This window comes from Erinaceus europaeus, chromosome X (genome assembly GCF_950295315.1).
Source record: "Erinaceus europaeus chromosome X, mEriEur2.1, whole genome shotgun sequence".
Lineage (NCBI taxonomy): Eukaryota > Metazoa > Chordata > Mammalia > Eulipotyphla > Erinaceidae > Erinaceus > Erinaceus europaeus.
In genome coordinates, this window is record NC_080185.1 from 76887862 (window position 1) to 77032040 (window position 144179).

At 41.3% G+C, this 144179-nt stretch overlaps 2 protein-coding genes and 1 non-coding gene across 13 annotated transcripts in view; 1 reads left to right on the forward strand and 2 right to left on the reverse strand.

Moving 5' to 3' along the window:
- Nucleotides 1-28718: 28718 nt before the first annotated feature.
- On the reverse strand, nt 28719-114042 carry DLG3 (discs large MAGUK scaffold protein 3). Of its 7 annotated transcripts, none has more exons than XM_016191551.2 (20): nt 113342-114033; nt 110012-110062; nt 109478-109602; nt 109101-109270; nt 108551-108687; nt 108039-108183; nt 107331-107490; nt 105631-105787; nt 105150-105252; nt 57820-57934; nt 40738-40914; nt 40487-40562; nt 39571-39670; nt 35899-35940; nt 34650-34700; nt 33946-34047; nt 33184-33356; nt 32406-32515; nt 31997-32088; nt 28719-31026 (listed from the first exon to the last, which is right to left on the reverse strand). In XM_016191551.2, exons 1-20 carry the CDS (start codon nt 113696-113698, stop codon nt 30920-30922), a joined length of 2550 nt encoding a protein of 849 aa, XP_016047037.1. In that variant the 5' UTR covers nt 113699-114033; the 3' UTR covers nt 28719-30919. The 7 variants fall into 7 exon arrangements, with proteins under 7 accessions (XP_016047037.1, XP_016047036.1, XP_007530825.1 ...); XM_016191550.2 differs by lacking the exon at nt 39571-39670 and adding an exon at nt 37767-37812 and having other exon boundaries at nt 113342-113766; XM_007530763.3 differs by lacking the exons at nt 35899-35940; nt 39571-39670 and adding an exon at nt 37767-37812 and having other exon boundaries at nt 113342-114042.
- Nucleotides 87869-87975, forward strand: LOC132536007 (U6 spliceosomal RNA). The gene has a single exon (XR_009547708.1). It is a non-coding gene; the product is annotated as a U6 spliceosomal RNA (small nuclear RNA).
- Nucleotides 114043-121080: 7038 nt separating the features above from the next.
- GDPD2 (glycerophosphodiester phosphodiesterase domain containing 2) overlaps nt 121081-144179 on the reverse strand; it is a 33606-nt gene continuing 10507 nt past the window's right edge. For 4 of the 5 annotated variants that reach the window (XM_007530761.3, XM_060182839.1, XM_060182840.1 and 1 more), the window contains one exon: nt 143862-144179. This exon is cut by the window's right edge and continues 308 nt beyond it. Coding sequence is in view for 1 of the 5 variants with exons in the window: in XM_060182837.1 (XP_060038820.1) it covers nt 121970-121980 (11 nt within the window). In the remaining 4 variants the exon portion in view is untranslated. Of the gene's footprint in view, nt 121981-143861 lie in introns of those variants that run through there. The other variant, XM_060182837.1, reaches the window with a different exon arrangement.

Genomic DNA, 144179 nt, shown 5'->3' on the forward strand with positions numbered 1-144179 from the left:
TGTGAGGATTTGCTTCTTTGTAGCGTAGAACATTTAAAGGTGCAGTGGGAAAATGCTTACAAAAATAGATTAGAACCATATTTAAAATGACCTCTAATACCTGGTCAAAGAGGTTAAATTTATTGGGTAAGTCATTAAAGAACTTTAAATTGGGGAGTGGGAGGCTCAGAGATGGACTCCTGGAATGTTAACCTGAGCAATGGTGGGTAAATCAGGTTAGAGAAGAGAAAGCCTAATTTGGAGACATTATAATATCCTTATTTTACCCTTTTATAAATTCTATATTCTATTTTATTGTTTTTTTATTTAAGAAAGTATTAATTAACAAAACCATAGGGTAGGAGGTGTACAACTCCACACAATTCCCACCACCCAATCTCCATATCCCACTCCCTCCCCTGATAGCTTTCCAATTCCCCATCCCTCTGGGAGCATGGACCCAGGGTCATTGTGGGTTGCAGAAGGTAGAAGGTCTGGCTTCTGTAATTGCTTCCCCGCTAAACATGGGCGTTGACTGGTCGGTCCATACTCCCAGTCTGCCTCTCTCTTTCCCTAGTAGGGTGTGTCTCTGGGGAAGAGGAGCTCCAGGACACATTGGTGGGGTCTTCAATCCAGGGAAGCCTGGTCAGCATCCTGATGGCATCTGGAACCTGGTGACTGAAAAGAGAGTTAACATACGAAGCCAAACAAATTGTTGAGCACTATTTTACTGTTTTAATGAGAGAGAGAGAGAGAGAGAGAGAGAGAGAGAGAGAGAGAGAGAGAGAGAGAGAGAGAGAGAGAGGGAGGAGCACTGCTCAGCATTGCCTTGTGCTGGTGCTGAGGGTTGAATTCTTTACTTTGGTGCAATACACCATGTTCAGTCCATGTTTCACTTTGTACTCTCTTTTCCTGTCCCTATTTTATTAAGTCCTGCTAATAAATTAGCTCATTTGATATTCATCCTTCTCCTTTGGCATATATCACTCAACATGTTGTCCTCAAGTTTCATCCAAGAAGATGCAAAGGGGAAAACCTCATCATTTTAACAGCTGAGTAGTATCCCCATCCTGCTTCTATATTTCCCTAGTGGAATAGGTCTCTGGGGAAGTGGGGTTCCAGGACAAATTGGTGAGGTCATATATCCAGGAAAATCATGTTGGCCATCATGATAACATCTACAACTTGGTGGACGAAAAGCATTAAGATATAAAGTAGAATAAATGGTTTAATAACCAAGAACCAAAAGGTAAGGATATAGCAGATGAAATTTGGGGTCTTCATGTTGGAATAAGCTAAGAAGTCTATTTTAGGTATATTCCAAAGGGCTCATGACTTTACTAATTTTTGCCTGTGCCCATCAACTAAGGTGCAGGTGGGTTAAAAGAATTGCCTGGGATGGTAGTGTCAAGAAAGCTGGATCAAGGAAGAGAGAAGCTCCCAAATATGGGAAAATTATATAAGCACCGTTAACTATAAATCCCATCTATCTGACCTAGGGCCCATATCTATTCATATTTAGCACAGAACCCTATGTAACCTGTTTCCTTGTCAGTCTGAGCTCACAGTCAATTGTCACAGCTAGGAACACTCTAGGCTGCACTCATTTCAGGACCAGTCTTCCTCAAGTGGCAGAGTATGTTGACCAAGTCTCCCTTTGGAGAGCGGGGAACTCCCTACCAATGTTGTTCTACATTGAGGGCAAGGTCCTGTAGAGGCCCATAAGAGAGTTTATGATAGTTTTCCTGATGTAAATGACCAGTGATGGTGGAGAGAGGAATCTGTTAGGTGACTAGACCCATCATATTTCTGTGAGAATCCCAGGATGCCCTGACTAGGGCCCCAGATGGTAGTGACCAAAAGGGTTATCATTAGAGTGTGTCAGTCTCTTGCCCTTATCCAGCTTTTGTAGTTTGTAGAAAAGCAGCAAATGAACTGGAGAGGGAACATTTGCAAGAAAAAGAAAAATATCAAGAATGGTTAAAGAAAAAAATGCTGAGGAATGTGAGAAGGGAAAAAGAAAAACAACAGCAAGATGAATTACAAGAGAAAAAGTAAATAGCATAAAAAAAAGTTTAAGGAATGGTTGGAAAATGAAAAAACTAAATCTCATCCAACTGTAAAGAGCTATGGTTATGCCAATGGAAAACTTACTTCAGAACTTCCAGGAGGCATTGCTTATAGAGTAGCTGCAATCAGACCTTCACTCTCCCAGATACCACTATTAAACACAACAAGAGACCAAACTGGACATATAATCTACAACTGAAAAAAAATCCACAGCCTCAGGTGGGTGCCAGCATGAGCGGTTGGGGAAAAGGGAGTGAGTTGGAAGACATGAGAGCTCTGGGCTGACTGCACTGGACACCAACCTGCACCATCTTGGGCAGTAACGCAGTTAGCAGACTCCCCCGAAGAAAAGAAATTGGAGCTTAAAACCTCTCAATCTTAGACTCGGGGTTCTGTTCACTTTTGTTTTTTTCTCAGTCTGAGTTTAAGAGAAAGACAAAATTCAGCCTACAAGGTAGCCCAAAACACCCCTTCCCCCACCCACCACCCCAGATTCAAATAAGTGGAAAGCTAAGACCACAACAGCACCACCTGTTGGCCAACATAACCAACACCATGCATGCGAAAGCAAAGAGGCAGAAAGTTAAATAGCATGTCACATCACCCAGAGAAAAGTAAGTCAGACAAAATCCAAAAAATTCCAGATACAGAGTCTATAAGAGACAGACTATAGAAATCTTATGAGAACTTTACAAGAATATAAGAAAGAGGGAGTAGGAAGGTAGCACAGCAGGTTAAGCGCACATGGCACAAAGCACAAGAACAGGTGTAAGGATCCCAGTTCAAGCACCCGGCTCCTCACCTACAGGGGAGTCACTTCAAAGTGGTGAAGCAGGTCTGCAGGTATCTATCTTCCTCTCCCCCTCTCTGTCTTTCCCTCCTCTCTCCATTTCTCTCTGTCCTATCCAACAACGACGACATCAACAACAATAATAACTACAACAATAAAACAACAAAGACAACAAAAAGGTATAAATAAATAAATAAAAAGATTTCTAAAAGAAGAATATAAGCAAGAGTTGAAAGCGTATTTTTCTTTGGAATTTGATAAGAAGCTACAAAGTTTGAAAGAAGAACGCAAAGCAGAGTTCACTAAGCAGTTAAACATCATGGAAGAAAATTTTCAAATAGAAGTGCAAGGACTTAAAGACATCTTTAGTGCAGTTCAGTCTCAGGTAGAAAGCTTGGGTAATAGATTCACACATGCAGAAGGAAGAATTTCCAATCTGGAAGAAATAGCCCACTCTTTCAATTCAAAGATGAGGGAAAGGAAAGGTTTAGAAAGAATGAAGCCTATCTTTTATTAATTTATTTAATTTAAAATATATCGTGTCTGAGATGTGAATGGCTGTTCCTGCCCTTTTTTGTGGACCGTTAGCCTGTATGATAGTTTTCCATCCTTTCACTTTAAGTCTGTGTTTATCTTGTTGTGACAGATGGGATTCTTGCAAGCAGCATATGGTTGGATTATGTTTTCTGATCCATCCCCCAACTCTGTGCCTTTTGATGGGTGAGTTTAAGCCATTGACATTTATTGACATTATGGACTTAATGTATTGTAGTGCCATTGTTCAAAAAAATTTTTTTGTTTGCTCTGATATATTGCCAGTATTATAGTGATGTTCTTGTTTATAAGAGGTCTTTTAGAACCTCTTTCAGGGCCGGTTTGGTGATGGTTGCCTCCTTTAACTGTTGTTTGTCTAAGAAGGTTTTGATCCCTCCATCTAGTTTGAATGAAAGTCTAGCAGGATATATTATCCTTGGTTGAAACCCTTTTTCATTCAGGGCTCGATAGATATCTTGCCATTCTCTTCTGGCTTTTAGAGTTTGAGTGGAGAAGTCTGCAGATAATCTTACGGGTTTTCCCTTGTATGTCACTTTTTGTTTCTCTCTTGCAGCCTTTAATATATAGGCTGTGTAATTGATATGCAGACTCTCTCAAAAGCCTAGACCAAGTAGATCAGAAGCAACCAATAGCACAGCTATATACAAGATACTGGGTACTGTACAGCAAACCATAACAAAAGGACTTTTCAAAGTTAACCCAATTACCAAATAATGTGATGATAACATTAACTATCGATTGTCTTTTGGAACCCTAAGACAGCAGGAACCTCACATCTCCACTATAGAGCCTCTACTTCCCCCAGTCCTGGAACCATTGGATATGGCCCACTTTCCCGTATGCCTCTCCCAATACATATCAAATAATATTGCATCTGCCGATCACAACCTAACCAACACAACGATTGCCACCTCAACATGCTTCACTTCAGACTGTGTCCAGAGACTTCACGTGTGGAATGACAACCCTTCAGCTTCATTTCTCGGGTGAGACCTTTCCTTTCACAGTATACTCTAATTCCATCTCAGGTGGTTCACTTTCTAACAAAGTCCCATAACCTAGATATACACCAGTTTCTGTGAGAGAGAGCATATGTTCACACGTATCTGTAAACTACTGCAAAATATATACCTGAAAGCAGAAGTACACTAGAGTTTTCAGTGAGTACCTCCCTAACACTTCCTCTCCACTATTCCAAGCTTTGGGTCCATGATTGCTCAACAATTTGTTTGGCTTCGTATGTTAACTCTCTTTTCAGTCACCAGGTTCCAGATGTCATCAGGATGCCGGCCAGGCTTCCCTGGACTGAAGACCCCACCAATGTGTCCTGGAGCTCCTCTTCCCCAGAGACCCACACTACTAGGGAAAGAGAGAGGCAGACTGGGAGTATGGACCGACCAGTCAACGCCCATGTTCAGCGGGGAAGCAATTACAGAAGCCAGACCTTCTACCTTCTGCAACCCACAATGACCCTGGGTCCATGCTCCCAGAGGGATAATGGGAAAGCTTCAGGGGAGGGGGTGGTATATGGAGATTGGGTGGTGGGAATTGTGTGGAATTGTACCCCTCCTACCCTATGGTTTTGTTAATTAATCCTTTCTTAAATAAAAAAGAAAAAAAGAAAGAATGAAGCTACTCTCTGTCAAATTGCAGATTCCACAAAAAGGTCAAACATATGAGTTATAGGGATACCTGAGGAAGTAGACTGGGTCAAAGGCCCAGAGGTAATTTTCAGAGAAATTTTAGATGAAAATTTCCCTCACCTAGGCAATCCTCAGAATATACCTTTTTTGGAGGCAGATCGATCACCCACATTCACAAATCCAAAATGATCAACACCAAGACACATTATTGTATAATTATTAAAACTCAAAGACAAGAAGAAAATTTTGCGGACTGATAGGGAAAGGAAAGAAGTTACATATAAAGGGGAAAATATCAGACTTTCATCTGACTTTTCTTTATATGCCCTAGAGGCAAGGAAAGAGTGGGATGACATATTCAAGGCACAAAAGGAGAGGGAATTTCAGCCAAGAATTTTGTATCCTGCAAAACTATCCTTCAGGTATGAGTGAGAAATAAAGGTATTCCCAAATACTCAAAAACTAAAAGAATTTGCCACAATCAACCCCACCTTACAAGAAATAATTACAAAAATGGAGTCTTACAGGAAAGGAGGAAACAAAGGAACAAACATTCTCAGCAAGGTGAACAGCAGTAGAATAGAAACAAAAAACACAATAAAATGGGAAATAACAAGCAAATAGGGGAGGGAATTAAAAGACAAAGAAGCCTTATCAAATGTTTGTTAATCAAGAAGAACTTTAAAAAGATTTTTTAGATACACGATGCTATTTATTATACACAAGGTAATCATAAAACAAAACAGGGAACAGAGATTTGCAGAGAACACACAAAAAAAATAGTGAGGAATTCACTACAGAAACTCATCCACACAATAGGTTAAATAGAAACAAATGGGCAAAGACTCAACAATTTAAAATAAACTTAAAATAAAAATTAGAATGGATATAACTAAACCACATATATCAATAATCACCTTAAATGTGAATGGCCTGAATTTACCTGTCAAAAGATTCAGAGTAGCTAAATGGATTAAAGAAAAGGATCCATCCATTATATGTCCTCAGGAAACACACATCCAAAGAAAAGACAAACAGAGACTGAATATAAGAGGTTGGAGCAATCCTCTGTGGAGAACAGTCTGGAGAACTCTCAGAAGGCTAGAAATGGACCTACCCTATGATCCTTCAATTCCTCTCTTGGAGATATATCCTAAGGAACCCAACACACCCATCCAAAAAGATCAATGAATGTATATGTTCTTAGCAGCACAATTTGTAATACCCAAAACCTGGAAGCAACCCAGGTGTCCAACAACAGATGAATGGCTGAGCAAGTTATGTATATATATATACAATGGAATATTACTCAGCTATTAAAAATGGTGGCTTCATTGTTTTTAGCCGATCTTGGGTGGACCTTGAAAAATTCATGTTAAGTGAAATAAGTCAGAAACAGAATGATTAATATGGGATGATCTCACTCTCAGGCAGAAGTTGAAAAACAAGATCAGAAAAAAAAAAAAGTAGAACCTGAACTGTAATTAGTGTATTGCACCAAAGTAAAAGACTCTGGGGTGGGTGGGAAGAATATAGATCCAAGAAGGATGACAGAGGACCTAGTGGGGGTTGTATTGTTATATGGAAAACTGGGAAAAGTTATGCATATGTACAAACTATTGTATTTACTGTTGAATGTAAAACATTAATTCCCCAATAAAGAAACTTTAAAAAAAGAGGTTGGAGCAAGATGTTCCAGGCTACTAACTCACAAAAAAGGGCAGGATATCTATCTATCCTATTCTCTGATAAAATAGACTTTCAGGCAAAAAAGGTAATCAAAGACAGAAAAGGACATTACATAATGGTTAAAGGTTCAATCCAACAAGAAGATATAACCATCATTAATATATATGCCCCCAACTTAGGAGCACCCAAATATATAAAACAAACACTGAATTCAAGGTAGACATTGATAGCAACACAATAATAGTAGGATATTTCAACATAATACACACAGCAAGAGACAGAATATCTGGACAAAAAAACCAATAGAGAAACAGCAAGTTCAAATGAAACCATAAATGAAATGGACTTAATAGATATATACAGAACTTGCTATCCCAAAAGCAATGGATACACATTCTTCTCAAGTATACATGGAACATTTACAAGAGTTGACCATATTCTGGGCCACAAAGACTGTCTAAACAGATATGTAAATGTTAAAATTATAAAATGCATCCTCTCATACCATGAAGTCATGAAACTAGAAATCAGCATAAAAAGGAAAAGAAATTTCCCCAAAGCTTGGAGACTAAACAATATGCTGCTGAACAATAAATTGGTCATTGAAGAGATTAAAAAAGAAATTAAGAATTATCTTGATACCAATGTAAAGGAAGAAACCAGTTACCAGACCCTATGGGATGCAGCAAAAGCAGAGCTTAGAGGGAAGTTCATAGCAATACAGGCGCACATTAATAAGCAGGAGAAATCACTAGTAAACCATCTAACAACCCACCTCAATCAACTAGTAGTGTAACAACAAAAGGAACCAACAGTCAGCAGGAGACAGGAAATAATCAAAATCAGAGCAGAAATCAATGAAATAGAAAACAAGAAGACCATTAGGAAGATTAGTGAAACCAAGAGTTGATTCTTTGAAAGGATAAATAAAATAGATAAGGCACTAGCTACACTCACCAAGAGAAAAAAAGAGAATGTTATGGTAAAATCACTCAAAAATGAAAGAGGCTATATTATTACATATGAGGTAGAGACTCAAAAGATTATGCAAGAATATTATGGACACCTGTATGGAACCAAATTTGACAACTTAGAAGAAATGGACACATTCCTAGAGTCATACCCACTACCAACCTTGACACAAGAGGAAGTAGATAAACTTAACAAGCCAATCCCTAGTAAAGAAATTGAAATAGTAATCAAAAGCCTACCCAAGAACAAAAGCCTGGGTCCTGATGGCTATACTAATGAATTTTACAAAATATTCAAAGAAGAACTACCACCCATCCTCCTCAAACTCTTCCAAAAAATAGAAAAGGGAACAATTCCAAATACATCCTATGAGGCCAACATCACCCTGATCCCCAAAGCAGGAAAAGACCCCACCAAAAAAGAAAACTATAGGCCTATATCCCTGATTAATATCAATGCAAAGATCCTCAACAAAATCTTGACTAATTGAATACAACAATATATTAAGAGAATAATCCACTAAGATCAAGTGGGATTCAATCCTGGGAAACAGGGATGGTTTAATATCCATTAAGTCAATAAACATAATCCACTATATCAACTAAAGGAAAGATAAAAATCACATGATTCTATCAATCAATGCAGAAAAAGCATTCAACAAGGTACAACGCCCATTTATGATAATGGCCCTCGAGAAACTGGGAGTGGAAGGAAATTCCTTAACATAATAAAGGCTATATATGATAAACCCATGGCTAACGTCATAGTCAATGGGGAAAAATTGAAAGCTTTTCCCCTAAAATCAGGAACTAGACAAGGATGTCCACTCTCACCATTTTTATTCAGCATAGTCCTAGAAATCCTTGCCATAGCAATCAGACAAGAAAGAGATATCAAAAGAATACAAATTGGAAAGAATGAAGTTAAACTCTCATTATTTGCAGATGATATGTTGATATATCTAGAAGACCCCAGAAATTCTGCCAAGAAACTACTGGAAATCATCAGTAAATTCAGCAAAGTAGCAGGCTACAGAATCAATACCCATAAATCTGTGGCATTTCTTTATGCAAAAGATAGGTCAGAAGAAATGAAACTGAAGGAAGCAATACCATTCACAATTGAACCCAAGAAGATCAAATATATAGAAATAAATCTAACCAAGGATGTAAAGGATTTTTTAAGGAAAACTATAAGACATTGTTAAAAGAAATAGAGGATGACACAAAGAAATGGAAGAACATTGGGAGACTAAATATCATTAAAATGGCAATTTTGCCAAAATCAGTCTATAGATTCAGCAATCCCTATTAAAATCCCAATGATATATTTCAAGAAAATTTAGCAGATTATTCAAATAATTGTGTGGAACTCTAAAAACCCATGTATAGGAAAAACACTCCTAAGGAAAAAGAAGAAAAATGGAGGCATCACAATACCTGACTTTACGTTATACTACAAATCAGTAGTGATAAAAACAGTGTGGTACTGGAACAAAAATGGCCATATGGACCAATGGAATAGGATAGAGAGCCCAGAACTCAGTCCATACATGTACATATACCTTTTATATGACAAAGGGGCCAAATCTGCCCATTGGGGAAAAGAAGGTCTCTTTAACAAATGGTGTTGGCAGAACTGGACTGCCACATGTATAAAAATGAAACCGCCAATTAACACCATACACCAAAATTAACTCAAAGTGGATCAAAGATCTGGATATCAGAACTGAAAGTATAAAATACATAAAAGAATATGTCGGTGAAACATTTCATGACATTAACACTAAAGATATATTTGGAGACTTTACCTCACGGGCAAAGGAAACAAAAGCAAGATTGAACAAATGGAATTATATCAAATTAAAAAGCTTCCATACATCAAAAGAAAACTCCATAAAGATAAACAGGAAATGCAGCAAATGGGAGAAAATATTTGCACATCATACTTCAGACAGACACTTAATATCAAACATCTATATAGAACTCATTCAGCTCAACAAAAAGAAAAAGAACAACCCAATAAAAAAGTGAGCAGAGGACATGCATAAACAGTTCTCCAAAGAAGAGATATGCATGGCCCACAGACATGCAGAAATGCTATAATTCACTCATCACCAGAGAAATACAAATTAAAGCCACACTGAGATACCACTTCACACCTGTAAGAATGACCTTCAGCAACAAAACAGGAGAAGATAAATGTTGGAAAAGATGTGGTGAGAAAGGGACTCTAATACCCTGCTGGTGGGAATGCAAAATAGTATATCCATTATGGAGAACAGTATGAAGAATCCTTAAGCAAATATTGATGGAAATACCTTATGACCCAGCAATCCCACTCCTAGGCATTTATCCAAAAGAGATAATATTACTAATGTGAAGGAGTATATGCACCCCCATGTTCATAGCCACATTATCTACAATAGCAAAAATTTGGAAGCAACCAAAATGCCCCTCCACAGATGATTGGTTAAAAAAGTTATGGGAGATAGACCACATATTAGGCCACAAAGACAGCATCGATAAATTCAAGAGCATTGAAATCATCCCAAGTATCTTCTCAGACCACAGTGGAGTAAAATTAACATTTAACAACAAACGGAAAATTATTAAAAGACATAGAATTTGGAAACTAAACAACATGCTCCTTAAGAACCACTGGGTCAGAGACTCACTCAAACTCACTCAAACTCACTCAAACAGACTCACTCAAAAATGTTCCTGGAAACTAATGAAAATGAAGACACAACCTATCAAAATATTTGGGACACAGCTAAAGCAGTACTGAGAGGGAAACTTATAGCCATACAATCACATATTAAACACCAAGAAGAAGCTCAAATGAACAACCTTACTGCACACCTCAAGGACTTAGAGGAAGAGGAACAAAGGAACCCTAAAGCAACCAGAAGGACAGAAATCACTAAAGTTAGAGCAGAAATAAACAACATCAAAAATAAAAGAACCATACAAAAGATCAATGAAGCCAAATGTTGGTTCTTCGAAAGATTAAACAAAATTGACAAACCCCTAGCCAGACTCACCAAACAAAAAAGAGAGAAGACTCAAATTAATAGAATTGTAAACGATGCAGGAGATATCACAACTGACACCACAGAAATCCAGAGAATCCTGCGAAACTTCTATAAAACTATATGCCACCAAGCTAGAGAATCTGGAAGAAATGGAACAATTCCTAGAAGCATATGCCCTTCCAAAACTGAACCAAGAAGAACTACAAAATCTAAATGCACCAATCACAGACAAAGAAATTGAAACCGTTATTAAGAATCTCCCCAACAACAAAAGTCCCAGACCAGATGGCTTCACAAACGAATTCTACAAAACTTTCAGGAAACAGTTAATACCCATACTTCTTAAGCTATTACATAAGATTGAAGAAACAGGAATACTCCCTTCCACCTTTTATGAAGCCAACATCACCCTGATACCAAAAGCTGATAGGGACAGAACAAAAAAGGAAAACTACAGACCAATATCTCTGATGAACATAGATGCCAAAATATTAAACAAGATCTTGGCCAACCGGATACAGCAACACATCAAAAAGATTGTTCATCATGACCAAGTGGGATTCATCCCAGGAATGCAAGGCTGGTTCAACATCCATAAGTCAATTAATGTCATTCACCACATCAATAAAAGCAAAGCCAAAAACCACATGATTATCTCAATAGACGCAGAGAAAGCCTTTGACAAAATCCAACACCCATTCATGCTCAAAACTCTACAAAAAATGGGAATAGATGGGAAATTCCTCAAGATAGTGGAGTCTATATATAGCAAACCTACAGCCAACATCATACTCAATGGACAGAAGCTGAAAGCATTCCCCCTCAGATCGGGGACCAGACAGGGCTGTCCACTGTCACCGTTACTCTTCAACATAGTATTGGAAGTTCTTGCCATAGCAATCAGGCAAGAGAAAGAAATCAAAGGGATACAGATTGGAAGGGAAGAAGTCAAGCTCTCACTATTTGCAGATGATATGATAGTATACATAGAAAGACCTAAAGAATCCAGTAGAAAATTACTGGAAGTTATTAGGCAATATAGCAAGGTATCAGGCTACAAAATCAATGTACAAAAATCAGTGGCATTTCTTTATGCAAACACTAAATCTGAAGAAGAAGACATCCAGAAATAACTCCCATTTACTGTTTCAGCAAAATCAATCAAATACCTAGGAATAAAGTTGACCAAAGAAGTGAAAGACTTGTATACTGAAAACTATGAGTCGCTACTCAAGGAGATACCAAGAAATGGAAAGATATCCCATGCTCATGGATTGGAAGAATAAATATCATCAAAATGAATATTCTCCCCAGAGCCATATACAAATTTAATGCAATACCCATCAAAGTTCCACCAAGCTTCATTAAGAGAATAGAACAAACACTACAATCATTTATCTGGAACCTGAAAACACCTAGAATTGCAAAAACCATCTTAAGGAAAAGAAACAGAAATGGAGGCATCACACTCCCAGACCTTAAACAATATTATAAAGCCATCATCATCAAAACAGCATGGTACTGAAACAAAAATAGTCACACAGACCAGTGGAACAGAATTGAAAGCCCAGAAGTAAATCCCAACACCTATGGGCATCTAATCTTTGACAAGGGGGCCCAAAGGATTAAATGGAAAAAGGAGGCTCTCTTCAATAAATGGTGCTGGGAAAACTGGGTTGAAACATGCAGAAGAATGAAATTGAACCACTTTATCTCACCAGAAACAAAAATCAACTCCAAATGGATCAAAGACCTAGATGTCAGACCAGAAACAATCAAATACTTAGAGGAAAACATCGGTAAAACACTTTCCCACCTACACCTCAAGGACATCTTTGATGAATCAAACCCAATTGCAAGGAAGACTAAAGCAGAAACAAACCAATGGGACTACATCAAATTGAAAAGCTTCTGCACATCCAAAGAAACTATTACACAAACAGAGAGACCCCTCACAGAATGGGAGAAGATCTTCACATGCCAGACATCAGACAAGAAACTAATCACCAAAATATATAAAGAGCTCAGCAAACTTAGCCGCAGAAAAGCAAATGACCCCATCCAAAAATGGGCAGAGGAAATGAAAAAAACATTCACCACAGAGAAGATCCAAAAGGCTAACAAACATATGAAAAACTGCTCTAGGTCACTGATTGTCAGAGAAATGCAAATTAAGACAACACTAAGATACCACCTCACTCCTGCAAGAATGGCATACATCAAAAAGGACAGCAGCAACAAATGCTGGAGAGGTTGTGGGGACAGAGGAACCCTTTTACATTGCTGGTGGGAATGTAAATTGGTACAGCCTCTGTGGAGAGCAGTCTGGAAAGCTCTCAGAAGGCTAGACATGGACCTTCCATATGACCCAGTAATTCCTCTCCTGGGGTTATACCCCAAGGACTCCATAACACCCAACCAAAAAGAGGTGTGTACTCCTATGTTCATAGCAGCACAATTCATAATAGCTAAAACCTGGAAGCAACCCAGGTGCCCAACAACAGATGAGTGGCTGAGAAAGCTGTGGTATATATACACAATGGAATACTATGCAGCTATCAAGAATAATGAACCCACCTTCTCTGACCCATCTTGGACAGAGCTAGAAGGAATTATGTTAAGTGAGCTAAGTCAGAAAGATAAAGATGAGTATGGGATGATACCACTCATCAACAGAAGCTGACTAAGAATATCTGAAAGGGAAACTAAAAGCAGGACCTGATCAAATTGTAAGTAGGGCACCAAAGTAAAAACCCAGTGGTGAGTGGTAGACATGTAGCTTCCTGGGCCAGTGGGGGGTAGGAGTGGGCAGGAGGGATGGGTCACAGTCCTTTGGTGGTGGGAATGGTGTTTATGTACACTCCTAGCAAAATGTAGACATATAAATCAGTAGTTAATTAATATGAGAGGGGAAAATCAATTGTATGTCTCAAAGTTTCTCAAAAGACAAACTGAATCTTTTTAATATATAGGCTATGTATTTGATATGCGGACTCTCTCAAAAGCCTAGACCAAGTAGATTAGAAGCATCCAATAGCACAGCTATATACAAGATACTGGGTACTGTACAGCAAACCATAACAAAGGGTCTTTTCAAAGTTAACCCAAATAACAAACAATGTGATGATAATATTAACTATCTTTTAACTGTCTTTTTGAACCCTAAGACAGCAGGAACCTCACATCTTCACTATAGAGCCCCAACTTCCCCCAGTCCTGGAACCCTTGGATAGGGCCCACTTTCCCGTGTGCATCTCCCAATCCAAACCAAATAATATTGCATCCGCCGATCACAACCTAACCAAAGCAACTATTGCCACCTCAACATGCTTCACCTCAGACTGTATCCAGAGACTTCACGTGTGGAATGACAACCCCTCAACTTCATTACTCGGGTGAGACCTTTCCTTTTATAGTACACTCTAATTTCATCTCAGGTAGTTCACTTTCTAACTAAGTCCCATAATCTAGATATACACCAATTTCTGTGAGAGAGAGCTTAGGTGCACACGTATCCATAAAATACTGCAAAATATATACCTGAAAGCAGAAGTACACTAGAGTTTGCAGTGAGTACCTCCCTAACACTTCCTCTCCACTATTCCAAGCTTGGGATCCATGATTGCTCAACAAATTGTTTGGCTTCATATGTTAACTCTCTTTTCAATCACCAGGTTCCAGATGCCACCAGGATGCTGACCAGGCTTCCCTGGATTGAAGACCCCACCAATGTGTCCTGGAGCTCAGCTTCCCCAGAGACACACCTTACTAGGGAAAGAGAGAGGCAGACTGGGAGTATGGACCGACCAGTCAACACCCATGTTCAGCGGGGAAGCAATTACAGAAGCCAGACCTTCTACCTTCTGCAACCCTCAATGACCCTGGGAAAGCTAACATGGGAGGGGGTGGGTTATGGGGATTGGGTGGTGGGAATTGTGTGGAGTTGTACCCCTCCTACCTTATGTTTTTGTTCACTAATCCTTTCTTAAATAAAAAATTTAAAAAAAAGTTATGGGATATAAACTCAATGGATTATTATTCATCAATAAAAGAGATAATTTTACATCCTTTGGGATAAAATAGATGAAACTAGAGAACATTAAGCCTAGTGAAATAAGCAAGGAGGTAAAGGAAAACTATATGATAGTCTCACTCATATGTGGAATTTAGAGAACTGAATACACATACATAAAATAAACAACCAGACACAACACAGCCCATTTTTAAAATGGGAAAGCTATTGTGGTTACCTAGGGGGGAGAGGGGAGGGCACAGACGTTTGGTGGCGGGGAAGATGTGAAACTCTAGTTTTATCACGATTTAGTCCTATCAATAGCAATATGACACATGGGAGGGGTGGATAGATTTAATATCTCAAGTTCCCCAACTGCCTAGACTATAGCCCTTAGCACAAATACTACCTCTTGCTAATATTTATCTTAGATTTGCAAAATGATCATACTCTGATAATGGGATTGTTTATGGATCTCTAAAAATGTATCAGAAAATAAAGCTCTGCAAACATCTAAATCAATTACAGCTTTAGACCAGATAGGTCAAGACCTTTTGACCTTGCAAGCATTTAAAATACAAGGAGGTTCAGATACCCCTAGAAGTGGTCAGATCATAGTGAAGTTAAGTATAATAACACAGATACTTAGCCCCCAACTAACCTGGCTATAATAATTAATTATTGATATTATAACTTTCTCTGAGACTATAAGAAACCCCTTGCATCCTCTTTAAGACCTGCATTTCTCCTAGTTCTGGTACCTCTAGGATATGCCCATACTTCTTGAAATTCCTTTTCTGTGATTCCTTACTGCCATACCAACCCTGTCAACTTTAACCAAATTACTACTGGTGCTGCCACTCCTCATTGTGCTACTATTGAAATTCTGCTGTGGACTGTAACCTGACATACCAGCCTGAGAAGTCAACCTTGCAACTCCTCAAATCTGGTGCTCCACTCTGACGCTATTCTCTCAGACAATATTCTCATCCAACCTCAGGTTAATTACCAAACTCAAGCACAACTATTATAGTTGTATGCTCCCAGGAACATGCCTAAAATGGTTCTCCTAGCTTTCTTCTACCCTAAAATCCCTAATTTCATCTATTCTGGTCCTACTTTCTGGTTCCTGTTCATTAACCATCTTGTCTCAACTTAAGTCATGCCACCTTCCAGATACCAGGCTGCAGATGCTACTAAGACTCCACTCCAACTTCTCTGGGCAGATGATCTCACCAATATGTCCTGGACCCTCTCATGTCCAGAGCTCTGGTCCACTAGGGAAAGACAGAAACAGGCTGGGGGTATGGATCGACCTGTCAAAGCCCATGCACAGTGGAGAAGCAGCTACAGAAGCCAGAACTCCTACCTTCTGCTCCCCATAAACAACCTTGATCCATACTCCCAGTGGGGGAGAAGTGATAGGATGAAGATAAGGGGACTCTGCACTCCAGCTCCATCAGCACCCAGAGAGAGAGAAGGAAGAGAGGGACATATGGAGGTAGCTTTGATGTCATGAGTGGCTTATAGGGAAAGAAAGGATTGAATCAGGAAAAGAAGGGGTAACTTTGTATAAATGTGGACAGATAGTTGTAGAGAAAATGGTCGGCCCATGTCTACAATTTTAGGGGAACTATGGTGGATTGCAGTGGGGAGAGTGAAGATTCAGAACTCTGGTAGTGGGAATGGTGTGGATTCAAACCCCTGTTGACATGTAATTCTGTAATTTAAAAATATTAAAACAAAAAAAGAAAACTTACTTTAGTAGGGGGGAGGGGAAGAGGATATCTAGGCCTAAGTAAAAATATTTGATTAAGTACTTTATGGCATATTTTTTAGTTCTTTCTACTTGCTTGCTGCACTTACTGAATCTAAGTCTACTCAGTGCAGGCTATTGCAAACTTTTACTTTAAGGTATATAGTTTCCCCTTACGAATACCTGTGCACATGTACCCTATCTCTTGGACCCTGGTCTATATCTAGGTTCTGTAACTTTGTTAAGAATGTGCCACCTGAGAATGTCAATTGGTCCAACCTCTGTGGAGAATAGTCTGGAGAACTCTCAGAATCCTAAAAATGGACCTACCCTATGACCCTGCAATTCCTCTCCTGGGGATATATCCTAAGGAACCCAACACACCCATCCAAAAAGATCTGTGTACACATATGTTCTTGGCAGCACAATTTGTAACAGCCAAAACCTGGAAGCGACCCAGGTGTCCAACAACAGATGAGTGGCTGAGCAAGTTGTGGTATATATACACAATGGAATACTACTCAGCTGTAAAAAATGGTGACTTCACTGTTTTCAGCCAATCTTGGATGGACCTTGAAAAATTCATGTTATGGGGCTAGGCAGTGGTGCACCTGGTTAAGCGCACACATTACAGGGCACAAGGTCCCAGGTTCAAGCCCCTGGTCCCTGCCTGTAGAGGGAAAGCTTCACAAGTGGTGAAGTAGGGCTGCAGGTGTCTCTCTGTCTTCCTCTCCCTCTCTATCTCCTCCACTCCTCTCAATTTCTATCTCTATACAATAATAAATAAAGATTAAAATTAAAAAATATTAAAAAAAAGAAAAATTCATGTTATGTGAAATAAGTTAAAAACAGAAGGATGAATATGGGATGATCTCACTCTCAGGCAGAAGTTGAAAAACAAGATCAGAAACGAAAACACAAGTAGAACCTGAAATGGAATTGGCATATCGAACCAAAGTAAAAGACTCTGGGGTGGGTGGGGAGAATACAGGTCCATGAAGGATGATAAATGACATAGTGGGGGTTGTATTGTTAAATGGGAAACTGGGGAATGTTATGCATGTACAAACTATTGTATTTACTGTTGAATGTAAAACATTAATTCCCCAATAAAGAAATAAATTTTTCAAAAAAAGAAAAAAGAAAAAAGAATGTGCCACCCGAAATGGAACTAGGGAGTCCCATGAGCTAGGCTAGGTCTCACCAGTGTATTGGAGCTTGAAGGTTGACATCCCAGGCCTGGTGTTCTGGACAGAATCTTAAGTGAAATGTGTTGTGGTGGTACTGGTTGCATTAATTTGGTTGAGGTCAGCAGATGCACTATCAAATGGTATGGATCAAGAGAAATACGAAGAAAAAAAAAACAAGGGTTCCAGGACTGGGAGAAATATAGATTTTTAAAGAGAATGGGGAAGGTTCCTTGCTGTTTTAGAGTTTAAGAAGGCAATAAATAGTTATTATAACCAAGTTATTTGGGGACTTGTTTTACTTAGAAACTATTTCTTTCAATGTATATGAGATTTACAGTATACTATTGTCCCATATGCATATTCTTTTTCTGGTTTGTCTCACTTAACATGATTCCTTCAAGCTCCGAGATGAGGTGGGTAGCTGAGTAGTATTCCATTGTGTATACTACAACTTACTCAGCTGATCATCTATTGTTGGACACCTGGATTGCTTCTAGGTTTTGGCTATTACAAATTGTGCTGCTATGAACATAGGTATACACAGATCTTTTTGGATGAGTGTGGTTCCTTAGTATATATCCCCAGGAGAGGAATTGCAGGGTCATAAGGGTAGGTCCTTCGAAAGTTCACCAGACTACTCTCCAGGGGTTGGACCAATTTACATTCCCATCAGCAATACTAGAGGGTTTCTGAGTTTTCTATTGCACCTTGAAGAAGACTGGTCCTGAAATGAATGAAGCTTGGAATGTTCCTAGCTGTGACCATGGACTACAAGCTCAGACTGACAAGGACTCAGAGGTTACAGAGGCTCCTGTGCCAAACATGAATATATGAGCCCTAGACCAGATGTATGAGATTTAGAGTTGATTTATATGCTTTCCTCATATTTGGGAGCTATTCTCTTCCCTGATCCAGAAGCACCTAAACTAATGACCCTGCAATTCCTCTCCTAGGAATATAGCCTAAGGAACCCAACACTCATATAAAAAAGATGTGTGTATATTTATGTTCATAGCAGCACAATTTGTAATAGCCAAAACCTGGAGGCAACCTAGGTATCCAACAGATGAGTGGATGAGAAATTTGTGGCAAATATACACGTAGAATACTATTTACTTTTTACCGTAGCTTTCTTTTTTCCCTTTTTTTAGAATTTTTATCTTTCATTTATTTTTTAAACATTTTTATTATCTTTATTTTTTTCTTTTTGAGTTGCTTCCAACCTTGGGCTATTACAGACTGTGCTGCTTTGAACATTGATATGCATAGGTCTTTGCAGATAGGAGTTTTTGTTTTCTCTGGGTAAATCCCTAGGAGAGCAATTTCTGGGTCATAAGGTAGGTCTATTTTTATAGTTCTGTTGAATCTCCGGAATATTTTTTTCCATAGGGGTTGAACCAATTTACATTCCCAACAGCTATGTAGAAAAATCCCTTTCCCTCCACAGTCTCTCTAACAGTTTGTGTTTCTATCTTTTCTAATGTGTGGCATTTTCAATGTTGTTAAGTGGTGTCTCACTGTTGCTTTTATTTGCATTTCCCTGATGATCTATGACTTTGAGTATTTTTCATGTGGAGTACTATGAAGCTGTTAAAAATTATGAGGTCATGTCCTTCACAACCTTGTGGTCAGAACTTGAAGGAATTATATTGAATGAGACAAACCAAAAAGAGAAAGACCAATATCGAATAATTTAACTGATAGATGGGACATAAGAAGATAGACCTGTAAGGAAAACAAAATGTGAAACTTGCGCTGGGTGTGGTGTATTGCACCAAAGCAAAAGACTGGGGAAGGAGGGCAAGGGAAATGATGAAGGGACATTGAGGTCCTGGTGAGTCTCCTAGACACCAATCAAGGGGAGATGAGAGGTTGTGTTTAAGTGTTTAAAACTGTAATGTAAATCACTAACACTCCCATAACCTTGTTTTAAAAAGAAAGCCAACAATATTTATACACCTTTCCCATATTTGGGAGCTACTCTCTTCCCTGATCCAGCTTTCTGGTCCTTTTTCCAGTTATGACATCATCTCCCCAGACAATAACTTGGATCCACCTGCATATCAGATGTCAGACTCAGAAAAAAAAAGAAAGAAAAAACCAGTATAGTCATGGGCCCTTTGAAATATAACTAAAATAGGACTACTGTCTACAAAATGGAGATCCCCAAATTTTCATTTCAACTATTCCATCCTTTAGGTTCATGGTTAGTCAACAATTTGTTTGGCTTCAAATGTTAACCTTTTTTTCAGCCACCGGTTCCAGATGCTACCATAATGCCAACCAGACTTCCCTGGGCAGATGACCCCACCAATGTGTCCTAGAGTCCCACTTCCCCAGAGCCCTTCCCCACTAGGGAAAGAGAGAGACAGGCTGGGAGTATGGATCGACCTGCCAACACTCATGTTCAGCAGGGAAGCAATTACAGAAGTCAGACCTTCCACCTTCTGCACTTCATAATGACCCTGGGTCCATACTTCCAGAGGGATAAAGAATAGGGAAGATTTCAGGGGATGGGATGGGATACAGAGTTCTGGTGGTGGGAATTGTGTGGATTTGTACCCCCCTAATGCTATGTTTTTTGTTTTTTTTTTGTCAGTGTTCCCTTTTTGTAAATAAAAATAAAATAAAATGAAAATAAATAAATGAAAAAGAATATATATACACATATATGAAGCCTCCTTGCATATTGCAAGTCAATTCCAGCTATGTAGTGTTTTCCACTTTCCTTTTTCACTTTTTAGTCTCCTATTCATAATAATTTCTCTCTCTCTCTCTCTCTCTCTCTGTGTGTGTGTGTGTGTGTGTTAAAGGGTGGCTGGGGTCTCACACACGTGATTTAATTACTCAGACTTTTTTATTGAGAGAGGAGAGACATCACAGTACCAGAGTTTCCTTCTGGCACCACGGCACCGCCCATGTATCACTGGGGCTCAAGCTTGTACTGTGTGCATGGCAAGGCATACACTACTTACTGAGCTTGCTCTCTCTCTGACCCTTCATCACAATCTTTACTCTGATTTTTTATTCCCATTTATCTTATCTACTGTATCCCTTTTAAAAATTTTATTTCTCCTCTAGAATGATTCAATTCACCCCTAGCAGTGATGGTTCTAGTAGAACCAGAGAACACTTTTCTGTTTCCTCCTTGGAAATTCCACTATTTGACAGCAAGGCAGTTTACCCTCCTTGAATATTTCTCTCTCATCTTTTTTTTTTTCTTTCATCACTGGGGCTTCACCACTCCAGGCCAACTTTTCAGATAGAAAGACAGGATAGAGAGGCAGGTAGAGTGAGAAAGACATGACAGCAATGAAGCTTCCTTCAGTGTGGTGGGGGCTGGGCTCAAACCTGGGTCATGCTCAGGCCGTAGCAAGTGCACGAAGTAAGCTATCTTGCTGGCCCTCTTTGAGCCTTTTTACCTTTACCTCCTGGTATGTTGTCTTTCCTTTAAAAATACCCTTTCCCCTCATTCTGCCTAAGAACACCTCAACCTCTCGGTAAATTCAGAACAGGGAACCTTTCCATTTCCCCAAAAAAAGTTACAAAGCTTCTATTTACTGTAATACCAAGAAAACAATTATTCTGATGGAAGACAAACCTGGTACACCATTGCCTGCAACATGCTGGCCTAGTTTCTAGACTTCCTACTCCTTGTATTTGACTGCTCTTCCAGGCTACACTCAGGCTTATCTCAAATGGGTCTTGGGGGGAACTGCCACATTCCACCACTATTTACCACTGCAGGATGCCTAAACTCTCTTTCTGAGGCATTCATTGATAAAATTGGCACCTCTAATCCCATGGTTAACATTTCTTTTTACTTTTACTTTTTTATTTTTTTGCCTCCAGGGTTATCGTTGGGGCTCGGTGCCTGCACTAGGAATCCACTGCTCCTGGCAGGCATCTTTTCCATTTTGTTGTTGTTGTTACTGCTGTTATTGTTGTTGTTGGACAGGACACAGAGAAATTGAGAGAGGAGGGGAAGACCGAGATGGGGAGAGTGATAGACACCTACAGACCTGCTTCACTTCTTGTGAAGCGACATCCCTTCAGGTGGGGAGGAGGGGACTTGAACTAGGATTCTTGCACCTGTTCTAGCGCTTCATGCTACGTGTTTAACCCGGTGCACCACCACCCACCCCCTGGTTGACATTTCTTTGTCCAACTATAACCAAACTTGCCACTTTCTTCACACATGAAGTTTCCTAGTTTTGTTTGTTGACTTGATTGTGTTTTCTTTTTTAATTTTTTATCTATTTATTTTCACTTTTGTTGCCCTTTTTTATTGTTGTTGTAGTTATTATTGTTGTTATTGATGTCGTCATTGTTAGGACAGAGAGAAATGGAGAAAGGAGGGGAAGACAGAGATGAGGAGAGAAAGATAGACACCAGTAGACCTGCTTCACTGCCTGTGAAGCGACCCCCCTGCAGGTGAGGAGCCAAGGGCTCGAACCGAGTTTCTTATGCGGGTCCTTGCGCTTCACAACACCTGCACTTAACCTGCTGCGCTACCCCGACTCCTGCTTGTGTGTTTTCAAACTGTCCTGGAAGCCTACTTTTCTGCCAACTGAGAAAAGGTAAATTTCCCTGTCTCAGTTCACTTAGTTATCTCCTTTAAGTTATTTGTTCCCTCACAGCAGGCATATGGCCTCTGTCCACATGTAATGTTTGATTGTGCCTAAACGTAAAGCACTCATGCATTGTGTTCTTTAGCTGCTGTATTTAAGCCAGATGCCACCTGCATCTCTGTTTATTAGTGTTCTATAGATTGAATACTGCAAAGTCATGAGCTGTATTTTATTTTATAATTTCATTTGTCATCTCCACTAGGAGAGACTGTAGCGGTTCATCTGTTCAAATTTCTTGTGTTTTAAATAAGAACAAGGTTCAGAAAAGTGCATTTAATTCAAAATTTATTAAATGCCTGGCATGTATTATGGTCATCAGCAATACAAAGACACAGCAGAGGCAATCCCAGTCTCTAGACTAGTTAGGGGAGCACACTGTGATCAAATACCTATCATGCAAGATAGTACAGAATGGGTTCAGTATAAACCCCTAGAGTGGTGTTTAAAAAAAAAAAGCAAAGGGCCAGACAGTAGTGCACCTGGTTATGCACACACATTACCATGAACAAGGATCCAGGTTTGAGCCCCCACTCCACACCTGCAGGGGGAAAGCTTCATGAGAGGTGAAGCAGGTTTGCAAGTGTCTATTTTTCTCTAGCCCTCTCTATCTTCCCTTCCCTCTCAATTTATCTCTGTCCTATCCAATGAAATGGAGATAAAAGGGGGGGTCCACTGTCAGTGGTGGATTCATAGTGATGCTACCCAGCCCCACCAACAAGCCTAGTGGAAAAAAAAAAGAAGAGGAAAGCTCTTCTGGAGCATGATATTATTGTAGAAGATGACATTAGAGCTGGGATTTGAAGTGTTTCTTAGAGAGGAGAACTGAAAACATTCCTTAACTACTACTCATAGGTAAAAGGGAAAATAAAATAGTGGATTACAGAGAAATGTCAGGACACTGTGCTGGATTCTGTTTTATATGTAAGTTGTGAAGGGAAAGGAAGAGCTTTGAAGAAGTGATAACTGTATTATGGCTCCTAATGTCCCTTAAACAGAGCCCTACTCTTGGGGATGAGGGAGGAGAGATCTCAGATCTCTTTCTATCTCTAGACTGATTCCTGAAAATAGTACCACTGCTGGCACAGGGATACAGTGTTCCACTCCTCAGTTCCTCTGAACAGTTCCAACTTCCAGAGGCATGACTATGGAGTAGCAGTAGTGTTTTGTTCTCCCTGATCAACTAAGAAAAACAACAAGAACTGAGAACTGAACAAGATAATACCAGGATCTTTTCATAAACCTACCAAGCCATGGGTGAGTGCAAGCGCATGTGGCTCCTGGACAGAGAGGAGCTGAGGGAGAGATTCCTGGGGTTAAAAGACTGTACACAGGAGCCGCTAGTGCCAGTCTGGGAGTTTTCCAGCTGACAACACCAGTTCTGGTCTGAGTTTTTAGCAACAAAAAGACTGTTGAAGAGAGGAGAAAAAAACCTAAAATTCACCAATTTACAACTGAGTCTCCACTGCTGTTGCACCTCAGAGACTGGAACAACATCAGGGAAACCCTATATTGATATCAGAGGCACAGAACTGGCCAGGTGACTTAGGAAAGAATCTACACTCCTGGTGGTCTGGAGGTGTGATTATGTAGGAGGAGCCCTTTCACATCATTCTCCTGATAAACTAGGGGAAAATGGTGAAGAATTGCCTCAAAATTCACCAAATACAACTAAGTTTTATTTAGAAACTCACAGGGTCACAGAGCACTGCTAGGCTCTGGCTGGCAGTGGAGCAGGGGATTGGGCTTCAGAATTTTTTGCATAACCATTGTGCTATCTATCCTCCACCCTGTTTTATCTCTGGTTGAACTAAAAAAAAAATCTAGTCATAATTTAAAATCCCTCAGGCTCCTATAGCCTGCAGGGAAGATAAATAACATACAAAACACCAACAACATAACAAGGGTTAAACATCCATTGTGCTTCATTTCAGGGATTGAGATAAAACAAAAACAACTGTTAAGATTTCCAGCTGTGAACTCTTAAGTACCTTACTTAGACACATATTAATTCAGGCAAGTGTGATCAGTGGATTGAAAAGTAGTGAAGGAAAGACTCTTCAAGACTGTAGAAGCTGTACTTAGTGTAACAAGATGCTGTTCCAATCATCCATTTTTCTCTTCAATTTGATCACAAGAGATTCTACCTCCCATCTTCCAAAAGCAGTTAACATTAGACTAACAGCTCCACCCATTCCTGAAACACACCAAAGGCCAAAAGTGACCAGCTTCAATGATGCAGGAACCAACGGACCAGAAACCACCTAGTGCCATATATAAACAGTAACACTCAGGACATTTGTGTAAGTTTCATAACACACCAAATATAATAGTTACACTGAAAAGAAACATCGGAGAAATGAACCAGACAGAAGCCCAGGGGGGAAAAAACTCTGAATGGTTCCCTGGGGTTTTCTCAAGAGCCTGTGATTTCTACAGCTCTAAACAGCAGTTCTGAGCTCCCTCTCCTTTTCTTTTTTTTTTTTAATTGGGGGATTAATGGTTTAGAGTAAATAGGTTTTGATACATATGTAAAAAAATTCAATTTTTTTGTAAAACATTTTCACCCCAGCTTAGATCCTCCATCATCATGCAAGTGTCCTGAGCTCCATTTTTAAAGCCACTTGTTTACTGAGTGTTTGAGCCCTTTAAATCTTCCATGTGAAATTGAAGCAATTGCAAATACGTGTCCACGGGCAATGCAGTGCTTTGTTTCTGCTGAGTCCTTCTCTCTCTCCCTTCAATCACCAACCTTCATACAGTGATATTCTTTTCTTTACCAGAAATCTCAACTGTTCTCCGAGGAAATTCATTCAGCTATTTTATTGTATTCTGAAGAGCCAACTTTCCATGACTAGGGCATCATAGCTCTGTAGCTCTGTCAGGAGGCTATGTTGAAAAAAAAAAAAAAAAAGACTGGGGCAAGGGGAGGGCATTAAATACTTCCCTCCTCCAATCCTATGGCTCTCACAGGTGTCAACCTGAAATCACCTACCCTGAGATTTCTCTGGAACTTTTTTCAAACAGGTCCACTTGTTATATTGTACTGTATCACTGCATCCTATTTCTTCCCTTTATAGCATTACTTGTAATGATATACCTAGTCATTTACTTGTTTGCTACCCTCCACTAGGCCATATAACTTCCTTGAAAAGAGATAGTATCTTTGATTTGTCATTGTATTTCCAGCACCAAGCATGATGTCTAATGCCAAGTGCTCCTAAGAGAGTAAAGATATAAACAAAGATTACATTGAACAGATTGTAAAGATTGAAGTTTTGGAGGGAGTTTGGATGCGATCACCAGAGAAGAGATCAAGAGAAATTTCAAGCCTATGCAACTAGAAAAATGGTAGGGCTTGAGATGAGAAGAGAAAGTCAAGGAAAAGTCAAAGTGGTATGGACAGAACTTACATCAAGAGTGGAAGAGAGATTTTCATCTTTCCATAGCATTAAGGCTGAAAAAGGAGATCTTTGTCTTGCTTGGGAGGTCATGGCTGACCATGAGAGCTTGGGGACACTGAACAAACTTGTGTTGAATGAATAAATGAATGGTCAGTAAGTGGGGGTAGGGAGACTTCAGTCCTTGGTGAGAAGATAGCAGAGTGAAGAGAAAGGGAAGGAGCTAATGAAGTGTCTAGTAATTAAAAAAAAAAAGTCACTGTTGATGGTGCAAGATCCTAGTTTCTTGGATTGTAGAATGGAAAATCTCTAGAAAACAAACTATATTCATGTTTACTATAGATTCAATCCAGGCAAATTTCTTTCCTCCAAGGTTGAGTCAGAATGGTAGATCTCTTCTGTCTTACTAAGCACCCACTATGTGATGGAATTTGTGCTAAATGCTGGACACATGAAAATAAATATGACATTGTTTCTGCTCCCAAAGAGTCTAAGAGAGACAGATGAGAAAAGGGCAATAAAATGTTTGAAATGTAGCAGAGTGGGAGGCAGCATGGCATAGTGCCTAAGAGCACTACTGCAGCCAGACAGCCTGGGTTTGACTCAGCTCCTTCACTGCCATGACTTGTGTGCTTGTTTCCTTGTAATGGGAAATGGGGATAAGTATACCTACCTCATAGGACTGTGTTGGGCAGTAAGTCAATTAAAATGCATAAAACACATAGTGCAGTGCATGTACTGATGATGACAGAAGTTTTCAGGATCTAAGAGAGCACAGAGGAAGGAATGTACAATTCAGTCTGTGGGGTGGAAGGAAAGAGGAGGTGCTCCAGGAAAGAAAAGGAATTCTTGAATCAAATCTTTCAGCCAATCAAGATGGGCCAAAAGTGAATTGTTTTGGGGGGGTGGAATTATAGGCAAAAGTGAATCATGACTGAAGGGGAGGGAAGCAAATTAAGGCAGGAGAGGAATATTAAGGTCTGATGGGAGAAGTACCACACTAAGGAGCCCCATGGGACCTCTTTCTTGTTGTAAAGCCCCATTAGAGGAGGCAAGAATATTACAAGGTGAATTCTGTCAGTTCCTTGGATGCTGGTTGTGGGAACAGAAAGGCCAGTTAGGAGAACATCCTCTTCGTTGGAAACAGGTGGGTTCAAGTTCTTCTCACATCACCCACTCACCAGTTCTTTGAATTGAGATGCACCTGGTTAGTGTGCTTGTGGTAAGGAAGTGATGGGGTACTCAGGAGGTTCAACCTGTGTGATGTGAAAGCTACCAGCAGGTATCCTAAGATCCTATTGTGACAGTGGGTGAGGTCCTGCAGGTCAATCTAACTGGGACTCGCTCTGTTGTTATAGAAGTAGTGTTTTCCAGAAAGCATGAGGTTTCTCACTGAGGGATGTAGGAACCAGTTATTTCTGGGCTGTGACAGGGAAATGAGGCTTTTGAGGAAACTGAAACTTGAGCTTGAGCAAGTTATTTACAGCAATGATAAAACACCCTAGAAGTACCAGGTAAGCGAAAGGATAAGGGGATTTGTGCAACTGCCGCCATGAAATCCTAGGTGGAAACAGGGATAAAAGATGAAACTCAGGAATTCCAAGGCTGAATTACCAAGGGTCAAGTAAAGCCTGTTAGTATTCAGGTACATGACCTTGAGGAAGATTCTCTGAACACTTGATCTCATTTCTACAAAATTTACTGATACCTGTGGCTCCAGTGAACAGACCAAGTAAGCAATTTCCCTGTGGAAAGGGTTCCACTGTCCTTTGGTACTAACCTTTCAGCTTGAGCCCAGTCAATTTCCCCTTTTCAGCCCTATCTTTTCTGTTTGACCTTGACCTCTCCAGGCTCCTTCTCTAGTCTTTTTCCAGTTCTGTAGTGTCTTTATTTTCTGCATCTCTACTGCCTTCACCCTTGAGCACAGCTTCCACTCTTGTTTTGGGTAATTCTGCTTTCTTTAGCTGATTTCTAGTACTTTCTCCTTAAGTTGGCTATTTGTATCTGAACAGATATTCTGTGTGGTCATGAGTATTAATCTATGAATATTATAACTTAAGGTCTGTTAGAGACTAATAAATGCAAGTGTGATTAGCTGTGCCATCAGCAGCCAGGACTGGGGAGTGATTCCAGTGTTCACTCCTGCAGAGACAGGGCTTTGGCCATGAGGCTGTGGCAGAGCCCAGGGCCAGCGTGTTCACCTTCAGTGTGTCCAAACTGCCTGGTAACTTCTGGTATTGGGGGTGAATTTTCTTTAGCTGTAAAGACAGCCTCACCATGGTGTGGTTACAGGCAGTCCTTTATTCCATTTGCACTTATGAACTGGACTTCTTTAGCCCTCAAACACAGTGTTCTTTTGCGACTACCTGTTGTGGGGACATGGCAACCAAGTCAAGTTCAGTATCTGTACTGCATTGCAACAGTGAGGGATGCTCATTTAGTCAGCCTTTGTTCTTAACCTAAGTTTCAGCAGCATTACCTCAGGCTTCTCCACACAAGTTGCAATGACACCAGGAAGGCCAGTAAATCCTTGCTCTGAGCATGTAATTCCTCTCTTCAGAGGGTTGCCGGGATAGCCCCCACTTTGTTTTGAGTAGTATCTCACTCTCAACCCTTTCTGGAAACAGTGGTAACTTGTAGGTCAGTGCTTTTCTCATAGCTTATCTGGTGCTAAGTCTCTGCTTTCTCCAACAAATATCTTTGCTGCACCAGGCATTTCCCATCTTGCACATCCTTGAGAAAAATGTTAGTGTTTTACCACTAAGGATGCAAACACCCTCAATATAGTTGCTTCTATATGAGGTAGCATTTGGGAGCTGGGATGCAAGACTAAGAACATAGCTTTCATGAAGGACTTATGACCACATGGGTCTACAACCATCCACATGATGGTCTCAGTTAGCTGATCATCACTAAGTAGACTTTTGGCCTCTCCCCACAGCTGCACCCCTAGCCCCCCTTTCTCAACAGTGTCCAAGAAGGTCTCTGAGCCACAGTTCATTGCAACTATCGTTTATTAAAAAATATATGTCTCCTTAGAAGGAACATTGGTAAACCAACTAGTGTCATGCTTACCTGGGGTCTTTGCTTTTCTTCCCTGGGAGGGGGAGAGGGCTGAGTATCAGTCAGAATACATCACTTAACAGCAGAAAACTCAACTCTCCCTGTTCACCCCTCTTTGTCAGGGTCATAATTGGCCATCACCATATTCCTCTTTGCCTTCAATCCAGTAGACTGCCCAGGTAAAGCTGCTGCCCTTTCTTTACCCTCACTCCGGGCCCCATACTTTACAGTTAGCCTCATTTATGCTGGTAGGTGAACTGTAAACACATTTCTCAAATTTGGCCGATAGTGCTCAGAGTGGCTTCAGTGTGGAATTACTTACACTGGTCATAATACAGTGGGCTAAGAAAAACACAGGACTTAACCCTCAGGTCAAGCCTGTCCATGCTCTTCTCCCCATGTCATACCTCTAGTGTGGAAGGAAGGGAGGCACAGTGGCTTCAAAGAAGCATGGTTGGGGTGTAAGGGAGGTTGAGTTACACCTATTGCCTGCATTTGTAGCAGGAGAAAAATAGTCTGGACCACAATTACTGCAATCTGACTCTGGGGAAAAGCCAACAAGGTTTTACATTTTACCAGTAAGTGATTATTAGCTTTACAGCTCAAAACAACAGCATTAAAGCCTACTTTATTCTAGAAGAAACAGGAAGCTACCAGCTATTTGGTGGAGGTTTGGGGGTAGGGCATATGAAACAGCTGTGGGAAAAAGAAAACCCCCAAAATAAATAACCCCTCAAATCAAACTTTTCATTGCTTAGTTGTCCAAGCCCAGTATTCTCCTGCTGCCCCAGCACAGAACTGGAAGGCAGATGACTCCCTGTCTTTGTTGGTAGTCAGGACCCTATGAAGGGGCCGCAGCTGAACCCAGTATGTCCCTGGAAGGTGACTGAAGACACACACTACAATTCAGAATACCAACTCCTGCTCTCACTCCTCCTCTGCTCCCATGCCCCTTCTACTGACTGGACAGACAATCCCAGGTCACTGAATCTATCACAAACAAGGCCTGGCTCCTCCAGAACACATCATGAACCTTTAGAACACTGGCAAATTGGATTCTATGCATTCACTTAAATAGTAAAAGTAAAATTTGGAATAATGAAAAGGCTGACACAGTAGCACAATATGGTTTTGGTTTAACAGCAGCTTAAAAATGAACAAAAAGGAAACCTCTCATGCAGACACCTCAGGTGGCATAAAACAATAGGCAATTTAATATGGAACATTGTTAGCCATTCTCTCTCTTTCCACACATAGGACTGACTGTACCTCAAGGGCAACAGCTACGTGAGGGTCAGGTCTCCAACTCTCTGCTACCCCCAGGGCAAAAACAATAAGCAAAAAACATTTCTCCCTCCAGCTGACCCTCTGGAAACTCCAGTTCTTAAGAGAATGACCAAATGCAAGTGCCCTTGGTAAAGTACTTACTATCATTTTCAATCCCTCCCAGTTAACCAGTTGGGATATAAGATGGAATATGAAAATTAAAGCATTTCTCTAATAACACAGTACCATTGGTGAAGTCTCCATATATTTTCTAGTCCAAATGTGTGAGAATATATATATATATATTATATGAGGGAATATAATATATATATATATAATTTCTATATATTTTATATAAATTACATATATATATCTATATATAAATAAGATACTTTCTATTGCCATTATGTTGCACTGTTCAGAGCTGCAAGACAGCAGTGGAGATAGGTAGAAATGCTTAGGAGCATCTCATCACGTGTCAAGCTGAGCTCACTTCTCAAGGCGTGCAGCTGTCCAGAGTCTGTCTTTCCATCAGTCCTCCTCTCTTCTCTTTGCTTCTGCTTGGTTTGTATGAAAACAATGATTCTGATGGATTTGCATCTGTGCTAGCGCTTGGGTAGAATCCATGCAGGAATGGGCACAGTCACACGATGAGATGGCATCATCCCCCAAATGAACTAAAACAAAATGAAAATAAAAAAAGAAAGAGAAAAAAAACAGAACAGTACTAGAAAACTCAATTTTTGGACATATCTAAAAAAGGGGACAGGAAGAGTAGTCATTTGTTCTCCCTATAAAGACAGGAATAAAGAGGAGGGACAGGGACTTGATTTCTTCTGTTCACAAGAGAATGGTTGGAAGGGATTCTTCAGAGTTTTTCAGGGGATGGGACCCAAATGTAGTGCCCAGACTGGTCCTCAATGATTTGTTTGATTTTGTTATAAATCTCTTCCAGTGAGTCACCCTGTACAATGGCTAAAGTGAAAAAGAAAACAGAATTAGTACTGTGGTACACAACAACCCTCAAGCACTACAACCAACCCATTGCAACAATCCTGTAACTCACTACAGTTAACTGCCAAGGGAGACAGGCAGGGACTCTAAGCCCACGGCTTAAAGTTGGTTTGCTGAGAGTGAGTAGGAATGAAGAGGGAATATGTGTTATTAAAAGCTATTTATTGAGACTCTACTATATGCCAGACCTTGCACTTCATATTGCTCTTGGCTGCCATGAGGCTGACAGCTGGCAATTCTATAGCAGCTTCAGTGGCTGTGGAAAATCCTGTCATTGACAGAACTAAAAGCCACAATTTCTGGCAAGAGGCAGCGCTCCTGGGGCTGCCAAATTTGCTCTATGTCAGAGGTCAGCCCATCCACTGAGAAATAGCTACTAACAGTAGAGGCAGCTTCAATCTTCAGTTATGTTTCCTTTCCCCTATTAACCTAGTGGTGATTTCAACTAGCTAAAATTTTTAGCACTAGCAGGTGCTTTACTATACTTTAAAGGCAAGCACTGCATTAGTTATAAACCTTGGCAGCAGCAGTAAGGAACCTTCTAAAACAGGTGACCGTGCAAAGTGTGCATGTTTACACATGCATACAGATGTGAACATTTGTACCAAAGAATAAAATCGTCAACAACAACAAACATTCACTCAGCACATAAGATATGGAAGGAGATAGGGAGCTGGAAGTGAGTGAAACAAAGTAACATCAGGAGCCTACAATCTAGGATGGACACAAAATGAACAAAGTATCTAAGGGAGCATTTGGTGCTGGTGGCTTATACTATAAACTGGCTAACTTACTAGGTATTGGAGCCTTCTAGATAGTCTGACACTCAGAAACTCTGGGCAAGATACAAAGTGTCTAAGCCTCTTGCAAACACTTACATAGGTGTCTGGTGGGACTCATGTTACCCCAGGCAGGCAGCAACGGTTCTTACCTGTGAAGTATTCTCCAAACTCCTGCTCTAGCTTCATGGCTTTGTCATAGATTTTATTTGCTTGCTCGTATGTCTGCCTTCTGTTCATTTCCCTGAGGAAGACAGAATAAAAGTCATTATCAAACTAGATACCCTGTTTTAACTGGCATAAAGGACTGTTTCAGACTTCTTCCCCAGAGAATCAGTGGCCTGGGGCTCAATGTCTTCCTTAAGCTGCCCAGGTTCACAGACACAACTAGGAATACATGCACAGGTCTTTAAAATAGGAGTCCTTTGGAGACAGAGGTGGGGCAGACTTTCCTTTAAACTTCTGTTGGGTCCTGCTCCTGTCTAACAAATCCCTCTATTCTTCATTTCCTAGCCAGGACCTTTTGTGGCTGGGAGTATCTGAGTCTCAGAAAACACTTACATAAGAGCTTCAATGGACTTGGGCTTGATGAAAATTGCAATGGGGTAAAGTTGTGCTTGTTGCAGCCTCTTGATAGCATTGCCAGAAACATCTAAGATGCAGTGCTTGCCCTGAAAAAGCAGAGACGTGCATCAACCCACCCACCGCCTGCTTACACAAACCCAAGCATCCACCTTGGGGGAACCCATGGCCACCAAAGAGGCCTAGAAGATTCTACCCCTGAGGGATTCAGGTTCAACATTTTGATCTAATATCCAGAAAAGGCCGCTGCTAAAGCAGGGTCTCAATTCAGCTCTGGGGGGAGCTGAATGGAGGAGTCACTCAGCTCTATTTGGGGAATAAGGACATGTACAGCAAGCATGGCTTTGGTTAGCATTGTTACCTTGGTACTTGGGTAGGATGAGGTTAGAAATTTGCATAACTGGGGGGAGGGCAGGTGGTGGTACATCTGGCTAAGAGCACACATTAAAGTGTACAAGGTCCCTGATTCAAGCCCCTGGTCCCCACTGGCGGGAGGGGGTGCTTCACACGCAATGAAGCAGGTCTATAGTTCTCTTTCTCTCTCTCTCTCCTCTATCCCCCTTCCCTCTCCAATTTCTGCTTCAGCAAATAAAATAAAGTTATCCCCCTTCCCTCTCCAATTTCTGCTTCAGCAAATAAAATAAAGTTTTAAAAAGCAAGCTTACAAACAAACAAACAAACAAACAAACAAACAAAAACTTTGCATCACTTTGATGGGAGCAATCTGGAGTTTTTAGTAGTTATTTCCTGTACTTACCCTCTCTGCCACTGCCCGCACTGACTGAATACTGGTCCCATACAGGTTATCATTGAATTGGCCAGCCTCAATGAACTTGTTGTCCTGAATGTCCTTCTCCATTTGTTCCCGGGATACTACAAAGTGGTAGTCTTGTCCATCTACTTCATTATCACGCCGAGGTCGGGTAGTGTCTGTCGGAATAAAACAGATATTGTGCAGCCAAGAACAACCTTACATCAAATGAGCTGACTTGTTTCTCTCACTTGGATGAGGGGAAATGACACTCAGAATTTATTCACATACATGGGGGGCACCAGCTAGGGAGAAGTTAATCTTGTCTGCTTCACTTTTACTTCTACTACCACCAGATTTCAAAGACAGGTGGCTATTTAACTTAAACTGAAGCAGAATGATAGGGTTTCCTGGACCAAGGCCTGGCAGAGGGGGCCAAACATAGCACGTTAGGAAGCCTAACCAGCCACTCAGCAGGCCCTGTCAACAACACCTGGGTCAAGTGGCCCCTACCCCTGGCTTGATCATTCCCAACCATCTTTACTCTAACTTCTAAGGGAGTAAGATGGCCAACACGATGTTTTCATTCCCCACCCCCCAGCAGCTTTGGGGACATCACTTGTTCTCTAAAGTCTTCCAGGGTATTCTTAGATGAATTACATTCCCAGAGAGCCCTAGCAGCCAAGCCCAGACCCTTTCCATAACACATCATAGTAGTAATTCCCAAGAGGCCAACACTTCACTCCCAAAGCCTTCCTGGGGTCTTACGTGGCACACAGGATCCAAATTTATGAGGGAACTCTGAGATCAGGTCATCATTGACTCGATCTTTCATTGGGCCCAGGATGATCACAGGTCTTGCATAGTGAACTAGAGAGAAAGAGAGCATGGAGACAGTAAACAATGTCCCCGCCAAAAACATGATGGCTCTGGATTCTCTACTCAGACAGGGAAGAAAATCCACAGTTATGTGGATTATCTGGTTTTAGCTATAAAGAGCGTTAATTTGGGGATGCATAAATTAATTCAGGGCCAGATGACAGAAGAAGCTCCTCTTCCAATGAATTCAGAAGGAATCTATGCATGGGTACCAGGAACTGAGTAGGATTTTTTCAGAACAGTCACCAAAAAGAGAGAGCAAGACTTCTCTTTAGCATCAGGCACACAGATGGAAAAGGATCTTCACTTACCCTGCCCTCCTCCCCACCCCCAGTTCCCATACCATAAATCTGTACTAGCCTTTGAAAGGCATCCTGGCAGTGAGCAAGGATATAGTGAGGGGTGTGTGCTGGATGCCCACCACCCACTTGTCATCACACCAGGAATTAGAAGACACTTCAGGAGCTGAATGCACACCAGTCACGCCTCCCTGCTCCCCTGTGCTCTTCCCTATGCTGCTATGGTCAACCACTGTGTTGGATGCCATAAGCATGAGACTAGTACAAAGGTAAGTAACTCAGAAGAGTGCTTACTTTCTTGCCGTGTCACTGGCTCATAGGACAAAATAGCATCCTCTTGTCCTTCTGCATTGCAACAAAAAAGGAAAGGATATTAACACTTTATAACCCGATTCCCCGTGTCATCTCCCTACAACACCGATCACATACCCCTTCTGCTTGAAACCAGCCCTGTGGGAGTGCCAATACATGCCCCATGGGGCTGTTTCCTCTAGCAGAAGAGCACATCCTTCACCACCAGTGGGCAGGAGATAAGTCCTCTCCTTCAGTGAAATACAGTTGAGCATAGGGACATAACCCAGAAGTCATGAGACTTCCACTAAAAACAATAAAACAATGCCTACTTTATCAAGAACTGGTTTTTTTTTTTTTTTTGGTTTTTTTTTTTTAAGGCAGTAGTCCGCTGTGCTCTGGTATCCTCTTGCTCTGGTAGGAATCACAGGGAAGGTTCAAATGACTGAAATACATTTCTCATGTTTCCTTATCATGCAAATCTGTAGTCTTATGCCTCCCACCCCAAACTTGTCCTTTTTAAGGGTCTACCTATTTCCCCTTTACCATCTAGAAAAGTGATGCACAGCTCAACTAAGGGCTCCAGTGCCTGTTAAGAGCAATTATGAGTCCTGTTCTCTCTTATGATAGCCCCACATATCTTAACGATGATCTTTTCCTAAAACAGTAGCTAAGATATTCCGTCCTAGGTGCCTTAAGTCCCCAGGTGGGAAAGTTTCCAATATTCACAGACTCCCAGTGTTTAAAGGGGTGTGGACTGTGCCTTCTCTGGTCTGCTTATGGACTCTCTGAAGGAAAAGGGGGCAATGGCCTGATTACATAAGCCAGCTAAAACTTAAGGACACTGAAGTTTAACCCAGGAGAGATCCTGGTGACCTGGAAAGGGAATCCAGTGATATCTCACAGAGCCACTATTCTTTTGGTTTCTGAGTGAATCTGTAAAACTGGCAGCACTGACAGCCCAGTGGCATGGCAGGAGTTTTCTCATTGCAACTCATCCTCAGTGCCTCAGAGATGCTTTTCAGTAAGGCCCTGGAAAGAACTACAGGTTTATATATATTTTTTAATCCATACTAGAAACCCCATCCTGTAAGGACAAAATGGCCACAGCATTTTCAGAACCTCAAAGTATATATGGCTAAAAGAAGCATTAGCCTCTGAACAGAAAATGGCAGTCATGCAATGCTGGAATGAGAATGGCTGGAACACATGGTGGAGCTACACAACATGGGGGGTAATGACACACACTTACTGGAACTGCTTTCGCTGTCACTGGTGTTGGATGTCACTCCCTCTGCAAGCCAACAAGAAAGAGACTCTGATTCAGAACAAACCACCGAGAGGTCACATGCTGCACAAACTCAAATACTCCAAGAGTAAGACACTGAGCTGTCAACCAAGTCAGATCATAGGAGGCCTGCCACACCCAGGCTTTATCAACTAGGAGGCACAGCTCCAATCTGAGACCCTAGCCACCTCCATATACTTGTCCTCAGAGCCATCTCAGTCTGCCAAGTCCCTCCCTATACACTACAAACCTTCTAGTCTTTGGCAGTACCCTCTTCATCTGAATAATAATTTTAAAAAATGGAGGAGTTCCAAATCCTATTTCACAATCCATCTTCCATGACTAACCATAGGGAAGGGAAGGGAAGGGAAGGAAAAGGAAGGGAAGGGGAGGGGAGGGGAGGGGAGGGGAGGGGAGGGAAGGAATGACAGTAGCAATGAAAAGTCCAGGGATTAGGCTACTGTTGAATTTCCTTCCCAGAGAGACCCCCCAGAGGTATGGGATTGCGTGGTGCCCCCAGAATGAAGAGACAAAACACTGGCTGGGTTGGGCACTCCCTACAGAATGGTATTTTGACCATTCAATGGAATCAAAACCCCTCTTGCCACCACTACCTAGGTGATTTGACCTCATCAGTGAGCGGCTTGCTCCTCCATCCACTGCAGGATAGACACATCAAAACACAGAGACAACAAACAAACAAAAACACTGGGAAAACAAGACAGCCATCCTGCTTCAGACAACAGAACCTGCCCCATCTGAGTGTTGGGTGGCGCAGCCACACTCACAGAAGGCACAAGGTACAGTTTGGCCCCAAAGAAGCCCAGCACTCCAAGACAACAGATAAATGAAGATGAGATATGGATGAAGAGCTATGGAGAGAGACAGTGCTTGTTTCAGCCAAGACGACACTGTTCTAGACCATGATATGCTGTGGCCCCCACAGAAAGGACTGGCTGGCTTATCATACACAACTAGTTTCTGAGTAACTCCACAAGGAAGCTCCTTGACCTTTACCCTTTCATTACATATTGAAGGAGAGTATTTGTTGACAGAGTCCACCCACAGCACCACCACATGACTGTCATGTGAAGGTACTAAGGTCTTTTCATTGAAGTCCCTTCATTTTACAATCTAGGATTATTTTCCAGAGAAATGAGGTTAGGCAGCCTTTTCTGAAACTAATCCAGTAGAGATGTATGGTCCACAAATGTTGCTGAGGCCCCCACCAGCTCAGTCTGTGGAACATGTTCTGTGGGAAACTGGCTTGCAATTGTTTTCTAAGTCCCCTGGACTTGCTTGAGCATCACAGGTTCCCTGTTGGACAAAGAGCTTCATAGTATTCTTGCCCTCGTTTGAAAGACTAAGTCAGCCATTCATTGGCCTTTCAAAGATTTTTTTTAATTGGGGAATTTTTTTTAACAGTGCATCAGCCAATTCTTGAGGCCAATTCTTTAGTTCTGTGTCACTGGGAGAAGAACCTGATTCAGTAACAGGTGAGAGATGAGCTGAGTAGTTACCTATACAAGTGTTTCTTCCTTAATTCACCTCTAAGATAGGGTGTAAGGCTGCCTGACTACCACTCTAAGGTAAAAGAAGGAAAACGCAAGACATGAATGACAGCCTTTTATTAGGGCACAGGGATCCAGAGCAAAAGTGCGACACGTAGAACCACTTGTACCTGGTCTTGCTGTGGAATTCAAGAGTTCTCACAAAAACTGCATTTCCCCCACCCTCCACCCTGACCCATGTTCCCTTGTCACCAAACCCAGCATCTTCATTCATGCCAAAAAAAAAAAAAATACAGTTAATGGTGTGTAAGTATGACTTACTCAGGTTCTTTGCTCCATAATAATCGTCACTTAACCCAGGGAAGTCCTGATTTCACAGACAACAGGGACAAAGAGGGAGGGAAAGAGGAAAGGAGAGGGTGGGGGAGGGGAGGAACAGAATTGGGAAGAGAGAAAATGGAGAAAAAGACAAGGGGAAGGAAGAATACAGAGCCAGGTGAGCATTAGTGACAGAAGTATGAAATGCTATGAAGACCAATAACTATAGTGAAATTAAAAACATTGCTACAGAAAAAAAAAAACTAAGTCAGGTAAGATACCTGGGTTTTGTGCTGCTTAATTTGCTGCCAAGTCTATGGAGCAGACTACCTTTCTGAGGTGGTCTATAACCTACAGACCAGTAGGACAGGGCAGGTAGATTTCCATAGCTTGGAACACCTGCTTTGATTAAATTTAGTTATAGAGTCCACATCTCTGCTCTTGAAACCATCCTTTCCCTCTGAGGGTGCAAGAAAGGGTTAATGGAATCATTATTATCCCAAGGATCTTTTGCCTAGTATTAACTAACTTTGTCCAAAAGCTTCATGTAGTCTGAAGTGTAGCTGTCAAAGCTGACCTAAGCTGTACAGACCACAGGGGATGAATGACACAGCTTCTGGAGAATAAGCACCAGCCAGTTTCAGTTTCTGACCTTAACAGGCAACCTCCACTTCTCTCAGCTGAGTTACTGAATAGGGACCACTCCCCAGGTTGGGTTCCAAGTGGAGGTTCTAGAAGTCATCCAGTGAAGACTTCAGGCCTCAGTATCAAACTCTATGCTAGTCCTCACAAGCAGAGCCACTATACCTAGGAATCTACCCAGTACTGTGAACCCCGACCTCCACATGTGCCAGGGCACCTTTCTAGCTACTACTCCAGATGATGATGACCTGCATAGGCCATTACCATGAATTAGGTGTACCTAGAAAAAGGGCATTCCTTATCATAACTAATTGTTCTCCTTCCAGTACCAACAGTTTAGGATCCCAAAACTCTTCTTTGTGAGGTGGAATAGAAGGTTTACAGTTCACCATGGTTCACTAGCTTGGCCTGTTTTTTAAGGCGAAAGAGCATCAAAAGTCAGACATATTGTAGAGTAAGAATATTTCTCAAGATTAAATCAGTTCTTAAAAGTTCATTTGACTCAACTTTATTACCTTTTCTACCAGATTAGCTTTATGTCCCTCTGTAAATCTTTACTTGTACAATACTGATTACCCCTATCCCCTTAACATTGATTCCTTTAAAAAGACAGGATTTTCTTTTGAAATCTGGCTCTTTAGTTGTTCTAAGATGGCAGTGAATCTATAGAGCTGTGTGGACATCCTGCATTGCACATGAACGTGCATGTCATTCAAGGAGTCATCTCTACTCTGAGTGCCCAGGGAAGAATGGACTCTGCTTGTAACATAGGTAAATGAAGTCAAGGAAAAGAAAACACAAGAGGAAGAAGCTGGAGTCCTTAGACCTGGTCCTATTGAAAATGAGACTATGACTGAGAATTATCTGTCAGAACCACAGAAAAGCCAGTGCCAGGGACTGTCAGGTAGGTCAGTCTTTGAACCAGTTCTGCCTTAGAGTCTCGTAACATTCTTTCAGAGCAAGGACCTGAACAAAAAGACGCAATGTCTCACTGGGCAGAACAGTTTCTGCTCTGACTTGTAAATAGGCAAGTGTGCACACACACAGATGCACAAGTGGACACATACACACACACTTTCCCAGTCTTCTCATGAGATGAGGCACAGATTAGGCAGAGAGGGTAGGGCTGTGGGTGGTCCGCTCTCTGTGCCTTGCTACTACTTACGTTCCTGTATGCTGCTCTCCTGGGCCATGTTTTCTTTGCTCTTGTAAAATGGAAACTTTCGAGAGAGACGGAAACTCTTTTTACGTTTCGTTTTGATCGACTGTGAAAGAACATGAAGATGGAAGGAAAGTACAGAAGAAAACAAAACAAAACAATGGATTTAAAGCATGCAAGAAAAACTAAAATGGAGACAATGGTGGACTAAATAAAAGACCAGCTCTCACAAATGCAGTCTATGAGATTGAATGAAAGTTGATGTAAGAGGAAAATTATGCTTGTAAGAGGAAAATTATGCTTACAGGAAAATGTTGTAGGGATGTTAGACGTTTCTATCTAATCCAGACTCACACCACTCACTGATAGTTCCTAAAGGGCAAAGGTCATGAAAGCCTCCTGGACACATGCTCTATGGTGACAATGATATACACTGGGCCATCTACTCCATGGCTCTCTTCCCTTTATAGCTCCAGAAGTCCTTTGGTCTGTGAAGCTCATAGGTGAAACCAGGTGAGTGGGTTTGGTCTGAACAGCAGTTGGAGCTCTAGGGTTGGTCTCCCTGGCTGGATGACGAGGCCAGGTTCTGTTCAGGGTCCCCACTGTTCCAAGAGCGTCTGTGTTCAAGGAGATAGACACCCACGAAGTGGTTTCATGTGCCCTGAACAAATCAGCCTTCCAGACAGTTCAACTTCAACATATCTTCAAGAGCTAGTTACCTAGAAGGACTATGAACTGACCACAGGGTTTGAGTACTGTCTCTCTGCTTTCTGAAAAGCAGTTAGTATTCTGCTAGGGTAGAGTCATCCCCCTGAAAAAGAGGTAAATTTTGTGCTCCCAAGTTCTCTTATCCATCAGAGAGACTCCAAATATCCCATTCTTCATCAAATATTGTCTACCTTCCTTGGGGATCCCCACTTACCCTATTAGACTCAATCATCCCCGTCCTGGCATGGAACTTCACGGTTTTCAATCGAGCTCTTTCTTTCTTTTCCACCCTGTTTTGGAGTCAGAAAAGAATCCTGTTACTGTCTCACCAGTGGGCTGCAGTGGGCACAACAGGCACTTTTTGGCTCATTAAGTCAAAATCGTGTCCTGAGCACTGACTCTCAACTGAAAATGAATCAGTATCTGGAAGAGGGCAGGGAAGACTTCTCTCAGCTCAGAACTCACCTCTTCTTACTGGGGATCACACCAATTTGTTCACTTTCTCCATGTGGAGTCACAAGTCTCGCCTGCCACCACTCATCATCAGAGGCATTAATGACATGCAGAATGTCACCGTAGGAGAAGCTGAGTCCTTGGCTTGGCAGACAGCTATCCCGAGTCCGGTCATAATCAAACAGAGCCCTAGGGAAGAAAAGAAAAGGATGGATGGCCCTGACCCATACAACTATAAATAAATCTGTCAGTTCTTGAATTTTATGATCTGTCTCTGATACATTTAAGTAAATATATATATATTTACTTAAATATATATTCAGCTCAATATCAATGACCTTGGGAGATCTACTGCAGTTTCCAGTGATGGGGATGAGGACACAGAACTCTGGTGGTAGAAACTGTGTGAAATTATCCTCATTACTTCCCAATTTGATAGATCAATATTAAATCACTAATAAAAAGGCATCCTCTGTGGTGTCTCCTGCATTCTCCCTCAAAGGTCTAGAAAATATCTAATCACATGAGCATCATACTCCCCCAGCACACATTCCACACACCCTGAGAAAGACAGAATAAATAAAATAACAAAAAAAGAAATCTGTCAGTTCAGTATCTTATTAAGTCACAAAGGCTCTGGAAAAAGAATCATTTGACCTATGCCATGCATTTAAATAAGCTGGGCTAAAGATATATACTGGCATAAATATGTATATCAACTAAAGGACAATTACTGTCCCTATGACAACTTTCATTAAAATCATCAAACAAGTAAATGCAGTAAAACTTAAGGTTAACTTAGACCATACTAAAACCCTAGGTCTATTTCCTCCCTAACTTGAGGCCAGGCCCCATAAACCTAATACCATATTGGATACAACAAATGATCGGCCCTTTTATCAATTGGGAGAAAGTCTAAACTCAAGTAAAGAAAAGATTACAAAATCTGGATAAGAGAAACAGACCGACTCAATGACAGCATTTTGGTCAATACCAGGTCACCCCATAATCTGGGGCCCTAGTCATGGAATCCTTAGATTCTCCCCTAGATAAAATGGGCCAAGACCTCTTATAGATCCCTCTTCTCTCCACCATCACTAGTCACTTCCATAAGGAGCATCATCATAAGCCCTCTTGTGAGCCTCTCCAGGACCTTGTCCTCACTATAAAGTAGCAATTGTAGGGATTGGCACACTCTCTGAAAGGAGGCTGAGTCAACATACTCTGCTACTCAGGGAAGATAGGTCCTGAGATAAGTACAACCTAGAATATTCCTAGCTGTGACCATGGACTGTGAGCTCAGACTGACAGGGACTCAGAGGTTACATAGGTTCCTGTGCTAAATATATATGGGTCCTTGGTCAGATCGATGGGATAAACAGTTAGGTGTCTTTATATTCTTTCTTCAAGTTTGGAAGCTACTCTCTGCCATAATCCAGCTTTCTAGTTCTATTCTCAACTCTGACATCTTCCCAGACAATATTTTTAGTCCACCTGCATGTTAGTTATCAAGTTTAGACAAAAATTACTAAAGTCATGGGCCCCTTGGAACATAACTAAAACAGACTTTCTAGCTTCTTTCCACCTTAAATTCCCTAATCTCATCTCCTCTGTTCTACTTTTTTGTTGCTGTTTATTAAAAACTGTGTCCTGTTTTATATCTTACTGCCTTTCAGACACCAAGTTACAGAGCTACTATGAATCCATCCTGAACTCCCTGGGCAGATGGCCTCACAAATGTGTTCCAAAGTCTCACCTCTACCCCAGAGCTCTACCCCACTAGGGAGAGATAGGACAGGCTGAGGGTTAGGATCACTCTGCCAATGCCCATGTCCAGAAGAGAAGCAATTACAGAAGCTAGAACCATCTGCACCCCATAAAGAATTTTGGTCCATACTCGCAGAGTGGGAGAAATGTTAGGGGAAGATGAGCAGAAGGCTTTGAACTCCAATTCCATCAGAACCCAGAGAGAAAAGAGGACAAAAGAAGGACATTCGGAAATAGTAACAGGTATAAGTGTGACTTAAAAAGAAAGAGAATTCAGGACTATAGAACAATGGAAGGGGCCAATGGTACACCTGGATAAGCACAGACATTATAGGGTACAAGAACTCAGGTTCAAGACCCTGGTCCCCACCTCTGTGTGTGTGTAGGGGGGGCTTCACAAGTGGTGAAACTGAGCTGCAGGTGTCTGTCTCTTTCCCTCTATATCTCCCCCCTCTCAATTTCTGTCTGTCTCCTACCAATAATAAATATATTTTTTAAATGGGCAGATATATACATAGATAGATAGATATACAGACAATTTAAGAAATAACAGTCAACTCACATCTGTGACCTTGGGAGAACTACTGTAGTTTCCAGTGGAGGGAATAGGGACACAGAACTTTGGTGGTGGGAACAGTATGGAATTATACCCCCATTATCCCATAATTTTGTGAATCAATATTATAACACTAATAAAAAATAAGCTAGGCTTGAACCCAGGTCCTCTAATAATACAGAGTAAATAGGCAAAGAGGGAGGTAGGAGGAAGTGGGAAGAGAGCTATATCAGCAGCCAGATTTGTTATGGAAAATGAGGAGACCAATTTGGTCACAGCTAGGAGTCATAGAAAATGAGGTTGGAAATAAAGGTCTTGGACAATCTTTTGAAAGTCTTGAATAGACCTGATTCAGTAGCCACTGAAGATTTTGCACATAGGGAAGTGACACATCAGTAGTCTTAGAAACATTAATCCAACCTCCTGTGTAGTGTATGGAGGAGAGGGAACATTGGCAGGTGAATTTAAACTGAATATACAAGCTCAATCTTTCAGAATCCACTGGTGACTCTGGCTTGGATAAAGACAGTTCTTTGCACATGAGTTCTCTGCTCAGAGAGTAAACTCACCTGCATGGGAGTATCTTTTCCCCACCCACTGGAACTTTCCTCATATGGAGTCACTGCAAATGATGAGGTGTTCTTATCTAGATTCTAACTGCCTTCTATAATCTTCATATTCTGTTAACCCTTTTACACAAATATAACCCAAGTTTCCCAGAATCAGTTCCAAGATGTACATACCTACCTGCAATATAGTATTAGCTGGAAGTTGCAAAGTAAAACACTACTTCCCTCTTTGTGCTCAAAAACCTTTGAAGAGTGTGAAGTGACCTTTTTTTTTTTTTTTGACAAAGTACCACTCAGCTCTGTTTGACTATTGGTATTATTGGGGATCAAACCTGGGAACTCTTGCATGCAGCTCTGGTGAACTACTGCTGTGTATCACCCAGGCCCTCTACATATGTTATACATACATACATACATACATAAATACATACATACATACATACTTTATTGAGGGTTAATGGTGTACAGCACAGTTGTTGAGACATAGGTGCAACTTCTCATCTCCCACAAAAGGTGACCACATGTCTGGAAGGTACCTGTTCCTCCAACCTAGACCCCCCATCCTCACCCCCTGCATCATAGACCAGGACCCCAATGCTCCTCCACCTCATCCCTTTCCCTCTTTCCCCAGATTCCTTTGCTTTAAGTGGAATGTGCCATGCCCAGTTGAAATAGGCTACCACTTTCACGCTTTTGGAAACAGAATCCTTAAGAAATCAGTGTCAGATTATTTGCCCAAACTAACAAAAGTCCTTTATTTCCTTCAGTTTGCCTACTTGAAGGGGAGAGGCAGAGACCAGCAAATTCAGGAGGTAGGTACTCTATTGTCAAAGTTCTTTCCAGGTTCTGTGTGATGAATTAGATCTGAATGTGTTCACATACATTTGAAATTGCATTTCCTAGAGCAAGAACGTCATTCTATTACTACGAAGATGTACACAGTGAAAATCTTATTCTAAGTGACAATAAGCACTATAATGTCGATGAAAGCAAATGTAGTAAAAGAAGTCAACAGAAGTTTGATTTAAAAAAATATTTTGGAAAGGGACAATATTCAAATGGATTCAGAGAGAGTAGGATGGGGCTGTAAAAGATTAGAAGGAAAAATCTGTGTTCGAACACATGGAGACAATCCAATATTGTATTTTAGCACCTCACAGAACCATATTTGACCTTTGACAACAGCAAATAAGAGGCTGGAATAAATATGGAAAAGTTGACAAACACATTTTTGGTAAATTAGTTATACAATTATTGGTAGATTTTTTTTTCCTCCAGGGTTATTGCTGGGCTCGGTGCCTGCACCATGAATCCACCACTCCTGGAGGCCATTTTTCTCCCTTTTTGTTGCCCTAGTTGTTGCAGCCTCGTTGCGGTTATTATTGCCATTGTTGACGTTGCTTTGTTGTTGGATAGGACAGAGAGAAATGGAGAGAGGAGGGGAAGACAGAGAGAGAGGGGAGAGAAAGATAGACACCTGCAGACCTGCTTCACCGCCTGTGAAGCGACTCCCCTGCAGGTGGGGAGCCGGGGGCTCGAACCGGGATCCTTACGCCGGTCCCTGTGCATTGTGCCACGTGCACTTAACCCACTGCGCCACCGCCCGACCCCTATTGGTAGATTTTTAAACATCTGAGATTTAAAATTATTATGCCAGATTACTTCCAAGATGAATCTGAGATACTTTACAATATCAACACAAGTTAATTACAGATCCAAACCAACTGGAATACTAGCAGTTACTAATGCAGGTCTTCAGAATGGCAATTGTTAAATATTTTATCTTATATTTTATCTTATTTTATTTATTTATTGGGGGATTAATGTTTTACAGTCAACAGTAAATACAATAGTTTGTACATGCATAACATTTCCCAGTTTTAGTTTTATTTTATTTCTTTTAACTTTAACCAGAGCACTGATTGGCTCTGGCATATGGTGATGCAGGGGACTGAACCCAGGACTTTAGAGTTTCAGGCATGAAAATCTCTTTGCATAACCATTATGTTTTCCCCTCCCCCGCCCATTTGTTGAATTTTTTTAAACCACAGTCATGTGTTTCTTATATAACCTAAAAAAAAAAAAAATACAAGTCAGAAGACGGTGGAAACACAGAATTTTGGTGGTAGGTATGGTGTGGAGCTATACTCTGTAACCGTACAATCTTGAAATCCACCATAATCACAGATAAAAATGAAAATAAATAAATAGATGAAATTCCAACAAAACATACAAGCCAGTTGTCAGGAATGTGATTAAGTATAGCACAGGACTTGCATATATGAGCTCCTGGGTTCAATTGCTAGGACCACATATGTCCAAGCAGTGTTCTGATATCCCTCCCTTTCCCTGTCTTTTTCTCATAAAATATAAAAATAAATATTTGTTATGTAAATAAAGCTAAAAACCAAAGTAGGAAAATTGATATGTAAAGCACCTGGCTTGAGTAATTCACTTTAGATGAGAAATACATCTAGGTACAAATTCCCTGGCAAAAGGAAGCATTATTTCAGTAATTTCCTCTGTCTAGATTTACTTTGAATGGAAGCTTGTTTTTTTTTTACTATGATTTTACTAATATTGAGGTAACATCTAATCCTTGATTTTAAAATTCTAAACTAGAATATTCTCCATTGAGAATGTAATAGATGAATTAATACAAATTCCCTTCCTATCAATCAGAACTGCAAATGGAAAAGAGATTTGCAAAACACTAGAGGCTCAGAAGGTATCTCACCCCTTAAGGAAACTCCGTGACTAGCATTTAATGAAGCTTGGTCTCATCTAGGTCTGCTGTGCCAGGCTAAATAGTCCCAATTCCTTCAATATGATTCCTTTGGCATGGTTTTGATTTGCTTTCCAAATCATGATGATCCAGGATTTTCTCTAAATCTATTTTGCTTCTATTCCTACTGAAATTCAGTCTAAGGAAGCTAGAAAACTTCTTCATAGATCAAGCCCAAGCCCAGCAATGCACCATGTTTTTACTAGAGTTGTGTAGTGGGTGACTTCCAGACCAAGTTCTTAAATCTCAGATCTAAGTAACAGTCATATCAGTATTTTTTTCTTAAGTCCTAGCTATAACTGAGGTCATCCAATATTCATGTTTCTTCTAACTTAGCTCACTTAGAATTATTCTTTCAAGTTCCATTCAAGATGTTGCAAGGAAAAGATTTCATCATTTCATACAGCTGAGAAGTATTCCACTGTGTATATATACCATAACTTGGTTATCCATTCACTTCTCATTGATGACACAGGACGAAAACTTAGATGAATTGCAGTAGAACTATGGGCTCTAAAGGAGGGAGGCAGGAAAGTATTCAAAGGAGTTTGGGGACTCAGTGCACTCCAGTGCAAGAACCTGTCAGTTGCTGGTGGGTGTGGGATGCAAACACCTATCGTGGGGAGTGAAGAAATTGTACTCATAATTTATAAATCATTATTTCCTACAATAAAGTAGCCAAAAAGACTCAAAAAAAGTTTGGGGGCGTGGTAGTGGCACACCTGGTAGAGTGCATGCATTTCCATGCATAAAGACCCAAGTTCAAGCCTCCCCTCCCCAGTCCCCACCTGCGGGAAAAAAAAAAAAAAAAACAACCTCTAACTCTCCACCTGACTATGTTTAGAAAATACTTTTGGTGGAGTCGGGCAGTAGAGCAGTGGATTAAGCGTGTGAAGCACAAGGATCGGCATAAGGATCCCAGTTCAAAACCCCAGCTCCCCACCTGCAGGGGAGTCGCTTCACCAGCGGTGAAGTGGGTCTGCAGGTGTCTTTCTCTCCCCATCTTCCCCTCTTCTCTCCATTTCTCTGTCCTAACAATGATGACATCAATAACAACAATAACTACAACAGCAATGAAAAAACAAGGGCAACAAAAAGGGAAATAAATATATAAAAAAAAGAAAATACATTTCTCCCATTGTTTTAATACTAACCAAATCAACTTTGTGTGGGGAGTCAGTAACTGTTCTTCAATGGACTAAGCTCAGGAGAGTGGAAGGCCAAAGTCTCCCTAGTGACAGCCTGCAGTAAAACTAAAATGTGGCCTTCACTTAGTAAACCCTGGTTGACATCTTCCTTGTCTTGGCTTTTAAAAAAATCACCACCAGGCTACACTTTCATGTGGAAAGTAATCCAGTAAAAGATAATAGACCCTGTGGCTCAACTGGCAGAACTGTAGATTGCGTGCCTGAGGTTCCTGGCTGGATCCCTGGAACTACACAGGGTCTCTCTCCTCTGTCTCATGTTAAATTCTCCCATATGCAAGAAATAAAACAAATCATTAAAAAAGACAAAAGGCCCAAGTAGTATGTCAAGCCATCTTCCAAATGATATATTATCAAGGTAGTAAGTATGAAATTAGGTCATAATAAATTTTGAAAAGCTACTGACTACCTAAGATCTTTAGGAAATGTGTTAAACTCTGGTCATCTAACAGCAAGAAGCTTTCTTAGGAATAGTTAAGAACTCTAAGGAACTAACAGGGACTGACACATTTTTACAAATGTCTCCTATTGGCCTGGTCAGAGGTTTGAAGGGGCATCTTTTTTCCCCAACCTGGATATAACTTGTCAGTTCCTTTCTATCCTAAAGGCAAACACTAGAGAAATTCAGGACAGTGCTGATACTGCCCCTTAAAAATCAGACTGAACCATTGTCCAGGGATAAAAGGCCTGCATATGTCAGACACAGAGGACACAATAACCAACCTTTGAAATCTCTGACTCAAAAGAGTGAGGAGGAAAAAGAAAAGCAACACATCTTTGTCTCCAGGCACATAAAGAGCATAGTTAGCCACTATGTTACTGTGGTTCCACCCTGTATGTGTGAACTCATTTGACAAGATGCTGAGTTGGGGAGCCTGAAGCCTTAGAAATCCCTATTCTCTCTGGATCTAGATTAAACAAGAACTTCATGGAAGTCTTAAATAAAAGGTTTGTCAGGTCAGGGGAGACAATGCATCTGGAAAGAGCCAAGTTATGGAAATATTACCATCCATGCTACAGGCAGAGGTCACAGAGAGCTACCCACATAATAGAATCTTTAATCCTGGATTTATTTCTCCTGGATTATGCACCTCTGTGTAGCAAGAGAGAGCCAGATCCTGCATTTTCCTGCAACTTCTCAGACATTGTGGCTATCCCCCCAAAATCGTGACTTATAATACTGACTTATAATTGTGACTTTTAATACTGACTTCTCTTAAGCATAAGGTAGAGTGTGGTCCAGGGTAACTGTGGGCTTGTAAAAGCGAAGTGCAAGTGGACAAGTCACATCAGCACAACAGCAGATGTTCACCTTGCAGGGTCTCCAGGTTGGAGCTAGGTTTTAGCATAGCAGCATTAGATGCCATTACCACCTGTCTTCCAAAGGATTAAGAATTGCCCAAAGTCTTGAAAGGTGTCAAGTGGTGACTTTTCAAAATAATATCACCTAAGAGATGCAAGGACTCATTGGACACACAGGTTCTTGGCGATTTTGCCTAATATTTCGTCCAAATGGGAACTGAGAGCTGGCTAGGAAAGCAGAAACATAATCAGTGCAAGGCAAATAAACAACTAGGCAAAAATATGAGCAGTTCAGATCCTAAATTGTGACGGTTGGGTCTAAAAGATCCCAAAAAAATCAGAAGTACCTGACATAGCCACCATGGTACAGTGAGCAGGAATGCCAAATGGTTACTACCTGAGAAACTGGTCAGGCAGGTTTCACAAAGCAAAGTAAATAGAACACGTCAGCATTATAGCCACAAAAGCACTGGCTGCACCCAGCTCTCTGCCTATAGCTCCAGACCTCTGTGGAGTCTGGGAGGCTTTTCCATCCTTTCACACCCCCAGAAGCTCCTGTGAAGTCTAACCCAAGTTCCACCCTTCTCTGTGGCCCTGCCCATCCCTTCTTCCTAATTCATACTAAGTACTTGGAAGTGAACCATGGCTTTTTTAAATGCCACTTCTGGTTGGCATTTTTTGTTATTTTTTTCCCAAGTATAGATATACTGAGAGGGAACAGGAAGACAGAGTGGGAGGGAGGGGGTGGGGGAGAGGGGAGGGGGAGGGGGAAGAGAGGGGAGGGGGAAAGGGAGGGAGAGACTGGGAGGGAGGGAGAGAGGGGAGGGGGAAATAGAGGGGAGGGAGGAGATGGAGGGAGGGAGGGGGAGAGGGAAGGGGAGGGAGGGAGGAGAGGGGGAGGGAGAGAGGGAGAGAGGGAGAGTGTGTGTGACTGAAAGAGAGAGAGAGAGAGGGAGAGAGAGACAGATCTGTAGCACTCAGCACTGCTGTACTCCCTGTGAAACTTCTTCCCCTGCAGGTGGGCCAAGGAGCTTGAACTTGGTCCTTGCACATGGCAATGTGTGTACTTTACTGGGTGTGCCACCACAGGATCCTTCTCATTTTCTAACTGTTGCCATTTAACTCTTACACAGTTTATTTTTGGCACTGTCCTCTGAGGACTGAAGCCATGTCTTCAGCCTGTGAATACTGGATAAGAGCAGGCTGGGGTCAGACCACAGGACACCCTCTCAGCTAATCTGCAGTTACTGTCCCCCGAAGTCCTTTCCCACTATATTTCCTGCCCATAGCAAGTAGGGTCCAATCTATCGCTTTTCCCTTTGGTAAGTGTTATGGGCTGAATATGCCATTCCCTGCTACCACCACAAATTCATGAATTAAAGCCATAAAGCCCAATCAGTGTGATGGTATTTGGACATAAGCCTTTGGGAGGTAAATAGGTTTAGATGAGGTTATGAGGGTGGTGTCCTCATCATGAGATTAGTTCCCTTATATGAAGAGTAATAGACAGTAGAGGTCTCCTCCCCCCTGCACCCTTCCATTTATCCAGGAAAGGTCCTGACACAGCAAGAAGGAAGTCATCTACAAGCCAGGAAAATACATGCACCCAAATCTGCTGTAATCTAGATCTTAGACTTTACAACTTTCTAAAACTATGATAAATAAATGCTACCCAATCAGCCTCAGCTGTGGCATGTACCAGATAAAGGGTATATATTAATTGAAATTTGGGCAGTCAATTCTTCACCTAGTCCACATAAAACATGCACAGAGAGAGAGATAAAGCAGGGACCACAAATCAGTCCTTGGCTAATGAGTTAAACATTTCCATCAGCTTCTTAAGAGCAGCCTAGAAGCCCAAAGGTGAGTACTCAAGTACACACAAGACAGGTAGTCACAAGAGGAACAAGTGTAGCCAGGAGCAAGTCAGTCTGCCTTGGCAAACCTTTCAGAAAGGAACAAGAACAAGGAAGTGGGCTAACTGTTCTTCTTGGTGTACTTCAAAGTCTCACACCTGAAAGAACAGCTGTGAAGTTATAGAAGAGGAATTCAAGAAACAACTGCCCTGGGGCGATGGTGGTACAGCACCATTATCATACACAAGCCCCGTTCAAACCACCACCCCCACCCCAGTCCAACTACAGAAGCAGTGCTTCAGGTGTCTCTTTTTCTTTCCCTCTACCCAAACAAATAATTTTTGACAAGGGGACCTAGAAAAATAAATGGAAAAAGGAGTCTTTTTAACAAATGATGCTGAAAATACTGGGTTGAACCCTGCAGAAGAATGAAATAAGACCACCACATATTACCATGTACAAACCTCAACTCCAAATGGATTAAAGACATGGGCATTAGACCAGAACCCATCAAATACATAGAAGAAAACACAAAGTGTTATTTGTTTTTCGAATGTCTTTAGAGAATCAAGGCCAACAGCAAGGAAAACAAAAACAAGAATAAACTAATGGGAAGGGAAGACAGATAGCATAATGGCTATGCAAATAGCTTCTCATGCCTGAAGCTCTGAGGTCCTAGGTCCCAGTTTCAATCCCTTACACCCCTATAATCCAGAGCTGAGTAGTGCTCTAGTAAGAAAAAATAGGGGGGCAAGTGGTGGCACACCTGGTGTACAAGGACCCGGGTTCAAGAGGAAAAGAGGAAAACTTCACAAGTGGTGAAGCAGTGCTGCAGGTGTCTCTCTATTTCTTTCCTTCTATCTCCCCCTCCCTTCTCAATTTCTCTCTGTCTCTATCCAATAATAAATAAATAAGTAAATAAGATTTTAAAAAAGAACAAGCCAATGGGACTACAAATGGGCACAGTGTCAACTGTACTCTGTTGCATTCAAGATTTTAGAATCATTGTATTTCTACAACAGAACTACAATGGCTCTACAAATATTAAAGCTGAGATTGAAACTGACTTAGTCCTCAATTGCTATCGAACAGGCCATGGCCGGTGCGCCGCTATGTTCCATCGCTGGGGAGCCAGAGACGACCCGAACTGCCCCTGCGGCTACAGACAGACTATGACCCACATAGTCAATGACTGCCACCTCTCCAGATTCAAAGGAGGTCTCGAAACTTTACATCAGGCTCAACCTGACACTGTTGACTGGCTACGGAAGAAGGGCAAACGCTAGAAGAAGAAGAAGTCCTCTCTGTGTTACTAGCAAAAAGGTTACTATGCAGGGGAAAGGCCTATATAGTTGGGAACAGGAAGAAGTATGAATGGAACCTAAGTTATTATTTTTCTTTTTTCTTTTCTTTTCTTTTCTTTTCTTTTATTTTTAACCAGAGCACTGCTCAGCTGTGGCTTATAGTAGGTTGTACAAAGGAACTGATCCTGGAACCTTGGAGCCTCAGACATGAGAATCTGTTTGCAATAGCCATTGTGCTATCTGCCCCACCCTAGAACCTAAGTTATATACCTGTCCAGCTACATAATGAGGGGAACAGCATCATTCTATTGAAAGCTGAGGGTGGAAGGATTCCCCCCTTTTAGTCAATCTCCGAATAACCAACCTGCTGTGTCAACAAAGGGAAGTTGAAGTTGATAGTGCAAGACGGAAAATATGTATACCATACATCATACATATGTTGTGAAAAATTATAGATAGGATTACTGCATCCTTACTTCCATTTAGTTATTGGTATTGAACATCTTTCCAAGTAAACTTTTATTTTTTTAAAAAAAAAAAAGACCTCCCAACTGTCCAAAATGTATGAATGTTTAGGATTCATAATACTGACAGATGAGAGAATTATGAACAAATTGGGTCATTGGAAAAGTCATGACACATTTTTGCATAGAAAAACAGAAAACCTTGTGGGCCAGGCAGTGATGCACCTGGTTAAGCACACACATTACAGTGTGCAAGGACACGGGTTCAAGCCCCTGGTCCCCACCTGCAGGGGAAAAGCTTTATGAATGGTGAAGTAACCAGGTGCATCACTCCTATACCTTTAAAAGGGATTATTTTAGGGGACTGGGGAGAAAGCACAAGGATAGCATTCTAGACTTTCATGCTTGAGCTTCAGAGGTCCCAGGTGCAATCCCTTGCCCCACCATGTATCAGGACTGAGTGCTGCTCTACTCTTTCTTTCTCTCATTTGAAACTAACTTTTGGGCTTGCCTACACAGCATACTACTTTGCCATGTGTACAAAGCAGATTCGAGCTTGGCTCCCACTTCATTAAAGGAAGCTTCGGTGATGTGATCTCTCTCATTCTCTCTGCCTTCTCTGATTAAAAAGAAAGATTATTCCTTTATCATAAAGAGTGGGTAAGTTCTTTCCATTCAGTCACAAGTGATTTTTAAATCCAAGTTTCATTTTCCAAAACTGAACATTTATCCTCCCCCTTCTTCCTGTTCCTTTCTGCCAAATCACAGCTCTCCCCTGGTTGGTACAACAACAACGCAGTAGGGTTTCGCCTGCTACAGTCTCCGTGACAATGTAAGAGTGTTATTTCTTCAAAAGGGTCTTGCTTCCCCATGTATAGCTGAAGGGTAGAAATTCAGGGGGATGGAACAGAAGGGAAGAGAAACATGTCAAAAGGAGAAACAGCAAAACTAGAACTAGAGTGGAAACCCCAACTAAAAAGGAACCTTTCACTTCAATCAGATACTGTTCATCAGTATCTTCTGAAGAGATACAGCAAGCTGCCATAGGGTAGGAACCAGATCTGCCACCTCCCTGAGTCCTCCCATGCAACCATGCCCAATTTATAGCCCTCCATTTTATTGTTTTCTGTGTAGTAGGAACTAAAATAAGTGTAATAGTTATTCAAGTGAAACAAAAAATAAATGACATAAAGTGTCATTCTGATAACCCATTAAAATACACATTTCCCCAAACCTGGTGAATCCAAGTTGATAAAAGAGAAAACTGGGAGTTCCCTAATATTTTTACTAGCATGATAGCTGATTTGTATCCATATGTTTGGAAAATGTTGAAAAAAAATTGTGCTTTATGGCAAGAAAAATCAGGTCCAAAATTCCAGTTTTAGAATTTCTTAGCTATCTAACCAGAGTTTGTTTTATCATCTAAAAGTAAGAATAATATATATACTTAACAGCTTTGCAAAAAGGATTTTTTTAGAGGGCCAGGAGATAGCTCACTCAGTAGAGCTTATACTTTACCATGCTCAAGGACCAGGGATTGAGTCTCTGGCCACCACATGCAAAAGGGAAGTTTCACAAGCAGTGGAGTGGTGCTGTGGTGTCTTTCTGTTTCTCTGTCTCTATCTCCATTTCTGTCATCTTTTATTTGGAGGGGGAAGTCCACCACAAGTGGTGGAATGATAGAGGCACAAAGCCCTAGCTAAGCCATACCAGGAAAAAAAAAGTGGGAGGGGAGGGTTTTAAAAAATTTAAATAAAGTAACAAAGGTCTTGGTACATAGTAGTTAGTCCCTAAAAGTATGTTCCCCTTAACTGTGAAGACCAGGGAACTGATGAAAGCTTCTGATAAAATCATGTCCAAATTTTTTAGCTGTGACTCCTAGGCAGATGGTTGACCTGTTGCTTCTCTAACACTTTCAATGACAAAAGATCAAAGATCAAATTTACTGTCTCTGGAAGCAATTCATTATATTTTCAGGTTGTTTTAATCATCAGTTCTTTCTTCATTATGTTGACCTTATGAGTCTGCCTTGAGTGATAGGACACATTGAATCCCCTTTCCATATGAGAGGATGATGCAATTAACTTAGATACGGAAATGGGGGGGTTCCATTTTTGAATGCTGCTTGTATGAAGACCTGAGAGGACAGATTTCATACACACGTCCAACAAGGACTTGATATGTAGGTCTGGAGTTCAGTGTCAATCAAGGATTTAATTTACAGAACAGGATTTGAGGCTATGAAAATAAAGGCAGAGCTAATGAAAGGCACTGGTAAATGGTTGGCAGAAAAGGAAGAACAGTTCCTAAAGGAAAAAGCAGGTTAATTTGTCTAAAAAAATGAAGTGAGGAGGTCAGACCAATGGCAGACGATCAGTTAATCTGAATTTGATGAATCTGAATTTGATCACTATGACATCACTGCTGCCAAACTGGGAGGTATGGCAGTGGATAAAACATTGAACATTATAGGCATTAATGGATAAAACATTATAGGCATGAGGTCCTGAATTTGATGCCTGGTATTGCACATGCCATAGTGAAGCTCTGGATCTCTCCCTCACTGTTCCTTTTTTTTTTTTTTGCCTCCAGCTGCCTGCACCACGAATCCACTGCTCCTGGAGGCTATTTTTTCCCTTTCATTGCCCTTGTTGTTTTTATCATTGTTGTTGTTGTTAATGTAGTCCTTGCTATTGGACAGGACAGAGAGAAATGGAGAGTGGAGAGGAAGATAGAGAGGGGGAGAGAAAGACAGACACCTGTAGACCTGCTTCACCACCTGTGAAGCGACACCCCTGCAGGTGGGGAGCCGGGGGCTCGAACCGGGATCCTAATGCCGATCTTTGCACCATGGTGCGAACACCATGTGCGCTTAACCCGCTGCACTACCACCGGAACCCCTACTGTTCCCTTTTCAAATAAATATTTGGAGGAAAAAAAAAGAAGTCACTGCTTATCCTTAACAGAGTTGGACTTCTGCTACTCCAGAGCCCTCCAAGGCTGCCTGGATCATACAGCCACACTGAAAAGCAGATGTACAGCTTCATTCCCACTAAAAGAGAAGTGGTTTGAGGAAGTAGCAAGTGCAGATGACTCTAATCAGGTTCTCATTTTTCTAATAAAACACTGCCTAGAACCATCCTTTCTGGAGACTAAACATAGTAAAGAACTGGTTTTTTTTTTTTGGGGGGGGGTAGCAAAATAGCTCACCTGGCTAGATCCCAGCTCTTACCACACTGGGAAAAGCTTTGGTGCTGTGTGTGTCTGCCTATGTCTACCTGAAAAATTCAGCTCGCAGTGGTAAAACCTAGATTCGATTAAAAAAAAAAAGTTTCTCTGTTTCATCCTGCATTTACTGAATTACTCCCCCCCAGTAATTGTTAACCTCGAGAACAAATGTTTCTTGGTACATAATTTGGTAAATGCAGTGAGCAGGAGAAAGATAAAATAATAGATTAAAGGACTATTAGTATCAAGAGCACTTTTTCCTTTTAAGACTAGAAGAACACTGAATATACTTGTGTGCTAAAGAATCAATATAAAGGTGGAAGTAGATAACATAACGATTATGCAAAGAGACTCTCATGCCTGAGGCTCTGAAGTCCTAGGTCCAATCCCTCCCACCACCACCACAAGCCAGAGCTGATCAGTGCTCTGGTTAAAAAAAAAAAATCAAAGTGTAGAGTAAAAGGTCAAAAACAGGCACTAAGAGAAATAGAACAAGCCTGGCTCTCCCAGAAAGGGGTCAACTTATCCAAGGACCTCAGCTAGCTGCTTCACCCATATGACCTTATTCCTCTGAGTCTGGTGATTCACTATTCAAAACCATATTTCCTTTCCTCAGAGAACTCAGATGTCATCTAGTTAAGGTTAAGAACTGATTATATAAAGTGATTCAGAGTGAGGGCTCTTCCCTCCTCCCCAGAGTTAGAATGGTAACCACTTGTAGTTCTTTGCTGGGACCAGAGAAGTATTTTCTGGGCTTTCCAACCCTGGAGCTAATGCCCCACTCCCTCTGCCCAAGCAGGCAGAACTCTAGCACAGGATAGGCGGAGAGGGGAAATCTAAAAATAAAGCTCTCCAAAGAAGCTGTCTTGCCTAAAGAGCAGCTTCCCACGCACACTGGAGTGCCACATCTGCGGGGGCTGGAGGCACAGAACGGAACAATCCTGGCCAAGCCACTTAACTATTACCCTTTGTGGGGATGGGGGCAATAATACATCTTGAATTCCCCTCATCAGCATCCTAGTGTCTAGGCTGCAGTTAGTGACACTAAAAAGCAGACTGAAAAGATCACCAGGGACTAGTCCAAGCTTCCTATAGCTCTTCTTCCTTTGCAGCAGGAGGTGAGCACAAGCAAAAATGAACCAAAAAAAAAAAAAAACATGGAAAGTTCTAGTGGGTTTTAGGCTCAGAGTTGGGCTTCCTCAGCTCCACTCCCTGCAGTTTGGTTGGGGATATCACTACTTTTTTTCTCTAACAATTTTAACCTTGCTGCTAGTGATACAATGCACTTACACTAAACTATGGGAGTTGTTTGTTTTGCCAAAAAGTCCAGGCAGGGAGAAGGAAATCACCCCCTAATTCTACCAGGAGTCCAGTGTTCATTTTTACTAGTATAACACCCCCAATGTATTTGTACTTTGACCTGACAAAGTCTTATAAATGCCTCAAGGGTCAGAAGCTCAACCTTGGACATTATCTCCGAAAAGCTTTCAGCAGCAAAACACTCAATGCTATATATCTGTTTCCTCCACCCACCCTTCCTGGAGAAGGTACATCATCCAGTTGCATGATTCATATAATGCAAATCAGTGTAGTAGGAAACACAAAATGCAGCAACGGGTGAGTTCTTTGGTCTCTTAAAAGTGACTCTTGCACCGGAACACAATGACAATTGATATGCTTGGATACAAATCCCGGTGGCAAAGTACAAATATGTAGAAGGTGAAACATCAAGTTTTCCCCTTATATCACAGATTGCAAGCAAGGTACTTTGGACATTTGGGTGTTGTTTGAATGCTGACTAACAGTGGCCCAACAGTCCTACAATTAGAGCAAACTGAAATCTCCCCGTACTGAGTCATTCAAGAGTGAAAAGGAAGAAGCCAATTCACAAAACGGAGGAAATGGTGACCATAAAGTACACAACCCAACCAGTGAGAACTATTGTTTTAGTGCTGTGAGTACATACTCCCTACTCCACTAGTTAAACAAGAAGGCCTGGGTTGGCACAGAGCTCACCTCCCAAAGCACAAAGCCAGGTGCTCCAAAGGTGTGACTTACCTGACATATAAGGACCTCTTCTCACTCGTCCGGAGGGACCCAGACCCAGAGCTCATGCTGCTGTTCATCATTTGTTCTCGCAAGTCATGTATCTTTGATTCAAAGCGACTGTACTCTGTCAAGGGGACAAGGGGAATGACAGAAAAGAATTAACACAAGGTGCATCACTGAGCCTGCATGCCAGAGGCCAAAGAGCTAGGAGGACACCTGGCTTTAAAGCAGCCAGAGCCAGCCCAGTCAATCTTTGATGAGTCCCTCCTTCAAGCACAAAACAGACTTCTCTCCAGACTAATAGAAGGAAAGATTAAACCTGAAAAGAGAATAACATTTGGACATATTAATATGGAAGAAGCTTTTTATCTGTCTTGAAATCACACCAATCCTTTAAAAATAACAACTAGAAATAGGTTCCAGTGCAGCTTTCATAAATCTTTGGAGCAGGCATTCAGGCCCAAGGAGAGCATATGGGAAAGGAGACTTCCCCAAAAGTATATTGCAGAGAACAGATGGCCCTGAGACACAGAGTGGAGGGCCTGGAAAGGACCTGAGGCCATTATAGCAGTCACTGTTAAGTACGTCAAGGAAGGTAATTTGTTTCTAGATGATTATTTTTTTAATTTAACTTTTATTAGTGATTTAATATTGACTTACAAAAGTATAAGACAACAGGGGTATAATTTCACACCTTTCCCGCCACTAGAGTTCTGTGTCACCATTGGAAACTGCAGTGGTTCTCCCAAGGTCACAAATATGGGTTGACTATTATTTCTATAACTAACTATATATTATTTATTTGTCCATTTTTTCCTATGGCCCTGCCTTCTCTTCCTTTCTAAGTTGCATCTATTACTATTTCTGGATGTTCTTCCTTCCCCCCTTTCTCTCAGGGTCCTAATGGGTTCAGAGCCCTCTAGTCATCTTCCCCTAACATTTCTCCCCCTCTGGAAATATTGACCAAAATTCTTTATGGGGTTCAGAAGGTGGGAGTTCTGGCTTCTGTAACTACTTCTCTTCTGGACACAGATGTTGGTAGATTGATCCATACCCCCAGGCTGTTTCTATCTTTCTCTAGTAGGGTAGGGTTCTGGAGAAGCTCTGAAGAGGTACGGTTCTAGGATACACTGGTGAGGTTGTCTGCCCAGTGAGTTCAGGATAGAACCATAGTAGCATTTATAATTTGGCGGATGAAAGGCAGTTAATATATAAAGCAGGACAAAATATTTAATAAACATTTTTATTAAAATGTTTATTTATTTAGGGGGCTAGATGATGGCACACCTGGTTAAGAACTCACATTAAAGGCCCAGGTCCCCACCTGCAGGGGAAAAACTTCACAAGTGGTGAAGCAGGGCTGCAGGGTTCTCTCTGTCTCTCTACCTGTCTCCCCATCCCCTCCCAATTTCTCTGTCCAATAATAAACAACTATTTTAAAAGATCAAAAAGTAGGAACTAAAAAGTAGGAGTAGAGCAGATGAGAATAGATATCTTAGGGTAGAAAGAAGCTAGAAAGACTCTTTTAGGTGTGTTTTTAGGGGCTCATGGCTTTAGTGATTTTTGTTTGAGCTTGATAGCTAACACAGTTGGACTAGAAATACTGTCGGGGTGTGGTCCGGGAGGTGGCGCAGTGGTAAAGCTTTGGACTCTCAAGCATGAGGTCACAAGTTTGATCCCCAGCAGCACATGTGCCAGAGTGATGTCTGATTCTTTCTCTCATCTTTCTCATAAATAAAATCTTTTAAAAAAAAAAAGAAAAGAAAAGAAAAGAAAAGAAAAAGAAATGAAATACTGTCTGGGTTTGTTGCACTGCAACAAAGTAAAGGACGTGGGGGGTGTTCAGGCCCTGAAACAGGATGGTGGAGAAGAACCTAGGTGGGGTGGGGGATACGAGTGTTATTGGAAAACTGAGAGATGTTACACACTTAACTGTCAACTGTAAACCATTAATCCCTCCCAGTAAAGAAAAAAATGTTTGGGAAGATGGTCTCAGAGTTGAGAATAAGGCTAGAAAGCTGGATTAGGATAGAGAGTAGCTCCCAAACTTGAGGAAAATATATAAATACAATTAACTACTTATCCCTTTGATCTGACCCAGGGCCTATGTATATTCATATTTATCACAGGAGCCTTTATAACCCCTGAGTCCCTGCCAGTCTGAGCTCACAATCCATGGTCACAGTAGACGACTTTTTAAGATTTCTTTTTTTAAAAATATTTATTTATTCTCTTTTATTGCCCTTGTTGTTTTTCATTGTTGTCGTCGTTATTGGATAGCACAGAGAGAAATGGAGAGATGGGGAAGACAGAGAGGGGGAGAGAATGATAGACACCTGCAGACCTTCACACCTTGTGTAGCGACTTCCCTGCAGGTGGGGAGCCGGGGGCTCTAACCAGGATCCTTAGCCTGGTCCTTGCACTTTGAGCTTTGCGCTTTGCGCCACCCATGCTTAACCCACTGCGCTACCACCTAACTCCTAGATGACTATTTTTTATACTTATTTTATTTATTTATTCCCTTTTGTTGCCCTTGTTGTTTTATTGTTGTAGTTATTATAGTTATCATAGTTGTTGGATAGGACAGAGAGAAATGGAGAGAGGAGGGGAAGACAGAGAGGGGGAGAGAAAGATAGACACCTGCAGACCTGCTTCACCGCTTGTGAAGTGACTCCCCTGCAGGTGGGGAGCCAGGGCTCGAACCGGGATCCTTACGCCGGTCCTTGCGCTTTGTGCCACCTGTGCTTAACCTGCTGCACTACAGCCCAACTCCTTAGATGACTATTTTAAAGGGGTGTTGGAACCTATTACAAAAGTAAAAACCAACCAACCTCACAATAAGATGATATCACAAAGTTACAGAGAGTATTTTCCTTTCAACAGATTCACTGGCTTCAATACCAATTAAACATAAATTCTCCCACACCTATAAGTCACCTGACACCTCTCGCCAAAACTCCCTAGTCAGTGGGGTCCTAAGTCTATGCCTAGATTTATAGCCCATTGACATTATAAGAACAGCCTGGATCAGCTTGATGAGCTGAAAAGAGAAGTACTATAAATTGGATTACACCCAATTTAAGAAACCTTGATACAGAAAACTTAATCCTAGCCATAAAATTCATATAGAGGGCTTTTTGTATGGTAGCATTGCTATGACTATAAGTACATTTAAAATATGATCATAACACATACACAGTTACTCAACAATTTTGAGGATGATGATTACTGCATAAGATGGGGTATATCTAAGATACAGTTTATGAAAATGGTTTAAGACAGGCATACTTCACTAGAACAATCTGACTTAAAGGTAATCAACATGTATACTAAAGATTGAAGGTTGTGATGCTGCTTTAGCTTGCTCACACTCTCCCTCTGGAGAAAGAGTTCCACAAAAGCATTTTCATACATCACAGAGGGTTGCCATAAAACATCTCCATCTACTCTGTACAACTTTACGGGCAGAAAACAAAACACCTGTTCTAACACCTGATACTCCGCATCTCCTATTCCCTCAGCAAAGCAACCTGCAAAGCAACCTGACCTTCAGCTGAGTGTAAAGGGAAATGCTAAAAAGCTTAACATGGAAAGACTGGAGTCTTAACTCTCACTATTATCTTCTCAACAAAAAGTTTCTTTTTGTTCACTCTGGTACCAGTGACGCCAACTAGTTAAATTTGTGTGCTCTTTTGAACATCACACAGCAGTGTTATGTTGATTTGTTCTCACTATTTACTCCCCTGAAATATTGCAGGAAGCAGTTAAATCGTTGACTCATGCATTAAATGTCCAGCCAAAAAGACAGCCAACAATGTCCCTGTTCTAAGGGTTACAAGGCAGCACATCAATATCAATGATGTGTCTAATCTGAAGGTGGAAGGCAGTGACCACTCTGCCATCAAAGCAATGAACTGTTCAAGGCCCTGGATTGACTCTAGAAAAAATATGTATCTTAGCTACAAATAGATCATTGTTTCCCTCCTTGTTTTTATATTCCCTTCTTGGGATTTAACTTGTTCACTGAACTCCAACTTAGCAGCAGGTACAGGTCATGACAGTTGTTTAGTAACTGTGTTACTTTGAAAATCCTTTTTTAAATAATCATCAAATCATTTACTCGAAGGTGTTAATCCAAGGTTGACAATACATAAAATAGACTACAGAAAAAGGACAAAGCTATTGCTTTAAGGAATCTATTTTGTGTTTTTCATGACTTCAAGTCTATAAATTATGTTTTATTCACATTTCCCATTCAGATGTTCCCCTCAGAATTCCACTTGCTTGTCATCTGGTTTTTATTTGTTGAGCTTTCCAATGTCTACTAGGTACAGAGTGGCCTCTGAATAGTGAGATTCAGAGCAAATCATAAATCTATGCCTAAGTCAAGAGTTTCTGTTCCCAAAGTAATAAACCAAATGGTTTAAACTGATATCTGCCAAATTCACTGAGGACTTGCAAAAGTAGCTGAGAAGTCAAGTGTTCTCATTGCTTTTGTTCTCAAGGTACAAAATTTAAATGTTTTTAAAATAACCCTTTAAAATGTTAATAATTTATAGTGGTCATCTAGTTCACAGACTTCGTATGTAACAAAGAAAATATAACAGGGCTGGGGTAGATAGTATAATGGTTATGCAAAGAGACTCTCATGCCTGAGACTCCTATGTCCCAGGTTCAACCCCCTGTAACACCATAAATCAAAGCTGAGCAGTGCTCTGTTATAACAGAAGTTGAGAAAGAAGAACAGAAAGGGAAACTAAAAGCAGGATCTGACTAAATCTAGAGTAGGGCACCAAAGTAAAAAAAACCCTGTGCTGAGGGGGAGGGTGGACATTCCATTTGGCTTCCTGGGGCGGTGAGGGGGAGAGGAGAGACACACAGTCTTTTGGTGGTGGGAATGGTTTCTATGTACACTCCTATAAAATTGTAGTCATATAAATCACTAATTAATATGGGGGAAAATTGATTATATGTCTCGTGCCGGGATAGCCTGAGGGTGCTTCTTCCCTGAGTCACAAATAGATGCTGGAACTCTCGGAAGCAGAAGGCAATCCCAAGTATGTTAAAACAGAAGAGCAGCTGTATATATACTCGCCAAGTAGGGTGGAAACAGGATGTGACGTAGAGAGGGTGGAGCGAAAAGAGACTGGTAGAAATCAGGGTGACAACGAGAGGGGCGGAGCAAAAAGACATCGTGAACCAGTGGGGATTAAACCAATGCCCTGCAGGCAGGGCGGTTCCTAGGTAACTGGTTATGTAAATAGACCGCAGGGATAAGCAGGGGGAAGCTGGTGTACTGCCCAACAGTCTCGAACTTTTTAAAACACAGACTAAGTCTTTTTAATTCATAGGCTGAGTCTTTGATATGTTGACTCTCTCAAAAGCCTAGACCAGGGAGAACAGAAGCAACCAGTGGCACAACTGTATACAAGATGTTGGGTACTGTACAGCAAATCCTAAAAAAGGGACCTTTCAAAGTTAACCCAATTTACCAAATAATATGTTGATCACAATAACAATCCATTGTCTTCTTGAACCCTAAGACAGCAGGAACCTCACATTTCCACTGTAGAGCCTATATTTCCCCCAGTCCTGGGTGGGGCCCACTATCCTGCATGCTTCTCTCAATTCAAATCAAATAATATTGTATCCTCTGATCACAACCTAATCAATGCAATGAGTACCACCTCAGCATGCATCACTTCAGACTGTGTCCAGAGACTTCAGGTGTGGAATGACAACCCTTCAGCTTCATCACTCGGGAGAGACCTTTCCTTTCATCGTATTCTCTAACTCCATTCCAGGTGGTTCACTTCCTAACAAAGTCCCAAAACCTAGATATAGACCAGGTCCCCTGAGATAGAGCATATGTTCACACATATCCAGAAACTAGGGCAAAATATATACCTGAAAGCAAAAGTACAAAATAGTCTTCTGTGAGTACCCCCAACAATTCATCTGCACTATTCCAGCCTTTAGGTCCATGATTGTTCAACAATTTGTTTGGCTTTGTATGTTAACTCTCTTTTCAGCCACCAGGTTCCAGATGCCAGCAGGATTCCGACCAGACTTCTCTGGACAGAGGACCCCACCAATGTGTCCTGGAGCTCTGCTTCCCCAGAGACCCACCCTACTAGGGAATGAGAGAGGCAGGCTGGGAGTATGGATGAACCAGTCAACGCCCATGTTCAGTGGGGAAGCAATTACAGAAGCCAGACCTTCCACCTTCTGCAACCCACAATGACCTTGGGTCCATACTCCCAGAGGGATAAAGAATAGGAAAGCTATCAGGGGAGGGGATGGGATATAGAGATCTGGTGGTAGGAATTGTGTGGAGTTATACCCCTCCTATCCTATGGTTTTGTTAATGTCTCCTTTTTTTAAATAAATAAATAAATACAAAAAACAAATGAACAAAACCTGTTTAGAATATACTTAAAATAATAGTACTTCATCTCAATATTAATGGCTTCATTTTCTAGGGATGAAAGATTCACTTAAAAAATGTCATTACAGAATGCAGACCTTCCACCTTCTGGACCCCATAATGACCCTGGGTCCATGCTCCCAGAGGGTTAAAGAATAGGAAAGCTTTCAGGGGAGGAGATGGGATACGGAGTTCTGGTGGCGGGAATTGTGTGGAATTGTACCCTTCTTATCCTATGGTCTTGTCAGTGTTTCCATTTTATAAATAAAAATTAAAAAAAGAAAAATTGCAAAAACAACAAAAAGAAGTCTTCAGTCTAAAACAACACAAATTGATAAATAAGGACATCATTCATGAATGACATCTCACTGGCAAAGTTTCTATCTAGGAAGCCAGTCCAACCAGCCTTTAACCCAAGAAGCCCACTTTTAAAAAACAGTTTACTTATTTTATTTTAACGAGAGAGAGAGATACAGAGAGAAAAACTAAAGTACTGGTCAGCTCTGGCTTGTGGTAGAACTAGGGATTGGACCTGGGACCTCAGAGCCTCAGGCATAACAGGTTTTTGCATAACCATTATGCTGTCTCCCCAGCCCCCAAGGAGTCCACTGTAAACTCTTCAGGGCTGGAAGGTGGTGTACCTGGTTGAGGACCAGGTTCAAGCCCCTGGTTTTCATCTGTAGGAGGAAGCTGACTAACAGAAAACCTCAAGTGTACTAAACTGTTTTATTCATTTTTTCCTCATTTAGATAAATCCAACCATTTGTGACCCACAAAGATATGCATGGTGAGTCATCCCTCCACTTTGCTAATCAAAGAGATGGGGGAGAAGTCACATTTAGAAGTCAATTCTCAATGACCACTTGATACCTCTAAAAGATCAGGATTGTGGAGCTCAATCTAGACACGTTGACTGGGTATCTATAGAATTGGCCTGAGGAACTGCATTTTAAGAAGCATCAAGGTGATTCTGGTACCTAATCAAGTATGAATCTACTGGTCCTGACTACAAAATTGCGGGAGGTTTGCTTGTTTGTTTGTTTGTTTTATAGGTACAGATAAGGTGAGCATCCAGGAGAGTGACCCAAAGAGGTTTAGTTTCTGTGAGAGAGAGCTTATGTGCACACGTATCCATAAACTACTGCAAAATATATACCTGAAAGCAGAAGTACACTAGAGTTTGCAGTGAGTACCTCCCTAACACTTCCTCTCCACTATTCCAAGCTTGGGATCCATGATTGCTCAACAAATTGTTTGGCTTCCATATGTTAACTCTCTTTTCAATCACCAGGTTCCAGATGCCACCAGGATGCTGGCCAGGCTTCCCTGGATTGAAGACCCCACCAATGTGTCCTGTAGCTCAGCTTCCCCAGAGACACACCTTACTAGGGAAAGAGAGAGGCAGACTGGGAGTTTGGACCGACCAGTCAACGCCCATGTTCAGCGGGGAAGCAATTACAGAAGCCAGACCTTCTACCTTCTGCAACCCTCAATGACCCTGGGTCCATGCTCCCAGAGGGCTAGAGAATGGGAAAGCTATCATGGGAGGGAGTGGGTTATGGGGATTGGGTGGTGGGAATTGTGTGGAGTTGTACCCCTCCTACCTTATGTTTTTGTTCATTAATCCTTTCTTAAATAAAAAATTTAAAAAAAAAAAGAAAAAAAAGAAATTTCTTCCAGAAATGGCAATAAAGTTGCAAATCCCAAAGGAAAGGAAAATACAACAAAGCCCTTTGTCACAGGTTCTTACAAAGAAAGTTGATGAATTTACACATTTTATTTATGTATTTATTTATTGGATTGAGAGAAAAAAACTGAAAGAAAAGGGAAATAGCAAAGGGAATAGAAAGACACCCTCAGCACTACTTCACCACTTGTGAAGCTTCCTCCTACAGATGGGGACTGGGGGCATGATCCTGGGTGTTTGTGTGCATTGTACAAGATGTCCTCAACCTCCCAGCCCTGATCAGTTTACTTTTTAAAATTATAAAAAAACAGCATGTGATTTAAGAAATCTTATTTCTTTAGACATTACACTACTGTTTCACCCCCTCTCCACTGTTTAAGTAACAAGTATATATCATTTACAGATGTGTTGTTTATATACATACACTCTCCAAGATTAACATGAATCTACGTTTTTCACTCTCTGATATGTCATGCACACATATCTACATCAATACATAGAGTCACCTCATTGTTTTAATGGCTGCTTACTATTCTTTACCAAAGATAGGCTGTATTCTATTGTCATATCCCAACTGATTACTTATAGTAGTGAACATATTGCTATCAATGCCATACCATACAATTGCATGGTATTTTTATAGCATATAATGTTAAGAGTAAAACTGTCAGGTCAAATTATGTGCATGTAAACAAAAAGATTTTGAAATATTTTTGAGTGGAAGTAAAGATGAAGTATGGGGCCAGGTGGTGGTGCACCTGGTTGAATATACGTAACAATGCATAAGGACCCAGCTTCAAGCATCCCTGTCCCCACCTGCAGGAGGAAAAGCTTCATGAGTGGTGAAGCTGGACTGCAGGTTTCTCTCTGTTTCTCTCCCTCTCTATACCCCCTTCCTCTCAACACCTGGCTGTCTCTATCCAATAAGTAAATAAATAAAGATAATAAAGATTTTTTAAAAGGTGAAGCACTATTTTAAAACATCCAGCAGCTTTTTCTCTTTCTGAAGAAGTAGAGATAGGATTGACCTTTGAAGACACATCAATATATTTCTTTGGGGAAAATCATCTAATGAGGATTTTGGTTATTTGAAAGTAAGGCCAAGATTGTATTCTGGGATGAATAATGAGGAGCTTCAAACATTCTATAAGCACAATCAAAGAAAAGAGGTTTTTTTGTTTGTTTTGCCTCCAGGGTTATTGTTAGGGCTCGGGCATGAACCTACTGCTCCTGGAGGCTTTTTTTTCCCCTTTTGTTGCCCTTGTTTTTTTTAATCTTTGCTGTGCTTAGAAAAGGATTTCTCCTTTAGATAGAGTTGTTGGGTTTGTCCTACCTCCTGTATGACATTCCATCTATGTGTAAGAATATCTACCTCAAGAATTTTTTTCCTCACCCTAGGTTATTAACTTTAAGCCAAACTGAAACTATGGCCCCTAAAGTACAGGGCAGTCTGACATGACCCTAGTAGGTAGAGGGGATCTGAGACTGATAGAATAGGTTGCTCTGGCAGCAGTTAACATGCTAAAACTGGATTTGGAAAATAAAAAGGACAACAATCAGGAACACATGCCCCACTGAGCTGCACCCCTTGTTCCTGCTCTCATCCCCTTTTAGAAAAATAAAGAGCAATCAAGACCCACTGCAGACTGTGTTCTAGAGAGGATTCTGAAGAGGAGCCAACAGGATCCAAGATACCATGATCAAGAAGATGGGAAGATCTGAAGGTGTGGGAACCCTGCCTGCTTACTCCTGAACCCACCTATTAGTTTTCCAGTCGTCTACTCCCTCCTTACCTATATAAAATGCTCTCTGAAAGCAAAAAGAACTGAGAGATTGATTTGTACATCACTCCAGCCTCAATTTTCCTTTTATTTAAAAGCTTATGTGAAAGTGACTTTCTGTGGCACTGGTCCATGTAAAGCTTCAAAGTGGAGCCTCAGGTGAGACTACAGTACCATAGCCCTGTTGCTAACCTGCAAGAGGCTTAGTACCTCCGCGGTGAGAGGTACTCAGGTAAAGTATTGTAGTCTGGATGTTTTCCTCTAGAAGTTAAGTCTAGCTGTGCTTTCCCTGCTATGGTGACTGTCTCTGACCCTGGTGCATCTTTCATTCTTTTGCAAATAGAAACTGCTCAAGTAAGACATCTACTGAGTCTGTAATTCCAGTATATTTTTGTTTGTATCAAGACCAAGTCTTGATAACAACAACAACAAAAAATCTGTTTTAACCTCTCCCGCTTTAGAAAAAGTCCTGATCTATCTCAAAGTCTAAATTTTTGTTCTGTCTATTATCTGACTACCTTGACAAGGAAAGACTAGGCTGCAAGATAGTTCTTGACGACTAGTTTTGAATTTGTACACTGGTGATTTTACTTGTGGCTAACTATGGCTTGAAATGACATGTCAAATAGGACAGAAATGGTAAACTAACTCCATGGCATCTGATTAAAGGTGGAACTGTTGCTTGGTGGATCAGCATCAGGTGATTCTAATTAGCCAAACCACATGGGCTTTGCTAAAGACTTGACACTAACATATGAGAAGTGACTGAAATCACTTCCAAGAAAAAGGGAACAACTGTTCCCTCTGGCTGAGGTACTCAGTGTCTCTATGTGAGGAAAGAAGTCAAGAAACTAGGTCTCACAGCAGGAAGCAGTCCCATATGGAAAGCAGACACTTAACTTCTGGGATCATAGAGGAGTAATATTAAGGATTGATAATCCATGCCGTGTTCCTACAACTGCCTTAAGCTGTTGTCAGAAAACTGAGACACATAAAGTGGCTGAACCAGCTTAGGAGTGAAAAAAAAAGTATGAGGAACTAGGCTAACAAGCACAACACTTTGCTTTCAAAATCAAGGGAAAGGAGGTACAAACCTATTTTTTAATAGAAGCAAAATGTCCAAATGAGAAATATCTGAGATGGCAGATAGTCTTACACCAACCAACAATCCAACAGAGTTGATGTATAATATTATAACAAAAGTACCAGCAAATGACTACCGACAGAGTCAATAAAACTGCAAATGGGGGTGGACAAAATAGTTCACTTTGATAGCATGCTGCTTTGCCATATACACCACCCAGGTTTGAGCCTGGCCCCCACTGCACTGAAGGAAGCTTTGGTGCTGTGGCCTCTTTCACTCTGTCTCTTAAAAAATGTTAATTAGTAAGTTTGAGTCTAGTTATGTCTGACTGCCCGTGGGTCTGTCTTATTTGGGGCTTATAATTTTTCCTTTTTAACATTATTTATTTTTGTTGTTGTAGGAGTTTCACTCATCTGGGTTGATTTTATAAGAGAAAAACAGAGAATGGAGGGGGTGAACAGCACCAAAGCCATCTCCAATGTGAAACTTCTTCAATGAGGGGAAGGGACTCAAACTTATATTGTACACATGAGAAATCGGGTGAGCTGCTTTTCTGACTATGCTTTATACTTTAATAAAAATATTTTAAGAAGTTTAAGATGGGTTTGTGTCTCTCCTTATGTTATCCTCCCGTCCGCCCCAGGCACTATTAGAAATTACTACCTTTCAAAGCTTTCTGGTCCTATTTCCAACTCTGACACCATATTCCCAGACAATAGCTTTAGCCCACCTGCATGTTAGCTGTCGGACTCAGGCAAAAATTAGTAAAGTCACGGGCTTCTTTGAATATACCTAAAATAGACTTCCTCTTTTTTTCCAAAATAGAGACCCCAAATCTCATCTGCTCTACTCTTACTTTTAGGTTCCTGATTATTAAACAATTTGTTCTACTTTATATCTTAGTGCTCTTCAGCCACCAAGTTGCAGATGCTACCATGACAACAACCTGAATTCCCCAGGCAGATGACTTCACCAATGTATCCTGGAACACCACCTCTCCAGAGCCCTCCCCTACTAGAGAAAGAAGAAACAGGCTGGAAGTATGGATCAACCTGCCAATGCCCATGTCCAGCGAAGCAGCAATCTGCACCCCATAATGATCCTGGGTCCATATTCCCAGAGGGATAAAGAATAGGAAGGGATGGGATGCAGAACTCTGGAGGTGGGAAGTGTATGGAATTGTACCCCTCTTATCTTACGGTCTTGTTGATCATTATTAAATCAATTAAAATTTTCAAGGAGAATAATCTGAAATAATTTGGGTAAATGAAGAGATACTTTAGAATCTAAGGGTTTACTTTGAAGTATCCATGGGGTGGGGGAGATAGCATAATGGTTATATAAAGAGACTCTCATGCCTGAGGCTCTAAGGTCCCAGGTTCAGTCCTTCTTACCAACCATAAACCAGAGCTAAGTGGTGCTCTGACATTTCTTTGTATCTCTCTCATATAACTAAATAAACAAAAAAGTTGTAATACTACTTTTGCTTTACCATGTTGGCTAGGAATTAATTCACTGTCTAATTGAAGAATAATTTATTTTGCTTTGAATAAGTAAGTTCATTAACATTTGCATTATTTCCACTAAAATATTTTTTTTGATGTTGCAAATTCAAATCTATAGGGAAAATGTACCTGTGTCACCTAGAGAATTATTCTATGAGGAACCATAATCTTTGCCATGGTTTTAAAAAGGTTTTAAGATGTCTAGGGGTCAGGCGGTGGTGCACCTGGTTAAGCACACACATCACAGTGCATAAGGACAGGGGTTCAAGCCGCTGGTCCTCAGCTGCAGAGGGAAAACTTCATGAGTAGTGAAGCAGGACTGCAGATGTCTCTCTGTCTCTCTTGCTCTATCTCTCCTTCCCTCTTAATTTCTCTGTCTCTATCCAATAGTATATTAAAACTATTTTATATTCTAGGAATTCTATGCAATCAAAGTTAATAGAAACATAATAAACAATTCTAATATAGTGAGAGCAGAGGGGCCAGGCGGTGGTGCACCTGACTGAGCACACGTTAAAGTTCTCAAGAACCTGGGTTTGAGCCCCCAGTACCCCCCCACCTATAGGGGGAAAGCTTTTCGAGTGGTGAAGCAGATCTGCAGGTGTCTATCTCTCCCTCTCTTTTGATTTTATGTATTTACTTATTATTGGATAGAAACAGAAATTGAGAGGGGAGGGGCAGATAAAGAGGGTGAAACACAGAGACACCTACAGCCCTGCTTCACCACTCATGAAGATATCCCCCTGCAGGTGGGGACCAGGGGCTTGAACCCGGGTACCTTGCACATTGTAGTGCCTGCACTTAACCAGGTATGCCACGACCTGGCCCCTCTCTTTCTCTTTATCTCCCCACTACCCTCTGGATTTCTGACTTCCTCTATCCAGTAAGTAAATAAATAAATAAATAAATATTTTAATAGATAAAATAGATATATGCTTTTCAGTAAAATTATGGGTATGGCTCAATTTATTCATAATAGCCAAGATATGAAAATAACTGGAATGCCCACTGATAGATAATGTAGTTATGGTATACACAATCTATTGTAGAAAACTACAGTTGGTGTGGGGGAGATATAATGGTTGTGAAAACAGAATTTTGTGCCTGAGGCTACAAGGTCCCAGGTTCAATCCACCAACTACCATTAAAAAAAAAAAAAAAGAGCTGACCAATGCTCTGGTATATATATATAAAAAAAAATTTTAAAAGAGGGGGCCAGGAGGTGGCGCACTCAGTTAAGCACACAAAGTAGGAAGTGCAAAGACCAGTGCAAGGATACTAGTTAGAGCCCTCCCTTCCCCTTAGGCTTCCTCTCTACCTGCAGGAGGATGCTTCACAACTGGTGAAGCAGGTATGCAGGTGTCTTTTTCTTTTTCTCTCCCTCTCTATCTCTTCCCTCCCCTCTCAATTTTTCTCTGTCCTATCCAATAAAACAGAAAAAAAAAAGTCAGGAGCAGTAAATTTGTAGTGCAGGCACCAAGCCTCAGCAATAACCCTGGGGAAAAAAAAAACTACAGTCTACTATAGACTACTACTCTGGAATTTAAAAAGATATGTCCTTAAAAAAAAAAAAAGATATATCCTTCAGGACAAAATGGATGGAACTGGAAGTGATTATGTTAAATGAAATAAATCAATGGACGGTTTCATTCATGTGGAATACAAATAATCAAAGCAGTCAAACTGTTTAAAAAATAATAAAGCAACTGAACTGACTCTCAGATTTTGTGGTGGTTATGGGGGAAGAAGGACATGACTTGGTGATGAGTGTGGTGTGAAATTAAACCCCTGAAATCTTCTAATTTTGTAAACCAGTATCAAACCACTAATAAAAAATAAGTGTGGATGGTCCAGGAGGTGGCACAGTGGATAAAGCATCAGACTCTCAAGCATGAGGTCTTGAGTTCAATCTCCAGCAGCACATGTACCAGAGTGATATCTGGTTCTTTCTCTCTCCTCCTATCTTTCTCATTAATAAATAAATACAATCTTTTTTTTTTTTAAAGTGTGGCTCAATATGATACTGTTCATTTTGAAATGAGACCAAGAAAAACTATAGGACAAAATGTGAAGGTAAACGATTTCTATAAAAAAAAAATAATAATGGGGAGTTGGGCTGTAGTGCAGCGGGTTAAGCACAGGTGGCGCAAAGCACAAGGACCAACATAAGGATCCAGGTTTGAGCCCCCAGCCCCCACCTGCTAGAGAGTCACTTCACAGGCGGTGAAGCAGGTCTGCAGGTGTCTATCTTTCTCTCCCCCTCTCTGTCTCCCTTCCTCTCTCCATTTCTCTCTGTCCTATCCAACAACGATGACAACAATAACTACAACAATAAAACAAGGGAAATAAAAGGAAATAAAATAAATAATTTTTTTTTAAATAATGGGAAAGAAACCTTTATGTGTGGTCAAACCAGAGAAAAATCTAATGAAATCTGTATTACAATAATTCTTAAGATATAGCTTAGTATCAGTAGTATACTTATGCAAAAGCAAATTTTATTTTTTTATGAAATATACTGGAATATGCTTAATGTATTTAGCTTTTAATAACAGAATGCAAATAGTTTTTTTTTTTAGTTCTGTCATTAAGAGAACTAAGGTCTTGTTTGTTTGTTTGATTGATTGACTTTTGGTCATTAAAGAGAGAAATAAGTGAGAGAGGGAAAGATATGACAGCACTGAAGCTTACACCAGTGAGAATATGGGTCATGCATATGACAAAGCAGCCACTTTATTCAAGTGAACTACATTGACTGGCCCTGATTGTATTTTTTTTTAATTAAAGGATTGGAAATTTATTTAGAGATAGCAAACAAAAGTGTGGGCCGTCTCTTAAGTTGAGTGGTCATGTGTCTGAACTGTTTCAATTTTTTAAAAAAGTATAGGGTAGCACAGCCAGATAAGCGCATGTGGCGCAAAGCGCAAGGACCAGCCTAAGGATCCTGGTTCGGGCCCCCGGCTCCCCACCTGCTACGGAGTCACTTCACAGGCGGTGAAGCAGGTCTGCAGGTGTCTATCTTTCTCTTCCCCTCTCTGTCTTCCCCTCCTCTCTCCATTTCTCTCTGTCCTATCCCAACAACAAAGACATCAGCAACAATAACTACAACAATAAAACAACAAGGGCAATAAAAGGGAATAAATAGTTTTTTAAATTTTTAAAAACTTTAATTTATTTATATGTGATAAGGAGGAGAACCAAAGTATCAATCTGGCAAATATAATGTTCATGGTGGAACTTAGGACCTCATGCTTGTAGGTCCACAATCTCCTGAGACACACTGTATATTAATTTTATGGAGTGTACTTATGAACATTAACCAAATGAGAAGAATAAGTAACTTTTCCCTAAGGTCAGAAAGTCAGGGTTTTCTTTTGGGTAAGCTATCAGGTTTGTGAGAGTGGTCAGAAGGTTCTTATTATTTCATAGTAATCTATAAATGTTCTGGACATGTAAGATATCCTTATGTAAAACAATCTTATGACAAAACTTCACAAAAATCAAATTTTGAAAAGGAATAAAATCTGTGATTAAGGATATATATGAGAAATCTTGTATATGTCTTCTCCTAAGACATCTCAACAATATCTTTCTTTGTGGAAAGAAAAAAACATGGGAATCACACCTGTTATGTATACAAAAAACTTCATGGGAAGCATTGTCATATAAGAAAAATGTTTTTTTGTATAGTTCCACCCTATGCCCAATGTGGGGTTTTTTAAGTAATGTGAAGTTTGGGAGTTGGGCAATAGCGCAGCAGGTTAAGCACATGTAGTGCTAAGTGCAAGGACAGGTGTAAAGACCCTGGTTCGAGCCCCGGGCTCCCCACCTGTAGGGGAGTCACTTCACAAGCGGTGAAGCAGGTCTGCAGGTGTCTATCTTTCTCTCTCCCTCTCTGTCTTTCCCTCCTCTCTCCATTTCTCTCTGTCCTATCCAACAACAACAACATCAATAACTACAACAACAAAGGCAACAAAAGGGAATAAATAAATAAAATTTTAAAAAGTAATGTGAAGTTTGAGTCTGATATGTTCTGATAAATCTAATGATTATTCTGAAATAACACATACACTCTCTCTCTCTCTCCCCCAAACTGAATAAACGTCTTTGTCAATTGTATCATCAGGATATCTATAATTATGGTCATTCAAATCTTTTATGAAAAATACTATTGCTTGCTCTAATACTCTTTTGGGAAAATTCACAGAAAAGGATTTTGACAAATACTCCAGATTAGAGATTTGTCATGGGACTAAGGCTAAGGTATTGCAAAACCTATGAAAGGAAAAAAAAAGAATTTGTAAAACATTTTACCAATTATCAAAGTTTCTACATTGGGATTCAATAGATTGAGGGAAAATATATTTTAATGACTTTTTATTTTAATATGTTTATTTTCTTTCATATTTAAGAATTTTTAGATTGATCTGTAAGTAGAACTAAGACATTAGTTTGCTTTACCCCATCACCATCAGAACACACACACACACACAAATTAGTATTTTTATTTCTGTAGTCATGGGCTTGTTTGCATAGATCCAGGAATTTTCTTCTTCCCCCATAATAGATGTAACTGAATTATCCAGGCTTTGGCTGGACTGTTAGATTATACTGCTTCAAGAAATCCAGCTTAATCTCAACTGATGAAAAAGAATGCAACTTGAAACCATGCTTACAGGGTTCCAGTCCACTAAAAGGAAACAAAGATGGCCCCCTGGCAAAACTGTAATCACAGGACACTGAGAACCACATAAAGAGAGGAATTCAATAGCTCAGCAGGTGGGGAAAACATACCTCTCTTGCCATGCATGCAGCCCAGGTTCAAGTCCTGGCACCACATGGACAGTTTCGTGGGACAGGGCAAGTTCTAGGGATATGGAGTCTCTCCCTTTTTGCCTATCTGAATAATAAAAGCAACCTGGGAGGAGTGATATCACACATATCTCAGGCCAGAGCATCACAAAAATTAAAAATAAAGGGGGCTGGGTGGTGGCAGACCTGGTTGAGCACACATGTTACAGTGCACAAGGACCCAGGTTTGAGCCTCCAGTCCCCACATGTAGGGGGAAAGCTTTGTGAGTGGTGAAGCAGGTCTGAAGGTGTCTCTCTGTCTCTCTCCCTCTCTATCTCCCCTCCTCCTATCAATTTCTGGCTGTCTCTATCCAATAAATAAATAAATAAATAAATAAAGATAATAAAAAATAAAATATAAATAAAAAGAACACTTTACCCACTAGGCTATCTCCCACCCACTAGGCTATCTCCCAGCTTGATTCCTCTTTTTTCCCCCTTCAGACAGAGAGATGGAGACTGATTTGTATATCACACTAGCCTCCATGTTGGATTCAAACAGCAATAAATGAGTATTTTAACCCACCCTGCCCCCACTTTTTTTTTTTTTTCAAAAGCTAGTGTAACAGTGCTTGGCTTTCTGTGACACAGGGCAGCCAGCCCATATTTGCTTTCAAAATTTCCTTGTTACTCTAAATAGGAACCTCTTTCTCCTACATGCAACAGTGTTTTCTCAAGATCTGTTAATATTTCTTCCTAATTCCTTCCTCGATTTGGATCTTTCTAATATTTATTGTTATTGCCTTCCTGTAGATTGTGCCTCTTCATTCTCTACACTATTTCATCTCTTACCTTGATTGAAGCCATATTGTATCACTTTTTGCTCTGAACCACTGCTATATATCCCTACTGGTCCTCTGTCCCAAGGCTCCCCAATGGCTAATCCAGTTTAGATTATTGGGGGAGGGGCATTTTTCATTCGGATGGAGAATCAGAGAGAGAGACTGAAAGACACTGCAGCACCAGCAGTTCCTCTGTTGCCACAGCACCTACCTCCCATTCCGTGTTGTGGTAGGCTCAAACCTCAGCTGCACCCATGGCAAAGCATATGCCTTACCTAGTGATCTATCTCTCTGACCACCAAAGATTTGTTTACTTATTTCATATGGGGGGGATAGAGAGGGGGGTGACGGGAAGGAGAGGGAGGGAGAGGGAAGGGGAGGGGGAGGGGGGAGAAGAGAGAGAGACCAAAGCACCAAGCCAGGACTCAAAGCTCCAGAGATCAAACCCCAGGCATACAGGTCCCACACTCTATAAGTTGAACTATTTCCCTGGCCCAGCTTAGATTCTTGTTTGGAAAGCTTTCCTAAAAATTTAACTTAAGAAAATTTTACATTTACTGTCTCAATTAAACTTTCAAGGACTGCTATAACCATCCTCCCGTCACTTTCAATCTATCTCATTTCTCATTACCTGATCTCTCTTTTGAGCTACTGCTTGGAACTGTGGAACACAATTTGTTCATTTCTATTAGACCCTTCTCCTGAAAAATTCTGCCCTGCTTATCCTTCCTTTTTTTTTTTTTTTACCATTCTTTCCACCTAGCAGTTTTATTACTGATTCAAAAACTTACTGGGTCTCTACTGTATACCAGGGACTGTGAGAGCTGATTGAGATATAATGAGATATAATTGACATAATAATGCACCTGGTTAAGCACACACATCACAGTGCACAAGGACCGGGGTTCAAGTCACTGGTACCCACCTGAAGAGGGAAAGCTTTATGAGTGATGAAGCAGGGCTGCAGGTTTCTCTGTCACTTTCCCTATCTCTAGTCCCTCTCAATTTCTGTCTCTATCCAATAATAAATAAATAAGATTTTTTTAAAAAGATATAATGGTAATCAAGATAGTTCCTAGAAATTACAATATGAAACAAATAGCAATCTAATGATGTCAATTACAACTGTACAGTCAGTATAAAAGAAATGCTGAAATAATACCAGGGTAGGAAGGGGATTTGGACAGGAGGTCAAACAGCCTTTTGGACTACAGCAGAGTTGGGGAACCTTCTTTTTGCCAAGGGCTATTTGGATATTTATGACACCATTTGCAAGTCATACCAAATTATCAAGTTAAAAATTAGCACTATGAAAAATGCTCCACCCCTGGATAACAGTGTATGTATATATATATATATATATATAATTATTTTTGCTTTTATCCAAAGAGTAATGGGAATAAATCACTAAAAGATTTTTTTCTTTCATAAAGATTGAGATGAAGAAAAGGGAGACAAAAACACAACACCAAAGCTTCCTTCAACATGGTAAGGGCCAGATTTGAACCTGGGTTACATACAGGTCAAAGCAATGCACAATCTGAGTTATTTTGTCAGCTTACTCACTAAAAGATTTTAAGTAAAGGAATGTGACACAGTCAGAGAAAGAGAGTCAGAGAGAGAGAGAGACAGAGAGCAAATATGAGAGAAAATGAAAGAGAGATGTGCATTGGCTATTGTGGAGAGAAAAAATAAGTGTGGTCCTTGACATGTAGTTTTTAAAGTTCTTGACAGCACAAGACCAGGCTTCATCTTTTGGTCTAGCCCCTACAGCCTATAGTTTCAGTACAACACCCAAAATAGTTAGCCCTCAAGTCTCTGTTCAAAAAATATACAGTGCAGAAAGGCTCTTAAATAGTTAATTATTAGACAGCTATTTAAGAGAAAATTCTTGGTTTGAAGGTCATCTCTTCCCTAGAGATGAAGCCCAAGGTTGTACGCACACTGTATCACTAAGCCACCTCCCTAGTCTAATCTTTTCATATATATATATATATATGTGTGTGTGTGTGTGTGTGTGTGTGTGTGTATATATATATATATATATATATATTAGGAGAGTGAAATATAGAGTACAAAACACTGTTCCATCATTCACAAAGCTCTACCCATATTGTCTTTACCGCTTTCGTGTAGTGCTGGGGATCAAACCCAGTGCATGTTAAGATAGGTACTCTATCACTGAGCTGCTGAAGCAGGTCTCAAGTCCAGTGAGTAACACTGAATAGAAGTGGGTGAATAAAGGAAGGAAAGATGATATAAGGCTGGGGGCCAAATTATAAGAATCTGAAATAGAACTTTTCTTACTAGGTTATAAGAACCACAGTTAAATATTGAAATAGGAAAGTAATGCAATTAAAATTAGGTTTGGAGGCATAATGTTTAAAGAATAAAACATAAGGTTAAAAAGGGGGGGAGGAAGATAGGTAACAGAGAACAAGAAGATAACACAAAAATTACTTCAAAAGACAATATTGATAGTATGGGGCTATGAGGTTTGAAAAGAAGAGACAAGAATCACAAAATACATTGGAGGCAGAAATACTGACATCTTTTTGAACATAAGGTAACAAAGTATCAAAGGCAATTTCTGAGTCTGTTTGCTTTTTCCTAGAAGATCTGGAGAAAGTGGGATGACACCAGCCATAATTGACTATGACCATCACATATACAAAATAATTTTCTCTCTTTCTGAGTTACTTTCTAAACCATTCTATTGATACATCTAATATTATTTCCAGACACTTTACTACCTCTCTCTTTAAAATCTAGTGCCCATTTCCAGGACCTTGCCCCTCATCATAAAGCAATGATGGTAGTGATTGCCCCAGTCTCTGAAGGGAGGCTGGGGTATCCTTCCCTGCCACTCAAGGAATACATGTCCTGAAATGAGTGCATTCTGCACTGTTCCCAGCTGTGACCATGAGCTGTGAGCTCAGACCAATAGGGACTTAGAGGTTACACAGGCTCTGGTGCTAAATATAAAAAAAATATATTATCTATATTATATATATATTATATATAGACCTTGGGTCGGGTGGATGGGGTCAACAGTTAATTTTACTCATAGATTTTTTTTTTCAAGAATGGGAGCTACTCTCTGCCAGTCCCAACTTTCTAGACTTTTATCTAATCCTGACACCATTTTCTCAGACAATGTTTTTATTCAACTTCATGTTAGCTATCAAACTCAAGCAAAAACTTCCATAGTTGTGGGCCATTGAAACATACCTAAATGGACTTCCTATCTTTCTTCCAGCCTAAGATCCCTAATCTCACCTGCTGTTCCTACCTTTTGGTTTCTGTTCATTAACCATATTGTCTCACTTTATATACTGCCACCTTCCAGCCATCAAGTTGCAGACACTACCATAATTCCATCCTGACTTCTCTGGGCAGATAACCTCAGCAATGTGTCCTAGAACCTTACCTCTCCAGAGCTCTACCTCACTCGGGAAAGATAGAAACAGGCTGGGGATATAGATCGACCTGCCAACACCCATGTCAAGCTAAGAAACAATTATTGAAGCCAGAATTCCTACCTTCTGCGCTCTAAAAACAATTTGGATCCATACTCCCAGTGGGAGAGAAGTGACAGGAGGAAGAAGATAAGAAGGCTCTGACCTCCAGATTCATCAGGACCCACAGAGAGAGGAGGAAAAAGGGAGGAACATTTGGATATAGTAATGGTGTTATGTATGGCTTGGAGGGGAAGAGGGGATGGGACCTGGAAGAAAAGTGGGCATTTATGTACAAATGTAGGGAGGTCTGCAACCTTAAGAGAATTGCTGTAGCTTACAATGGAGGGATTGGGGATTCAGAACTCTGGTGGTGGGAATGGTATGGAATTATACCCCTGTTGACATGTAATTGTGTGAATAAATATTAAGTCCCTAATAAAGATTTTTTAAATCTAGCACCCAGAATTAGTGATGCTTTTCATTTACCAAACTATAAATCCCTTGATACGGTTTTGCTTCTGTTTCAACTTTCATCACAGTACCCTTGCACTCCTGTTGACTTAAACTTTTTTTTTTGCTGGTGGCACCGAGATCTCTAGCATGTACAATTTCATCATTCCAGGATGACTTTTCCATTCAGAGACAGACAGACAGACAGACAGACATGCACACAGAGTCTGTGCCAGGTGGTCATGGGACTCAGCCCTGGGCTGTATGCATGGAAAAGCAGGCACCCTACCAGGTGAAGTATTTATCTGGCCCTCAACAAACTTTTATCGAGTGCTGTAGCTCCTGATAGAGATTCAACGGGACAAATCTGGATGCAGTGATTCTGAAGTTCTGGTTCCTCAGCAACTACTGTAAGGGAAAAGATTCTTCATCCATTCACCCACAAATGCTAAAATCAGATCAGCGAAACCACAAAACACTTGTGCCAATCTTTGATATGTCAGAGGTTTTAAGATCTACTTAACAGCAAATACTAAAGCTGCAATCTTGGGGCTAGAGAGAGTTCAGCTGATATATAGTACACTCAACCAGCACGAGGATCCAGTTTCTAGCCCTCCGCAACACATCAAAATACCATGCAAAGAGGAAGTTTATTAAGTGGTGATGTAGTGCTGTAGTATTTCTTCTCTACTTCTCTATCTCCCTCTCCTTGTCCCTCTCTGTCCCTATCTGAAATTAGAAAGAATAAGAGTCTATTGGAAGTCAGGTAAAATAACTCACTTGAATAGTGTTATGCTTTGCCATATGAACGGCCTAGATTTGAGCCCAGCCCTAAAGCAATGAAACATGCTTCAATGTTGTGGTGTCTTACTTCTTCTGCCTCTCTGTCTCTATCTTAAAAAAAAAAAAAGTTCATCAGGAGCAGTGGCATTATTCAAGCACAAAAGCCCAGTTGCCAAATAATTAAATAATGCTACAATGAGCACTAACACCAACTAGATTCACACCCAAGTCTCTAAAATCCACCTCACTTTGAAATGATTCAACCTTCCTACGGACAGAAAAAAAAATGTCGTTTAAAAACATATTTAAAAAGAAGACATTTGTCATTAACTTGTACAAGCTGAAAGGGCCTATTCACTCTTATTTGATTATGGGCAGGAACATGTAGGGACAGGAAACAAACGGTAGCAACAAATCATACTTAATCTGCATGTAGTATATCCAACCAATGATTAGAATGAAGTGTAAAAGGTGAAAAATCTGTGAAATGTAAGGCAAAACTAGATGCAGACTTCAGATACACAGATTTTGATAGGTAAGAACAATATGAAGACACAAATAAGAATAAAGTAAAAAAAAAAAGTGACCCAGGAAGTCATACAGTGAGCAGAGTTAGACTTGCAAATATACTGTCTAGCAAAGTGATGCTCTGATTATCTTTGTCTCTTTCAAATAAATAAATCTTGGGCGGGTATAGATAGCATAATGGTTATGCAAAGAGATTCATATGCCTGGGGAATCTAAAAGTCCCAGGCTTCAATCCCCGCCCCACCACCCACCACCAGCATAAACCAGAACTGATCAGTGTTCTGGTAAAAAAAAAAAAAAAAAAAAAAAGGAGGAGGAGGAGGAGGAGGAGGAGGAGGAGAAGGAGGAGAAGGAGGAGGAGGAGAAAGAGAAGGAGGAGAAGGAGGAGAAGGAGAAGAAGAGGAAGAAGAAGAGGAGGAAAAGGAGGAGGAGGAGAAGGAGGAGGAGGAGAAGGAGAAGAAGAAGAAAATAATTCTTTATTTAAAATACAGAAATAAGTGGCTGAGCACGTTGTGGTATATATACACAATGGGATACTATTCAGCTATTAAAAATGGTGATTTCACCATTTTTAGCCCATCTTGGATGGAGCTTGAAGAAATCATGTTAAGTGAGATAAGTCAGAAACAGAAGGATGAATATGGGATGATCTCACCCATAGGCAGAAGTTGAAATGCAAGATCAGAAGGGAAAACACTAGGCAGAACTTGGACTGGAGTTGGTGTACTACACCACAGTAAAAGACTCTGGGGTGGTGGTGGGGGGCATTCAGGTCCTGGATCATGATGGCAGAGGAGGACCTAGTGGGGGTTCTATTGTTATGTGGAAAACTGGGAAATTATATGCATGTACAAACTATTGTATTTACTACAGACTGTAAAACATTAATCCCCCAATAAAAGCATTTTTTTAAAAAGAGAGAAATAAAATTTCCTGACACTGAGTCTTACAGAAGTACAGGTGTTCAAATCTCAAATTCACAAAGTCCTCTCCTTGCTTGCTGCTGCCATGATACTGAGTTCAAAGTAATCTTCCAATGTGAAAATGTACAGAACTCTGGTGAAAAATGAAAACTATGCTCTTGAGAGAAACAATGCTTTTGATGAGTAAAAATTATGTTTTGAGGTTTTTAAGCTGCTTTTGTGGAGTACAAATTATGTGTATGTGTCTAAATTACAAGCATCTATCCCAACACTATAGCTCATGTTTTCAAAAGGAAAAAAGAAAAAAAAAGGAGGGTCACAGAGACAGCTAGCCTGATGGGGTACCCTCCTTTGCCATGTGCACAGCCCAAGCTGGAGTGGAATGCCACTGTCCCAGGGGGCTCTGGTACTCTGGCATCCATCTCTCCCTTTCTATCTTAGAAAGAGAAAGCTGAAAGTGAATGAGTACATCAAGATGATACATGTTATTATGAAGTTTATAAACAGCATAACATTCCTAAGAGTCCCAATATTGTCTAGGATCGTGGTTCGAGCCCCCGGCTCCCGACCTGCAGGGGAGTCGTTTCACAAGCAGTGAAGCCACTCTGCAGGTGTCTATCTTTCTCTCCCTCTCTCTGTCGTCCCCTCCTCTCTCCATTTCTCTCTGTCCTATACAACAACGATGACATCAATAATAACTATAACAATAAAACAATGGCCACAAAGGAATAAATAAAAAAATCATTGTATAGGACCTAGTGGGGGTTGTATTGTTATATGGAAAACTGAGAAATGTTATACATGTATAAACTATTGTATTTACTGTCAAATGTAAAACATTAATTCCCCATGAAAGAAATTTTTAAAAATCATTGTACATAAGTTGCATAAATATTTAAGGCTATGTGGAGTGGCAGAAAATGGCAACTGTATGGGCAAATATAGCTTAATGAAAAATAACTTCAACTCCTCTGTTAAAACAATAGTCTCAGGACTATGACTACCCCAAAACAGAAATTTTGGTGTTGTCTGGTTCCTGCACTGTCACAGTGTGTTTCCTCAGCCATGCATACATAGCCAGTCCTGGATAGCACACTGATGCTGAGAATTAAAAAAGAAAACAAGACACGCCACATCCGCACACATGAAAGATTCCAGATTATCCATACTGATGGCTATATCTCTCCCCCAAATAGAGTAGTGAGGATACAGGAAGAGGTACTGGGTGAAAGTACTATACTATATAAATGTGTTATTACATCCGGTCACTTGGGATGAAATAAGTTGAATGAAAAACACTTTGATCTCACATCAAGCTAAGAACAAGTTATTCATAGGATATATTCACTGGCCAACCATTCTGGATCACTCAACAATTCAGGGTAAAAGCCTCAAATACAGTCTTTTCTCTACTTCAAATGAATTGTATACAGCATATTCAAGTGCACAACTGACAGTACCTGTAGCCCAAAAGCCATTGTATAAACAAGAATCACTCCAAGACAAAGCATCTTGTCCAGAAAACATGAGAACCAAATATCTTCCCCAGCTCTGAAGGTAGTGAGTACTCTTGTTCACTCCACTTAGCAGAGATGATGAAATATACTGAATGAAACACATCTTATGACTAAGACTGCGAACTTGAGTGAATATAACTGACTTCTTTGTTGGACTAGAGGCCAACTGAGAGTCTACATTCCAATGCTCTTCACAGTGGTCACTGACAAGATCACAAAGTCTCAGTCTTTCTTAGAGTAACAACTGAATGTCTTTTGGGTTGGTTCTGTGGGAGGAAAAATTATTCATCTTATTAATATTCACCAAAACATCTGTGGTTAATTTTTATTGATAAAACCAGAGTAAAACATTACATTGCAAAATTTTAAAAAAACTATCCAAATTGTATATGTGGATCTGCTTTAAAAAAAGATGTGTCTCTAAGTAGTAGAGAAATGGTAAGCTATTTAAAAATGGTACTGAGGTAATTCATTAGACATTTGTAGCAAGAATAAAGTGATACCCTACTTTACATCATAAATCCTAGGCAAGTTATAATTCTAAATTTAAAAAACTAGCATGAAACAAAAGTGGATATTTAGTTGGTTTCAGTGTAAGGAAGAAAGAGACAAAATACACAAAACAAAATACTAACAGATTTGACTACATAAAAAATAAAACTTCTGTACATCAAAAATAAAAAATAAAAAATAAAAAAAAACAAGAAATGGAGTTGGGTAAGTGTGTGAGACCCAGGGTTCATTCCCTGGAGCTGTACAAAAACAAACAGAACATTATAAATGTTAGAGCAGCCCTCTGGTCTCATAAAAAATATGTAAGGGATGGGGTAATAGCATAATGGTTACACAAATGGATCCCTTGGCTTAGGCTTTGAAGGCCCAGGTTCAATCCCTAGCACCACCATAAACCAGAGCTAAGCAGTGCTCCAGCATAAAAAAACAAAATAAAATAAAATCTGACCCCTATCACACTGAGAGAAACTTTTGACGTTGAGATGCTATGGCCCTGTCTGTCTCGGTCTTTCAGTATTTGCCTCAGTATATTTGAAAAAGTTAACCTGTAATGGTAAAGTACTGGTGATGACAACAACAACAAAGTGATGAACATACAACAGGGAAATGAGGAAAGAGTATAAAAAGGCAAGCCACACAAAGAAAGTAATGATTGGAAGTCCAAGTCATAGTCATTAGGCAAAAGAAAGGAATAAAATGGATACATATCAGAAGCTCTGAAGTAATGTTGTCACTATTCACAGATAAGATAGTATACATATAAAAACCAAAGGAATCCAGAAGAAAACTCCTGAAAATTATTAGGCAATATAGTAAGGTAGCAGGCTACGAAATTAATATACAAAAAAAATGTGGCATTCCTTTATATAAATAGTAAGCGAGAAGAAATCCAGAAAGAAATTCCATTTATAATGGCAGCAAATTAATTAGGTAACTAGGGATATAATAAGCTTAGCAAAGGAGGTGAAAGATTTGTACAGTGAATATTATAGTCACTACTAAAGGAAATAGAAAAAAAAAATGGAAAGATAGCCCATGCTTATAGACTGGAAGAATTAACATCACTAAAATGACCAACCCACCCAGAGCCATATACAGACAGATGCAATGTCATCCCTATCAAAGTCCCACTGAATTTTTTAATGGAACAGAACAAAAGCTACAGAAGTTTACCTAGAACTAGAAAATAGCCAGAATTGCCAAAGCAATCCAGAGATAAAAGAATTAAAATGGAAGCATCACACTTCCTGACTTCCAATATTATAGGGCTACAATAATCAAAACTGGGGCTGGGGAGACAGCATAACGGTTATGCAAGTGACTTTCAAGCCTGAGGCTTCAAAGGACCAGGTTCAATCCCCAGCACCACCATAAGCCAGAGCTCTGGTAGTTCTCTCTGTGTAGCTTTCTCTCTGTATCTCTCTTTCACTAAAAATAAATAAAATATTATTAATAATCAAAACTTGATGGTAGTGAGACAAAAATACACAGATTAATGGAATAAAACTGAGAAGTCAGAAATAAATCCTCACATATGTAGAGAATCAATTATGACAAAGGGCCCAGAATATTAAAGAGACAGGATGAGTCCTGTCAACAAATGGTGCTGGGAAATTGGGCTGGAACACACTGAAGAATAAAACATGTCACCTTGCATAAAAGTCAACTCCAACTGGATTAAAGACTTGGGTGCTATATCAGAAACCATCAAAAACACAGAATAAAACACTGACAGAATCCTTCATGATATCTGCTTTTTAAAGACTTGAGTCTAACAGCAAGGAAAACAAAAGCAAAAATAAACCAGTGGGACTACATCAAACTGAAAAGCTTCTCCACAGTAAAAGGAACCATCACCAAAACAAAGACACTTGATGGGATGGGAGGAGATCTTTTTTTTGGGCAGGGAGGAGAGCTTTACACACATTACAAAAAGGTCCAATAACCAAAATATATAAAAAGCTCACAAAGCTTAGCAGCAAACAACCCCATCAAAAATGGGGAGAGAAAAAAAATGGGGAGAGGATATGGACAGAATCTTCAAAATAATTGTGGTGAGGATGTGGGGGGAAATGGAACTCTTCTATACTGCTGGTGGTAAAGTAAATTGGTTTAGCCCCTGTGGAAGACAGTATAAAGATTGCCTACGATCCGGCAATTCCTCTCAGTAATTTACTCATGGAACACAAAAACACATATCCAAAGAGATCTATATATGTCTATACTTATAGCAGCATTAATTTGTAAAAAATAATTTAGAAATGATCCAAATGTCCAACAACATACAGTGACTAGAGAAGTTATGGTATATATCCACAATGGGATACTACTCAGATGTTAAAATGAAGTCATCTCTTTTGCCTCCTCTTGGATGGACCTCGAAGGAATCCTAAGTGAGAAAAGCCAGAGACCTCACTCATAGGTGAAACTGAAGTTACAACTAATCTTAAGTATTAAAAAGAAAATGGAAGTATCATATTCCCAAACTTTAAACTACACTATAAAACTATAATTATCAAATCAGCATGATATTGGACCAGAAATACACACAAAAAATCAATGGAAGTGAATTTATAGGCTGGAAATAAACCCTCACATACATGGATAGTTAATTTACAACAAAGCAATCAACAGCAATACAATGGAAAAAAAGGTTTCTTCAACAAACAGTATAGGGGAAACAGGGACACTTGAAAAAGAATGAAATTAGACCACTACATTACACTACACATAGAAATCCAAAATGGATTATAGACTTAAATACATGGACAGGAGATATATCAACTGATTTGCCTGCCTTAAGTTCCTGTTTCAGCCTCCAGCACTACATGGCACTGGAATGTACTTGAATGTACTGGTGTACTGCTCTGACCTATCTCCATCTCTTATATTTAATAAATTAGAAAAACTTAAAGATATGAATATTTTACCTGAGACTATAAAATACTTAGAAGGAAACATAAGTGATCATAGTGATTTTGGAGATTTGACTCTAACAGCAAAAGAAACAAAAGCAAAAATAAACAAATTGAACTCCATCAATCATAAAACTTCTACACAGTGACAGAAAACGTGTCAAGGGCTGGGGGGGGGGAGCTTGCCTTAATAGTGCACCTGCTTTACAGTACATGTGACCCAGATTCGAATCCAGTAACCACACACTGGAGGAAGCTTCAGTGCTGGGGTGTCTTCCTCAGCCCCCCGTCTTTTTCTACCTAAAAAAAGTCAGCCCTGAGTGGTGAAGCCTAGAGTGATAAATCCCAGACAAAATCATAAAATAACTTGTATCAATACAAAAATCTATTCTACTGAAAAGGAAATGATATTTGCACATCAGACATTTGGCAAGGGGTAAATATTCAAGTATATAAAGTACTAATACAACCCAACAACAAAATGCAATCTGGTTTAAAAAAATGGACAGAAGATCTGAACAAACACTTATCCAAAGACCTCATATGGTCAACAGGTACATGAAAAAAAAAGTTCATTTTCTGGCAGGGGTGCAAACAGACTCTCATGCCTGAGGCTCCAAAGTCCCAGGTTCAATCCCTCACACCACCATAAGCCAGAGTTGAGCAGTGCTCTAGTTAAAAAAATGTTTATTATCATACATTAGGAAAAAATATGATCTCAAAACCCTAGTAGACTATTAAAAATAACAAAAATAAGAACTATTGACAAGGACATAGAGAAAATGGAACTCTCATATATCACCACTGATGGAGATGTAACTTGATACAGCATTCTATGAAAAACAGTAATGGTGCTTGCTTCAACAGCACATATAGTAAAATTGGAATGATGCAGAGAAGATTAACATGGCCCCTGAGCAAGGATGACATGCAAATTTGTGACATGTTCCATACATATATTTTGTTTAATAAAGTTTTATGATTATTCAAAAAAAAAAAGAAAACAGTATGGAGGTTCCGCAGAAAATTATAAACAAAATTTCCAGGGCCAGTAAGACAGCTCACTTGGAGAGTGACCTTTCTTTGTCAAGGGTACAGCCAAGGTCCAAACCCAGCTCCCAACTGCACTGAAGAAATTTTTGGTGCTGTGGTAGTGGTGTCTCTGTCTCTCTCCTGAAAAAAGTCAGCCTGGAGTGGTGAAGCCCCAGTGAGGACCAAACAAAAACAGAATTACCCTATGATCCAACACTACTTCTTGGTACAAAAAACATGAAACAGATGCATGCATCCCCATGTTCAATGCAAAATTTTTAACAACAGGCAAAATGTAGAAACAATCTAAGTGCACTCTGATGGGTTACAGGACAAAGATTATTTTCTCTGCCTCTTACACATGCACACATGCGTGCACACACACACATACACACTCAAATGCACAAAAATGGAGTATTATTCAGCTATAAAAATGTTATCTTCCCATTTATAGCAACATGGATGAAAATGGAGGTGATTATGGTAGGTGAAATCAGTCAGAAAGAGACAAGTATTGTATAATTTAAATCATACATAGAATGTAAGGAAACAACACAAATGAACAAAACAACAAACCCTTACTTAGACTCTGACCACAATATAGTGATTACCAGAAGGGAATGAGATGGAAACTGAAAGGAATAGTTAGAAAGGTTCAACTATAGTGGGGGGGGTTAACTAGGAGCAAGGTGGCACTGATGTGATATATACATTTATCAAGGTATGAAGTGGTACACATGTAACCTACATAGCATTATAAACCAATGGGATCTCAATAAAAATATACAAATATTTAAAAATTGACATTCCACTTAGTGATACCTCAACATATAAACTAACTAGATGAAAAAGGTAGAGATGAATTTAACAAAATATTGGGAAAAGCCAGGATGTATTTTTCTATGTTTTCCTATTCAAAGATGTATCATGACTTTCCCAATAACCCAGTATGTCAGGTCTTAAGCATGTTTATACACTTCAGTCCAGTTATTTCACATCAACACATACATTCTGTAGAAATAATAACAAATTCACTAAAAGCTATTTGTAAGAATACCCTTCAAAGTACTATTTGTAAGAAAAAAAATTGGAATCAGCCTTAACATCCACCAACATGAGAATGGCTACATGAAATTATAATGCACACATGGTGGAATATTATTTAAGAAAATCAATTTTAAAATATTCATCACATCTATTAAGTCAAAAGGCAAAGAGTTAAAAAAATAATCCCAATCTTGAAATAGATGTATCCATATTACATGATACATAAAAGTTTACAATTAAATGCACTAAGAGTGGTTATGTCTAGAAGAGGCTTTACAGTTGATTTAAATATTCCTGTTATTTTTCAAATTTCCTAGAAATCTAAATGCAATACTTTCACATCCAGGAAAAAAAAATAACTTGAGATGGGTAGGGAGGCAAAAATAAACAGGATAGGCCCAAGGACGAAATCAAGAAAATCTCCCAACAAAATCTACCCTCTGTTTTGCCCCTGATTCACTCATTTTTCTCAGGGAGTGAAGATTCAACCAGTTGCAGATAAATCTACTAAACTGCATTATCAGTATTATCACTTAGACATCTTATCTAAGAGCGGGTCAAAGAAACCTTGCCAATTCCTTGCTGAAATCTAGATTTACATCTCTCGTATTTTCCTAATCTACCAGCCCAGTAACCCTGTCGCTCAAGACAATTTGGTCAGCCTGACATGACTTAAATGGCCTTGATAAATCAATACTGGTTTCTCATGCTCACAACAACTTCCTTTTCTGAGTATTTACAAAGCAATCATTAATAGTTAAATCTAGGATTTAACTCAAGATTTGCAAGTTCTCTTTCTCCTTTCTGAAAATCTGAATAGCACGTGTCCTTATCCCAAATGAACATATTTACACAAAATATGCTAATTTTCTTAATTTTAATCACGTGGAAAAATCCCAAAATATTTAGGGTCTTTGCTTTTGTAAACTCTCTAAATTAACTGAAAATAAGAAAGGCCTACTGCAAGAGAATTAAAACTATCATAGAAAAAAATAAATAAAATGGAAAGACAAGACCCTTATTAAAGCATTACTATTATTAGCTCAAGACTGTGATTCAGTAACAATCTAGGTACAAAAAGGAACTTATAAATTAAATTCACAATTCATTTTCATTTATCTATCACAGAATTTGAATTACAAGGAATATGAGAGATCATTTTGCAGAGACCCTTCATTTCACAGATCAGAAACATGAGGTGCTAAGAGGTAGACTAAATTGGAAAATCACTAGGTCACTTAAATTCAGAACTAGAACCCATGATCTTGACTTCTCCTCTAGGAATTAGCATGGAAATACGTGTGTGTACACACACACACACAAGCTCTATATATATTCTGAGCAATTACAGTATTTTTTTTATTTTGGTGACAGCAATTGTTCAATTTCTCTATTTAAGACAATTAAACAATTACCATAAGTGTAGCAGTAGTCTTAATCTCTAAATAAAGCAAAAGTGATCAGGGTCAGTATTTCAATGAGAAACAGATTTTAAAAATAATTTTAAAAGCCAGAACTAAATAAAAACAATTCACTCTCATTATTATGAAGTCTATTCATTGCTCTACCCCATCAGGGAAACTAATGTTTTGCAATTAATCAACATTCCTACAATTTGCCTCAAATCATCTACCAAGGTATATATATACAGGGGATGAGGCAGCGGCCTCAAATCATCTACCAAGGTGTATATATATATGTACATGGGATGAGGCAGTGGCGCACCCGGCAAAGCACACAAAGCACTATTCTCAAGGATACATGCAAGGACTCAGGGTTCAATCCCCCGCTCCCCAACTGCAGGGGGAACACTTCACGAGTGATGTGCAGGTGTCTGTCTATATCTCTCTGTCTCTCTCTCTCTCCCCTTCTCTGTCTCTATTTTCCCTCCCCCCTCCCCTCTCAATTTCTTTCTGTTGTCAAATAATAATAATAATAATAATAATAATAATAATGCCAATAGAAGTAGTGGATTCGTAGCACTGGCACTTGGCCCCAGCAACTGGAGGCAAAAAGAAGAAGAAGAAGAAGAAGAAGAAGAAGAAGAAGAAGAAGAAGAAGAAGAAGAAGAAGAAGAAGAAGAAGAAGAAGAAGAAGAAGAAGAAAGAAGTACCTGTCTAGTTAGGTTCAGATTCCTTTATCAACTCCAGCTACCATGGCCTTGGTTTACATAGCAGACAGAAAAGCACAGCACATGCATGCACACACACACATCCACACAGGTAACTCAGCCCCAAGAAAACAAACCTAAAAATAAAGCTTTTACTTATTTTTATTTTTTTATTGGGAAGTTAATGGTTTACACTAGAGTTGTTAGCACACAAGTACTATTTCTTATCTCACCAATATAGTTATCTGTAAAACACTCTCACCTCCAAATTAGGTCCATTACCCTGTACCAGGACCTAAAAGCCCCCCTCTGACCCCTCTGGCTGTTGTCCTTTCCCAGAGCCACTTTCTTTGGTGCATTACACCAGATGAGTCTCTAAGTTTTAATTTATTTATTTATTTATTCCCTTTTGTTGCCCTTGCTGTTTTATTGTTATAGTCATCATTGATGTCGTTGTTGGATAGGACAGAGAGAAATGGAGAGAGGAGGGGAAGACAGAGGGGGGGAGAGAAAGATAGACACCTGCATACCTGCTTCACCACTTGTGAAACGACTCCCCTGCAGGTGGGGAGCTAGGGGCTTGAACCAGGATTCTTACACCGGTCCTTGCGGTTTGCGCCACCTGCACTTAACCCACTGCGCTACAGCCCGACTCCCTCTAAGTTTTACTTTTATGTTTCCTCCTTCTGTTCTTATTTCTCAACTTCTGTTCATGAGTGATAACATCACATATTCATCCTATTTCTTGCTTATCTCACTTAACGTGATTCCTTCAAGTTTCATCCAAGATGAGGTGAAGAAGGTGATTTCATCTTTCTTAATAGCTGAATAAAACTGGCTAAGAAAGCTTTTACTATTTTCTTTTAAGTTTACAAAAGAAAGTGGGCCTGCATTAGCAACACAGAAAATGTCTGGAAGTGCCTCAAGAATATCAAATTACTTTGTGACTTGGTAATTCTACTCCTAGGCATATATACCCACAAGAACTGAAAATGTATGACCATAAATGTTCATAGTAGCATATTTGTAACAGTCAAAAAGGTAGAAACACTCCAGTTGTCTACATGAAGAATAGATTAACAAAATGTGGCATAACCATAGGTTAAAGTATTATTCAGCCATAAAAATGAATGAAGTGCTACTACATGTTACAATATGAATGCAACTTGAGAGTATTATGCAAAAATGATATAAGACAGTGAAAACTATGTAGTATGTGATTCCACTTATATGGACTTGCCTGATAAGGTAACTTTATAGAAAAAAAGTAAATTGATGGTTGCCTTGGCCTTGAGAGGGGAAGAAAGGAGTAGAGTGAGGAAGGGAGTGACTATTAATGGGACAGGCTGTCTTTCTGGGGTGAGGAAAAAATATCTAAAATTGGTTATGGTGGTGTTGTGCCATTCTGAATATTCTAAAAGCCACTGGATGTTTTACTTTAAATGGGCAAGTTGTATGTGGCAAGTGAAAAAGTTGTTTAAAAAACATTGGACCTGGGACTGGGTGGTGGCACACCTGATTGAGTGCATATATTAACAGTGCTCAAGGACCCAGGTTTGAGCCTCTGGTCCCCACCTGCAGGGGAAAAGCTTTGCAAGTGGTGAAGCAGTGCTGCAGGTGTCTCTCTTTCTCTCTCCCTTTCTATCTCCCCTACTGTCTCAATTTCTGGCTGTGTCTTTCCAATAAATAAAGATAATCTAAAAAAATTTAAAAAAAAACATTGGACCCTATCATTTTTATCAGACTAGCATTCTTAGTTAAAATTATTTACACCCAAGCCTTAAACGTCTATAGCATACAATGATAAGACTGAATGGTTATCTTCCCGATTCTTTTAAATCACCTGTGTAATGACATAGTAGGCTTGCTGTATTCTTAAGTCAATTTAGAAACTGGGTGAGAATTAAATCAGGGAAGCAAGCAAAATAACAAATAATAAATACATAGAATGATTAACATTATTAGATCTCAGGTGAAAGTAAGTAAAATTCATAGTGAAAAATCACTTTATACCCATCAGGATGGCTAGAATCAGAGAGACTAACATTGGGGACTGGAGATATAGCTCAGAAGTAAAGCACACATATGCCTTGTGTGACATCCTGGTTCAATACGTGGTACCCCCCCCCAAGAAAATAAACAAAATACTGACATTAACAAGAGTTGGTGAGGCTATGGGGAAATGTGAAATCGTGCAGCTGCTATGGAAAACAGTCTGACATCAACAGAGTAAATAAAGACTCATCATGTGATCCAGTAGGTATACATACCCAAGAGAAATGAAAACACATTTCCACAAAAACTTGCATAAATATGTTCATAAAACAGTATTCAAAACAGTTTTAAGTGTGCAGGAGTGAGTTTGACCAAATCTTCAAAGATGACCTATTGCCCATCCTTTTCAAGTTCTCCCAAAACATTGAAGATAAGGGAATACTTCGAAACACTTCGAAGGAAGCCAAGGTCACCCTGATACTAAAAGCTGACAGAAACATTAGTAATAAAGAATTCAGGCCAATATCCCTGATGAACAGAGATGCTAAGATTCTCAACAAAAACCTGACACATCATATTCAACATTATAATTAAAACACTGTACACCCCCTCAAAAAAAAAAAAAACATTGCATCTCACGACCAAGTGAAATTACACCAGAGATGCAAATCAATTAATGTACTTTACCATATCAACAAAAGGAAATCCTAAATTCACAAATTATATTAACAGATTCAAAGAAGACTTTGTGACAAGATCCAACATCCATTCACGAGAAACAAAAGTAAATCCCAAAAGTGGGGATAGAAGAAACATCTCAAGGGAGTTGGGCAGTAGTGCAGAGGGTTAAGTTCACGTGGCGTGAAGTGCAAGGACCAGCGTAAGGATCCTGGTTCGAGCTCCCAGATCCCCACCTGCAGGGGAGTCGCTTCACAGGCAGTGAAGCAGGTCTGCAGGTGTCTCTCTGTCTCTCCCCTCTCTATCAGCCCCTTCCCTTTCAATTTCTGGCTGTCTCTATCCAATAAACAAATAAAGACAATTAAAAATTTTTAAAAAGAAACATATATCACCTTATTAAAGGCCATATATGCAATCCCACAAGCAATATGAATGGTGAGAAAGTAACAACTTTCCCTCTAAAATTAGGACTAAGACAAGGGTGTTCACTCTCATTCAAATTTAACAGTTTTGGAAATCCTAGTCAGAACAATTTGGGGAGAAAATGAAATAAAGAAGTGGGGACAGCAAAGTAGTTAACCTTTGCCATGTGCATGATCTAGGTTTAAGTTCAGCTGCTACCACAATGGAAGAAGCTTCAGTGTTGTGATCCCCCCAGCCCCACTCTGTCTCTGCCTCTATCTAAAATTTGCCCAGCATAGTGAAGCCTGAGGGATGATAAAAGATAGTCAGAGATCCAAATTTAACAAAAATATCACTGTTTGCAGATGGCATGGTAACACATATAAGAAACTCCTAAAGAATCTAGCAAAAAGGGCTGGGGAGACAGCATAATGTTTCTGCAAAATACTTAATGTCTGAAGTTCTAAGGTCCCAGGTACAATCCCCAGCACCACCACATGCTAGAGCCGAGCAGTGTTCTGGTCTTTTTCTCTGTCTTTCTCTTTTTCTTTCTAATTAAAATAAATTAATGCAATTTTTAATTTAAAAATAAATTAACTAAAATAAGGTACATATTTTTAAAAATCTAGCAAAATTCTCTTAGAAACAATTTATAAATATGATAAAGTGACAGATTACAAAATTAATGGCATTCCTCTGCGCAAGCAGCAAACCAGAAAAGGAAAATATCAAGAAATCAGCTCCATTTAAACTATTATCAAAAAGAATTAAGTATATATGAATGATTTTAACAAAGGAGGTGAAAGACTTGTACAAGAAACTAAAGTACTACTAAAAGAAATGAAAGACACAAGGAAATTATACATTAGAAAGAACATAAACAAGTGTTGGTGAATATGTGGGGGAAAGGAAGCCTCCTATACTGCTGGTGGGAATGTAGATTGATCCACCCTCTTTGGAAAATAATCTAGAGATTTCTAAGACACTATAAATGGGCCTGTCCTATGACCTGGTAATTTCTCTCCTGAGGATTTAATCAAAGGAAACAAAAATACCTATCCAAAGAGATCTCTGTATACCCATGTTCATAGGAGCACAATTTGTAATAGCCTAAACTTGAAAGCAACCCATATGACCAATAACAGATGAATGTGTGTTTGTACTATGACTACTACTACTACTACTCAATTGTTAAAAGTGCCAAGTCTCCTTTGCCTCATCTTGGATGGACCTCAAAGTAATTATGGTTGGTGAGGTAAACCAAAAGGAGAAGGGTAAATACAGGGTGAACTCACTTACAGGTGGAAATTAAGAAACAAGGAAATAAAAGGGAAAACACAAGGTAAAACTTGCACTGGGTGTGGTATATTGCACCAAAGTAAAGAATTCTAGGGGAAGAGAAGACATGAGGGAGTGAAAAGAGCATTGGGAACCAAGGGAGGTGATAACTATGCCCATGTATCAACAAATCTACTGTAAACTACTATATTTCCAATAAAATGATATGAAAAAAAGGATATGGAAGGCTATCCCATGTTTTTTGGACTAGAAGAATTAACATATGGCCCAAAGAAATATATAGATTAAATGCAATACCCATCAAAATCCCAATGACTTTAAGGAAATAGATCAAAATACTGCTAAAATTTGTCTAGAATCACAAGAGACACAGGATTGACAAAGCAATCCTGATAAGAAGAACAAGAATGGAAGTGTCACACTCCATAATTTCAAATTATATCACAAAGCTATAGTAATTAAAACTGTGTGGTGTTAGAAAACAGACATACAGATCAATGGAAAAGAACTAAAGGTACAGAAATAAACCATCATACATATGGACAGTTTATGGCAAAACAGCCTAGAGCATTAAATGGAGAAAAAAAGTCTTTTCAATAAATGGAGTTAGGGAAACAGGGTAGCGACATGCAGAAGAACAAAACAGGATCACTGTCTCAAAATGTACAAAAGTCATCTCAATGAGGGCTTAGATCTCAGACCTGAAACCATAAAAATACATTGACAAAAAAAAAAAACACTGGCAGAACTCTCCATGATATTGATTTCAGTGATGTCTTAAGGGACTAAGTTCAATGGTAAGAGAAAAAGGGTTAAAAATATGTAGGATTACATCAAACTGAAAAAAGCTTCTTCACAGTAAGAGGAATTATCACTAAATGAAAAAGGACACTCTACTGAATGGTAGGAGATATTCACACACCATCCCTGAAACAAAGGGATAATAACCAAGATTACTTAAAGAACAAAGAAGACTCATTATCATCAACAAAAGCAAAATATCAAAGAAAGGAAAGATCTGAACAGACAGTTCACCAAAAAAGATATACAGATGGCCAATAGGCATATGAAAAAAAAATGCCACTTACTATAAGAGAAATGCAAATCAAGATGATAGATCACCTCACAACTGTGAGAATGTTCTACATCAGAAATGACAGAGAAAGGCTGTGAAGGAAGCATAATGGTTATGTAACAAAAGACTTTTATGCCTGAGGCTCTGAAGTCCTAGGTTTAATCTTCAGCACCATCAGAAACCAGAGCTGAGCAGTGCTCTGGGGTTTTTCTGTTTCCATAAAATAAAATAGAATAAAATAAAATAAATGACAGAAACAAGTGCTGGAGACATAGAGAAAAAGGAACTCTTTTACACTATTGGTGAAAATGTTAACTGGTTCAGACGCTATGGAAAATAATATGAAGGTTCCTCAAAACAGTGAAAACATACCAACCATATGATCTAGCAACTCTTCTCCTAGAGATCTATTCTAAAAGGGGCCAGGTGGTGGCACACCTGGTTAAGTGCTTACAAGACTCCCTGGTTCAACTCCCTGGTCCCCACCTGCAGGGGGGAAGCTTCACAAGTGGTGAAGTAGGGCTGCAGTTTTCCCTGTCTCTTTCCCTCTATCTCCCTCTCCCCTCTCAATTTCTCTGTCTCTATCCAATTATATATATATTAAAAAAGAGATCTATCCTGAGTGGTGGGCTAGCATAATGGTAATGCAAAAAGACTTTATTTGCCTGGGCTCTGAAGTCCCAGGTTCCCCACCACCTCAAGACAGAGCTGAGCTCTGGTATGAAAAAAATAAAATAAAATAACAGAAAACAAAGTAAATATATGAGACCTATCCTAAAAACACAAAAACACCTATCCAAAGAGATATGACACACTGACATTAATTTCAGTGTTATATGCAATAACCAAGATTTGAAAACCCAAGCTCCCAACAAGAGATGAATGGATGAAGAAGATGTAATGTATATACATCACACTCTATACACTCATCTGTAAGAAACATTTAAGTTCTGTGGGATTTAAAAAACAAAGCAAAGGAAAGTATAGGGTGACACATTAATAAACATGTTTATTTAAGCAGAGCAGAGGCTACTAAAAAGGGAAATAGGAAGGGGCTAAGGTGGGGGTGGTGGGAGAATAGGACCCTATAGCAGAGGAAAATACCATTTTGGTGGTGGGAGAAGTATACTGCATATGAAGGGTACATATGAAATTGTACCCTTGATAAAACAGATGTGTGGATCAACATTTCCCCATCAAAAGTCAATTTAAAAAGTAAAGTACAACGTGTAAATCTAAGAATAAACTGACTTGACATCACTTGCTTAGAGAAATGCAAAGTAAAACCACAAAGAGGGAGCTGAATAATGGTTACAGTGTGCAAGGATCTGGGTTCAAGCCTTGCTCAGTTCCCACTTGAGAAAGAGGAAGCCTGATCAGCAGCTCGCTCTCTCTCTCTCTCTCTCTCTCTATCTCCCCCCTTTCCCACTCCCTCTCCTCCTCCCTCTTCCCCTCTCTCCCCCTTCCCTATCAATTTCTGGTTCTATCCAAATAACAAAAATATATTTTTTAAAAAGTTAAACTATTAAATAAAATGGGGGCCAGTCAGTGGTGCACCTGATTAAGGACACATTAAAATGTATAAGGACTCGGGTTCAAGCTCTGGCCCCCACCTGCAGGGGGAAAGCTTCATGAGTGGTGAAGCAGGGCTGCAGGTGTCTCTCTACCTCTCTATCTCCCCTTCCCTCTCAATTTCTCTCTGTCTCTATCCAATAGTAAATAAAATATTTTATCTATCCAATAAAAAATGTTTTTAAAAAACACGAAGAGATACCAATTCACATCAGTGAGAATGGCTTTAAAAAATTGGGGGAGTTGGGCGGTAGTGCAGGGGGTTAAATGCACATGGCACAAAGCGCAGGGACTGGTAAGGATCCAGGTTCTAGCCCCCGGCTCCCCACCTGCAGGGGAGTGGCTTCACAGGCGGTGAAACAGGTCTGCAGGTGTCTATCTTTCTCTCCCCCCTCTAACTTCGCCTCCTCTATTTCTCTCTGTCCTATCGAACAACAACAACAACAATAACTACAACAACAGTAAAAAAACAACAAGGGCAACAAAAAGGGAAATAAATAAATATTTTTTAAAAATTGGAAACAACAGTGTTAGGGGGAACACAAACTGGTGCAGCCCCTATGGAAAATGGCAATGGAGTCCTAAAAGCATAAGCTTTAAATGCCTTCTGATCTTGCAATACCATTCCTAGGCATATATCCAAAAGGCATGAAGACACTAACAGCCAAAATAAGAAATCAACCTAAATGTTCATCAACAGATTCCAGAACAAAGAAACTGTGGGATACATGTTCAATGTAATACACAATGAAATAATACAGATGGAAATAGAATATTACATGAATATAACATATATTTAAATATATATATAATATATTTAACACTATGTTAAATAAACTAGCCAGTCACAAAGGCCACATATTATATGAACCCATTTATGTGAAATGTCCAGAACTGACAGGAAGTACATTAAGGATTGCCTAGTACTGAGGGAGATGGGGAGGCTGGAGATGACAGCTAAGGGGTAGAATCTCTTCTGGAAGTGGTGAAAATGTTCTAAATTTAATTGCTTTCCAGATGTATGGGGGCTGGGGGAGACAGCTTTTCTACCACAGCAGAAAGTAGCTGTGGCCTAGTGTCAGAACCCAAGTTCTAAGGCAAATATGACTTCAGACTTATTCCATCCCTTACTGGCTGTGTGACCTTAAGCAAATCACAGAATATCTCTCTCTCCCTCTTCCTCTCCCTCTCTGGCAAACAGGGGCTCACATAGGCACAATTCCACTGCTCCAGATCCAACGTTGTTTTTCATTTTACTTCAGAGAGAGTAACAGAGGAGAGACACTACCACACTCTTCCACCACCAGTGGAGCTTCCGCCAGTGCCCTGATGTTCTTATATGGAAGACAGGGACTCCTGCATGGCAAGTCAGCATGACCTGGCCCCAATTTACTCAACCTCTCTAACCTTGATGTTCCTCATCTGTTACTTTCCTCATCCATCCTACAGGGATATTCTGAAAACTAATGCTTACAAAGTCATCATGAATAGAAACACAATTAATTCAATTCAACAAACCATATACTAGGCTCTGAAGTAAGTACTGGGAATACAAACATGAATACAATACTAGCTGCCTTCAAATTGCACCATGTAGAAATAATGTTAACAGGAATTAATTTTCTTGCCTCCTTTTAAGATGGCAGTAGGGTTTTTATTTTTTCCGTGACAAGCTTTCTTTCACCTCTGTGTTCTCAAGAGAGCATACAGATAGGGCTGAAGTTATGCTTACATCCTACATTCTCAAAGAGAGAGAGATGGGCTGGCTACTTAAATGCTTAGGAGAAATATATCAATATCACTCTCACGTATTCATATTATTATCAACACTACTCTTAATTCTTCAGGTCTTGCCTGAAAGTGATTTCCATGATGAAAGCGTACCTTTTTCAGCACTATAAAATATGGAAAATTCTCATTCTTTCTCATTCCCTGTACTCCAGACTACCGAAATTTATATTCCAGCTGAAAAAAATGGTTGCAAAGAATAAATTTCCAGTGTATCTACCTTAGTGACCAATTCCTGATTTGAAATTCAGGTGCTACTACAAATAAAAAAGCCTCTCCTATGATAGTTAATTTTATTTCAGTCTCTTTTTTAGATAGAGTGAAAGAGGGGTCAGGTGGTGGTGCACCTGGTAGAGTGTACATATTACAATGCACAAGGTCCCAGGTACGAGCTGCTGGTTCCCACCTGTAGAGGGAAAGCTTTGTGAGTGGTGAAGCAGTGCTACAGGTGTCTCTCTGTCTCTCTCCCTCTCTATCATCATCTTCCCACTCGATTTCTGGCTGTCTCTATCCAACAAATAAATAAAGAGAGAGACATCACAGCACCAAAACCTTCATCAGGGCTGTGGGGGCTGGGCTCAAACTTGGGTCATTCACAGGCAAAGCAACACACTATCCCAGCGAGGTATTTCACCAGCCCACTAGCCATAGTTTATAAACAGAAGCTGACACAAAGTAACTGAGAGTGAAGAGGAATGTAGAAGATGGATTTTTAAATCAAAATGTTATAGCATAAAGTCCATCTGTCCCTTGATGGAGCAATTCCACAAGTCATAATAGATTTGTTTTCACTTTAGAATAGATTGGAAAAGAGCATTTGCCAAGAGCCAGTTGCTTAAATTTCAATGTGAATTCTAAGGAGGATTATACATGCCCAAGAACATAATGCTATTTTTAGCTAATAGGTATGATTTCTGTGTCCACAGAAGTATGGAGCAATTAGGAGTGAAACTATTAAACCAAATCACTGGCTGTGCTACCTTATCACCCAGCACTTCTATCGAATATTTTAATATTTTCCAAAATTTCATCAGAAAAGGGCATGTAAAGTACCTGTGATAGTCACAATACAAAGAAAGGCCAAATAAGCACAGTTCATTAAAGCTTTAAACCACATGTATGAAAGGACCGCAGGGCAGTTCCACCAAGTTGCCACCTAGCTCCTAAGTACCCACAGAAGACAAATTAGAAAGCAACAGCCTGTATGCAGGAAATGTGGCTCAGAGAGCAGAGCACAAGTCTCACATACATGAGGCCCCTGGTTCAATCCCCAGCAACATATATGCCTCAGTAGAATAGTGCTCTCATCATGCTCTCATTAGACAAACAAACCTCTTTTAAAAAGAATGCAACTGTCCTAAACCTATCATCATCCTAATGTGTGCACCTTTTCTAAATTTTAAAAAACCTGTAACAAAGTGTGTGAAAACTGACTCTGATGATGTATTTATTAAAGGTCACCTAAACTGGTGAACTGTGTGATATATGAGTTCTAACTCAATCTGTTTTTTAAAAAGAAAATCGTGGGGCCTGGCAGTAGTGCAGCAGATTAAGCGCACATGGCGCAAAGCGCAAGGAACAGCATAAGGATCTCAGTTTGAGTGTCTGGCTCCCCACCTGCGGGGGGGGGGGGTTGCTTCACAAAGCAGTGAAGCAGGTCTACAGGTGTCTTTCTCTTCCCCCTGTCTATCTTCCCATCCTCTCTTGATTTCTCTCTGTCCTATCCGACAGCAATAACAACAACAATGATAACAACAACGATAAACAACAAGGGCAATAAAAGGGAAAAAATAGCCTCCAGAAGCAGGGGATCTGCAGTGCAGGCACAGAGCCCCAGCAATAACCCTGGAGACAAATAAAATAAAGAATAAGGATCTTTAAGAAAAAGAAAGAAAATCATTCTCACTCTGATTATTTTAATTAGCCAAAGCTGTTTTTCAAGCTTGTAAGCTAAAGGTCTGCATTGGTTTGGCAATGGTGGCTACTGAGGCACTGGGAGATGTTATATTCTCCATGTACATCTTCCTGTCCCTTTGTTTTCCTGTTGTTCCCATGCTCTAAGTGGGTCTTAAGTCTCTCAGATATTCCCAACCATGATTTGTCACAATCCAGGGACCTCAAGATTAAAGTGATTGGTGACCTTCGATAGTGTTCCCTTCCTAACCTTCAGCAAGTCACATCCTGGCTCTCCTGTTGCTATTCCAGTCTGCACAATGGCAGGGTGAAGGACTATGTGATCTGTCCAGCTCTTATATTCTATGTGAAAAAAAATCCCATTAACAAATTCCCTTGCAAAATATCTGCCATTTTAGCCAACATACATACTTTTGGATTAATCATTTTGAAAAGATCCACATAATAAAAGATATCCAAAGAAAAACATCTAAGATATTTATAAGGTGTGCAACATGGTGTCCTTCATGATAAAAACTTGCAGTTTATCAAAATTCAGAGAATCCAGAACCCAACACAACATTTTTCACCATCCCTCTGGATTTGTCTCTAAAGGTCCTTTTTCCCTCCTTTTTTCAAGTAGAAGCTCTTTTTTCAAGAGCTTGGAGTGGGGTGAGGGAAGAAGCCACAGCCCTGAAGCTTCCTTCTCGAACCTGGGTTGCAGACGTGGCAAAACAGGTGCACTATCCAAGAAAACTAGTTTAACAGCCCCTGGTGTGCATTTTTGAATGAGAAAAACAGTTTTTGCATGCCAGAGTCCTGCTGGATTTATCAAACCAAAGAAAGAAGATGGGGGTGGCAGAACCTGAACAGTGGTTTGATTCCTAAGAAATGCTTTATTAAACGGTAAGAAGACCTAACATAAGACAGCATCTCAATACACATTATGAACTCTCAAAAATAAACTCAGAGAGCAATACCTTTATTTAGAAGTACTCGCAGTGTCTACGCAAACCAGTTACAATTCCCCCAATAAAACTCAGAAATATGTAGCAAACAGTTCCCAAGATACTACTGCTAGACAAATTCACAGTATTGTTTCTATGAGCACAACATCAAAGAGCAAAACTGAAAGAACACATAAATCTCTCTCTCCCTTTCTCCCCCCTCTCCCTCCCCCCCCCACACACAAGAGAAACCATTTCTTTTCAGAACCTGCATTTCCTAAGTTGTGAGCATGAAAGGGATAAACAGTGGTCGCTAATAAAAATCAGATGGTTTGCTCTAAGAAGGGAACAACACGGACAGAAATCATTAAAGCAATAAACCCTGAGGTGCATTTCTTGTCATGAAGCTGAACACCAAACATGGAGATGAATGACTCAGAGTGTCCATTTGTGTTCCTTTTTACCATTCATTACTTCAGACCAACAAGCGCTACTGGTAGTTATGTCTGCTTCAGACCCCTCAAAAAAAAAAAGAGAGAGAAAAGAGGCAAGTTGGTAGGTCCCTCTTTTCATTCGGTTTTGAGATACTTGAACCAGAGTCGTGGGGGAGGTCTGTGGTCGGCACTTTGGACCCTTAGAGCAGTTCAATAGGGCTCCCCACCCTGCCCTTCCCTAGTCAAGGGTCAAGAGCACCTGCTGGGGGGGTCTCTTCCTCTACCTGAGTGACCAACCCACGAGGGGGGGCTAGGTGTCCAAGGAGGCCAGGCGTTGTAACCCTCAAGGACAGAGGTCAGGTCTACAAAGAGAGGGGAGTGGGGGTTCCCCAGAAAGAAGGCAGGAACAGTAAGGAAGCCTGTGCAAACAAAAGCCTTGGGGTTGAGGACAAATACCAAGTCAATCTCGGTGTTCCGGGAAGCAGCCCAATTTGATGGTTAATGCACATGGGGAAGAGGGGAGTTTCGAAAAATTCCTTTGAGGTTAGGGACCAGAGAGCTGCTGGGGTACAGCGCCGGCACACTGGAGACTGAGGTGGGATCTGAGGCCCTGGGCCCAGAGGGGGGCAGAGTTCCCGGGTGGGGAGAGGTGATGAAACATAAGGCCCGGCGGAGGGAGCGAGTGCCCCGTGCGGCCAAGACAAATGTTCCGCTGGGGCTCCTAGGCTACAAACAGTGCGGGCTGCGGGGTAAAAGCAGACGGGAGTCTCCAAGAGAACCGAGTCCGGGGAGCAGTGCAGGAAAAGGAGAGAGACTTGAGAACAAACCCAGAGAGAGGCCAGGGGGGCTGCGAGGGGACAAGACGTCCGTCCGCCCCACCTCACCTGGCGCCGGGTCGGAGTCCAGGTCTAGTGCTGAGAAAGCTCCAACTCCCGCCAGCCCCTCCGTCCGCACGGGAGACCACGGACACAAAGCGGGGAGCCCGGGAGAAGATAGGAGGGGGAGGGGAAGCCGGGGGAGAGAGGAGGAGCAGGCGCCCGAGGCCTGGGAGGCGGGGAGAGGACGCTGCGGGGGGGGGGGGGGGGCCGCTGCCCTCCTCCTGGGTCAGGGGGCGGGGCCTGGACCGGAGGCCGCATTCAGCCAGCCAATGGTTAACCCACCGGCCCGTAGGTTGCAGCGCGTCTTCCCGCAGCTCACCTCGACACCTGGGCCCCCGCCAGGCCCCCAGCCAATCAAAAGCCTCTATTAGCATAACCGACCCCTCCCACTGTCCCGGTTGGGACTGCTCTGAGAACACAAAGGAGCGCGCTGGGTGGGGGTGGGGGGCTTTGCTCCGAATTCCTCACCTCTGGGAGCAAAGCAGCATTTCTTCAGCGCATGCATGAGTCTTTCTCGACCACACTGATGGGGGGACGAGAGTGAGGATGATAAAGGCTTGGTCCTAGCTTTCTTAAGAGGCCGGATCTCTCCACCCAGAGCTCTTTCTAACTACAACGACCCGCCAGTTTCTGAGCACACCGTTCCAGGACCTCGCCTCTGAGCCCTTCTCTTCCATCTTCGCTACCCCTCCCCTTTTTCCAGTCACCCCCAATCTCTGTGCTTCCTCCCATTAACTGCTGCCCACTACTGGCCTTCTGTTGCACTGCAGCTTTGGTCATCAGTCAATGAGCACACTGATGGCTCAAACTGAAGCTGCTCAAATCTACCCCTGTCTAGGAGGAAAATAAGAAAGGAAGAGGTTACCACACTAGAATGTAAATGACCTGATCAATTGACTTTGTTGCATAGAATGACAGTCAACACTTCGCGTAAGTCTAAACTCCCCAAATAACCAATCACTTCCCATCTTCTTTCTCCTACCTTCAGGTCTGTACTGGGCCACAATTGTAACTGATTGACCAGCCCGTTTCAGAGCAGCTGCAGCCTGTTCATGAGTTGCATTCCTCAGGTTCACTCCATTTACCTGTTTAAAGAGAGTTGTTATGAGCACCTCAAAGAGAAAATAAGGGGGTCCTCTGTAGTAGAGCTAAGAGAAGGGGTTGAGTAACCCATCCCTAAGCTACTCAGGTGCCTTTCGTGCTCCAGAGATAAAAATCTTTAGAATAGGGCACCTTTAGTGTTATCTGTATCTCTGTGAGGGTCAAATGCTAACCAAGGTTTAGATCCTAGAGGCATTAGTTTTCTCCTGAAGGATCTCTGGACTAGTCTTGGTCTTTTACCCCTCACTAAGTTATATATATATATTTGTGTATGTAGAAAGAATATGTTTTCTCAAATTCTTAGCCCATCCCCCCATCTCAAGAAACAGTCACTGAAGAAAGAAAGCTTTCCAACTCCTCACCGATAAGATCCGGTCTCCCCTGCGCAGCTCCCCACTCAGATCAGCTGGACCTCCTGCCAGGATGAAGGACACAAAAATGCCTTCTCCATCCTCTCCTCCTACAATGTTGAAGCCTAGGCCTGTGGATCCCTTATGCAGGATGATCTTTCGAGGCTCTCTGGTGGGAAAGGAATGGAAGGATCATGATAAGGTAGGTATAAACTGTTGCCCCTGCAAGGACCAACTTGGAACAAAAATCACATCACTAGAGGAGGATTTGGGTCCCTATGTCTAATACCCTGTTCTACCCTTTCTCTCCTGAGGCCTACCTGTCTTCTGTTTTCTGCCAGGTGTCAAGTTTCAGTTCTTCCCTCCCTTCTTCCAGAATTGACTTCCCAGTAGACAGCTCCTACTCTCTCAGTTCAACAGACCCACACCCTGGACTCTTGAGACCACATCTCAGAATTCACTCACTGATCCTCTTTCTCCCCAGGTTCTCCTATCCTCACAGTCAATGTGGCAGATGCTGGTATACAAGAAGGTGGGCCACTTCAAGGCAATGGAATCACCCTAGGGTTGAGTGAGCTCATCATCCACAAAATGGGCATACTTAATTTATTCATGCTCCTCCACAGTCTAAAAATTCCACCCAGCAACTGTCACCCCTGCTCCTGTCCCCAACACCAAATTTAGTCACCAGTTACCACTGTGATATGAGAGTTCAGATCCCCCCCAAACAAGCCTAGTAAACCTACCTGAAATGAGGACACAAGCACAGGAAAACTGACTACAGCTAACCAAGTTTCTGAGCCCCTCTAAAAATGGTCAGTGTCATCAGATGAGGGCTGTTTGTTGCCACAAAACCCATCTCCTATCACAATTTCCGCATCTTTCATCATGGAAGCCCTCTTTCCAAGACTTCTTTCTGACTCCCTGCCCCAAGCACCAGGCTCCCTCCTGGGTCTCTGAAGCTTTTGTTTGCAGCCCTTCGGTTGTTCCTACCTGCCATCACTTCCAGGCCACAGGGAGCGAATTGGCCAGGCCCATCTCTGTGAAGCCCTCCTCCAAGCTGACACTGAGGCTGAGCCCAAGCCCAGGGCCAAGCTGGAGCCTGAGAACTTGCGCTCCCCTGCCATGGCTTCTACGATACTTGCCACCCCCACTCCCCTCCACCTACCCTTCCGGCTCCTCCACTGCCAACCCCGCAGCCTACCAAGCCCCACCCTGCAAACCTGTCCCCCAGAATCCCAGCCGGCCCAACCAGTTCCACTGGGTGCTGTTGCCGCCACAGCACCCTGACCCACCAGCCACCCTGAGTTCCATCGCTGCAAGCCCACCAGCTGAACTGCTTTCTTCTGTAATTTGGGATGACTGCAACAGCAGGGGTTGCTACTGTCTTGAGGCAGGGACCCCCCACGCACACACACACCTTCTCAGACACTAGTGCTACAGGGCCTTTTAAGCTCCACCCCATCCTTTCTCTGCTCTGATGGGGACCATACACTTGGTGCGCCCCCTAATGGTAGAATTTGTCCCTACAACCACCGCAGCCTGTTCCACAACCCCTTGGACTGGAAAGAACCTCAGAATCCCAAGATGGAGACTGTGAGGGTCTTATCCTCGTCTTTGTCCTACAACAAGGAGGTATGTGGCCAGCCAAAAATAGTTTCCCCTTCCCTCTACCTCTAGGTCAAATGAAAGGGGCTTGGAGAGTATCTTACCTGGTAAAGTCCTCCTCAGCCAACATGTGCCTTGGGATAGGAGAGTATCGGGCTGGGGGTACTTGAGGAGGAGCAGGGTAGCTGACCTTGCTCTCCACCGCCCCAAGATAACCAAGGCTGGAATTATGGCTTATGTGGTTGTCAGCCAAGGCAGTAAATGCTGTAATCAAAAAGTAGAAATTGTGAGACCCCAGGTAAATACTCTATGCCACTCCCTTCCAAGGACTTTCCCCTACATTCTACATTCAAAGGGATACTGCTTCCTCACTTCCTTGGGTCTGCCCCCACCCCCGACTCCACTCCCACAGCTTGTCCACCATCCTTTCTGAGTCCTAGACTCATAATCCTGTGAGTCCCAGAAAGAGCTGAAGCAAGGCAGTCTGCAAAAAGAAGCATGACTGGAGGTGTGTCTAACAATAACCCCTCACATCACTATAGCCTACTGTCGTTTTCTAGGCCTTTCTCATCCATGAGCTCATCTCATCCTGAAGTAGTCCCATAAGGAGGGAAGCTCATGTCACTAGCCACTTTCTGCTAGAAGAAAGCTAAGGAAAGGGATGTGTCCAAGGGAACCTCACTATAAAGGCTATATTGAGGCTTTGGTTCAGTTTTTCTGAGCACCAGCCCTCTATCCTCCCTCTTAATAATGGTTATAAATGACCTTTCCCTTTAGAAACCAGAAGGCAGGGCCAAGTGGTGGATACATACTGCTAGCGTAGTCAGGGGGTGCATACATGTCGTTGAGGTGGAGGCTGCCTGGCTTGGCCACCTTCAGATACACCATATCAGATGTGTTCTTCAGTGATGCCACTGCTTCCTCATGCCTCACATCCTGCAGATTGGTGTTGTTCACCTAGAAGAGGTTGTGTCTGAAGGTTGACACTTAGGTGATAGGAGGGCTAGATTATAGCCCTCGGGGATGCCCTTGGGAGTAAGATGCAGCCAGGCTCTAACAGAAGCCCAAAGATAGTGCTATGAAGAGCAGAGAGGTGCAATGTAGGGGTAAAATGTGTTCAAGTGGTTCTGGTCATGGAAAGAACTAGGACCTTAGTATCCAGGGAACACATGATTCAGGTGTTTCTCTTGAAATTCCCAGTGATGCCTATTCTCCACCACCCCCAGCCCACTGCTCCCCAGTGATGCTCTGGTGGATCCAGAGGCTACCAGAGCCCTACCCCCCCCCAACCTACTATTTGGTGTCCCTATGAAAGCTGTCTCACCGCCAGCAGCCGGTCCCCAATCTGTAGGCGTCCATCCTTCTGAGCAGCACCCCCCTCAATGATTTTAGTTATATAGATGCTGTTGTCTCCCGGGATGTGCTGGTTGCCAATACCTCCAGCAATGCTGAAACCTAGGCCTGGGCAGGAACCAGTGAAGAGTGGGAGAGGACCAAAAGGAGGAATCAGAGTCCCAGTCTCAATTCCCTATCCTCAACCAAACCTATGGGCCCACAGGAACCACCACCCCATCTCAGGCTAGTAAGGGTGAAACATGAGGGAAACTCAAGGCTAGTAAGATGTAACATGGGGGGGGGGGGGAAGGACTGTGGGGCTTAGGAGATAGCATGATGATCATGCAAAAGACTTTAATCCCCAAGGCTCTAAAGTCCCAGGTTTAATCCCCAGAACTACCATAAACTAGAGTTGAGCAGTGCTTTGGGAAAGAAAGAAAAAAAAAAAAGACTGAGTTGAGGAGTGAGGCAAGCAGTCAGTTCATTTCTTTCTACTTCCTAGCAGACCAGGTATAGGGCAGAGACCTAGAGGGCCATACCTTTGGGTCCTTTGAGCAGGTTGACCTCCATGATTGTCTCAGGTGGGGGCAGTCGCCTCCGCACCACCAAGCGCACCACAGGGCCCGCCTCCTTCAGTGCCTCCACAGCCCGGCTGTGTACCACCTCCGACACGTCCACCTCGTTCACCCGCAACACACAGTCATTCACCCTGCAGGCGAAGCCCCAGAGAAGAAGCATGACACTGCATGGCAGCCCCTTCAGCCCCTCTCCCACCTCTTTCTCCTCCCCTTCCTCCTGCTTCCTTTCATACTCCCCCTCTCATTTCTAATGGAGGAGTCATTCTGCTAGGCAGCCCTCCTCCCTTCATCTCCATCCTGACCCTGCCACCTCCAGCCCTGCCTCCAGGCCACCTCACCCCAGCCTCCCATCCATAGCTGCTGCTCCACCAGGGATGATCTTGGTAATAAAGATGCCAGGGTCATCAGGCACGTGAGGGTTGTCAATGCCACCTGCAATGCTGAAGCCCAGGCCAGAGTTTCCCTGTAGAAGGGGGTGGAGGAGTACAGTTTGTTCACAAAGGGGGCATAAGGGAGGGTTCCAGGTACCCCCCACCTCCCTCTATCCCACATACCCAGATCTGGTTCTCCAGGCCTCTAGAAGGGGCCATGCCAAGTTGAGGCACATTCATTCGAAACCTAGGGGCTTCCCAGATGGTGAAAGCATTTTGATGTGGTGGCCTGGCAAAGCCATCCCCACCCAGCTCCCCAGTCCTCTGTGAGGAAGGCCAATTAATGTTTGTTAGTCAGTTGATTGATGATGTTGTGATGTGATCTATGAAGGCTGCTTTCTCAGCCTTCTTGATGCATGTCCCTCCGTGAGTCCTGAGACTGAGATTTGGGGCCCTCCCCTCTCCTGGCTTGAACCCTGTACTCATCACTGGCAGACTCACCCGCTCAAGTACTATCTCCTCATACTTGAACATGCCATCATTACCATTCACCTAAGGGAGGAAAAAGACACAATATATTTCCTGAGTACCTCCTGCCTGCTCAACCTCAGCCCCCTTTACTCTGAAGAAAGAGAGCTCAAATCAACCCTGGGATGACCCTTGACCACAGATGGGGACAGGCTGACCCTAAGATGGCTCCCCTCCCCTCACTTCTGGTCACAGCTGGCACATCTTAGCTGCTCATTTAGCCCCAAGCTGTTGTCTAGAACTGAGCCAGTAAATAGATAGACTCCAGAGCCTTGAGTCCTCCAGGGGTGCAGGACTGTCCTGAGAGGGATGGCAGAAATGGAACACTGCACCCAAGGTGGGGGCATACTAGACAGGGGCCTGCTCCCCTTCTGAAACAAAATTCTTCCTGACTTGGGGGAGGTAATAGGGGGAGTTCATTGACTCCCGCCATGTCAGAGATAGGACAGCAAGCCCCATTTTATCCAACCTCCCACATGTAACAGATGGTGACATCAAATCCCAGAGAGGGCACAGATTGTACCTAGAAGCATGCTAAAATTCAGTAACAGAGCAGAGGCCAGAACCTGAATTTCTTGGTGTCCCTCTTGAGGAAAATGAGCTGCCAAAGGCCATTGATGTTTTGACCACTCATCTTCCCCAGCAGAGTTCATGGGACAAAAGGAAAGTCATCCCCATCACAGTGTCTCATGCACTCTCATGCTGCAGCACCTGTGTCCCCCAGCAACCCAATTCAACAAATGAGCAGAAGGAGTTAAAGTCCGAATCCATTTTCTTCCAGGGAGCCTCTGTTCCTGAACCTCTCATCTTTTTTAGCAGAAAGAGTCGGGTTAGATTTGGCAACAAGGAGCAAGAGTGGACAAGCTTCCTCAGGAGGGAGAAGCTGACAAATGACTCCTGGACTGACTGGCTGCAGAGTCTGTGGCCTTCAACATGGAAGAGTCACAGGAAGAGAGGATAGGGAATGGGGGTTAGAAAAACAAGGGTCAGTCTGGTCAGCCCACAGAGATAGCCTCTCAGAAAATACATACTGGTGGCCATTGAAAGCTAGAAATGTGATGCTGGGCAGATAAGAAGCCCCTCCTCCCTTCCTGAGTATCCTATGATGCCCTTCCCCATCTTTCTCTGGCTGTGCTGCCCCCTTCCTGACACTTGGTCTTCTCCTCAGAAGAGAACTGGAAAAGCCAGAGTGGTGGCTCCTCCACAGGCCCCACTCTGCATCCCCTCTACCTCAACCCCATGCAGTTTTGGCTGTGAGAAGCAGAGAAGAAGAAAAGGGGAGAGTGGAGAGGGCTTACTAGCTATGTTCCCACCTTGTCTAGGTTCAGCTGTGGGACTCTATGTCCTGCAGCCCTAGGAGTGTATGTGTGTGGGGGATAGCTACAGCCTCACTCTGATCCCTGATCCCAGGAGGAATCTTCAGAGCCCTAAAAGCAACAAAACTGCCTGAAGTAACATGTAATGGACACAGTAGCAAGAAAACACCAATGCAGCTTTTGTATGCAGCTGGTATATACCATGTGTGCCCATATGCAATAAGCCAGACTGCAAGCTCAGCTCCAGCAAGACCCAAAGACTCCCGGTGCTCTGTAGTCTGCTGTAGGATCTCCCCCTTGTTCCTTCCTTCCCCCCGAAAAGAACTTTGCTCCCAAGGCCAGGAGTCATCCAGAGATCAGCCCTGGCAAAGACATCTTGGCCAACTGGCCCATACTTGGGACTGGCACTCATCTCCAAGCTGAGCAAGATAAGCATGAGAGAGAGAGAGAGAGAGATTGAGAGATTGAGAGATGGCAAAGGGAGGACCCCAGGACAGACAGGAAAAGGAGAGAGGGGACTTACTGGAGAAGGCAAGGGACAGTAAGTGTGGACAGACCAACAGCCAGAACTGAGTACTTCTCTCCCCCAGAAAACCCCCACCATCGCTTTTGAGTTAGAGCACATATTATCCCCAGGGGACAGAGGCAGCCAAAATGGTCACCAGCTTGAGGAAGTCAGAACCTGCCCTCGACAGCAAAGCTTTCTCCTCCTCTCAGCAGACCCTAGGGGGTGCAGGGTGGAATAACCAGACAGGCTCTCCGCCATGCATGCCAAGGGCCTGGCTCTGCCGGCCCAGCCTCCATTTTGCTGCTTCTCCCACAGATGATCCTTCCATTTTATAAGCTGGCAGTTAAGGCTCAAGTGGAAGCCCGAGTTTTGCCCAACACCCAGGGACTACCAAGCAGTGCTAAGTCAGGTCTGGGGGGGGTCAAGTTTTCCTACACCTGGGGGTACCCAAGGGGGACATGCCCCAGGGATGCTGCCCCTTGCCTGGTTCCACACACATACGCTCACACATTCACATGCACATGCACACACACATACATACACACACACACACACACACACACACACACACACATCAGAGCTACTTAGACAAAAGAGTCCATCTTTCTCAGCAGCTTCTCAGCCTTACTTGGGACCTGTTTCTCTTCTCCTCCCCTTCCCTCCCCTCCCTTGCCTGCCTGTCAAGCGCCTTCTCATTAGGAACAACACACACACAGAAGCACATGCATGTGCACACACTTGCAACTACATACCCACATGGATACTCATGTAGTCACATACACAGGCAAACATAGCTATCCCTACAGCCCCATTTTCAGAGATACCTCCACATTCAGAGAGATATTCCCACACATCCATGTGCACATTCATACACAAAGGGACTGGGATGGAGAGGGACTCATGGCACTGAGGGATGAGGCTTAGCCAGTCCACACACACACACACACACACACACACACACACACATCCCCCTAATCCTCAATGTATCCTCCACCTCTTTGATGGAGACATATACAACACACAGCCCCCACAGTACCTCCCACCCCCTACCAAACACAGAGACACTGCTAAACCCCTGTACTCCATGCACTGAGAAAAATCCAGTTCCTCCAAACAGAAAAATGTGCTCCCTTCAGTCATACCTTCACCCTCTAACATATAAAGCTCCTCCCTACCCACTCTGAATGGAGACCCCCATACTATTTCTCTCTCTCTCTCTCTCTCTCTCTCTCATACACACACACACACACACACACACACACACACACACACACACACACACACGCACACACACATTCCCCACCACTTCTCTTAACCCTGAAACCATGCTAGCTAGGTCTCAGGGTTCACCAACTTGGAGCCACAAGAATCCTTAGTCCTTAGTGCATTCCAGGTCTCTAGACCCCTCCCCATTCCCCAATCCCCTAGGTTATCCCACATGCCCCCCACCCCCCACCCCTGCCACAAGCTTGTCCATACCTGCTCATACCAGTCCCTGTTGGTACAGGTGCATTCAGGCCACCAGCTGGGGCCGCTGCCGTTGAGTTTGGGGGTGCTCTTGCCTGGGACCGGTTTAGGAGGCACTGGCCCCACATCCCGACCAGTGGGGATGAGCTTGGCCTTGGTGCGTGGGGTGGGGGTCGCCCCAGCTTGCGAGGGCAGTGTCTGAGAGCTGTAGCCCCCATATCCTGCACTAGCTCCATTGCCCCCACTTGGCCCGTAGGGGTCGGGCACCTGCCAGTCCCCATAGCCAGGAGGCTCGAGGCGCCTCAGGGCAGCCAGGCGGGTCACCTCATAGCACTCAGGGCACTTACAGCAGTGCTGATGCTTGTGCATAGCACTGCTCCCTGCGGCCCGGATCCCCCAGCCCACACCGGTTTCCACGCCGCCACTGCTGCCAGGCTCTCGGGTGCACTCACACTGCTCGGACCAGGAAGGGGGGGACACCCGTGGGGGCGCCCTGGCTGAGCGGGGCCTGGGGCCGGGTGGGCGTCCCGGGGCCTCTGCCCCTACGCTGCCCCGCACCCATGGCTCCCCCTCCAGCACTGGCGGCTCCGTGTCGCCCGTCGTGACTCCTGGGCTGAGGCCCAGCAGCAGAGAAGAAGCGGGAGCCTGGGCAGGGGCTGGGCTCAGCGAGGACCGCTCCTGCACTGGTCCCCAGGATGGATCTGAGTGGAGTCTAGAGCATCTCTCCCCGGCTCCCTTCTCACTTGATCACAGCCAATCAGTGCACGGAATCAGGCAGCAGCAGTGGTGGCAGCAGGAATGCTAAACAGCGGCCCCTTAAAGGGACAGAGGCAGTGGCGTCCCCAGGCTGGGCTCCAGCTCCCCCTGCCTCCCCAACATTAGAGGAGGGGCGTGGAGCTTGGGTCATAGGAGACATTAGCCCCCCAAACCCATACCTCCGTAGCCTCAATTCCAGCCAGCCCCGCGCCCACTCCCCCGCCCCCCCCCCCACACTCCCCCACACACTGCACTTCCAAGAAGGAGTCACAGGGATGCTCAGTGCACCCCCACTCCCCAGCTGGGGCCACCAGAAGTAAAGACTTGAGGCAGCAGAAGCAACAGAAGGGATGCTGAAAGCAGAGAGAGGAAGGTGGACTTCTAACTGGACACCACGGAAGAAGGCGTGTGTGAAGCTGCTCTCCTGTCAGGGCCTCCTCCTCAGGACTATTGTTCTCTCAACCTCTAGGCTCTAAAATGACCACATCCCCCTTGACTGCTTCTTTCACCAATGAGGATCTGGCAGGGGGCAAGGAGAACTCTAAGCCCTTGTCTCTGGCCTACAAGCTGCAGATCCTTCCACCCTCCTCCAAAGTGCTTATGATTTGGGGTTGGGGGGCTTCATAGTTCTAAGAGAAACGGCCATCTAGGGCAGGAGGACATATCTGTGCCAGGGGAGATAGCATAGTAGTTATGCAAAAAGGCTTTCATACCTGAGGCTCTGAAGTCCCAGGGTCAATAGCCAGCATCACAAGTCAGAGCTGAGCAGTTACCTGTAAAAATATATAATGAGGATGAGGGAAATAGCATAATGGTTATGTAAAAAAAAAACTTCATTCTTGAGTCTTTGAGCTCCCAGGTTCAATCCCCCACACCACCATAAACCAGAGCAGTTATCTGGATATATATATATATATGTGTGTGTGTTCTGGAGTGTAAGAAACCATTCATGGGAACTGAGAAAGAGTAAGAGAATAATGCTTGTCCAAAAAAATTTCCTTAATCACCTGGCTCAGCCTGCTAGGGGGTAGGATATGAAAGATAGATGATGGATGGGTTGGATGGATGGATGGATGACATGCTGGGAAGTTTGTTTTTTCATTTGGCTACCAATTATTGTCTTTTTAAAAATTCTAGTCTTTATGTACAAACAAAACCTTCCAAGGTACTACTATTATCTTGATTTTACCAGGCAGGGAATTGAGGTTCAGAGAACAGTTACCCAAAACAACTGAAAGTTCTTAGAGTCAGGATGCAAATCCTGCCTTTGACTATAGCAGCTCTGCTCTGAACCACTCCACTTTCATACAACAGATCTAGTCTAAGTTTTCTTGCAAAAATAAGATCTCAGTTCAACAAGCATTTATTAGATATCTACACCACACAATACCTTGGCCTAGGTACAAAAGATACCAAAATTCATTTCTACTTCACATATTCATTGAGCACCTTCTATGTGTCAGAAACTGTTCTAAGACTAGGGGATATAGCCACAAACAGAACAAACCACAGCAAGCTTACATTTTAGAAAGAAGAGACAGTGGGAGCACACTGTTGAGTATACATGTTACCATGTGCAAGGACCCAGGTTCAAGCCTTCCAGCCCCTATCAGCAGGGGAGAAGCTTCATGAGCAGCGAAGCAGTGCTACAAATCTCTCTCTACCTATCTCTCTTTTTCTCCCTCCCTATCTCCTCCTTCTCTCTCAATTTTTCTCTGTCCTATGAAAGAAATAAAGAGGAAGAGAGAGAGAAAGTACATGTCAGTGAATCCTGTAGGATGCATGTTGATAAGTATTGTGGAAAAGAAAACATAGTGCAAAGGGATTGGGAGGTACAAAGAAAGACACCAAGTTGTGATAATTTTTCTTCAGATTTTCTTTTTTCATATAAAGACAAAAAAGTGTGTAAGGGAGAAAAGCATCACAGCATCAGAGTCCTTCAATGTGGTGAGGGTTGGGTTCGAATCTGGTTTCACTCACATAGCAAAGCAGCACACTATCTAAGTGAGCTATTTCACCAGCACTTCCTCAGGTGTTTTTTTTTTTTACCTCTAGATTTCACATGAAGAGTTTCAAAGGTAAAGAAAATTTGAAAGAGATTTACAGGGAACAATTACTCATTTGCCACATAGATTCTCATTAACATTTTATTATACTTGCTCTAGCATTTATCTACCCTCCAGATATCCTTTCCAAATCTTTTCAAACTGAAAATTTGCAAACACAGAAATGCTGGAAGAACAGTACATTGAGCACTTTACATATCTCTTTAATAGACTCAGCGACAGTAATGTCTTATTATATTTGCATTATCAATCTAGCTACATTTTTCTGAACCATTTGATTATAAATTAAAATTTTCATTATACTTCTCAAAATCTTTAGCACATATTTTATAGGAATAAAAACATTCTCTCACAGGTGACACACCCTGTTAAGCACACATAGTACTAAGCGCAAGGATCTGGGTATAAGTCCCTACTCCCTTCCTGCAAGAGAGAAGCTTCATAAGATATGAAGCAGGTTTGCAGGTGTCTGTCTTTGTCTCCTCCTCTCTACCCACTCCCTCCTCTCTCAATTTTTCTCTGTCCTATCCAACAAAGTGGAAAAAAAAATGGCCCCCAGAAGCAATGGATTTATAATACTGGCAGTGAGCCCCAGTGATAACCCTCGAGACAAAAAAAAATCCACATAACCACAATATTATATTTAAATACAGATTTATTTATTTATATGGGAGGGAGAACAAGAACATCATCCTTGCACATGTGGTGCCAGAGATGGAACTTAGGACCTCACGGTTGAAGGTCCAGTGCTTTATCCACCTTCCTGGTCACCATAACCACAATGTAATTGCATCTAAGAAAATTAGTAATGTGATCCACCACATAAATAAAAGAAGACCAAAAGCCCCATGGTCATATCAATAGATGCAGAAAAAGCCTTTGACAAAATCCAATACCCCTTTATGATCAAAACACTACAAAAAATGGGAATACATGGAAAATTCCTGAAGATAGTGGAGTCCATATATAGCAAACCTACAGCCAACATCATACTCAATGGTGAAAAATTGGAAGCATTTCCCCTCAAATCAGGTAGTAGAAAGGGATGTCCACTACCACCATTACTATTCAACATAGTGTTGGAAGTTCTTGCCATAGCAATCAGGCAGGAGCAAGGAATTAAAGGGATAATACAGATTGGAAGAGAAGAAGTCAAACTCTTACTATCTGCAGATGATGTGATAGTATACATAGAAAAAACCTAAAGAATCCAGCAGGAAGCTCTTTGAAATTATCAGGCAATATAGTAAGGTGTCAGGCTACAAAATTAACATACATGCATTCCTCTATGCAAACACTAAAGTAGCAGAAGAAGAAATCCAGAAATCAATTCCTTTTACTATAGCAACAAAAACAATAAAATATTTAGGAATAAGCCTAACCAAAGAAGTGAAAGACTTGTATACTGAAAATTATGAGTCACTATAATTTTTGTATAAGAGCCATATACAAATGTTATTCAATCCCCATAGAGATCCCAACCAATTTTTTAGAAAAATAGAACAAAAACTAAAAATATTTATCTGAACTAGAATTGCTAAACAGTCTTTTTAAAAATTTAACAAAGGATTAATTAACAAAACCATAGGGTAGGAGGGGTACAACTCCACACAATTCCCACCACCCAATCTCCATATCCCACCCCCTCCCCTGATAGTTTTCCCATTCTCCATCCCTCTGGGAGCATGGACCCAGGGTCATTGTGGATTGCAGAAGGTAGAAGGTCTGGCTTCTGTAATTGCTTCCCCGCTGAACATGGGCGTTGACTGGTCGGTCCATACTCCCAGTCTGCCTCTCTCTTTCCCTAGTAGGGTGGGTCTCTGGGGAAGCTGAGCTCCAGGACACATTGGTGGGATCTTCAATCCAGGGAAGCCTGGCCAGCATCCTGATGGCATCTGGAACCTGGTGACTGAAAAGAGAGTTAACATACGAAGCCAAACAAATTGTTGAGCAATCATGGACCCAAAGCTTGGAATAGTGGAGAGGAAGTGTTAGGGGGATACTCACTGCAAACTCTAGTGTACTTCTGATTTCAGGTATATATTTTGCAGTACTTTATAGATACGTGTGAAGATATGCTCTCTCTTCACAGAAACTGGTGTATATCTAGGTTTTGGGAATTTGTTAGAAAGTGAACCACCTGAGATGAAATTAGAGTATACTATGAAAGGAAAGGTCTCACCCGAGTAATGAAGCTGAAGGGTTGTCATTCCACATGTGAAGTCTCTGGACACAGTCTGAAGTGAAGCATGTTGAGGTGGCAATCGTTGCGTTGGTTAGGTTGTGATCGGCGGATGCAATATTATTTGATATGGATTGGGAGAGGCATACGGGAAAGTGGGCCCTATCAAAGGGTTCCAGGACTGGAGGAAGTAGAGGCTCTATAGTGGAGATGTGAGGTTCCTGCTGTCTTAGGGTTCAAAAAGACAATCGATAGTTACTGTTATCATCACATTATTTGGTAATTGGGTTAACTTTGAAAAGTCCTTTTGTTATGGTTTGCTGTACAGTACCCAGTATCTTGTATATAGCTGTGCTATTGGATGCTTCTGATCTACATGGTCTAGGCTTTTGAGAGAGTCCGCATATCAAATACACAGCCTATATATTAAAAAGATTCAGTTTGTGTTTTGAGAAACTTTGAGACATACAATTGATTTCCCCCCTATCAAATTAATTAACTAGTGATTGATATGTCTACATTTTGCTGGGAGTGTACATAAACACCATTCCCACCACCAAAAGACTGTGACCCATCCCTCCCACCCACTCCCACCCCCCACTGGCCCAGGAAGCTGCATGTCTACCCCTCAGCACAGGGTTTTTACTTTGGTGCCCTGCTAAACAGTCTTAAGAAGAAAGAATATGGGAGTCGGGCGGTAGCACAGTGGGTTAAACACAAGTGGTGCAAAGCACAAGGACTGGAGTAAGGATCCCATTTCAAGCCCCCAGCTCCTCACCTGCAGGGGGGTCACTTCATAAGTGGTGAAGCAGGTCTGCAGGTGTCTATCTTTCTCTCCCCCTCTGTCTTCCCCTCCTCTCTCTATTTCTCTCTGTCCTATCCAACAACGACAACAACAATAATAACTACAACAATAAAACAACAAGGGCAACAAAAGAGAATAAATAAATAAATATTTTTTAAAAAAGAAAGAACAGAACTGGCAGCATCACACCCCCAGATCTTAAATTGTATTATAGGGCCATTGTTATCAAAACTACTTGGTACTGCAACATAAATAGACACACTGATCAGTGGAATAGAATTGAGAGACCAGAAGTAAGTCCCTACACCTATGGACAACTAATCTTTAACAAAGGTGCCCAGACTATTAAATGGGAAAAGGAGAGTCTCTTCAACAAATTGTGTTGGAAAAATTGGGTTGAAACATGTAGAAGAATGAAACTGAACCACTATATTACACCAAATACAAAAGTAAATTCCAAGTGGATCAAGGACTTAGGTGTTAGATCATAAACTATCAAATACTTAGAGGAAAATATTGGCAGAACTCTTTTTTTGCATAAATTTTAAAGGCATCTTCAATGAAATGAATCCAATTACAAAGAAGACTAAAGCAAGTATAAACCTATGGGACTACATCAAATTAAAAAGCATCTGCACAGCAAAAGAAACCACCACCCAAACAAAGAGACCTCCCATAGAGTAGGAGATGATCTTTACATGCCATACATCAGACAAAAAGCTAATAACCGGGAGCCGGATGGTGGTGCAGCAGGTTAAACACACATAGCATCAAGTGCTAGGACTGGCTTAAGGATCTCTCTGGCTCCCCACCATCAGGGGAGTCGCTTCACAGGCAGTGAAGCAGGTCTGCAGGTGTCTATCTTTTGCTCCCCCACTCTCTCTTCCCTTCCTCTCTTGATTTCTCTCTGTCTTATGCAACAGCAATGACAGCAATAACAACAATAATAATAACAATGACAACGATAAACAACAAGGGCAACAAAAGGGAAAAATAATAAAAAAGTTTTTTTAAAAGGCTAATAACCAAAATGTAGAGAGCTCACCAAACTCTGCAGCAACAACAATAAACAAATAACACCATCCAAAAATGGAGAGGACATGAACAGAATAGTCTCCATAGAAGAGATTCAAAAAGCCAATAAACAAATGAAAAAAATGCTCCAAGTCATTGATGGTCAGAGAAATGCAAATAAAGACAGCAGTGAGATACTACTTAACTCCTGTTAAGTGTGAGAATGCCAGAATGCATCAGAAAAGGTAGCAGCAACAAATGCTGGAGAGGTTGTGGAGACAAAGGAATCCTCCTGCATTGCTGGTGGGAATGTCAGTTGGTCCAACCCCTGTGGAAAGCAGTCTGGAGAACTCTCAGAAGGCTAGAAATGGACCTACCCTATGATCCTGCAATTCCTCTCCTGGGGATATATCCTAAGGAACCCAACACACCCATCCAAAAAGATTTGTGTATACCTATGTTCATAGCAGCACAATTTGTAATAGCCCAAACCTGGAAGCAACCCAGGAGTCCAACAACAGATGAGTGGCTGAGTAACTTGTGGTATATATATATACAATAGAATACTACTCAGCTATTGAAAGTGGTGAATTTACCTTCTTTACCTCCTCTTGGATGGAATTTGAAGAAACCATACTAAGTGAGATAAGTCAGAAACAAAAGGATGAATATGGGATGATCTCACTCATAGACAGAAGTTGAAAAACAAGATCAGAAGGGAAAACACTAAGCAGAACTTGTACTGGAGTTTGTGTATTGCACCAAAGTAAAAGACTCACTCAGGTGTGTGTGGGGGATGGTGGGGGTGTTCAGGTTCTGGAACATGACAGCAGAAGACGGCATAGTGGGGGTTTTATTGTTATGTGGAAATGTTATACATGTGGAAAATATTGTATTTTACTGTCAACTGTAAACCTTTAATCCCCCAATAAAGAAATTTTAAAAAGAAGAAAATTAGTAATGACTTCATATAATTTTATTATCATCTAATGCCAAAAATATACTGAAATTTCCTAAATTAACCATATAGAATTTTAAACATCAAAATTCAGTTTAAAAAAGGAATTCAGGGAGTCGGGCGGTAGCGCAGCGGGTTAAGCGCAGGTGGCACCAAGCTCAAGGACCGGCATAAGGATCCCGGTTCGAGCCCCCGGCTCCCCACCTGCAGGGGAGTCACTTCACAGAAGGTGAAGCAGGTCTGCAGGTGTCTATCTTTCTCTCCCCCTCTCTGTCTTCCCCTCCTCTCTCCATTTCTCTCTGTCCTATCCAACAACAATGACATCAATAATAACTACAACAATAAAACAACAAGGGCAACAAAAGGGAATAAAAATAAATAAAAATTTTTTAAAAAAGAATTCAATCAAGACTCTTAGATTGCATTTGTCTTCAGCCATTTTCAAGCCAATCAAGGAAAAAAAACATTTTGAAATATTCATAGATTTACAAGGAAGTTGCATAATATCAACAGTACAGAGAAGACCCATGTGCCCTTCACACAGCTTCCCTCAGTGATTACATCTTACATAATTATAGCACTACAATATCAAAATCAGGAAATTGACATTGATACAATGTGTGGATGGTTCTATGCCATTTTACCACATGTGGAGATTCCTGTAATAATCACTGCAGTCAAGACACAGTACCATTTCATCAGCACAAAAATCGACTGGTGTCTTCTTGTTACCAGGTTGAGGGAAGTGCAGGAACCTGCTTTACTTTCTATTATTTTACGTTGTCCCATCTATAACATGATGTTATTAAATATTTCCTCCATACACATTGAGATCCACATCGATTTTAGGGTTACTGCTTCAATCATCACCTGTTTTTAGACAATTTAAGAAGAGATGGAAAGTCTATTGTATTTAGTAACATTTTTAATCATTCTTTTCTTCCTTTTGGATGTTCCATTGTTTACTGTGTCCTTTTTTTTTAGTTCTTTTTTGTTAATATTTATTTTATTTATTTATTCCCTTTTGTTGCCCTTATTGTTTTATTGTTGTAGTTATTATTGTTGTTGTCATTGTTGGATAAGACAGAGAGAAATGGAGAGAGGAGGGGAAGACAGAGAGGAGGAGAGAAAGATAGACACCTGCAGACCTGCTTCACAGCCTGTGAAGCGACTCCCCTGCAGGTGGGGAGCCGGGGTTCGAACCGGGATCCTTATGCCGGTCCTTGTGCTTTGTGCCACCTGCGATTAACCCGCTGCGCTACAGCCCGACTCCCTACTGTGTCCTTTTTTAAGAAGATATTTATTTATTTGAATGAAGACAGAGAAATTAAGAAAGAGAATGAGAGATAGAGAGGGAGTGAATCATAGAGATACTTGTAGCACTGCTTCACCAATTGTGAACCTTTGTTTGCCCCTGCAGGAGAGGACCACAGGCTTGAATCTGTGAGTCCTTGCACATGTTAACATGTATGCCTGGGTGTACAACCAACCAGCTCCCCCCTTTCTTTTCGCAAACTAACTTTAGCCTCTTTTTTTTTTTTTAACTGAGTGGTTAATGGATTACATTATAGTTGTTGACACCTGGGTACAACTTCTCATCTCCCTTTATGTGTCTTCAAAACACTCTTACCCACAATTTAGGTCCTTTTCCACCACCCCAATCAGGACCCCTATGCCATTTTCAACCCCTCCCTGGCCCTCCTCCCCCAGACTCTAGCAACTTTTTTATTATTTTTTTTTCCTCTGAGGATACTATGATTTTTCCATTTAGTTCTTTTCATTCAACACTTAAGATATGCCATGTTATCTCCTTCTGACCGCATGGCTTCTGGTGAAACTTATGCTTATATTAGACTTATTTTTACTTTGTGGATAAAGTAGTGCTTTTTTATTGCTTGTAAGACTACTAATTCATTGCAGCCAAGGAGGTGGCTCAGTAGTAGAACATAGGACTTGCATGTGGCAGGTTCCAAGTTCCATCCCCAGCACCTCATATGCCAGAGTAAAGTGCTGGTTCTCTCTCAACAAAAACATCACCAACTCTGACTATTGACAGTAGTGGGAATCAGACTTGGTATCTTTCCCATGAAGGTCCTCTGTGCTACTGCTATCTACCTCCCTGACTGTACTCATATCTTTTTTTTTTTAATTCAGAAAGATAGCTTGCCAGATAAAGTACATTGTTTGCCATGCTTGTGGTCCAGGTTCAAGCCCTAGCACCACGTGGGAAGAAGCTCTGGTGAGGAGGAAATTCTGGTGCTGTGGTAACTCTCCCTCTCTTCCTCACTCCCTTTCTACCTATCTGAATGGAAAATCAGCCTTGATAAGCCTTCTCACAGAAAATAAATTATAAAATAGGGACCAGGTGATGGTACACCTAGTTAAGTGCACACATTACAGTGCACAAGGACTTTAGTTCAAAATCCCCACCTGGGAGGGGGTCTCAGTAATGGTGAAGCAGTGCTGCAGGTATCTCTCTTGATCTCCATCTCTATCTCTCTTCCCCTTTTTGATTTTTCTCTGTCTCTATCCAAATAAATAAATACATAAGGTTAATTAAAATAAACTATCAACTATTATAATTATTTTTATCTTTTAAATATTTATTTTCTTTTTAATTTTTAAAATTATCTTTATTGGATAGATAGCAAGAAATTGAGAGGGTAGGGAGAGAGAAAAAGAGACACCTGCAGCATTGCTTCACTACTTGTATAGCTTTTCCCCTGCAGGTGGGGACTAGAGGCTCAAACCTGGATCCTTGAGCATTGTAACATGTGCACTCAAGCAGGTGCACCACCATCCGGCCCCTAAAGAGCTGAACAGTGCTCTGGTAAAAGTAAAATAAAATAATATATATAATTTCACGTGAGGTACAGAGATAGTTTCACATGAAAGACAGAGAGAAAGTCAGTGAAGTCAGAATACCACTCTGGCAGTTCAGGAGATGGCATACTGGGTAAAGCACTGGACTTTCAAGCATGAGGTCCTGAGATTGACCCCCAGCATTACATGCTCTGGTTCTCTCTATATCTCTTCCTCCTTCCTGCCTTCTCTTTCCTCTATCATAAATAAATAAATATTTAAAATCAATGAACAGATCTTTAACTAAACACTCTGATATATACAGTATTAGGGGTTGAACTGGAAGCCTCAGGTATACAAAACTTATGCTTTATTAATTAAATTATTTCTCTGGTGTGGATTCCTTTGAGTTTATCCTGCTTGAGATTTATTCAGATTCTTGAATTTGTAGATTTATGTGTTTTTCACATTTGGGGAGCATTCAAATGTTTTTTCTAAACTGTTGCACTTCCATCTACTTTCCTTTTTTATTTGATTGGACAGAAAGAAACTGAGAGGGAAGGTAGAGAGAGAGAGAGAGACAGACAGAGAGACAGAGAGAGAGAGAGAGAGAGAGAGTTGTTGTACTTCTTTACTGCTTTTGAACAGAGGCTTGAACCCAACTCCTTGTGTATGGGAATGTGTGCACTCTACTGGGAACACCACCAACCACACCCTCCAACCATTTTCTCTTATCCTTCTGAGACTCCAATTATATGGAAGTTAAGTCTTTTGTAAAAGTGTTTTGAGTCTGTTTTCTCATTGTTGTTCAGACTGTTCAATTTCTAGTTTTCTATTTTTAAGCTCACTGACTTATATTTTATTTCTATTAATTATTCAGTGCTGATTTATAGGATCATGAGATTGTAGGGATAAAGTTCTATCAAACTCACTGACTCTTTTCTCTGCTCTCTACAACATGCAGATGAGCCCATCCACTTTTTAGAACATTTATTTATTTATTTATTTATGGAGTGACAGGAGAGAAAGAGAGAGAGTGAGAGAGAGAGATAGAGAATCACTCGCACATTTGATGACCAGAACTGAACTTGGGACCTCATTCTTTTTTTTTAAGTTTTCATATTGATTTTATTTATTTTCCCCTTTGTTGCCCTTGTTGTTTAACATTGTTGTGGTTATTGATATTGTTGTTGTTGTTGTTGGATAGGACAGAGAGAAATGGAGAGAGGAGGGGAAGACAGAGAAAGACAGGAGAGAAAGACAGACACATGCAGACCTGCTTCACCGCTTGTGAAGTGACTATTCTGCAGGTGGGGAGCCTGGGGCTCAAACCCAGATCCTTACGCTGGTCCTTGCGCTTTGCTCCACGTGCGCTTAACCCTCATTCTTAAGACAGAGTTCATTGCTTTATGCACTGCCCCACCTCCCAGACCATCTCACTAATGTGTGTGTGCACATGTGTATATGTTCATATTTGTAGTGTTATTGTATTCTGTTGTTCTAATTTTTTAAAATATATTTATTTTGGATAGAGCCAGAGAAATGGAAAGGGGAGAGAGAGAGAGAGGAAAAGAGACAAAGAGATACCTGCAACACTGTTTCCCTGCTCATAAATCTTCCCCCTGTAGGTAGGGAACAGGGGCTTGAACCCAGGTCCTTGTGCACTGTAATGTGTGCATTCATCCAGGTGTGCCACCATCCTGCCTTATAAGTTCTAATTTTTTTGAAGTAGTGCCAAGGAATAAACCAAAGGCTTGACAAGTCTAGACTTGCACTCTACCACATAGTCACCTCTCTGACCCTATTCAAGAATTTCTGTTTGATGCTTTATTATATATCCTATTTTTTCTAGATAAACTATTTTTATTTGATTCAACCTTATTAGTAATTTCACTCTAAGCTTTTTAAATGTTGGCTGCTTCAGAATAATTATTAGCTCATTGATAGTTTTCTGTTGGCACTGTTTATTTCTCTTTAAAATTCAGAATTTCCTGATATGACAAAATTCAGGATTTATTACATCCTGAAAATTTGGTGATATTATATTATGAAACTCTGGATCTTATGTAAAATTTTTGTTAGACTACTGGGAACACTTTGCCATCAAAGGTAGGGGGAAAACTACACTGTTACTAGCAGGTATGGGTAGAAGCTCCTCACTTGGCACTTTAAACTTTTGAGAATTAACATTTAACATATCCATTAGGAAGAACAAGCACAACAGATGTTGGCAAGGATGTGAAGAAAAAGGGTCTCTTCTACACTTCTGGTAAAAATGTAAATTGTCCCAGCCCCTGTAGAAAACAGTCTGGACATTTCTCAGGACACTAGAAATAGGCCTACCCTATGACCCAGTAATTTCTCTCCTGGGGATCTATCCAAAGGAAACAAAAACAACTATCCAAAGAGATCTATGTACACTTATGTTGGTACCAGCACAATTTGTAATAGTCCAACTTTAGAAGCAACCAGATGCCCAATGAAAGATAAGTATCTAAGAAAGTTGTGGTATATACACAATTGACTCAGTTGTTCAAAATTATGAAGCCATTTACTTTTCACCATCTTGGATGAAACTTGAAGACATTATTAATGCTAAGTAAGATAAGCCAAAAGGAAAAAGACAAATACAAGATTGTCTCATTTATAGGTGGCCGGTCTTTGAGCTTTGCACCACTTGCTCTTAACCCGCTGTGCTACCACCCAGCCCCTGAGCACATATTTTATAACACACAAGGACACAGGTTTGAGCCCCCAGTCCCCACCAGCAGGGGGAAAGCTTTGTGAGTGGTGAAGCAGTGCTGCAGGTGTCTGTCTGTCTCTCTCCTTCTCTACCCCCTCCCTGATTTCTGACTTTTTCTATCCAACAAATAAATAAAGATAAGTTAAAAATTTAAAAAGAGACAAAGCAAGAGAAAATACAGGGTGATACTTAAATAAATTGTGATCTATTTCAACAGATCCAAGGACTCAAAAGCAGAAGGTGGAAAAGGATTAAAAGAACACTGGGGGGGGGCAGTAAGTCTTATGATAAAGAGAGATCATTTGGTGGTTGTTGAGGTATACTGACACCTGTCATGAACAGATGTGAAATTGTACCTCTGTGACAACAACAGATTTGTAAAACAACATATCAGGGAGTCGGGTGGTAGTGCAGCAGGTTAAGCACACATGGTGTGAAGCACCTTGATTCGAGTCGCTGGTTCCCCACCTGCAGGAGGGGGTCCCTTCACAGGCAGTGAAGCAAGTCTGTAGGTGTCTATATTTCCCTCCCCTTCTCTGTCTCCCATCCTCTCTCAACTTCTCTCTGTCCTATCCAAAAAAGAAAGAAAGAATGAATGAAAGAGAGAGAGAAAGAAAGAAAGGAAGGAAGGAAGGAAGGAAGGAAGGAAGGAAGGAAGGAAGGAAGGAAGGAAGGAAGGAAGGAAGGAAAACGTGTGGGAGTCTAGTAGTAGTGCGGCAGGTTAAGCGCACGTGATACAAAGCGCAAGGACCAGCATAAAAGATCCCGGTTGGAGGCCCCAGCTCCCCACCTGCAGGGGAATTTTTCAAGTAGTGAAGCAGGTCTGCAGGTATCTTTCTCTCCCCCTCCCTGTCTTCCCCTCCTCTCTTCATTTCTCTCTGTCCTATCTAACAATGACAACATCAGTAAGAACAACAATAATAAGCACAACAAGGGCAACAAAAGGGAAAATAAATTTTTTATAAGTTTTTTTTATATTTATTTATTTTTTCCCTTTTGTTGCCCTTGTTGTTTTATTGTTGTAGTTATTATTATTGTTGTTGTCATTGTTGGATAGGACAGAGAGAAATGGAGAGAGGGAGGGGAAGACAGAGAGGAGGAGAGAAAGATAGACACCTGCAGACCTGCTTCACCGCCTGTGAAGCGACTCCCCTGCAGGTGGGGAGCCGGGGTTCGAACCGGGATCCTTATGCCGGTCTTTGTGCTTTGCGCCACCTGCGTTTAGTCCGCTGCACTACAGCCCGACTCCCAGGGAAAATAAATTTTAAAAAATAGTGAAATCACCATTAAAAAAACTGGCAAGAGAAAAAAAGGTTAACTTAAAAAAATAAAATAGCATATCCTCAATTTAAAAAATAAATAGCAGGGAACATAACTGGCTCCTGATAAGACACTGGAATGCATAATCAGTCTGCCCTTTTTTCCCCATTAGCTTTTTTTGGAGGTCATTGATAAAACTTCACCACTCTGGGCTGACATTTTTCAGGTAAAGACAGAAATAGAGATAGAGACAGAGCTGGAGATAGAGGTAGAGGCAGAAGTAGAGACAGATATAGACACAAAGACAATAGCATTGAAGTTTTCTTCAATGTGGTAAAGGCAAAGTTCTAGCCTGGGTCATGCTCATAGCAGAACAAGTGCAATATCCAGGTGGATTATTTTGCCAGCCATTCCATTGCCTATATAAAACATTTGTTTTATATATAGTATCTAGAGTTTCAGCAGTACTTAGTGGGAGAAGTAAGGAGAAATGTGTCTACTCCAACTGAACCCTGAACTAGAAGACTGGCTCTTTGAAGACTACAAGTCTGTTTTTTTTTCAAGAATAATGAATACCTTTATTATGTGAGCCAAAAGATTATTTATTTGCATTTCTGAGCCTTGGCTTTCCTTGGGTAAAACTCCAGCTCCTTGTCCTCTAGCACATAGGTGAGTTGTTTTTGTAGAATACCCTAATACATTTAGAATTTTTCTGGTGTCTTTTTTTTTTCTTCTCCAGGATTATCACTGGGGCTCAGTGCCTGCACTATGAATCCACTGCTCCTGGAGGCCATTTTTCCCCTTTTGTTGCCTTTATTGTTATAGTTGTTGTTGTTATTGCTGCCATTGTTGTTGGATAGGACAGAAAGAAATCGAGGACAGAGACTCAAACCAGGACTCTTATGGTGGTACTTGGGCTTTGTGCCATGTTCACTTAATCCACTGTGCCGTCTAGTGTCTGTTATCTAGTTCCTCTATATTTAATGAAAATTGGAAATTAGAAGAGGTAAAACAATAAATAGGTTGCTTGCCTCACGGTAAGCCTCACTGAGGAGCTAACATTTGAACAAGACTTCAAGAGGTTAGGAATTGAGTCATACAGAAGAGTGTACCTAGCAAGGGAACACCCAGTATGGAAGTCCTAGATAAAGGAGTACATCTGACTTATTCAAGGAGAATCAAGTAAGACTAAGTAGCCAGAATAGAGTGAGGGAGGTGAAGAGCACTTTCAGGAGGTAAGATAAAATATTTAAGAGGGGACTATGTGTAAGGTCTTGTAGGCCATTACAAGATTTTGATTTTACTTTAAAACTACATTTGGAGGGGGCTGCGCAGAGAGTTAAGCGCACATGACACAAAACACAAGGGCCAGAGTGTGGATCCCGGTTCGAGTCCCTGCCCCGCACCTGCAGGGTATCGCTTCACAAGCAGTGAAGCAGGTCTGCAGGTGTCTATCTTTCTCTACCCCTCTCTGTCTTCCCCTCCTCTCTCGACTTCTCTCTGTCTTATCCAACAACAACAGCTATGACAACAATAGCAACAACAACTACAACAAGCACAACAACAAGGGCAACAAAATGGGAAAAAATGGCCTCCAGAAACAGTGGATTTTTGGTGCAGGCACTGATCCCCAATGATAACCCTGGAGGCAAAAAAAAGAAACCCTACATTTGTAGAGTTTAGTATCAATGACTTACATGATCTTTTTTTAAATATTAAAAAATGTTTATTATCTTTATTTATTTATTGGATAGAGACAGAAATCTAGAGGGAAGGGGGTATAGAGAGGGAGAGATACAGACAAATACTTGCAACACTGCTTCACCACTTGCAAAGCTTTTCCCCTGTAGGTGGGGACTGGGAGCTCAAAACTGGGTCTTGTACACTGTATTCTGTGCACTCAACCAGATGCACCACCACCTGCCCCAACTTAGATTATATATATTTTAATATTTATTTTTTAAATTGTAAATATTTATTTTTTATTTCCTTTTGTTGCCCTTGTTGTTTTATTGTTGTAGTTATTGATGTCGTCATTGTTGGATAGGACACAGAGAAATGGAGAGAGCAGGGGAAGATAGAGAGGGGCAGAGAAAGACAGATACCTGCAGACCTGCTTCACCGCTTATGAAGTGACTCCCCTGCAGGTGAGGAGCCGGGGGCTCGATCAGAGATCATTACGCCGGTCCTTGCACTTTGTGCCATGTGCGCTTAACCCGCTGTACTACCTACCACCTGACTCCCTACTTAGGTTATCTTAATTGGTTTTATAAGGATCCTTGTCAAGCCATGTCAAGAATAGGCTTTAGGGAACAAAAGCAGAAGCTCTAAGTTCAGCAAAGAAGCTACTCAGTGATCCAAGTGAGAGGTGATGGTGCATTGGGTCAGGGTTGTAAAACTGAATGTGGTTAGATTCTGGACAAATTTTGAAGAGAAAGGCAACATTTTCTAATTTGCTGAGAGACTGGGTATGAGGTGTGATTGCAAGATTTGGGGGGTCAGAACTGTTAGAAAGGTGAAATGGTAATTGACTTAGATGACCCCTCTCTGGAGGGGTCACTTTGAGGGAAAGAACCAGTGTTTTTATTTGGATAGATTCAGTTTAAGAACTCTATTAGACATCCAAGTGAAGATGAATAATAAGCAGACCCTTTTGCTGAGACACTCAAATTTCCAGATATGGAATTAGAAAACAGAGAATTTTAACTCCTGGGGAAATGACATTTTACAGAGATTTGAAGAAAATCAGGCTATCAACTCTACTTACAAGAGTGGTGGGGTAGACCTAACACAAGTTTCACAGAGACATCTCTTTTAGTTTGGCCTAGATGGGTGAATAAATACTTATTAGGTAGAGAGGGAAAAAAAGAAGTGTTATTTTCTATATTCTTAGACTCTGGCATACAGTGATTGTTCAGTCATACCTGACCTAATCACGAGTTGTGTCGTCTTGGAAATTTCCTCTCTAAATATCAGTTTATTGGTAAAATAGGAACAGTAGATTTTTTGGTGAGGAATAAATGTAAAACACTTTGTATACTACCTGGTACACAGTGGACTAAGTTTACTTATTATTATAATGGACAAATGAATGAATATCTTTCTTTATGATCAAGTCAGGGCTAGGCTGGTAAACCCCAGAACTTAAAATCTTTTTTATATTAAACAGTTTGTAAATAGAGACACACATCCTAAAAATTACTCAGAAAATGTATCCCTTCAACCTGGGCCCTCTAAACTGCATTGATTGAAGAATAAGAATTTCTGAGCTAGAGTGAATTGAGAGGGTTAAATTGCCCAACCCAAGTCCCATTCCCATTAGACTAGCTGTTTTCCATATATATTCCCTTTTGTTGCCCTTGTTTTATTGTTGTAGTTATTATTGTTGTTGATACTGATGTCTACGTTGTTGGATAGGACAGAGAGAAATGGAGAGAAGAGGAGAAGACAGAGAGGTGGAGAGAAAGACACCTGCAGACCTGCTTCACCACCTGTGAAGCAACAACCCTGCAGGTGGGGGGGGGGGTCGAAGGATCCTTATGCCGGTCCTTGCACTTCTGCCGCATGCTTTTAACTTGCTGTGCTACCGCTGGACTCCCCGACTGGCTGTTTTCTGTGTTAACTGAGGTAGGGGGAAGAAGAAGAAACTTAGATATTTCGGTGGACGTATTGAGAAATCAAACTGAGAACTCACATCAAAGAGGGATTTGAATCCAAGAAAAGTTCTAACACTGTTCTATGAGAACTGTTCCAAAGATTAGACTTCGGTATAGATGTTTTATACAATGTGTATACATGAGGGGAAGTTACAGCCAATATTTAAGAAACTCTGTAACTGATAAGACAGTTAAGACATGAGTTAGAGTTATCTTTGCATTAAGGCAATTGATAAAGTCATTTTACCATTTATTTGAAAATATTTTTAGTTTGTGTTAATGTGAGAGAGAGAGACAGACAGACAGACAGACAGACAGATACAGAAAGATACAGAGAAAGACCAATGCACTGCTCACCTCTGGCTTTTGGTAATACTGATGATTGACCCACAGACCTGAGAGTCTTTTACATAACCGTTACGCTGTCTCCCCAACCCTCTTTCTTTCTTTTAAAGATGTATTTATTTTTAAAGAAAGTGGTGGAGTAGAAGCTCCTGTTTTCTCTTGCCACCATCACTATAAAAAAGTCTATAACAAGGGGCCTGGTGGTAGTGCACCTAGTTAAGCACACTTGTTATAATGCTCAAGGATCCAGGTTCTAGCCCCCGGTCCCCACCTTTGTGAGTGGTAAAGCTTTGTGAGTGGTAAAGCAGTGTTGCAGCTCTCTCTCTCTCTCTCTCTCTCTCTCTCTCTCCCTTCCCTCTCAATTTCTGGCTGTTTCTAACCAATAAATAAATTCTTCTTCTAGCGTTTGCCCTTCTTCCGTAGCCAGTCAACAGCGTCAGGTTGAGCCTGATAATGAGCCTAATAAATAAATAAAGATTAATAAGTAAATAATAAAGATTAAAATCAATAATAAGTATAAAAACAGCAAAGATATGAGTTTTGATTTCTGATGAAATCATAATAAAGGGGAAATTCAGAATCCAGGCTGTGAGAACAGAGGGACTCACAAAACTAAGGTAAAAATTGGCATCCTGCTCAGTTCCACACCACCCAGCCAGGATCTTGCCACTATAACCATCTACTCTAGTATTGGTAGTGACAGTATAACGTATGTGCTCTGGGTCTGATGAGAATAGATTGTGATTCAAGTATCTGTCCCCAGGCTCTACTACTAAGAAAACTGAATTCCAATATGGCTTCTCCTAGAGCTCCAGCAAACTACTGCATAATCATAAGGACTGTAGTTGTGACTTTATCTCACTCCTTTTACAGCTTGCAGTGTTTAATTTCCCTTTTTTGCTTATGAAGCTTTCCCTCTGCAGATGGGAACTGGGGCTTGAACCCTGGTCCTTGCACTTTGCAACATGAGTGTTCTAGCAGGTATGCCACTACCCAGCCCCTAATTTCCCTTTTTGCATTGTTGTACAGCTATAGTAGTAGGATCAAGGAGCTGGGGTTTGGGTATATCCTCCTTATTACCAGATCAGAAACCCACACCTTATAGAACTCTTCTGGTTGTAATTTGTTGTCACTTGAAGAGCCTATTATTTTCTAAGAAGAGGGTATCTTTCTGTGTCCTGCCAGTTGGATGCTGAACATTTTGTCTTCTGCTGTGGAAGTTATCTTTTTTTTTCCTGCCAGTGCTGTATTGGAACTTCATGTCTGCATAATTTCACTGTATCCAACAGACTTTTTTTTTTTCATAGGGAGGGTAATACAGAAAGAGAAAGAGGAAAGACAGTACAGTATTGCTTCACTACTGGGACTCCATGCCTATGTGATTCCACCACACCCAACAGACTATATTGTTTAGGTAGAAGGTGAGAGACAGAGAAAGGAAGAGAGATAAAAGATATGGAGAGAGGTCAAGACATCGCATAATTGCTTCCACTGTTTGAGAATCTTCCCAGTAGGGTGCTTCCATGTGGTGGCCAGGGACTCAAACCTAGGTCCTCATGTGTAGTGAACTATCTCCTGGCCCCATAAATTATCTATCTGTGCATATTTCCTATGTATTGCTGTGCCTTTGTTGTAGATGCCAAGTGGAGGGATAAATAGGTCTGTTCTAGTAATGCCCCTCTTTCTTTTATTAGTAGATAAATAAATCTTTAAAATACAAAAATGCTATTTCAATTTTATCAAAGACAGAGAGCAGCAACATTGCTCAGCTCTGGCTTGTGGTGGTGCTAGATTGAATCTGAGACCTCTGGAGCCTCAGACATACAAGCTGTTGCTCTAACACTTAGATCCGTTTCTCTGGCTTTTCATTTGATCTTATACAATTTGACCATATAGAGTTCCTTATTTAAAAAAATATCATTTTATTCTCAGTATTCTTCCATGTGTTCAAAACACTTTTATTTGTGATCTGGAAGGTGGTACGGTGACTAGAGTACTGAACTCTGAAGCACGAAGTACTGAGTTCCAGCCCCACCCACCCAGGTGGGTGTGGGGCGAGGGAAACAGTGGAGCACCAAAGCTTTCTCCAGTGTGCCAGGGACTGGGCCCAAACTTGGGTATAGTAAATGGCAAAACAACACACTATTCAGGGAAGCTATTTTGCTGCCCTTCTAGCAGTTTGTACTTGAAAATTACTACACTTCTTTTGTTGTCGCTTGTTTTGTTTTCCTTTAGGTCTTTTAGAATAATGATTAAGTTTTCTCCTCTGGGTGTTTTCATTCCAAACTCTAATAAGAACTCAAGAACGCAATTTTGAGAAAAAACACAATTTCAATAAACAAAAATGTTTATTATTTCTTTTCCTAGGGTTAATACTATTTAATTTTTCCTTCCATGGGCCAAGTGACAGGTCACCTGGTAGAGCACAAGAATTATTATGCATGAGGGCTCAGGTTCTAGAACCCAGTACCCATCTGCATGGAGAAACTTCCTGAGTGGTGGAACAATGCTGCATCTCATCTTCTCTCACTCTCTCTCTCTCTCTCTCTTCCCTTGTCCCCTCTCTCCCCTTTCAAAAAAAAATAGAAAACAAAGACCACTGAATAAAAAACAAGAATAACAAAAGGGAATAAATAAATAAATAAATATTTAAAATAGTAAAAATTAAAAAAACAAAGACCACTGGGAATGGTTTATTTGTGCAGGCACTGAGCCCCCAGCAATAAGCCTAGTGGCAAAAAATGGGGGGAGAATAAAGAAAAGAGGGGGGAAAAAAGGAAAGGGAAGGGAAGCAAGAAAGAAGAATAAAATTTTCCTTTCATTGCTAGGGTTTCATCTTTATATTTTTCCAATTACACTTATTATAAGTGCTTAGACCTTAATTCACTGCAGTTCGTATTCCCTGTTTCTGCAAACTAGTGAACACACATTTTAAATTCTAGTTATTTTTATTTTTAAATTATAATTATTTTCCAATAGTACTATTATTGAGGTTCCATGCCTGTGCAATTCCTTCTCTCCTTGTGGATTTTTTTTTTAATCTAGAGGGTGTGAGACAGAGAAGGGAAGAAAGACGAGAGAGAGAGAGAGAGAGAGAGAGAGAGAGAGAGAGAAGAGAGAGAGAGGAGAAGGAGGAGCAGGACATCACAGCACTGCTCCACTGTCTGTGAAGTTTTTCTCTTGCGGGTGCTCCATTACAGTGGATGGGGGCTTGAAACACACACACACACACACACACACACACACACACACACACACACACCAGGTCTTCACACATGGCAAAGTGTGTGTTCTACCAGGTGAGTCTTCAGGTTTTAATGCCTGATGAATGATGTATGAGATGCAAACAGTTAAAGCAAAGTATTTTAATTGTGATGTTTTTGAGACTGTATCCTTATAGCAGCTTCTGAGAAAACACAATTTAAGGCTTGATACATGATTTTAGTTTGAAGAGTAAATATTTGGCTTTTCCGATATTTTTCTTATATGTTTATTACATTTTATAAAGTTTTACCTTGAGACAACACTTTTATCTTTCTTTACTGAAACATTCATCTTGCTTTCTTTGAAATTACTTCCTTTCTTCTCCAAAAGAGATGCATCTGGGTGACAAGTCTAGCAGATGGAGACTTGTCTCAAGTGGCCTCCCCCAGGGCTCTGTTCTGGCTCCTATGCTATTTAATATTTACATCAGTGACCTCCCAGAAACTTCTTCAAGGAAGTTCATCTACGCCAATGACATCTGCTGTGCAACTCAGGCATCCAAGTTCGACATCCTCGAGGAAACACTCACGAAAGACATGTCTCTGATATCTGATTACTGTAAAAAATGGCGACTAATCCCTAGCACTGCAAAAACGGTATCATCTGTTTTCCATCTACACCATGCCTCGGCCTCGCGTGAGCTTAATGTGCAGCTTGGCGATACGAGAATCCGGCATGAAGCCCAGCCAGTCTATCTTGGCGTTACTCTCGATCGCACTCTGTCATTTCACGAACATCTCATAAAAACTGCAGCAAAGGTGAACATGAGGAATCACATCATTGCAAGACTGGCCAGCTCCTCATGGGGCGCAAGCGCTTCCACACTACAATCATCATCTCTGGCATTATGCTATTCCACTGCAGAATACTGTGCCCCAGTATGGTTCCGCAGCCCCCATGTCCACTTGGTCGATTCCAAATTATATTCCTCCATGAGGATAATTTCTGGAACCATCCGTTCCACCCTGGTTCCATGGCTGCCAGTTCTTAGCAACATCGCCCCGCCAGATATTCGTCGGGACGCGGCATCATCTAAGTTCATTTCCCACGTTTACGCTCGACCGGACCTGCCAATATACGCGGATATCTTCGCCCACCCTGTCCAACGCTTGACGTCTCGTCACCCAATCTGGTCCCCTACACCTACACTGAACTTCTCTGTTCCAGACTCTTGGAAACAGAGTTGGCAGTCAGCTGAGGTAAAGAACAAACACCTCATCACAGACCCCTGCAAGCGTCAACCCGGCTTTGACCTAGCTCGTTATGATTGGGCCCTCCTCAATCGCTATCGAACAGGCCATGGCCAGTGCGCCGCTATGTTCCATCGCTGGGGAGCCAGAGACGACCCGAACTGCCCCTGCGGCTACAGACAGACTATGACCCACATAGTCAACGACTGCCACCTCTCCAGATTCAAAGGAGGTCTCGAAACTTTACATCAGGCTCAACCTGACGCTGTTGACTGGCTATGGAAGAAGGGCAAACGCTAGAAGAAGAACTTCCTTTCTTAGTAACTTTATAAAATTTTAAGAATATTTAACCCTTGAAGTATTGGTATTCTAATTTCAAAATTACAAGCAATTATAAAATAGTGCCACATTGGCAATTTTAGAAGAGCTGGCAAGATGGTCCAACAGAACCTGGTTTGCCATGCATGTGACTCAGGTTCAAGCCTAGGCCCTTTTGCACTAGGGGAAGTTTTAGTGCTATGATGTCTTTTCTCCTTTTTTTCTCTCTCTCTTTAATTTTCTCTTCCTTTTTTCTTTTCTTTTCTTTTTTCTTACCAGAGCTCTGCTCAACTCTGACTTATAGTGATGCAGGGGATTGAATTTAGGACTTTGGAGCCCCAGGCATGACAATCAGTTTGCATAACCATTATGCTATCTCCTACCTTTTTTTTACGTTGTTTATTTGATTTGATAGAACAGAGAGAAACTGAGAGGGAGGGGAGATAGAGAGGGAGACAGAGACATCTGCAGCACTACTTCGCCATGAAGCTTTCCACCTGCAGGTGGGGACCAGGGCTTTGAACCTGGGTCCTTGTGCATGGTAATATGTGAACTTAACCAGGTGCTCCACCTTTTTGTTCTATTTTTCTCTATATGAAACAGTTGTTCTAGAGTGGTGAAGTCTCAATGATATCACACACACACACACACACACACACACACACACACACACACACACACACACCAGGGAAACAGTACAGCAACTTATGCAGCATACTGAGGCCTGAAGCTCAGAGGTTTCAGGTTCAATCTCCAGCACTGCCGTAAGCCAGAGATGGTCAATGCTCTGGTAAAAATTTAAAATAAAATAAATAACTCAAACATTTTTCATTAGTGATGTGGAAGGTGTGCATATGCACAGTTTCACTACTCTCAGGCTGAATTTTCTCATTTTTTTAATTTTAGCTAAAGAGACAGAAACACAGAGAGACACCATAGCACTGGAGTTTCCCCTAGTGATATCAAAATCTTACACGGTGCCAGGGTTGGAACTCAGGCTGTGTGTCCTTTCAGGTAAGCTATTTTCTGACAAAATTTTTGTAAATTTTAGAACATATGTTTACTTTTAGTATAGATTTTTAAATGACATAGATACATCTTCCCTAGATATCTAAATTCCCAGCTTCAAAAGTAAATGACTGAGGCGGGGGCACAGAACTTACTGTGTAGGTTATAGTGTGGAACTATACCCTTGTTATCATATAATCATGTAAATCACTATTCAATCACTAATACATTTTTTAAACAGCAAATGTAAGACATTAAACAAATTCCCATAATGATCCTTTTTTAGTTTCCCTTTTAAAAGATTAGTCACATTAGTCCCCACAGGCATTTTTTTTAAATTTACTTTGAAAAAAAATATTTATTTACATGAAAGAGAGAGAAAGAGAACCAGAACATTATTCTAGCATATGTAACACCTAGAAGGGAACTCAGGTCCTCAGGCTCTTAGGCCCAGTGTTCTAGCCATTGCACCACCTCTCAGGGCACTTAATATACAAGAAAATTTCCTGTAAATTTGCATTGTAGTAAAAGGTTCAAATAAACAAGACACATAAAATTTACCAGTTTACAATTTTACTTTCTCCTATTTAGGCACTCCTTCATAAATATTACTTTTCATAATTATTGCGCATAAAACTTGTAGGTGTATTAGTTTGTAGAAGACCAAGTAAAGTTTATTTATAGTTAATTTTGAACTCCCTTGGCCAGTCCACTGAATAACAATTCTGTCTTTTTAATCTTCTTTTATGTATTTTTTATATTTTTAAATTACAGAATTACATGTAGACAGGGATTTGAATCCACACCATTTCCACCACCAGAGTTCTGAATCTTCACTCTCTCTCCCCAATCCACCACAATTCCCCTGAATCTACCACAGTTCCCCTAAAGTTGTAGACATAGGCCAACCGTCTTCTCTAAAACTATCTGTCCACATTTATACAGTTACCCCTTATTTTCCTAATTCTCTTTCCTTCTAAACAATTCTGTCTTTTTAAAAAGTTTTGTTTAATGATTCGTTTGTTAATTTTATTTGCTGAAACTGAGAGGAGAGGGGGAGATAAATTGGGGGAGACACCTATGGACTGGGGTAGATAGCATGATAATTATGCAAAGAAACTTTCATGCCTGAGGCTCTGAAGTCCCAGGTCCAATCCCCTGTACCACCACTACAAACCAGAGCTGAACAGTGCTCTGATAAATAATAATAATAATAAGAAGAAGAAGAATACAATATTGTTTCACCACTTGTAAAGTTTTCCCCCTGCAGATGTTGACTGGGGGCTTGAACTTTGGTCCTTGAGCATGACAACATGTGCACTAACCTAGCTTGCCACCACCCAGCCCTACAATTCTGTCTTTAACCCATTGCCACATTTGGTTACTTTTCCTATTTTTATCTTGTGAAATTACTATCCCTTCTTCTTCTTGCCAGAACATACTCTGTTCTTTTTTTTCCCTCTGCAGCAGAGAATATAGTGGAATAATTTTTCCTCTTAGGGGTGGGGGGTACCATGTCCTTGATAATTCAAGGACTGCCAAGCAAGGAGAAAGCTCTGAGATACAGGTGTCATTTATCCTGCCATCTAAACACTCTTGAGGACTGGATGGGCTTCAAAGCACCCTTGGTGCCATCAGTGAGTAGGCAGCTTCATTATCTTAGATGGGTGGATGATTTGCTTTGGGTCCCACACTGAATATCAATAATTGGATTTTTAAAACCTTCCTTCTAGGGTTGGGTGGTGGTACACACATTACCACATGGAAGGATCTAGGTTCAAGTCTCCCCTCCCCCACCTGCAGAGGGGATGCTTCAAGAATGGTGAAGCAAATCAGCAGGTGTCAATTTTTCTCTTTCCCTCTCTATGCCCCTCCCCTCTCAAGTTCTCTCTCTCTCTCTCTCTCTCTCTATCTATCTATCTATCTCATGCTATCCAGTAAAATAAGGGAAAATGGGGAAGAAGAGGAAGAAGAAAGAGAAGGAGGAAGAAGAAGAGGAGGGAAGAAAAAATAAATGGCCACTGGGATTCATAGTACTGGTATCAAGCCCCAAAATAACACTCGTGGCAGAAAAAATAAAATTAATAAAATAAAATATTATTTCCTTCCCTCCCTGCTTCTCTCCTTCCTACCTTCATGAGTAAGTAAGAGCAGGAGAGAGAGAAAGAGAGAACTAGAGCATCACTCTGACACATATGACACCAGGAATTAAACTCAGGACCTCATGTTCAAGAGTCAAATACTATCCACTGCACCACCTCCCATGGACACCAATAGCAGTTTTCACATTGTTCTAAGAGAACTGATTCTAAGATTGGGGTTTTGATGTGGAAAACATTTGTTTATTTATTTATTTGATAGAGACAGAAAAATCCAGCAAGGATGGGAAGATAGACAGGGAGAGAGACAGAGAGGCACCTGCAGCACTGCTTTACTACTCATTAAGAGTCCCCCTGCAGGTAGGGACCGGGGGCTTGAATCCAAGGTTCTTGCACATTGTAACATGTATACTCAACCAGGTGCAACACCACCCCCCTCAGCCCAGATATAGAGATTTTTATACTGTGTATTCATGAGGGGAGGTAACAACTGATATTTAAGGATTTCTACAAAAAGTAGTTGATAGTAGTATTCATGACTTAAAAGTTACTTCTGCATTGAAGCAGCATTTTTTTGCCACTAGTGTTATCACTGGTGTTATCATTGCCTGCATATCATCATTCCACTGATCCTAACATCCATTTTTTATTTCTTTTTGATAGAGAAACAGAGAGGAGACACTACAATACTACTCCAACATTTGTGAAGCTTATCCGCTGAGGGTGGGAACAAGAGTTTTGAAGCCAGGTCTTCAAGCATGGTAATATGTGCACTCTACCAGGTGCAACCAAACTACACCCTGCATATTTATTTTTAAGATTTTATTGAGGGGAGTGGGGGTGAACACTATTCTGCTATATTCAGTGCCAGGGATCAAAGGGATTAAACTGGAAACTTCACTCAAGTCCAACGACCTACCAGTTGAGCTCTTCCCTAGCTGGACCTGTAGTTTTTGTGTACCTTCAATGGCTAATGAAGCTCATCAGGTCTCAGGCCATTGTGTCCCTGCCCCCTCACAGAATCAGGAAGTTCATGATGCTGACCTTGTCACAAAAGATGATCCACTGAGTTCTGACATTTGGTTCACACACATATCCACAGAAAATGATGGTTTTAGGCTGATTTCTCTGACAGTTCATGGTTTCCTTAAGATTTGTCTCTCTTTTGTATTTTTGTTTTAATGACTCTGAATAAAATATCTTTAGATTTATAGTGAACTTTTACTCACTTCACAGATTCTCTGAGATTCAGACTAGACTCATAGAATGGCAAGAAGAAGGTCAATGACACTAAGGGCTTGATACTAGGATCCCCTCCCAACAGCCTGAGACCCCCAAGGAAACAAGCGCCCCCTACAGACTGAAAGCTGATCCAAATCTCTGCAGGAGCTGCTGTTGCTTGGCAACCAGGCAGCTTTTGCAACAGAAGAGTACCGCAAAGGTTTTGGGAAGGAGAGATGTTTCTTGCTCCATGCACCCTAATGTTTCTCACTCCATGAACCCTCACTCACATGCCTTCAGCAAATAAAGCTGGAGCAATGCAGCCTGCTGCTGTCTGATAATCTAAGCTCATACTTGGAAGCAGAGCTTCATTGGGCCACTATAGTGTTTTTCAGCAAGTACCCCTTACTCTAAAGCCTTCAGATTTTAGGAGGTAGGAGACCTGGGTTCCAAGAGGCAGAAATTTTTTGGGGGGGCATTGATGTGGCTGGATATCATTGGCCAGTGGAAATTTTAGCAAATTGGATGTGCAAGGGAACAATTTTGGTGACCAGTTCAGTAAAGAATAAAGATTTCCCTGTCATTTCCAATGTATTGGATTGGAAACTGCTACTTCAGCCTATTCAAGAAAAAAATTGCACTGTAAAGAAATAATCATTCATGGCGGAGTGAGGGAGGGGGAACCAGGGAGATGAATTTCTCAATGAGTTTCTCTACAGGGTAGGGAGAGATCTTGAGATCTATTTCCCCCCTGTAAGCAGAGACAGAGGCCATACAAAAAGTAAAGAAATAGAACACTAAGTGGCTTTCTAACATGTTTAGTTAACAAAGCTCTGACTTGATGTCTCTTCTATTAGGATTATGCTGAAGTACCTTGTCCTTATGAAGGCCTTTGGGGACTAGAATCCTCTTAGTAATCTAGCATTCTGGCCCCCAGAGTAGGTCTAGGCAGGATAAGGCCACAGCCGCAATAAACCCTCCCCCTGGGACTCATCTCTTCATTCTCAGATAGTACAACAGGCGTTTCCTTGTGGCAGAGCCCCAAGTCATGGCAAGTTTAGAGTAGAACTGTGCCCAGGAGTATCCTTGTAGGCTTCCATTCAAGAATTCCAAGGTAAAACTACTGGCAGCCAGAGAGCATCTTGTCCAGCCACTGCCCCATTCCACAACATCACCAGTGGCTTTGATGAAAGGGGGAGGAGGTTCTTTGCTCCTTGTTCTTCCAAAGTAAATTAGGATGGGGCTGAGCCTGAGTGCTATTAATAGCCCTCCCAGCCCAGCTTGTTAGCCCCAAATCTGATGCCAGAATCTGTGACTCAACAGCTAAAAATAACTAAGAATAACTGCAATCGAACCCCAATGAACAGCTCCCCCTAGCCCTCCGCCCTCAAGTTTCTGACAGTCTATCTCTAGCCTAGGGCCTCATTGAAGTTAAGAACTTTGTGGTCCCTTTGGAAAGACTTAAGATTTACCTGGGTAGGTTCAGGTCTGACAACCCACGGCTAGGTGTACGGGGCCGGGCTCTGACATCCTGACCAGGGTTCTGGTCCCTGAGGTCAGAGGATCACGATTGGATAGCCTGGGTGCTATGCGGTTGAGGCTACAGCAGCCGAAGACCCTGGGGTTGTTAGGGTTAGTTTAGGAGGGGAGAGGGAAACTGCATGGCTGTACCGCTTGATGACAGGAAAGAGAAGTACGAATGCAGGTGGTGATAAATGCTAAGTGGAGAGAGGGAAGGGGGAAGTCCCTGGCAGGCTGGATTCCCACAACTATATCCCACTGGTGGTGCCAGAAGTGGGGGAAAGCATGGGGGAAAGTCCAGGAAAGACTATGCAAGTGGCGTAGACCCAGGGGAATATTGGACCCGGAAGGGGCCGCCCCTGCACCTCCTGCCTTTGCACACCTGCAGACCAGCTTTATTGGAGGTGACCGCTGCCTGTGTGCGTTAAGTGTTTGTGTGCGCATGGCGGAAAGGGGGGTAAGAAGGAGGGGGCGGGGGCACAAATTCAAACTAGCTCTCCTTAATCCCACACCGGAAGTGGCCAGAGGCATCCGGCATCTAGGGAATTGGGCTTTCTGAGTCCGTTTTCCAAGCGAGTAGGCTCTTGTTCATAGGCACTTGTATTGCCCTGGGGCCCCATTCTGGCGCAAGAGAGGAGTTGGGAGCCGAACCTCCTGACCCTCCTAGCGCCTTCGTCCCACTCTTTTTTGTGTGGAGGCACGAACTGAGGCGAATAGTGGCTGCTGCTAGAGATTGAAGAGTCAGCCCCAGTGCTCCTTCACGTCTCCGTTTTTAAATTTTTTTTTCCCTTAGTCCCTCCTGTCCTTACACCAGACTCAGCATTGGTCACCTTAGTTAAATCTTTAGCCCAGGGATTCAATAAGCTGCAAACAGTGGGGAATTTGCTCTTCGAGGGGATGGTAGGACCGGGAACCATAGCTGACACATAGCTCAGAAAAGCGAAAAATTATGAAACTGGGGGCATGCCCTTAAAGTCTTCAGTCAAGGACACTGGTCCCCATTCTGGCACTGAAAAACAGGTGGTTTTCAGTAAAGACGTCACTCTGAGTGACGACTGACGTGGCCCGCCTTTTGGGGCTAGTGACCACAAGGTGGAGCTATAACGCAATTCTGCCCCCACACTACTCAGCCACTACTCAGAACGCCTTCTCTTTCAGTACTCCTACTTCTCTCTTGCATCCATTCATAGCCTCATGTGCTCCTCTCCCACCTTCAACCCACAGATCGTATGAAGACCCCCTCCGTGCCATGTCATGTAAATGTAACCCTAGATGAAAATTGCAGTCTCCACTGAGTCACAGTGTTGAAAAGATTAGGCTCCTATCAAAACTGAATTCCGTTCAATGAATAACAACAGATTAATATACAAGATATAGAAACCTTAACAAGATAGCTATACACAGGAAAAAAAAAAAAAAACACTGTAGGCACAGCCATATGACTAGATGGACTCTTTATCCCAAACTCAAGGCAGGAAAGCTGTGAAATTAAATGAATCAGGTGAGTCATAGGAATGGGGTTGGTGTGACCTTCATCTTACAGTTCTGCAGGAAAGGCTATTATTATCATCTCCTTCAACTGCTGTTCCAAGCTTACCCATCCCGGACACATGCCTTCCACACAAGAACACATACACAGGGG

Bases quoted from the DNA above. Each gene is read 5' to 3' on its own strand.
- DLG3 (XM_016191551.2), bottom strand. From the start codon at position 113,698: ATGCACAAGCATCAGCACTGCTGTAAGTGCCCTGAGTGCTATGAGGTG. The intron at 32,516-33,183 runs GTAAGTACAGGA...CTGCTTTTTCAG, and splicing joins TGCGGGCAGTGGCAGAGAGG to GGCAAGCACTGCATCTTAGA. The intron at 32,089-32,405 runs GTAAGTGTTTTC...TGTCTTCCTCAG, and splicing joins AAGTCCATTGAAGCTCTTAT to GGAAATGAACAGAAGGCAGA.